The sequence below is a fragment of the Pseudopipra pipra genome, chromosome 22 (assembly GCF_036250125.1).
Source record: "Pseudopipra pipra isolate bDixPip1 chromosome 22, bDixPip1.hap1, whole genome shotgun sequence".
NCBI lineage: Eukaryota > Metazoa > Chordata > Aves > Passeriformes > Pipridae > Pseudopipra > Pseudopipra pipra.
The window spans coordinates 2,799,431-2,936,309 of record NC_087570.1 but is presented as its reverse complement, the minus strand read 5'-3'; the positions used below and the strand labels follow the sequence as shown (position 1 = coordinate 2,936,309).

General features: G+C 56.5%; 1 protein-coding gene and 1 long non-coding RNA gene across 12 annotated transcripts; one reads left to right on the top strand and one right to left on the bottom strand.

Annotated features, from left to right (window-relative positions):
• Nucleotides 1-21,005: 21,005 nt before the first annotated feature.
• Nucleotides 21,006-135,908, top strand: AGRN (agrin). Of its 11 annotated transcripts, none has more exons than XM_064678453.1 (40): nt 21,006-21,600; nt 29,951-30,212; nt 67,394-67,414; nt 78,965-79,012; nt 92,213-92,428; nt 93,637-93,861; nt 95,667-95,891; nt 96,042-96,248; nt 101,192-101,413; nt 103,872-104,066; nt 105,271-105,471; nt 106,989-107,134; nt 107,278-107,383; nt 107,704-107,817; nt 109,389-109,553; nt 110,233-110,376; nt 110,483-110,607; nt 111,015-111,120; nt 111,350-111,733; nt 111,870-112,004; nt 113,359-113,486; nt 115,258-115,372; nt 115,676-115,795; nt 116,359-116,688; nt 118,504-118,696; nt 119,374-119,589; nt 120,273-120,502; nt 121,250-121,384; nt 121,547-121,637; nt 121,896-122,060; nt 122,162-122,273; nt 123,256-123,267; nt 124,105-124,221; nt 124,696-124,885; nt 125,471-125,558; nt 126,306-126,329; nt 128,933-128,965; nt 130,715-130,939; nt 131,518-131,621; nt 133,012-135,908. In XM_064678453.1, the coding sequence occupies exons 1-40, from the start codon at nt 21,412-21,414 to the stop codon at nt 133,167-133,169; spliced, it is 6,222 nt and encodes a 2,073-aa protein (XP_064534523.1). In that variant the 5' UTR covers nt 21,006-21,411; the 3' UTR covers nt 133,170-135,908. The 11 variants fall into 11 exon arrangements, with proteins under 11 accessions (XP_064534523.1, XP_064534522.1, XP_064534526.1 ...); XM_064678452.1 differs by having other exon boundaries at nt 21,008-21,600; nt 121,541-121,637; XM_064678456.1 differs by lacking the exon at nt 67,394-67,414 and having other exon boundaries at nt 21,008-21,600; nt 121,541-121,637.
• Nucleotides 84,217-85,396, bottom strand: LOC135425814 (uncharacterized). Its single transcript, XR_010435769.1, has 2 exons — nt 85,142-85,396; nt 84,217-84,583 (listed from the first exon to the last, which is right to left on the bottom strand). It is a non-coding gene; the product is annotated as an uncharacterized LOC135425814 (long non-coding RNA).
• Nucleotides 135,909-136,879: the final 971 nt, after the last annotated feature.

Genomic DNA, 136,879 nt, shown 5'->3' with positions numbered 1-136,879 from the left:
GTTTCCCACCCCCAAAAATGGAGAGAGAAGACTGAAAAGCAAAGCAAAACACTCCTGCCAAATGAGCACCCCTCTGCCATCCTCCCCACCTCCTGAGCTGCTGGGGGTCAAAGGAGAAAGTGAGAGAGCTGCTGTGGGGTCGTTGTGGAAGGCTCAGCAGAGGCTTGGGGTCCCTGAGTGATTGGGGTTTTTTTTCCCACCCCTTCCCCTACACCTTCTCTGTCCAGATGTACGTGACCAATGTCAGTGCCGACCTCTGAGGCTGGAGAATGACCTCCCTTAATCCCAGACATGCTGCTCTCCCCCGGCAGATGAACCTTGGAGGTGCCTGGGGGGAAGCTGGCAGAGAGCATCCAGCTCCTCCGAAAACAGGTTCCTCCGAAAAGGGAATGGGATTCCTCCCAGGGAAGGGCATTCTGGGGCATTCAGCCTTTTTCCCAAGCAGCACAGCCACCCCTGCAGGGCAGCACTCCCCTTGTCCATCCCCATCCCTTGCCTAGTCCCCTTTTTGTCCTTCCTCCCCCCCTCCCCTCCTCTTTTTTTTTTTGTTTTGTTATTTGAGAAATGAATTTTAAAAACTGGAATCAGTTTTCCCCTTCGAGGGGGATTAAAGCCCTCAGCATTCAAGCTCTCAGAAGCAGGAAACAGAGGCTTTTTTTTTTTTTTCCCCTGGTGCAACTTGGAAAGACATGGCACTCTGTTCTCCCTGAAAAGCCCCTCGCACTGAATGACCCCCGGGCCCTGAATGAAGTGCCTCTCAATTAAAAGTTTCCCATTGATGCCGCCTGAATGAGACCTTGCTGGGGAATTCACCCTGCCTGAATGGCCCGGGCCTTCATCAAATATTGAGGGGCCAATAGATTTCCCACAATATTTGTACACCTTCCTTTGTGGGGATTTTTCCCTCCATTGAACCAGAAACCGTTAACACATCCGCTCCCGACGTGCCCCCTTCTGCTGCTCATTAGGGGCCGTGCTGGGGACAGTCACTGCTGAGTGCCACCCCCGGGGGCACAGGAGCAACCACCTGCTTGTATTCATCCTCTGGAGGGGCCAAGCCGAGCTTGAAATCCCATGGAAAAAACAAGGGGAGGAGAGGGATGGGAGCAGGCAGCGCTCCCCATCATCCCTGACTTATGCCTGCCCAGAGCCCTGGGCAAAATTCCATCCCCCAAACCGGGGGTCACCTGGCTGCAGAGGGGTCTGGTGGCACTCTCCTGGCTCTCCCCTGGTGGTCCCAGGGAAAAGGGCAGGGAAAGGGGAGCCTCCTCTCCTCCTCCCTGCTCCTGCTCGCCCTGCCCGGCACAAAGGGAAAGAGGGGCTGAAGTTGGGGGGGGCTCTTTTCCTAGAGGGGACAAAAGCTCCGGGGCACTTCAACGGCACCGAGGGCCCGGCTGACAGCTCTGATTGTCACAGAGCAAGGCTGCCCCCAGCCCTATTAATGATGCTAATTAGAGCCCATGCAGGGCAGCCTCGCGGGGGTGGGGGGTGAGGAGAGAGGGGTGGGCTCTGCATAATTTATTCTCGCTTAATCTCATTAAAGGGGGATTAAAAAAAAGAGAGAGAGAGAGAAATGAGTGTGGGAATGCAGTGCATGGGAGGAGAACCACCAGTTTGGGGCTTTTCCACCAGCTCTTCCTGCCAGGGGACTCAGTGAGGTGAAGCATCACCATCCCCGTGTGCCAGGGGGGGAAAGGACCCACGGAGCAGGGGAGCTGAGGTTGGTCAGCAGGTCAGTGAGAGCTGGGAACTGAGCCCGGGGTGTCCACAGCCCCTCACACCTTCTCCCAGTGCCCTTTTCTCTTCCTGCATTACTCTGGAAAGAGGGGTTGGAGAGGTAAAGGTGCCATAACCCCGGGGAGCAAGGCAGGCTGTCCCCCTGAGCCAGCAGCTGTGCTGTTTGAGCTCAGCTCCTTCCAAAAATGCTTCAAGAAACCCATTTCTGTGCTGATAGCACCGGGATTACGTGAGACAGAACCAGGCAATGTCTGTCCTGGGATCCTGCCCTGGTGCAGAGAGGCTCCAGGCACTTGTGCTGGTGCCAGGAGGGGGCTGTCCTTGTGCTGCCTTCACAGTTTGCAGCCTCAGACTGATGCAGGTGGGAATAACCCCTTGATTTCCCCCCCTCCAGCCCAAGCACTGTGGTCAGACAAGCCCCTGCCCTGCCGTGCCTGAGGGCTGAGTGAGGGATGCAGAGTGTGGGGCTGTGTGTTATCCTTGGAGTGAATTTAGGAAAAGGCTTGGTGGTGCTCAGGGGTCACCTCCCAGCTCACTCAGACTGGACCAGCCCTTGTTAGCTCTCCTCTGACCTCCCTGTTTTATTGCTGCTGAGCAGAATCACAAAGCTATTTCACAGCCAACAGGATAACAACCCTCACATGTGGCTGCCCAGAGGGACAGGACCCTCAGGAATCCCAGGAAACACAGCCATTCTGGCATAGGTCGGGGTAAGAGTAAAGCTAAATGAGGAGAGGGAGGCATGTTTATTTTTGTTTTCATTTTTTCCCTTCTCTAAGAAGTTTCCCTCAGCTCTTCCTGCCCACAGGAGCATCACTCCACAATGCCCAGGCTCAGCTGCTGTTTGGCAGCTCGAGCATGAAGGGCCTGTGGAAGTGAAAGAGCTTTTTCCAAGGGCTCTGTGGGAATGTGACCTGAAGGAATCCCTGCCAGGGGACGTGGTCTGTGTCCTGGTGAGCTGCAGCACAGCCAGGTATGTGGCTCTGTGGGAATGTGACCTGAAGGAATCCCTGCCAGGGGACGTGGTCTGTGTCCTGGTGAGCTGCAGCATCAGCCAGGGGCTGATGTGAACACCAGCTGCTTGGCTGGGTGCCACCAAGGTGTCAGCTCTGTGAGGAAGGGGCAGTGGATCTTGGGTGGATGGGGTGTTCAGGAGCATCTGACCGTGGCAGGGGTTTTGGAAAAAGATGATCTTTAAAGTCCCTTCCAGCCCAAACTTTTCTATGCTTTTATGATTCTATTTCTTTGCACTGCCCCTGCTTTTCCCCTGCCCTGCCCTGGCCAGGGTGGTTGGTGTGTGGGCAATGTGGGACCTTTCCCACTGTGCAGGGCTTGTACTCACACTCAGACCCGTGCAAGGGTCTGGCCCTCCTTGGGCTGAGAGTGAAGGAAGGCAAGGATAACACTCCTGCTCCTTGAATCTGCCTCCTGGGCTGTGGTGGGGGCTGTGAAAACCATCTCCCGTTATCCTCTGGAGCAGAAAAAATTGCCATTCCTTCCCTCCACTGACCTGGAAATTGTTAAACATGTTCCTGTGGCCCGTGGGTCAGCAGCAGCACTGCCTGGGTCGCTGGGCTGCATTGGGAGGGGGGGAATTAGCCACCTGTCCCCCGGCCCTAATCCCAGGGAGGGGGGCACTGGCAGTTCTGCTTGGCTGGCTGCTCACACCACCAGCTCCACGGGCACAAAAAAGGCCACTTAACCTGGGAACCACCTGGTTTGGACATCAAGGGGGAAAGGGTTCATTTTGGAGGGGGATCTGGGCCGTGGGAGAGGAGGAGAGGTGAGTGATGCCTCGGGCAGGAGTTGCCAGGCCACCTGAACAGCTCTGTTCCCACTCAGGACTGGGGTGGGACAACTGGGGTTGTTCATCCTGGAGAGAGGAGGCTCTGGGGAGATCTTAGAGCCCCTTACAGTGCCTAAAAGGGGCTTATAAAACAGAGGGAGATTGACTTTTATATGGGCAGATAATGAGCAAGGGGGCACGTTTTCAGACTAAAAGAGGAGTGGTTTAGATGAGCTGTGAGGAAGATGTTCCTGGCCGTGAGGGTGGGGAGGCCCTGGCACAGGTTGCCCAGAGAAGCTGTGGCTGCCCCATCCCTGGAAGTCTCCAAGGCCAGGTTGGAGCAACCTGGGCTAGTGGAAGGTGTCCCTGCCCGTAGCAGGGGGTGGAATGAGATGATCTTTAAGGTCCCTTTGAGCCCAAACCATCCTGTGGCTCCAAGTCTCACACACCTTTGCCTGCACACAGCTCTGTGCTGGGTGCTGAGCCTGCTCCTCAACTTGCTTCCCACCCACATTTCACGCTGTTCAGGGCTGCAAATGAGCCTCCTTTGTCCCCATCAGCAGAGACCAAGCACTGCCTGAAGCCAGCCTTTTCTAGGTGTGGTTTTTCCAGCAGACAGGGCTTGGCACCAGGCAGTCTGTGCAGCTTCCCAGCTCCATCAGCGTGGAGCAGCCTGTCCTTCCAGAGGGAAGTCCAGTCCTCATCCCGTCCTTCCAGAGGGAAGAAGCAAAACAGGAGCTTGAAGGTGGGACCCAACCACAAGCCCAGGCTGTGTGTCCATCACCATGAGCTTCCCAGAGGCTGTAGCCCTGCTCAGTGAGTGGAACAGTAGCACTGGCAGTGCTCTCCCAGTTTTTCTGGACTTCCCTCTTCTCCCTGGGGAGCCTTCCATATGGGGAGCATGTGTGCTTTCCCATCCATGTGCTCTGCATGTGTCTGAAGCACGTGGAGGGAAATGGTTCCAAAGTCCCAGGACCCGAAAAAGAAAAAATTAATAGAGGGAAAAATTAATGCCCGTGTTGCAAAAGCTTTAATCAGCCTCACACTGCCATGCTTTGATGCTTTACTCAGCCTGACCTTGGGCTGCTTGGTGCAGATGGGCTGAAGCGTGGAGGGATCAGGCTTAGAGTTTCTCAGAAAGGCCCAAGGCTTTATGGAATGGATATCCAGAGTCCTGCTGGGGGTGGAAGTTGCGAGGAAAGACAGTCCCGTATTCCCGTCCCGGGGCTCTGTGGCTCCCTCAGCTGGAGATCGGCAGGTGAGACAGAGACTTGTGTGAGCAGTCAGGGGGTTCTGGAGGTTCTTGGAAGCACCTGCTCGTTCCTCCTGTGCCACCACATGGGTCGGGAAGGATGGGCAGAGTGAGAGAGAGAGGCCACCGGGTTACAGGGACAGCCAGGACAGAATCCTGGAATCACCGAATATGCTGGGGGGGAAGGGACCCACAAAGATCATCCAGTCCAAACCTCAGCCCTGCACGAGACCGTCCCTAAGAGGCACACCATGTCTCTGAGAGCGTTGTCCAAACCCTCCTTGAGCTTTGTCAGCCTTCATGCTGTGCCCACTGCCCTGGGGAGCCTGTTCAGTGCCCAACCACCCTCTGGGGGAAGGATCTTTCTTTCCCTGATATCCAACTCAACCCTGCCCTGGCACAGCTCCAGCCGTTCCCTCGGGTCCTGCCCCTGCTCGCAGAGAGCAGAGCTCAGTGCCTGCCCCTCCTCTGCCCCTCCTTAGGGAGCTCCAGGAGGACACACCACAACATCTGTGCGGAGGGGCCGCCGCAGCTGCCGCAGCGCCCGGGAAAAAGCGCCCCGTGGCTCCATCTGGTTTGGGGACAATCCCGGCTCTTATGGGAACACATGGCCGACATCTGGGGAGACAGGAAATCGGCGGCGAGCGTCGCCCCAGCAACGGCGTGTCCCTCCGTCTGGTCCCCCGCTGGGGGAGCGCTGGGATCGCCCCGCTCGGGGAATTCAAAGCCCGAGCCCGAGGCGCCGGGTGGATGGATGGGCCGGGTTCGGTGGGGAGGGATATGATTAATAAGTGCTGTGGCCCCATTGTCCCCGCGCCGCGGCTGTCAGGGCCGCTTAGCCCTGATGGGCGCTTTGATGGCTCTGTGCCCGCCAGTGAGCCACGGGCTCGGGGAGTCTCCTTCAGCGGCGGAATATTGGCTGTGAAACCCTTCCCCTCCCCCGGACAAGGCGGGGTCGGCCTGCGTTGTGCAGGCTGGGGGAGTTTGGGGTGAGGACTTGAGGCTTGGGTTCATTTCCTGCACGGCAGCACCCATCCCATCCCACCCCATCCCACCCCATCCCATCCTCCCCATCTCCCAGGATCCCTCACCCCAGCTGGCTGTGCCAGGGAAGGAGGGAAGGGTAAGGAATGGTGGCTCTTTCTTAGAAATGCAAACGTGGAGGCTTTCAGGCTGGAATGTCACCGCGGGCTGGAACCCACAGCAAAGTGCTGCTTGGTGCCAAATGTTGGTGTTCTGCAACCTGGTGTGTTTTCTTTGGGCACTGTGCACCCTGGTGAGGGGCAAGGAGGTGCTGTCACAGGATCACAGGATGGTTTGGGTTGGAAGAAATCTTAAAGCTTATCTTGTTCCACCCCCTGCCATGGGCAGGGACACCTTCCACTAGCCCAGGTTGCTCCAAGCCCCATCCAACCTGGCCTTGGACACTTCCAGGGATCCAGGGACAGCCACAGCTTCTCTGGGCAACCTGTGCCAGGGCCTCCCCACCCTCACAGGGAACAATTTCTTCCTAATATCCAATCTAAACCTGCTCTCTGTCAGTTGGAAATGAGCGTCCTGGGAGCTGTGCTTTGGTGAGCTCTGCTGATGGATCACTCTGGGTGTGCAGGACACTGAGGTACCTGCCCTGCACCCTCTCACACTTGGGCTCCTCAGGGGTCCTGGGGGCTCTTTGGGAAGGACGGTGCTGGGGGCGTATTCTGTCTCCCCACTGGTGTCTGCTCCAACTCCAACCTGGATCGTCCTTGCCGAAGATGCTCTGCAACAAGAGGTACCCACAACAGCAGGAACTTCTCCCCGGGGCGCTGTCCTGCTGTTTGGGGCAAAACGATCCCCGAAAGCAGAGCTCAGCCGTGTTCTCCTTCTGCTCCAACCTGGACACAGCCACTCCCTCCTCTCCCGCAGCAGCCAGCGGGTCTGGGAGCGCGGAGGGCGGGGATGCTCTGCCCAGCACGGCTCGTTGACTCCACCGGCCCCTCTCCTGCTGGTTTTCTGTCCTGTCTGATGTTTTAATAAGGCCGTTGCTGGTCGGGTGAAGCTAAAGCTGGAGATTCGCGTGCGCAAAAAAGGCGACAAAAGTTTGTTTTATCCAGGTTGAGGGAAAAGGAGCAATCCCAGGGCAGCGCTGGATCCAGCGCGGGCTGTAGCATCCCGGTGTCCGGGCTCCGGGCTGGACCCTCCGCCCAGCAGTGATGCTCCGGGACGGTGGGTGATCCTCCTGCCGCGGGTCCGCTCCATCCCGCAGGACTCCCCCGGGATTCTCCGGGATCCTCGGGGCTGCCGCGGGCTGCTCGTGCCCCCTGCCGGTCCCTTCCCGGTGTTTCCCGGCGTTTCCCGGCGGAGCGGGGGCACAGAGATCGCCCCCATCGTCCCGCGTTCATCCGTGGCTCCCTGATTCATTAACCACCCCCCCCATGATTTATGACAAACAGCCCCCGGCTTAGCCCTGCCCGTGCTCTGGGGTCGGGGGGCTCTGCAGGAGCCCCGGGGGGAGTCGGGGAGGTGAGGGATGGTCCTGAGTGGGGTCTGTGCTGGAGAGCAGAGCTGACAGCACACACGTGTCTGAGGACATGGGAAAGCCGAGTCTTAGGGTTATAGAATCACAGGATCATGGAATGGTTTGGGTTGGAAGGGATCTAAAAGCTCAGCTCATTCAAACCCCCCTGCCGTGGGCAGGGACACCTTCCACTAGACCAAGTTGCTCCAAACCCTGTCCAACCTGGCCTTGGACACTTCCAGGGCTGGGGCATTTCTGGGTTATCTGTTCCAGTGCTTCACAGGGAAGATTTTCTTCCTGTAATTTAATCCAAACCTCCCAATTTATGATTCTATGACTGTTCTATGAACCTGCCTAAGCTGGGCTGCCTGAAACTGGCCTTTCCCAGGTCTGCTCCTGCTCCTGCAGCTTCCCCTCTTGCCAGGCAGCCAGAGTGGGCATCGATGGGCACTGAGGGTGATGCACGGCTCAGGTTGGGCACCATGGCGTGCCCAGTTTTCCCTGCTCACGCCCCTCTTTGGCCCCTGATGGCACGACCTGCGTTCCATCCCTTCACCCCAGAGCACGGTGCCAGCCCTGGGGGCACCTCTGCTGCTCCCGAGGGTGCGGGCCGTGCTCTGTGCTCGGTAGGCTCACGGTGCACCGCAGCTTTCATCCACGAGAGGCCACTTTCCTCCTGAGTTTGCTGCTGCAGGGCCGGGGAAAGGCTCTCACTCGGGCAGTGAGGCGGTGACAGCCCGTCCCTGGCGTGGGGCTGGCCCGTCTCCTCCAGGATGGGGCTGGCTGTGCTTTTCTGCCCGAGCCCAGCTCCTTCCCGGCTTTTTTTCACTGCTTCATGCAAGGAAGAGAGCAATTGGGAAGAAACTTCACCGGCGTTTTTCTCGAGATTGTACCTCCTGCCCGGCTTGCTTAAATAACTCCTTTGGCATTGCAGGGCAGCAGAGGGGGCCAGGTGGGACCAGAGAAGCACAGAGTGGGGGGTTGCATCCCACCTCTGATGCCAGTGATGCCGTGGGAAAACCTCATCACAGAGTCACAGATTGGTTTGGGTCGGAAGGGACCTTAAAGCTCATCCCTTTCCAACCCCCTGCTATGGCCAAGGACACCTCCCACTCCATGCCTGGAGAGCCACCGGGATGCAATCCCCTGCAATGTCCTCTAGGATGACCCTGCACACCAGATCCACTGTGGTCCCTTCCATTCTGTGATTCCCACTGGGATAAACCCCCGGGAAGGAGGGCAGCTCCCCCTGGCAAGCCCAGAAACAACGTGGCTTTGTGCTGAGGGGGTGACAAGGTGCAGCTTGGAGTGGCAAGACTTCAAAAGCCTCGGGGCCACCCATGGCACATGGGCTGCCTGGCAGGCTGCAGGGTCAGCTCCTGGCAAGGAGACAGGCTGGTTAATTGGAAAGGCAAAGGGCCCTGAGAGCCCCAGCTCGCTGACAAAGGGATGCTCTGCTCTGTGTCTCCCCGCCAGCCACGCAGCTGGATGGCAGCCCAGACAGGCTCGGCCCAGCACCGGGCTCCAGAGCTGGAAAAGCCACCTCCTGTCTGCAGGGGGGGAGCAGGACTGGGTGCTACATGAGGGGCTGTGCCCTCTCTGCCAGCAGCCGAGGGACAAGTGCAGCACCAGCCCTGCTGTGGTGCCCAGGTCCTGGCAGCCCAAAGCAAGGCCAGGACGAGGGGTCCTCATCTGCCCCCGAGGACCCTGTCCTGCAGTGCTGGAGGGAGATCTGAGCCTCGTGCTTGCCACAGGCTCTGCTCTCAGGATGGCCTGAGATGCTCTTAGGTGCCTTTTGCCATCGTGTGTGATGACAATGGGGGTTTGTCTGGTTGTGGAGAAGGATCTGGGCAGTCCTGGGGGACAACCAGCTCTCCCTGAGCCAGCAGTGCACCCTGGGGGCCAGGGAGCCTGGAGTGCTGTGTCCAGGACAAGAGAGACATGAAGTCCAGGAGCAGGTCCAGCAGAGGGTGACAGAGATGCCAAAGGGATGGAGCATCTCTGTGACAAGGAAAAGCTGAGGGAGCTGAGGCTGTTCAGCCTCCAGAGGAGCCACTGAGAGGGGCCCTCAGTCCTGTCTGTCAGGGTCTGCAGGGAGGGGGCAGAGGATGGCCCAGGCTCTGCTGGGGCGGGCCCAGCAATGGCACAGGAGGAATGGGCAGGAACTGATGCCCAGGAAGTTCCTCCTGGACATGAGGAAGAACTTCTTTGCTGTGCAGTGACCCAGCACTGAACAGAGACCAGGGAGGGTGTGGAGTCTCCCTCACTGGGGACATTCCAGACCCCTCTGGATACAATCCTGGGCCACGTGCTCTGGGATGACCCTGGGACGAGATGACCCACTGTGGTCCCCTCCAGCCTGACCCACTCTGTGAAATCCTGCTCTGGGGCAGAAGGAGGTTGGGCTGGTGCTCGAGCAACACTCCCATCCTCCTGAGTCCTGCCTTCTCCTCTCCTGAGTTTCCCCTGTGCCAGCACACTCATTACTTAGGATCTGATTCCTTTTTTTCCATCACCATGCTGCAATGGCCAGTCAATAGCTCAATCAGTGTGAGTGATATCAGAGCACCTCTTGGCTCTCTTATTGTTCCCCACTTGGTAAGGTTTTATGGCATTTCATTCCAGAGCAGCTTTCCTGCTGCCAGAGGCTCCAGCCAGCCCTTTACTTTAGCTGTATTAATTCTCCTGGGTCAGCCCTGCTTACGTCGTGCTTTTAATTGAACATTCTTTTCCTGCCTCACTTCTGCATATTCAGCCTTGATTTGCTTCCAGTTCTGCAAGGAAGGAAAAGAATGAAGATGGCACTGGCTGAGCCAGGGACAGCACTCGTGAGAGGGACCCACCTTTGGTGGAACCAGCTGAAGGAGGGAATGAAGTGGAATGAGGGTCCCAATGGAAACTGAAACAGGTGCCGGTTCCTGATGGCCCTGCACAGGTTGCCCAGAGAAGCTGTGGCTGCCCCATCCCTGGGAGTGTCCAAGGCCAGGCTGGACAGGGCTTGGAGCAACCTGGGCTAGTGGAAGGTGTCCCTGCCCATGGCAGGGGTGGGACTGGCTGAGCTTTTAAGGTCCCTTCCAACCCAAACCATCCCATGATTCTATGAAAACAAGTGGGATAGAAGAGAGGAGATTTCACTTGGAGACAGTTCTGTCTCCTCTGGTCCAGGGAGATCCCAGGATGCTGGAGTTACTTGTTACAGCAACCTGGCACAGCAGGCAAGCAACGTGTGTTCCTTCTGATTCCCAATCCAAGGCCAGCACCAGGATTGGGTTAATTTTGATGCCTCTCCTTGGCTTTGGCAGCGTTTTGGTGGGAGGTGAGGGGAGAGAGGTGCTGCTTCCAGACCCCACAGCCCTTGTTCTTTCCTGCCAGCACGACTGGAGTGGTTGACACTGCCCAGACCACCCAGGCTGGGAGAAAACCAGTTCAGGAAGGATCAGTTTGGCTTTAAACTGGTTTTTGACTGGAGTGGTGCTGGTTTTGACCGGAGGGGAAGCAGGACATCAGAGGGACGTGAGACTTGTGAGCTGGTTTCTGTGCAGGGCCCAGCCCCAGCAAGCCTGGCGTGGCTACATTTGCTATAATAAGCATAAATCCAATTAATCCTCGGGCCTGGCCAGGGAGCAGTGGTGGGCTCTGCCAGCCTCTCTCAGGCTGAGGTCAGCCCTGCTGCAGCTTCCCTCGGAGCCATCAGCATCCATGAGGCATCTCCTCCCTGCCACAGAGATATCCGGGGCACTGATGGGTTCCAAAAGTGGATTTGACTGACTGAGAATTATAAAGCCAGAATAGAATAAGTTGTTTGCTACAAATCCTGCTTGACTAGACTGGGAGCAAGCCCTGGGCAAACCTCTGGTCCCAGGGCTGAGCTTTGATTGGAACCACCACACCAGGAGCAGCAGGACAGATTTGCTTCCCTAACCTCCCTGCCACCAAAGCCTCTGGATTAAAGCTTCTGCCTCTGGTCCATTTTGGTCCATTTTACTTTGGTTTTGCCTTATTGATCATCCATTTAATAAGATGGGGTCACTCCCAGATCTGACAGCACTGCAACACAGAATCTTATTTCTAATCAGGGAATCACAGAATGGTTTGGGTTGGAAGGGACCTTAAAGATCCTCTCATTCCAACCCCTTGCCATGGGCAGGGACACCTTCCACTGTCCTAGGTTGCTCCAACCTGGCCTTGGACACTTCCAGGGATGGGGCAGCCACAGCTTCACTAGGAAACCTGTTCCAGTGCCTCAGCACCCTCACCTAGTGCTCCTTACAGCCCTGGAAGGGGGAGAGAAGAGATGGGATCCCTCCTCTGAGCGGGAGCAGGGCTCCAGGGGTGCAGTCAGCTCATCCAGCCCCAGCTCAGCTCTGTCTCCAGGGTCTCCTTCCTGCCCAAATCTCCACTCTTGCCACTCTGCCATTGCTGGCAGAGGCTGCTGCCTTCCCTGCAGTGCTGGTGCCAGGTCAGGGGTGCCCCAGCCCCCAGCTGCCTGCCAGGGCCCCCCCGGGCTGCCTGGGTGTGAATGCACATCCTCTCCAGGCTGCCTTGGCACGGGCACAGTGACACAGGCAGGCCATGAGGAGCTGCTCAGCTTTGAGATCCCAGCACAGAGCTGTTCTCCCTGGTGAATGGCCTGGCTCCCCAGCCAGGATTATGTGTCTGAACAAGCCCTCAGCTCGGGAGCAGCTGTTTTCCAGCTACTGCCTAACAAAGAAAACTTTTATGGCTACAGAAAAAGAACAGGACTCGGGTTTTCTGCAGCAGCCATCTGATCTGAGAGCAGCAGGGCTTTAGGAACCCGCTGAGGGGCTGAGCTGCTCCTCATGTGTGTGGTCACTCACACCCTGCCACCATCCTGGGCTGGGACCTGCCGGCTCAGCACCACCCACACCACAGGATTGCACCCACGGGCAAGAACAGGCAGTGCCTTCCCCTTGGCACCGGGTGCATCTCTCTCCCTGTCTGCCTTAAAACCCTTCCAGGCTTTCCCACCGACCTGGACATTGCACCACGAGCTGCCTCTGCTGTCCAAGAACCAGGAGCTCAACCCGCCCGGGGCTCTGAGCTTTGCTTTCTCACGGTGGGCTCACGTCCTTCCCCTTGCAGACTCCATCCTCTCCTCTTCCCTCTGCCTCTCCCCCATTTCCCAGATGAAGAACCACAGAGAACAGACAGTCTGCAAGAGCCTGAGTCAGAGGAGCCTAATGGATGAGGCGGCAATTCACCGAGAGAGCACTTTGTTTAATTGAAAGGCTCTGCCTGTTGCTGCCAAAGGGGAGCCAGAATGTGGTTACCCTGACAGGTCCTAAGTAGCTGACAGGATAGATGGAGGCTCAGGCCCCCAGCCCTGCTGTGTTCAGCTCCTTGGCTCTCCTCCTGCTCCCTGCAGCAAGCTGAGTGGCCCTGGCAGGACGGTGGCACCTTGGCAGGACGGTGGTACCTTGCCAAGGAGGTGGTACCTTGCCAGGGTGTCTCTCAGCACAGCAGTGCAATCAGGAGGCAGATTTGTGCCCTGCCAAGGAGGATTTGACTGCTCCCCCTTGGCTGCAGCAGCTTATGGGGCGTGAAGGAGGCTGTATCCTGGTTTTGCCCACTTTCTGCACCTCGGGCTGGATTAGCAGAGGAGGTCGGAGGGGAAAACGATCTTCACGGAATCCTGGGATGGTTTGGGTCGGGAGGGACCTCTAGAGGTCATCCTTAAGGGCTCCTCCTGGACTGAATTAAGGGAGAGGCTTAGAAGGATGATAGACGTGTGTAATATTGTATATATATAGTTGCTTTTAGCTTGTACAGTATTTAATTTGTGTAGAATAAATGTATATATCTTCCCTTCCCTTTCCCCCTACAGAGGTGTGTCCGCCTGAAAGTTTCTCTTCGGTGTTGAGGTAAAATTGTGGGAAGGGGTGGGGGAAGCCTGGAAGTTGGATTTTGGATTTTTGTGGTGGTTCAAACCACCACATGGTGCCACCCCCCTGCAATAAGATTTTTCCCTCTGATTTTTCTCTCTCTCTCTCTGTCACTTTTTGTCGACACCAGGCCTTTTATTCGGGCTCAGCACTTTGCAGGGCATCCAGGTGACAGATCCAGGGAAAGGAGGATTCTGTGGAGTCCATTTGGGCAGGCTGCCCCCCTCCATCCAGCCTCTTTAACCACACTGCTGGGCACAGCTGGACCTTCAGCTGGCAATTCCTTGGCAGTGCACTCCAGGTGCTTTGCCTGAGGGCTCAAAGCCTGGGCTGCCCCATCCCTGGGGAGGGAGGATCCTTACCAACACTCCACTCATTCCCTGGCCAGGAGGCTGAAAGCAGCCTCAGCTCCTGCTCTCCTGGCCCCTCTCCCTGCATGACCTGAGGAGGTGTCAAGCTGGGAGTGTGTCCCCACATCTTCAGTGCCCTCCCTCCTGCCCTGATGGACCCCCAGGACTCACACAAAGCTCCAGCCTCCGTGGGGCAGCATTCCCTGCAGTTTGCAGTGGGAAAAGGTGGGATTTAGAAGGGCAGTGACTTCCCCCAGGGGCTGGGTGCCCTGCCCTGCCTCAGCAGCATCCCTTTGCTGTGCTGTGCTGGGGAAGAGCAGGCAGGAAGAGGTTAACTCAGCCCGGTCCCTGCTCTGTGTGTGTGCAGAATAATGAATGCAGAGGAGAGCTTTGGGGAGATTCAGTGAGAAGCAGCTTCTCCCCAGTGCTGGCTTCTCTCAGCTTGGCACCAGGAGGATGAAATATTTCCTGGTCACTCTGTGTGTGTGTGACTCAGAAATTGACTTTCAGATGGAAGAAATCTTTTAAGAGCCCAGAGTTTCAATGTCTTTCCTTTTTTTTCTCCTTCTCTCTCTCTCTTTTTTTTTTTTTTTTTTGTGCCCACACTAATGGCAAGAGCAGCAGCTGCATTAAGTGTTTTGGATAAAATTCAACACAAAAGCCTCTATCTCCTGCGGAGTTTGGTCCAATAAATCCTGCTTTAAGTATGAAATGGGTTTAGGGGAGTGTGAAACCACAATTGGGGAGGGCTGGGTGTCTCTGTGCCCGCTGCCTCAGCGGGCACCACGCAGCCCTTTTGGCACAGGAGCTCAGGGAAGAGGAGCTGGGCAGAGGCTTCAGCAGCTTTGCAGGGGTTGCCAAGGGCCCTCGGAGGGACTGTTAAAACCTTGGCTCCTTGCTTCTCCAAAAAAAAAAATAAAAAAATAAAAAAAAAAGAAGGAGAAAGGAAAAAGCTGGATCCCTGCATGCCCTGAATCTTAATCTCTTCCCTTTCAGCTCGAGTCCTGCTTCCCAGCACCATCCATGTTTTCCATTAAGGAGAAAGCTGTGGCATTTGCCAGTGCCAGGGATGGTGGCTCAAACCCTGCTGCCCATCTCTCCTGCAGCCCTTGGCCCCCTGGGACCCCCCAAATTCCGAGGGCAGCGTGTTCCACAGGGCAGGGGGTGCCACTGGTGGGAAGTGGCACAGCCCTGGCTGTGGGAGCTCGCAAATTCCTGTTGTTTTAAAGAGCTTGTGGCAGAAGGAAACAGGATATAGGTTGCCCAGAGAAGCTGTGGATGCCCCTGGATCCCTGGAAGTGTCCAAGGCCAGGTTGGACGGGGCTTGGAACAACCTGGAATGGTGGAAGGTGTCCCTGCCCAGGGCAGGGGGTAGAACAAGATGAACTTTTAGGTCCCTTCCAAACCATTCCATGATTCTATATTTCTCTCTGACAAAAAGAACAGGGATGGGTCATCAGCACCACATGTTTCCTGTAATAGAGTTTGAACCAAATTTGACGTGGAGAGACCCCTGATCTCAGAGACAGCAACATCCTCCAAGTTGCCTTGACACAGGGAGGGGGCATCTGGGGAAAAAACGGGCCTTTCAAGGTAGGAAATCTTAACCAAAATAGCTGAGGACAAACTGGGGCAGCCCAGGGAGCCCCATGATGGGAAGTGATGAGATGAGAGCAGAGCCTGGGTACATCCAGCTCGAGCTGGGCAAACCCCCAGCATCCCTTAGGTAAGAACACGGGTCTCTGGGGTCAAAAATCACCTGGTATCTAAAGCAGAAAAGGCTCTCTGTGTCCTGCTCAGAATATTCTGCAGCCCCACACTGCTCCAGCTGTGCCTTTCATGTCAAACCCCACCACCAGTGTCCAGGAGCCCCGGCCCTCTCTCTTGTCACCCTCCCAGCACTTGGAGAGCTGAAATTTTTTGCTGTATGGGGATGAAAAAATCGCTTTGGTTGCACTTTCTCTCCAGCTAATCCAATTTGTCTCCTTACTGCTTTCAAATGCCTTTTAAGGATTCCCAGCAATGTATTAGAGAAATCCATTTGCTGAGATGCAGAGGGTGGGGGGTGGGCATTTTTATTTTACAGTTATTAGTGGGCGACAAGGTAAAGTAACTCGGGGAAGATTGATCACCCAGCTAAGCATTTTTACTTTCTCAATTAATCCTGGCATGATTGTAATAAATCCAGGAGTGGGAGTAATTAGATGTGAACGGACCTCACTTCCTTTTGCTGCTGCGTGTCAGAGGTAATGGATAGAGACATCTTTCTCCTGGAAGTGGCCTAGGGAGACGTCCAGTTAGATGGGATTTCTGGAAAGAAAGATAGATGTCAGGGGCCAGTGTTCACTTTTTCCTCAATGGAGAACAGATTTATGCTACCAATCCACATTAAGAAGCCTTCATGGCTACACAGAAATCCAGCAAGAGTAATTCAATTAGCCCCGTGTGCTTTTTCAGATGGGATTTGATAATGGGGGATCATTTGCCCCGAAGTTCACGCTGAATTTTCTTTCTGCTTCTTTCCTTTTTATTTCTTTTTTTTTCCCTTTTTTTTTTTTTTTTTTGGTTAAAAGAGTCATTGTGGTTCACTGGGTGCTTTTGTCCCCAAGCTGAGGGGTTGCTAGGTTAAGTCCTAAACCATGCTGGAGGTTCATGGCCACTAAAAGGCAGCGAGGTGGCACCTGTACGAGTGTGTGTCGCTCTGATCTGCTGGATGTGGACACAAAAACCCCTCCTCCCTGCCTGACTGCAGCCCTTCATCTCATGCCATCATAGACCAGGCTGAATTCCTCCTACCCTGTTATTACAGCACATAACACTCAGTGGTTTGGGGTTTTTATGCTCAGACTCCTGGAGTCACGTGAACATGTGCAAATTCAGCATAATTCCCTGCTTTTAAAGCTGAGGGTTTAGGAGCACGCTGTGGAGAAGAGCTTGGATGCCAGCAGCTCCTAAATCTTGGGGCAAAACTGACATTTCAGAAGATTAGCTTTACATTTTTAAGGCCGATTCGGGGAGGAAGAATTGAATTTGTGTCCGGAGGATGTGACAGATCCCCACGTGCTCCTTGTTTTCCCCCTTAACTAAGGGGAAAGGGCTTTGCAGGTCACCAGCCACTGATGCAAGTGGTCCTGTCCCTCACCCCTGCAGGGGGACAGCAGCTCTCTGTCACTCCACTTGGATGCTGCATCGTGGCCAAAGTGGGATGAGGCCTCTGCGTGTGGGTCCTCTGACAGGGAGCTGCTCCCACTGAGATCTCATTAATAGATTTACTTATTTGAAAGTCATTATACAGGCAGACAGCCTCATAGATGGAGGATCCCAGGGGCAACTTGTTAGCAGCTGCTCTGTAGCTACATCAAGAGGTTTTCTAACAGTACACAAAAGACATTTGACAATGTCAGAAACCACCGAGAGGGATTAACTTAAAAGAGAAAGGGAGGGAGGGGGGAAGAAAAGCACATTAAAACATGTCTTGGAGCTTATCAGAGATGGAGCAGAAAAACCAGCCAGTGGGGTGTAGAGACAACCAGTGAGGGAACCAGGGGCCAGCCCAAGCAGGAATGGGGACAAGGTTTCTCACCCCTGGGGAAGCATTTCCGACCGGCGGCGGGGCCGGGTTTTGCCTTGCCAGGGTATTCACACAGGGCTTTTATTTGCTTTAAAGGCTTGGCTTAAAATCCTGTGGGTTTCCTGCTCTGACGTGTGTGTGCCACAGCAGTGTGAGGGATGGGCTCTGCTCTGGGCCTGGAATCACAGAATAAGGAACGGTTTGGGATTGGAAGGGACCTTAAAGATCATCCAGTCCCACACCTTGCAGGTAGGGGCAGGTTCCACTAGACCAGGTTGCTCCAAGCCCTGTCCAGCCTGGCCTTGGACACTTCCAGTGCACCCACAGCTTCTCTGGGCAACCTGCATCCCATTTTCATCAAGTTCCAACCCCTCAAAGGCAGAGGGATTTACTCCGCAGTCACTGACACCGCGACTCTTGGACACCCCACCTGCTACACCCTAAAGGATCTGCTCTCAGCAAGTGCCCACAGACACCAAGAGGAGCTGGAGGATGAAGGTATGACCCTTGTGACAGCCCTGGCTGAGAGCTGTGACAACAAACACCATGAAAGGGAAGTGCTTCGGGGTCAAAGAGTGGAGAGATGCTGCAGTAAAATGCTGAGTGCAGCAGGAGTGTCTGTGCAGCCCTTCTGGAGAGGCAAGAACTCGCAGCAAATGAGAGACCTTGGCAGGGTTGCTCAGCCCCAGCCTGAAAGAAGTTCATGAGCTGTTAAAATTAGAAAAAAAAAAAAATCTTCAAAGGACTCCAAAAAGAAAAAATAAAATTACAATCCTGCCGAAAATGTGACAGCTGCCACCGCTGGAGGGGAAAGCCCTGATGAGGAGAGAAGCCCGGCCCAGAAAGTTGACTTCAGATGTGGAAGAAATAACCCTGGACATCCCCCCGGAGCTGGGAGGAAAACAGGTGTCTGCAGGTCAGGGTGGCTCAGCTGAGCAGTGCCAGGCAGGGTCCCACAGCCCCAGGGGGTTTTGTGCTGGAACCACCCGAGGGGGACGATCACAGAGCACCCCCTCCCTCTCCTCTCCCCAAATTTTAGCCCTTCTCCCCCTTAAAAAAACACTGGAATTTCCATCCAAACTCCTCACAGCAAACACTGTGTCGTCCCTTGTGGGTTTTGCAAGATATTTGGATTTTTTCAGAGCTGCCTCTGAACAAGTTCAGGGGAGTTTTTGTGAGGTTTGCCGTGAAGGGCTGGGACAAAGCCCGGGGTTCTGGGGTGGTTTTGCCAGTTATAAGGTTTATTTATTTTGTGCAATGATTTGCCAAAGAGTTTTCCCCAGTTTTCCCACAGAACCATCAGTTTCTTGGCCTGTTTCTCCTCTTATCAGTGTGAGGTGTGGGGATGTGCAGGTTGTCCCTAAAAAGGTGCTCACTACTTCATTTTTCAAATAACATGTAATTATTGTAATCAGTTGGATTTGGTTTTGCTAACCTGTAATAAAAAAAATATGGGACCATTACCCTTTTAACAAGCTTAGAATGTCATTTTTTTTTCATTTTTCTCTTTTCCCAAAAATGTATACCTGACATGTTGTAGACACAAATTTTAGGTGCATTATTATGATTCTGTTGACTGTAATGACATAGAATTGAAAATAACATTTTGTTTTTTCATTGTTTAATTTATACAGAGGGCTTTTTCAGAGTTTGACAGAAGGAAATAATAGCTGCTCTCCCTCTCCTGCTTTCCTTTGGAAAACCCTTCTCTTTTTTGAACTCTATTAAACCTGCACGAGGAGATTGAGATCCCGGGCTGCTCGTGTCTCACCTCCCCCAAAAAAGCCTGCAAGGCTGAGTAAGTCCACTCAAAGAACCCACCAGATTGGGGGCAAATACATCAAAAAAAAAAAAAAAAAGCCTGTGAAATCCATTTTTCCCTTCACAGCTTTGAAAGCAGATGGTGGGGTGGGGCTAAAAGGAGAGAACTAACAAACAGAAAATAGTACAAACACAGTGTAAATAATTCTTCCCCTCTCCTCAAAGTGCTGGAGCAGAGTGTCACAGCTGGTTTCTTCCAGCCCCGAGCTGAGGTTGTTCCTGTGATTTACAGTCGAGGAATACAATAAAAATTAATAATTAAAACAGGGGGAAAAAAAATAATCTGCCAGGCAGCGTGAAATATTTTTAGCTGATTGCTGGAGTTTGTAGGAGCAGTGATGTAGTAATGGAGCCCTTTGTGAGGAACCTCCACGGGGATGATTGCAGGGCCTGGGCTTGGCTTGGGAGGGATGGAGTCTTCCCACTGCAGCTCAGCCAGAAATCACGCTTTTTTGGGGAAGTTTTTTTGGTAAGAAAACGTGATGTTGTGTGTCCTGCTCCAGGTCACTTTGCCCTGTGGCACCTTCTTGTCACAGGATGGTCCCTGGGGTTTTACAGGCAGCTTTGGGGGAGTTCCACCCTGCCAGGTGAAGGCAGGTTTCCTGCAGGCCTGAGTGCACTGTGGGCCACTTTCTTCTGAAAACCATCTCTCTGGAGCCCTCACCGAGGTGATAAAATAATTCATGCCTTGGAACAGGCAGCCTGCCTTCAGTGCTGAGCTGGGAACCCAGATTTATGGGGCAGAAATGGGAGCTTTGAGTGGAATGAGAGCTGGGAGAGGGCGTGGGGTTTCCAAGAACAGCCCCAGCACTGAGACAAAGTCACCACGGGAATGCCAAGTGCCTGGGTTAAGACAGAAAATGCACAGTTTGCCTTCTCTGTGAACCACCCAGCAGCTGGGATACCTCCAGGTTTATGTGATCTCTGGTGTTTCATCCTCTTCAGGGCAGAAGGTAGGCTTGGACAGCGTTTTGAGCACTCAGATTCATTTATTCCTATCTCGTAGCTAAATCCTGTTTCTGTTCCAGGGGAGACAAAAAGGATTGGCACATCCACAGTTGTAGGGGCAAACAGCACAAACAGGCTGCTCAGAATTTAGGGCACGAGCAGGATGGGGATGCAGAGCTGCTGAGGGCAGGATGCTGCTGTGTGTTGAAACATGTTCATCAGGGAAGGACACAGGGGGCACATCTCCTGGCAGGGTGGCACTGGCGTGGTTAAACTTCACCCTGGGATTGGGAATTCACCCCGGGTCACAAACGGGACTTGTTTAGGGCCATCGAGTAAAACAGCCTTGTAAATCGCCTCTGGGGGCCGGCTAATTTATGGAGGGGAGAAACAATATCCCTCCCCTGGTGCCACTTAACTTTTCATTTTATATCTGCAGTAATTGCACATGACATCTGGAAAAATTGCCGTCCAGTTCCCCGAGGAAAAGCCGGGGCGGGAGGTCACGGTGCTCCAGGGGCTGACACCCCCCATTCCCTGGAAGTGTTCAAGGCCAGGCTGGACCGGGCTTGGAGCAACCCGGGATAGTGGAAGGTGTCCCTGCCCGCGGCAGGGGGTGGGACTGGGTGATCTTTAAGGTCCCTTCCAACCCAAACCATTCCGTGATCCCGCGATTCCATCATTCCACGGGAGGGTGGGTGGCTCTGTGGTCGGGGTACCCCCCGAGCCCCTCTCCCTGAGCCCCATCTCCCCCTGGGAACCCCGGGGAGCGGGTGATGGCCCAGGCGTGGGTGGCTCGGTTTGCCCCGGCATGGAGCACTCGTCGCATCTCTCCGGAGCAGGACCAACCCTGCCTCAGTTTCCCCACGGGAAAACCGGGATCATCCCTGGTGGCAGCCCCCAGGGGCGAAACAGGGGGATGGAAACGCCGGGGTCCGACCCCCGCGGGGGAGGGGACCCCGGGACGGGGCTGGGCTCCAGCTGTCGCTCATTCTGGGGGGGGGCAGCGGGGCCGGCTGCGGTCCCTACACCTTTAAAAGTCTCCTCACGTTGCGGCGCTGATTATCCATTAACCCGAGGCGAGCTCCCTTTTCCTGGGGGTGGCGTTCGCGGCAGCTCCGCAATAAGAGCTGGCAGCAGGGCGGGCGGACGCGCTGCCTTCCTCCCTTTCTCTCTCTCTCTCTCCCCCTCCCTCTCTCCTCTCCCCCCCTGCCCCCGCTCCCTTCCTTATCAGCAATTCAGATTGCATGCAAATCTGCGGGCTTTCTTACAGGGGCAAGGCAGAGAGGACCGAGCGCTGCTCGCCGGCCGCGGCTTCACGGAGAGATATCTCCTCCTCCTCCTCCTCCTCCTGGGATTTTCCTCCTTCTCCCCTCCCCTGCTCTCCCCTCCCCTCGCTGCCTCCCTCCCTCCTCTCTTTCTTTCCTCCTTTTCACCTCCTCGAACAAAAGTAGCCCTTCTCCCTGCGCCTGCGAGCGGGGCCGCTTTGTCTGCCCGCGCCGTCGGGGGACCGGGCCCGGGCCGGCAGCGGGACCGGACCGGGGCCATGGGGGCACAGCGGGCGGACGGTGCCCGGGCGCTGCTGGCGCTGCTGGGACTGGGATTAGGACTGGGACTGGCGACCTGCCCCGAGCGGGAGCTGGAGCGGAGGGAGGAGGAGGCCAACGTGGTGCTGACGGGCACGGTGGAGGAGATCATGAACGTGGACCCGGTCCACCACACCTACTCCTGCAAGGTAAGGGGGTGCCGGGGGGAACTTTCACCCCCTCCCCCCTCTCCCGACGGGCGCCGGCCGGGTTTAGGGCGCATGTGGTTCTGATTGTGTGCGCCGGGGCTTTGGGGTGTAATTAGGTATTTTTAGACTGCGGAGTCGCTCCCGCAGCTGTGTCGAGGGGGAATCTCTCAAGGTTGCTTTTTATGGGCATTTCCCTCCGTGCTGTGATGCGGGAGCCGGTTCCCAACTTTCTCTCTGGCAGGGTTTGGGCTGCCGGGAAGGTGCTCGGAGCCGCTCGCTGCCTCTACCCCAGGGCTCCCTGTTTACTTTAGCAGCATCTTGAGTTCCTCCAGCTCGAGCTATTGTTTAACTACGAATCTGGCCTCTGGCTATGGTTTTTTTTTTTCCTCCCCCCTAAGCTGAGAGACGGTGAAGTACTGAGCAACCTGAAATACCATCCGCCTGCTTGACAGAAAACGTGCTGGATGGCTTAACCCTTCCCGGGGCAGGAATCTCACTTGCAAGGACATGCTGCTACGCTGCCTTTTCCTCTTCTCCCCCCCCATCCCCTTTTCTGCCCATCCTTAAAAAAAAAAATAATCCTGCGGTTCCTGCCTGCGGTTTGGTGCTAAGCAGGGCCTGGGGTGATGCTCAGCGGTGCGTTGGTGGGAGAGCTCTGCCGGGGCAGGGGAGGGCGAACTTCACGCCGCGGTGTTGCCCCGTGTTCCGGAGCATCTCTCTCAGCCCAGGGAAGCAGCCGAGCAGCCTCTGCCTGCCCAGCTGGTGCCCGGTGCCTCCCTCCTGCTCTGCCCCGCGCGGAACAATCTGTACCTCGCAAATTAGATCACAGACCCTCCAGGCTCGAGCAGGGACCGTATGTTTGCGGAGTGTCTGGCACATCCTGGGTGCTACGTGGAAAATTAATGAGCTGCTGCTCGCAGCCGGTGTCCTGCGGCAGCGCCGGGCACAGATGGTGGGTGGATGTGGCCACCTGAAGGCTGGGGCAGGGGTGCCACGAGGGGAGGTGGTCCGGGGAGGCTGGTGATGAGGCAGAAATGCCCGTCTGAAAAACGAGGCTCTTTGCTCGCAGCGCAGACACGCAGCGAGGTGTCTGGCTGGTGTAAAACCATCTCGCCGCATCGGAGCGAGACCCTGGGCCAGGAAACACCGCGATGGGAAAACCTGCTGGCTCAGCAGCTCTCTCTCTGCCTTTGGAAGGTGCAATCCATCCAGCCCGAGCTGGAGCAGCCAGGGAGGGAACCTGGGCTGCCCGCGGTGGCTTTATGTGAAACGCAGTTGGCATTCCTTATCTCGGCGAGGGAATCTCTTGCCTTTCCCTGAGCCAGCCCAGCAATTCTTGTGCTACTCACTCCAGAGTTAACGGTGGGATTTTGCTCCTGCCCATTCCTAGTGTTGTAACAGCACCTGAAGGCCAGAACGTGCTCCCAAGATCCCCTTTCAGTCCTGGAGTCCTGTAAGAGAAAGTGAAAGGAGGAAAACCTCTCCTGCCTTAGATGGAAGTGCCCATCCCATCCCTGGTCACGCTGTGACATTTAGCACCCTTCATAGGACAGTGCTTCTCAGGCCCTTTACCTGCACATCAGCCTGCTCTGTGGCATTTTTAATGGCATTTCATAGTGTGTTTGCAGGGAAAAAAAAAGCTTTGAAATGGGACTTGGGGTGTCTTAAGGACCTGAAAGCAGATAAATCTCCCCTAACTATAATGACTTGTAAATGAGTAGCTCTGCAGCAGCTGTTGGCTTGTTTCACTCCAAGATCTCCCAGAGTGTTGGAATTGCTCTGGATTCTGCTGATGCTGGGTTAGGCATGCCTGGAGTTTGATTTGGGTTGGTTGTTTTGTTTTGTTTTGTTTTTTTTATTTTATTTTTTTTTTTTGGACACCAAGCACTTTAATTCCAACAGAGTAGTTTGGGCATTAAACCTGAGCTCTGCCCTCACACGGACCCTGCTGCCCTGTGGGACTGGGATAAGCCCAGGAACAGAGGCTGGTGAGGAAATTCAGGTGTAATTCCTCACTGTCATTCCCTGGGGTTACCTCCAGATCCCGCAGTTATCTCCTGTCAGGTTCTTCTTTATCTGCAGAGGAGAGGCAAGGGCCAAGTGTGTGGTGGGAGTTCCCTGGGGCCCACACCCAAAATCGTGAGTGTTACTGGTGCTGGGTGGTCTGGGAGGGAGCAGGCATGTGGATATCTGCGAGTGCTGCACTGGGGTATTGTTCTTCCCAGTTAAACTCCAAACCCTCCCAGCTGAAGCCTTTGATAGATGAAGATAAGCACATTACAACTCGGGAGAAATGTGAAGTTAATGTTAGATAAACACCCATAAATAGCTATCAGCCATTCATGTGCTGGGAGAGGAGATGAAAAAGGGAAGAACAGGCTGACAGAACTCCCTGGAACTGGCTGATGTGCTGCTGCTCCGAGGAGTTTGACAAGGGAACAGGCACTCTGCTTCCCGAGCTCTTGGTGCTGCTGCTCATCCTCTGTGTTGGCCTTGTCCTTCCTGCTCTGAGCCCTCTGATGTGTCTTATTCTGGGCTGACCTGATATTTATGGAGGCAGCTCCTATTTATAGGACAAGCCCAGGTTCTCTATGTGCCATAGGAAGTGTCAAAAAGGATGTGGATCCTGTTCCAGACAATGGAGCCCCTATTTTGGGGGGTAACTGTGGCTGTTCTCCAGGCTGGGGGGGATGTGGAAGTTGCTGGGGGAGGTGGGTTTGGGAGCTCCTGGGGAAAGGGCAGCTGAGAGTGACAAAAAGGGGGAGAGGGGTGGGATGTGGTCAGGGAGGGAAGGGTTGGGCAGAGTGAAGCTGATGCTGGCCTTCATCTCCCAGGACTGCCAAAAATCTAGTGATGACCCTTCTTCCTGCTGTCCATCCAGACATCTGCAAGAGGAGACTGCTCTAACTTCTCATCTTGCTTTACAAAACCATTTCTCGAGGCATATTCCTGGCAGGAATTTGGTAGCACTGCACAGGTGGTCCCCTTTTCCCTGTGGCACGGCCCCCCCCATGGCATTCTGGAAAAATCCTTTTACTTTCTGGGGGCTTTTTTGCCCCACTTAAAATACACCCTTGCAGGGCTCTGCTTGGATAAAGTTATCACTGCTCTTCCTCTGCCTCCCTGTAGCTGCCAGGAGTCTTGTAAAACAGTCTTAATCCAGTGTTTTATGTGCTCCCTGGCAAAGGAGTGGGTGAGTGAGTCTGCTGTAGGAAAGGGACTTCTTGGGAATAGGTTACAGCCCAGTTTTCTCTCTCTCTTTCTCTTCCTTTCCTTCCCCAGTCCTTGGTGTAGCCGGTGAGTCACCGGTGACAAAGTCTTAATTGTGTGTGATGATGAATGGGATGCCCTACAGGTAATTGCTTGGTCTTTGGTGCCTTCCCATTCATTCATTATAGAGGAGAAGGGTGGGGAGAAAGCTGCTGGACTCTGATGTTGCTTGTGAGTGCTGTGGCCTGGCTCTGAAGTGTCTGACTGGAACAGCCGTGCCAATTAACTCAAATTACCATCTGCTGCAGAGCAGTGGGGTGGGCTTGAGCCTTTCTCCCCCCCTCAGCCCTAGCTGTGAAAATGCCCCACATCCACCTTTTGCAGCACCAGCCTCGGGCTGTGCTTTCTGCCTGCCTGGTGTATTTTGTATTTTTTTTTATTATTATTATTTTTTTTTTTTTTCCCTTTCCTCCCTTTTGTCTCCTTTGTATTCCTGGTTTTTCACCCTGGTTGCTCGTGCACCTCTCAGAGCGCCTGCCCTGCGGGCAGCAGGAGGAGGAGGAGGAGGTGGGGCTGCAGGAAGGTGTCTTGACTTGACTGCGGGGAGAGAAGCACAACCACGGGGAGCCGAGCTGCTGGGAAACGCTGGAGAAACAGCTGGGCCCTGCTGGGGAGGCAGGAGGCTGGTGCTGGCACAGGCTGGTGCTCCTCAGCACCCTGCTCAGCCGGGGTGCCACGGCTGCGGGTGGCCCCAAAAAGGCTCTTTGAAGGGGCTGCCCCGTGCAGTGGAGCAGATGTCAGTGTGGATGGTGGGATCCCTGTCGGATCAGAGGGGAGGGAAGCTGCCTGTCCCAGCTCCCCTTGCCATCTGAGTGCTGGTGGGGTGCCATCTCTCTCAAGAGCAGAGCTGGTGCTGGCAGGGCTGTGCAGGTTTCTTCAGAGAACTGTGGTTTGGGTTGGAAGGGATCTTAGAGTCATAGAATCACAAAATATCCTGAGTTGGACCCACAAGGATCATCCAGTCCAACCCCTGGCCCTGCACAGACACCCCAACAATCCTACCCTGTCCTTCAGAGCGTTGTCCAAACCCTCCTGGAGCTCTGGCAGCCTTGGGGCTGTGACCAAACCCTGGCGAGCCTGGGCAGTGCCAACCACCCTCTGGGGGAAGAACCTTTCCCTGATACCCAACCTAACCCTGCCCTGCCACAGCTCCAGCCATTCCCTTGGATCCTGTCACTGGTCAGAGCAGAGATCAGACCTGCCCCTCCTGAGGAAGCTGTAGACCTTAAAGACCATCTCATTCCAACCCCCCGTGGCTTTGAAGGCGCTGTTCTCCCTGTCCCTCTCCTTCCCCCTGCCCAGCAGCTTGGATTTGGGCTGGGCAGGGCTCACATATCCTGGAGTGTGAGTTATTCCCTGAGCTCTGGTGCTGTGGAATGGCTCAGCACCCACGGGGTGCTGACTCCCCTCGGGCTGGCAGACGGATGAGTGTGAGAACACGTGGGTAACCTGTCTGCAGCAAACCTCTCCACGCCTGGGAGCAGCTAAGGCATGTGCAGCTTCCAGAGAGGAGCTGTCACAGCCCTGTTTAATACCCGGGGTGGTTTTTGAGCTCAGGCATGCAGGAGAACAGGGCTCACCCCGGTAAATGGAGCTGTAGTTTGGATAATATATTGCTGTCTGCATCGCAGGACTTGCTGGGCTGGATGGGAGCTGAGACCCATAAATCCAGGCTCCTTCTCCAAGGAGGACAAATGTTACACCTCGAGGAGGAGGTGTGAGAAATAGGAGGATTTGAGAATGAAATACGTTCTTAAACTTTGTTCTTAACCTTCATTTGTACTTGCAGAGTACAGGCAACACTAAATCTGTTCCCTTTTCCTGCTTGACAGGTGAGTCTGGCGCTGAGCAGGAGGGTCTGACCCCAGCCTGCCTGCTCCTGTGGCAGTGGGAATGGCCCTGTTCCTCCAGGGAATGTCTCCCTGTAGCTGCCTGCTCCTAACTGTGGCAGGGACAGCGAGCAGGACTTTGGCTCAGGATCACTGTGGACCTTGAAGCCTCTGGATCAGGACTGAGTGCCGAGCTCACTCCCCTGAAATTCTGGAGTTAGGGCTTCAAAAATGGACAGGATTGATGACAGGTCAGGAGACATGCATTCCCCCTACCCCCCAGTAGGCTTTCACCCTCCTGGTTGAACTCTGCAGTGTCACATCTTCGTGTGTGTCTTCTGCAGTCACCGAGTGATGGGATGGAGGTGTTTGGCAAAGAGGAAGAGTCTCTCTGTCTGAAGGGTCTCACAGAAGCCTGCAGGGGAGCACAGTGCACTTGAAGGGCCATGCAGGGCAGAGGCCACTGAGCTGCAGTGGCAGAGAATTATAGAAATGGTTCATTCTCAAGTGGGATAAAGTCTGCTCTGTGCTTTCCTCCTCGGTTGTAACAATTCTGCCCCCATTCCCAACCCCAATATCAAGCACAGAAGCTGTGGTGTGAACAATCTGCCTCCCTGCCACCCCCAGTGTCCCCAGAGGGTGGGAGAGACCTGTCTGCCCAGCTGCCTGTGAGCATCCACCCTCTGCCCCTCTGGAATTAGGCTCTTAAAGCAGAGAGCCCCCTTATCTCTGAGCCACCACCTCCCTGGCTGCTCTGGGCTTGGCACGGGGTGCTGAAGTGCCCTTGGGGTGGGGGGATGATGGCAGGGTGTGATGGAGCAGCTCTGAGCCTGCCAGCCCAGGGATGCCTGTGGTCACAGCAATGCCCCTGCTCCCAGCAGCCGCCCTTGCTCTGAGCACAGACCTCAGATGAGCTGTTCCTGCTGGCTCTGCTCTGGGCCGTGTTTCCCCACCATGGAATCGCAGCAGGGGGATTTCTGACCCAGCAGGAGCGGATGGGGACGTGCCTCTGGTGTCCTGTGTGCACCAAGGTTCATTTGAGAGCTGCTGTTTCCCTCCTGGGTGGGTGTTTTTTTGGGCACTTTGCTGCAGAGAGAGGGATGAGCTGGCACTGGAGTGCAGGGGCACTGCCCTGGAACCACTGGCAGTTAGTGGCTGCTAACTCTTGTGGCCAGGACTTATTTTTATGCCTGAAGTTTGGATGAGTACAGGGAGATGGGCTCCTCCTGCCAAACCCTCTGTGCCTTTTACCAAATCCAGCTTGCCATGGTTTTATTTAGTAATTTAGAGGAACGTGAGTTAACTTTGACATTTCTGCGTGCAACATTATCCGCTCTGCCTTTGTGTTCCCAAGGTACCAGCGGCCTGTCAGAGCCACCAAACTCCCTTCTTTCCCTCCACCCAACCCACCTGCCTCCTCCTGCCCTAGTCTGAGGCTCCTGTGCTGCACTTCAGAGCCTCCCCCGTGGATGGACAGCGCTCTCTTTAGCTCTGCAGCCCTTCCCCAGCTGGCACTTCCAGCCACTTAACGTTCTTTTTTTTTTTTCCCTTTTTTTCCCTTTTTTCCCCTTTTTTCCCCTTTTTTTCCCCTTTTTTTCCCCTTTTTTTCTTTCCTTTTTTTCTTTCCTTTTTTTCTTTCCTTTTTTTCTTTCCTTTTTTTCTTTCCCTTTTTTTCTTTCCCTTTTTTTCTTTCCCTTTTTTTCTTTCCCTTTTTTTCTTCTTTCCCTTTTTTTCTTCTTTCCCTTTTTTTCTTCTTTCCCTTTTTTTCTTCTTTCCCTTTTTTTCTTCTTTCCCTTTTTTTCTTCTTTCCCTTTTTTTCTTCTTTCCCTTTTTTTCTTCTTTCCCTTTTTTTCTTCTTTCCCTTTTTTTCTTCTTTCCCTTTTTTTCTTCTTTCCCTTTTTTTCTTCTTTCCCTTTTTTTCTTCTTTCCCTTTTTTTCTTCTTTCCCTTTTTTTCTTCTTTCCCTTTTTTTCTTCTTTCCCTTTTTTTCTTCTTTCCCTTTTTTTCTTCTTTCCCTTTTTTTCTTCTTTCCCTTTTTTTCTTCTTTCCCTTTTTTTCTTCTTTCCCTTTTTTTCTTCTTTCCCTTTTTTTCTTCTTTCCCTTTTTTTCTTCTTTCCCTTTTTTTCTTCTTTCCCTTTTTTTCTTCTTTCCCTTTTTTTCTTCTTTCCCTTTTTTTCTTCTTTCCCTTTTTTTCTTCTTTCCCTTTTTTTCTTCTTTCCCTTTTTTTCTTCTTTCCCTTTTTTTCTTCTTTCCCTTTTTTTCTTCTTTCCCTTTTTTTCTTCTTTCCCTTTTTTTCTTCTTTCCCTTTTTTTCTTCTTTCCCTTTTTTTCTTCTTTCCCTTTTTTTCTTCTTTCCCTTTTTTTCTTCTTTCCCTTTTTTTCTTCTTTCCCTTTTTTTCTTCTTTCCCTTTTTTTCTTCTTTCCCTTTTTTTCTTCTTTCCCTTTTTTTCTTCTTTCCCTTTTTTTCTTCTTTCCCTTTTTTTCTTCTTTCCCTTTTTTTCTTCTTTCCCTTTTTTTCTTCTTTCCCTTTTTTTCTTCTTTCCCTTTTTTTCTTCTTTCCCTTTTTTTCTTCTTTCCCTTTTTTTCTTCTTTCCCTTTTTTTCTTCTTTCCCTTTTTTTCTTCTTTCCCTTTTTTTCTTCTTTCCCTTTTTTTCTTCTTTCCCTTTTTTTCTTCTTTCCCTTTTTTTCTTCTTTCCCTTTTTTTCTTCTTTCCCTTTTTTTCTTCTTTCCCTTTTTTTCTTCTTTCCCTTTTTTTCTTCTTTCCCTTTTTTTCTTCTTTCCCTTTTTTTCTTCTTTCCCTTTTTTTCTTCTTTCCCTTTTTTTCTTCTTTCCCTTTTTTTCTTCTTTCCCTTTTTTTCTTCTTTCCCTTTTTTTCTTCTTTCCCTTTTTTTCTTCTTTCCCTTTTTTTCTTCTTTCCCTTTTTTTCTTCTTTCCCTTTTTTTCTTCTTTCCCTTTTTTTCTTCTTTCCCTTTTTTTCTTCTTTCCCTTTTTTTCTTCTTTCCCTTTTTTTCTTCTTTCCCTTTTTTTCTTCTTTCCCTTTTTTTCTTTCCCTTTTTTTTTCCAATCAGAAGTGCTTTCTTCTCCCTCCATACTGAGATTTCCTCGGGAGCCAGGGAGACCTGCAGCTGGGGGCTTTTGCTCCCCGTTGCCCACACATTCCGTGCTTTCAGAGCCGATGAAATGATCCCTGCTGGAAGCACCATGAAAAATCGAGACACCCTCACGAGCTTCTCCTTTCTCCTTCTCCCCCAAGGTGAGAGTCTGGCGGTACCTGAAGGGCAAGGACATCGTCACCCACGAGATCCTGCTGGACGGGGGGAACAAGGTGGTCATCGGCGGCTTCGGGGACCCGCTGATCTGCGACAACCAGGTGTCCACGGGGGACACGCGCATCTTCTTCGTCAACCCCGCCCCGCAGTACCTGTGGCCCGCGCACCGCAACGAGCTCATGCTCAACTCCAGCCTCATGAGGATCACCCTGCGCAACCTGGAGGAGGTGGAGCACTGCGTGGAAGGTGAGGCTGAGGGGCCTGGGCTGCCCCGGGGGTGATCCAGGAGCTGTTGGGCTGGGAGGGATTCGTGGATGCGGCGGAGGGTGCTCGGTGTGCTCAGCCCGGAGGAGAGGAGGCTGAGGGGACACCTCGTTGCAGGCTAAAACTTGCTCATGAGGGGAAGAGGAGGGGCAGGCACTGAGCTCTGCTCTGTGGCAGAACCCGAAGTTGTGCCAGGGAAAGGTTTAAGTTGGATCTCAGGAAAAAGTTTGTTCCCCAGAGGGTGGTCGGGCACTGAACAGGCTCCCCAGGGCAGTGGGCATGGCCCCAAGGCTGCCAGAGCTCAAGATCTGTCATCTGTTTGGATGATGCCTCTCAGGCACTCCTGGAATTGGGCCTGTGCAGGGTTAAAGGTTGGTCTTGATGATCCTTGGGGGTTCTGGGATTCTGTGACCTCGTTGGTGCTGGTTGATGAGGATCAACCCTGCTGTTCTACCTGTGTCCAGGGCAGAGTCACAGAAAGTTCCAGGTTCCAGTAAGTCTGATTCATTCCTCCCATCTGCATGTTGGACAGGTAGAGGTGGAATGTGATGAAGCTGTGAAATGAAGGACACAATCCCAGAGTATTCTGAGTGGGAAGGGACCACAAGGACCATCGAGTCCAGCTCTTGAGTGGATGGCCCTTACAGGGATCAAACCCACAGCTTTGGTGTTATCAGCACCATGCTGGGACCAGCTGAGCTAATCCCAGTTCCTGGTGCTCTGGTCTGTGGACTCTTGTCATGGGGACAGTGCCTGGCAGTGACTTTGCTGTCACACAACCAGTGTCTCCCAAGCAAAGTCATTTTATGCTCATTTTACTCCAGATCTGATGCGTTTCCAGTCCTCTCTGCGTTGTGGTTGGAGCATCCCCACGGCAGGTCCTGTCCTGACAGGATGGCAGGCACTCCCCAGGGAATTTAGGCTGCTCCCACCTGAGTTAGATTCTCCCCGTGGGTTTAGAGCTAATAAGTTAACGGGTTAATGCTGTGGTGAAGGCCTGTTCTTCATCACAGCCACCCCTGGCTTCCTGTGTCTTGGAGCTTCCTTGCTTGCTTGGAGCCTTGTGGATGAACTCCTGGAGGGATCTGAGAAGCCAGACAAATTCTGCTTGGAGGTAAATCGTGCTTCTCTCCAAGGTAAAAATAAGTTAGAACCAGTCTTAGACATCCAGGTGTGGAGTTGTGCCTCTGTGAAGAGCAGATCTGGGGAGAACTGATCTTTTTTTCTCCCTTTTTCCTCAGCCACCTTGAAAATATTCTGTAATAACCCACTCCCTGCCTTCCCTCTTCCCCTCTTTATGCTTGTCCTGGTTCCAGCAAGAGCTCCAAGCCCAGGGGGGGGAGAATGTGGTGCCCCCAAAGCCCTTTGCTGGGCTCTGAGTATGTCCTGAGAGCAGATGAGCAAACATGGGAAGGAATGCAGGAATTCTGCACAGACAACAAATAAACAGGCGGCTTTGGCTCCCTCCTCCCCTTGGATGTGCAGCAGAGAGGCCATAACCCCTTTTTCCAGCTGTGAACGCTGCCAGGGGTAAATGACCCAACTCTGGGGCTTGGGAGGGAGCTGGAGCAGCAGAGGGGCTCCCAGAGTGGGGTTTGTGAGCAGAAAGAGCACTGGAGGCTTTCTAAAATATATATATATATATATAATATTTTATAATGAACTTGGAAGGTGTCAGCCCTGCTCCTTCCATGCACTTAGTGGGGAGGGAGGCAGGAGAAAGATGAGTGTCTGTGGTTGTTTCAGTTAAACCTGAGCAAATATTTGGGAGGTTTCTCTCTCCTGCTGGGGTTTTTAGGAGGCTCTTTTTGCACGTGCTGATGTGAGCTGGGGAGGTTCCTGTTTGTGGTGAAGGATGAAGGAGAAGAGGTTGTGTGGAGACCTCAGAGCAGCCTCCCAGGAGCTGAAGGGGGGGCCTACAAGAAGCTGGAGAGGGGCTCTGCATCAGGAATTGCAGTGACAGGACAAGGAGGAAAGGGTTCAAACTGAAGGAGGAGAAATTGAGGTTCAATACATGGAAGAAACTCTTCCCTGGGAGGGTGGGCAGGCCCTGGCACAGGTTGCCCAGAGAAGCTGTGGCTGCCCCATCCCTGGGAGTGTCCAAGGCCAGGTTGGAGCAACCTGGGACAGTGGAAGGTGTCCCTGCCCATGGGAAGGGGTGGGACTGGATGGGCCTTGAGGTCCCTTCCAACCCAAACCATGCTGTGATTCTATTCTCTGATGTCCCTTAAGGCCACTGGGAGATGAGGAGGCATCAAGTTTTCCTCATGGTGCCCTAAGTTTGGTGTAGAGCTGGGGCAGGTGGACGTGTCTCTGATCATTCCCTCAAGTGCAGCACCACCAGAAGGATTTTTGGTGCTGCTCCCAAGCTGTTGTGCAAGGGGGCTGGAGGTGCCAAAAGCTGGGCATGTCCCAACTCTTTCCTCTGTGCTTAAACTGCAGGTCCATAAAAATATAGGTGACTTATCTTTATCCCCTGCTCTGTGAACCCTTCCTGGTGCCAGGCAGCAGATTGATTCTTCCTGGGACTCCCCTCTTTGAGATCCTTTGCTGCAGAGCTTATTCCTTTAATGAAGCAACCCTCCTCTTCCCCATGGCTCACCAGGGTGCTGTTGGCATGGCAGGTGGGCTCAGCCTGGCTGCTGGGTGTGGGTTTGGGGGCTGCAGAGGGCTGGAAAACAAAGGACAGCCTCTCCCTGCGTGGTGGATCTGATTTCTCCAGACTGGTGGAGACCTGTCCAGGGGGTGTTGTTGAGGAAAACGAGGTGACCTTGAGTTACTGATATCTCAGGTGGGTCAAAAGTGTTGCTCAGGGTGGATGTGATTCTGATTCTGGCATCTGGCAGCTGCTTCGCTTGCCTTGATAAACCCACTTTTTTTTTGTCTTGCTGCTCTTCCCACATCTTGGTTCTTGTATATCCTGTCTGCTGAGCACTGGCAGGATTTTTATAGAGAGCACAGACCAAATTTACCTCCAAAACTTTGTTTTCCCTTGAGCCCTGTCGAAGCTCAGGCCTCTCCTGAGGTCTGGGGAAGTCCCTTTCAGCTCACCCACTACACCTGCCCACCTGGCTTCTGGGAAGCCCTGCAAAAAAAAAACCCAGGCCTGAGAACCTGCTCCTGCCACCCTGGGAACCATTTCTGAGCTCCCAGTCTGAGAATTTAGCTCCAGGACTTGTTTCCCATCAGCTCCTCACAGGAGGGTTCAAAGCAAAGCTGCCCAGGATGCTGCTCTTTGCTGCACTTTGAGTTTAAAAAACAAACCTTTGAGTGCTTCTGCAGAAAGAATTGGAGGAATGGCAGCAGCTGAGTGGAAAAACACGAATGTTTTGAGTATCTTCATCTCCTGTTGCTCCAGCTTGGAAAAATCCTAGACATCCAAGTCTTGCCTGTCTAAGAGGGGAGTTCAAACCAGGGCATCTCTGTGGAACAGCTCAGGTCAGAGCGAAAACACCGTGATTTGATTATACTTAATTGTGGTAAAAACGCTCTGACCAGCTGGAGTTGAAATTCAAGACTCCAGCTGAGCTCTGCAAACTGGCTCCAGCACTTGAGGGGGGGGTCTGGAGGGGGAGTCTTCAGTGTTGAAGGGCAGAGGAGCAGCTCTGGGGCTTGCTCAGGAGTCTGGGATGCAGGTTGGGACCGGGCGGAGCAGGATGTTTGCTCTGGTCCCCACCTCTGTGGGGGGGAAAGTATGGAAAGGGGACAGTGGGAGTGGATTTCCTCTTGTTCTTTGGGACATCTGCATGAGGCTTCCCAGGGAAACAATTAGCCCAGAAAGCCACAGTCTTGCAGTGTTTGTTCCTGCAGTGCTGGTGCTGCACGAGGAGGGCTGGAATGGCTGGGCAGGTACTGGAGCATCCCGACTGTCCCCTCCTTGCTCTTCCCTGCCACCATCAACCACGCTGCTCTGCAGCTCAACAGCTGACTGACCCCGAGATATCTTTCCCCTCTGTGTGTGTGTGTCTCACATTTCACTTTGATCCCAACAGCACTTGAGGGAAATCAGGAATTTTGTGCACAGTGGCTCCTCCCGGGGCTGTCTGGGTGGGAAGGGAGCTCGGATTAAAAACCCTTGTTAGCTCTTGGGTTAAGGAGAACCCAGAGCTCCTCCCAGACACTGTCTGGCCGTGGCACAGTTTGCATTAGCACTGGTGTGATTGCCCTGGGTGAGCTCTGGGATGTGTGTGGGCTTGGAACCTCCTGGGAAAAGCCCGTGGGAGTTGGGTTGTTGTGGGGCCGGGTGGTGCTGGGCACAGTCAGCCCACGCTGCTGGGACTGAGGGTCCTGCTGGTGGTTTGGGACCCTCCTCCCTGCAGCATCTCAAGAAGCTCTTGACTCTAAACCAGTGTTATTTAGTAGTGGTTTAGTGGGTAGCAGTGACTCCAGCCCTCCTGGTGCAGGACCAGCGTTCCAGGAATAAACACGGCAAGGCTCTGGCTTTTGGGGATAATTATTCCCTGAAGATGTCCTGAAGAACCTCAGCTTCGAGGTGACTTGGAAAACAGAGCCAAGTCAGTGGGGTGGTTAAGCCTTTTGGCCAGGATGCATCTGCCTGTTTTGGGGGCAGTGTGTGGGTGATGCTGTGCCTCCCTGATGGGAATTATTCCAGAGCGAGAGCAAGGCTGAGCACTGACCCTCTGTGTGTCCCAAATCCTGTCTGGCCTTACCTGCTGGCTTCCCAGGATGCTGACAGTGTCCATGGCTAGGGCTTCCATGAGGTTTGGTGGCTCCTCTGCTGCCTCCTCCAGCCCAGGGCTGCTCCCTCTGGGCGGGTGTCGTGCCAGGACAGTCACCTTTGGGGGGTGTATGTCACCCAGCCTGGGAATGGAGGAGGCCAAAGTGGGGTCTTGGAGCACTGCTGTGACCACAGTGGATGGGCCTTTGGAACCCTGCTCCATGTGGATGCCCCTCACAGAGCTGCTCTGGCTCGTGTTCAGCCCGCAGTGCACTGCAGATGCTCCATATGTATAAAAAAGTCACATAGTTCCTATTGAAATTCTGATTTTAGCCAGTCCAGAACTCTCCTCTGACTTTTTTTTTTTTTTTTTCATCTCTGCAGCAACCCTATGAATTACTCCTGTGGAAGAATTTCATCTTCCACATTCCCTCTCCTCTCAAGCTTTCTCTCATGTTTGCTGCCTTGAGAGCATCTCCCTTTAAGTTACACTGTTCATTCTGTTTTGTCTTCTGCTCTCTCACTTCTGTTCTGTCTCCTCTCTTTCTCTTTAGCTCTCCACGGAACTGAGGCGTTTTGTTCTTGTAAACCAGCCCATGCAAAATTTCCTTTTCAGGCTCCTTGCAGAGGCTCTAAGGAATGCACAGTGGGCTCCCTCTCAGCAAGGAAATCGCTGGCATGGCTCTGCCTTAGGTGATTCAGGCTGTGGTCACTTCCCATGCTCTGCTCTCTCTGCAGCCCTTCTCCACCCCTGCAAGGATTCCTTTTGAATCCATCCCTGCCATGTCATTGTGCTCCAGAGCAGGGAGAGGGAGGGGGCTTGGAAGAGGGTTGATGTGTGGGTTTCTTCTTAAAGGAGGTTTGTGGTTTTGTTTTGTTTTTCCCTTTTCCTTCCCTCCTCTTCTTGGCTCTGTTTTGAATCAGAGATAATGAGAACAGCATCAACACCTCCGTCCCGGGAGGGTGAGAGAGTCAGGCAGCAGCTGTGAAACGTTGGGAGAGGAGAGGAGAGGAGTGGAGAGGGGAGAATCCACCTCTGGACAGCCCTGGGGGCCCCTTCCTGCCTCCCCATCCATGGGCTGGGGCAGCTCAGTGGGATGCTGGGGCTGGAGCAGGTTCCCTCTTGGAGCTGCTGTGCCAGGCAGTGGCACTGGGGAGAGCAGGGGATTCTTGGGGGGGGTTTTCTGGTGGATTTTCCAGCAGATCAGTGATGGATGGAGCCTGCAGAAGCCCCTGGCTGGGACAGGGTTTGCAGGAGATGCTCGTGTGGGGGGCCCTGTGCCTGGGCCAAGCCTGGGGGGCTGTTTTGCTCCCTCCCTGGCGTGGCAGTAATGCAAAACATCCCCTGGCTTGACGGCAGTAGCTGAGAGAGTCGATTTGTTTAGCAAATTCCTATGGAATTTTAATCTGGTGTGGGAGGCTACTGGTCTGGGAAGGCTCCTTTGGCCCCGCTTCCCGCTCTGGCACATCCTGCTGCATTTCTCTGCAGGATCAGGGGTCCTTGGTCAGCAGCACAGATGCTGCTGTGACAAGTACTGGGCCCTGGCCATGTGCTCTGGGTTCTGCTTCTCCTTTTGTTTGCTCCACGGATATCTTGGAGGGGATATGGGGGGTTCTTTGCTGTGCTGCAGGCTCTGTGCCTCCTCCTGCCCCGTGTTTTCCTGGTGAACTGCTGGATAAATGGATCAGGGCTGGTCTGGGGCTGGTGGGAATGCTCAGGGGAGCAGCATTCTCCCTGTTCCATCCTTTTTGTAAAGACGTGGGGTGGAAGGGAAGGGTGAGGGAGGGATGTGGGAGTGGGAAAAAGTATTATGAGCTCCCATCTCTGCACCTCCTTCTGCCTCGTGTTTTCCCAGTGAACTGCTGGTTTGGAGCTGGTGCATCATCCCTGGACTGGTGGGAATGCTCAGGGAAGCAGCATTCCCCCTGTTCCAATCTTATTTGTAAGGATATGGGGCAGAAGAGAAGGAAAAAGGCACGGAGTGGGAAAGGTGTTGTGAGTTCCCATGGGCTGAAACATTTCCATGTCCCCGTTCTCAGCCCCTGTAGCATCCTTTTGGAGCTTCCCAAAGTGTGGGACGCTCAGGGGACTTGACCAGAGCTGTGGTGCAGCTCTCCCAGACAGATATTCCTGCAGGGAGCTGCTCCATGGGCATGTGCAGCCTTTGCTGGAGGTGCTGGGGATGTGTGGGAGAGAAAATCCCACTGCTGGGGTGGCTGTTCCCTCCAGGGCACCAGGGAGTGGGGGACACTGTGGGGACATTTCCTCTGGTGACAAAGCTGGCTTGGAATCTGTCCCTCTGAGCATCTCCTGAGTGGAATTCCTGCAGGTTTGGGATCCTGGCATCTCCTCCACCCTGGCTTTGCAGAACTGTTTTTGGGACTCAGTGCTGACCTGTCTCAGGGCAGGACTCAGATGCAGGTTTTTTGTCTCTCCCTGGCACCTTGTGCCCACCCCCAGTAAACTGAGGGAGCTGCATCCCTCCCTACTCCAGCTGGATGAGAATTTGGGAGCTGGTCCTACACCTTGGCCCTTTTCCACACGGGATGGAGCCCTCAGCCCTGCCACACTCTATGTGCTGGAGGTGTAAATTCAATGTACAGCCGTGGCTGCTCACAGGACACAGCCAGACAGCCCTGGGCAGGAATTTGGGCTGGTTTAGTGGTGCCACCAATTTGCAGCCAGCAGGGAACTGGGTGGCTCTGAGAACTGAGCTCAGCTTTCCCTTTGGTCCACCTGGAGTTTGTGCTGCTTGTCTTGGGCTCTCTCTGGCCAAAAGCTGGAGTACCTGGGCACACAGGTCAGGCTGGGCATCCACATGGGCACACAGGTCAGGCTGGGCATCCACTTGGGCACACAGGTCAGGCTAGGCATCCACTTGGGCACACAGGTCAGGCTGGGCATCCACAGGACCTGTCCCAGCAGAAAGGGAGGCCAGGAAAATGTCTCAGTACTCATCTGGTTTTCAAATCAAAGTCCAGGAGCTGGGATCTGCTGGTGGGGAGGACAGAGCTGACCTGCCCCAGCCTTGGGGAGCCAAGGTGATGGGCCAGTCTCTGCCCAGGAGCCCCAGGGGCATCTCCCTGCCAGGCGCCTGCCCAGACTGCCGGCGCCCGCCCGCCCGGGCTTGTCCCGCACTAATCCGTGCCCAGGAGTGGGACTTTGGTCTGTTTATCTTAATAAACACTCTGCAGAGATCCTGCATTCCTTCAGGATGACTTCCTGGAGCAGGAGAGCTTTGATGTGCAGTGTGGCCAGGGTGGGGACAGAGTGACTGTGCCCACCACCTGGATGGGTGGGTGGGTGGATGGATCCATCCTGGTGTGTGTTGGAGGAGGTGAACAGTGCCCTTATAAAAGCCATTCTAGCAGTGCCTTTTTCTTTTTTTTTCTCTCTTTTTTTTTTTTTTCCTTGAAAAACTGCTCCTCTTCCTGCGTTTTCAGCTTCCTGGAATCATTTTCTTTGATTAGGAGAGGAAATGGGGCTCGGGTGCTTTCAATAATTTATACTCAATTTGCCTAATTCCAGCCTGGCTGCAGCACAGACTACAAAGTGAGTGAGAATGTGTGAGGTGAGCTTTCAAACCACTTTCTTGTTTGCCTCTGGTTTTTCCTCCCCTGGCCCTCCCTGTGTCCAGTACCCACATCATCCCCTGTCCCACTAAAAGGTGTGGAGGTGACCAGTGTGGTTGGGGGTGCACAGGGACACAGGCTGGGCTCTGTCCCCACTCCTGCCTCCAGCTCCCACCAACTGCTGCTCTTCCTAAGAGTCATGGAACAGAATAATTTAGGTTGGAAAACCCCTCTAAGATCCCTGAGTCCAACCACTAACCCAGCAGAGTGTTGGCCACCAAACCACGTCCCCAGGTGCCACATCCACGTGCTTTTGAGCACTTCCAGGGCTGCTGACTCCTGACCACCCTTTTCAGCGAGGAATTTTTTCCCAGTATTCCATCTAAAGAGCTTCCACTCTCCCACCCCACTGCCTCACCCACTTTCTCTGCTGCCCTTGAGCTGATCAATACCTCTGTCTGAGCTCTCGTGCCTTGGCCTCGTTCCAACCCCATTAATTCCATTTTCCTCCTTAAATCCACATTTCAGCTTTACCGAAAAGCCACTTTCTCTGGTGGGTAAATGTGCTGCCCTGTTTGCTTTGCCTTGCACTGACTTGCAGCTGCTTTGCCCCATCCCAGGGGCACTTCCAGGCAGCAGGAATGTTGTGGGTCACGCTCAAAAGATGTTTTGCAACACGAACTGCTGTAACAGTGTCTGTCACCTCTGCCTTGTAGGAGCTGTGGCTGGAATTTGCCTGGCACGCCGCAGAGGGGACTCTGTGTGTGTCATTCTTAGAGTAACCAGCCAGTGGTTTTTCTCCTGGAGCTGAGGCCACGTGGATTTAGGTGGATTTACTTGGATTTAGTGGTTTTCTGCCCTGGAAGAGCCCTGGCTCTGCTGCTCACTGTTTATAGGCTAGAGATGCTCCTTCACAGCAGGGCTTTGCTGTAGCCTCACTCTGCAGCATCTTTATTCCCTTATCTCCTCTCAGGCTGCCTTTTTGGGAGAAGGAAAACGGGTTAAAATGGCTCTGCTGCCCCCCCCCCCCAGCTTTGGGAGACAACCTTAACCTCTCCCATAACCAGCTGCCTCTTCCTACCCTGCTTTTTCCCCCCCTGCATTGTAGTGGATGTTGGAAGAGAACTGCACACTCCCAGAGGATGTTGTGTCATCCTGATGGGCTGGAAGTGCATCTTCTGTCTAATATCAGGCCACTGTTGCTCTCTCTGTCTTGCAGGGATGCTAATTAGCTGAAGTGAGCTGGAGGACTGGCTGTGCCTCAGCATCTTTGAGTTGTGGGGGATAATTAAAACGAGGGGAACAGAAAAAGGCTGAGGGAGCTTTTGCTGATCTCTGCACTTCCAAGTGTGTTGTCTCTCCGTGGGTATTTAATCCTTGGGCCTGTGTTTCGGGTGAGAGCAGCTCCCAGTTCCCTTCAGACACTCAGGAATGCTTTGGGTTGGAATTGGTCTCATCCAAACTGCTCTTTCTGGGGACAGGGGGAAGTGTGGAGGTTCAGAATTTCATAGAATCATGGAATGCTTTGGGTTGGAAGGGACCTAAGATCATCCAGTTCCACGTGGCAGGGACACCTTCCACTAGCCCAGGTTGCTCCAAGCCTCATCCAGCCTGGCCTTGGACACTTCCAGGCATGGAGATGTTGGAGAACAGTGTGATAACAGCAGTTATCTCTCCTGTAAGAGCTTTAAAGCAGTGTGCCTGTGTAAAGAAGGTGTTTGAGTCCCCCAGGTCCTGCCTGCATTCCTGCAGGGTGAGGCAGGTCTGGGGAGGGAGCAGCAATCCCAGTGTGCAGAGCAGGTCTGGGACCAAGCAGGGAATGGGACCCAGGAATCTGAACTCTGTGGGCTGCTCACAGCTGCTGGAAGTGGGAAGGGAAAGCTCAGGATAACTCTGGATACCCACCTGTATCTTGGCTTGGAATGAACAGAGCAGATGATGATAGTGCAGAGAATGCCAGGGAATTATGGACACACAGCCATGGAACCTGCAGTGGGAGGAGAGCTGGGATGGGGAGATGTCCCTCCAGGGGCTCTTGGGATCCTCATTGCCACAGCATTGAGTTTCTGGGGGTATTTCCCTGTTATCTGTGCATTCCCTGGACAATCCCTGCTCTGAGTATTTCCCTGTTCTTTGTGCATTCCCTGGACAATCCCTGCTCTGAGTATTTCCCTGTTCTGTGCATTCCCTGGACAATCCCTGCTGTGGGTATTTCCCTGTTCTTTGTGCATTCCCTGGACAATCCCTGCTGTGGGTATTTCCCTATTCTTTGTGCATTCCCTGGACTGTCCCTGCTGGGGGTATTTCCCTGTTCTTTGTGCATTCCCTGGACTGCCCCTGCTGTGGCACTCCCCTGGTGGTGTTGAGTTTCCTCCCGCTGGCTTTTCCTTCAGACTTCCAGGTTATCCACGAGGTTTTATCATCCTTTACCTGACTCCATCTACAGCAACAGGGCACTTCACAGGGATCAGGGATGGTGCTCAGGTGTCCTGCTAAATGTGCTCCTGGGCATTCCCAGCGTGGTTCTTTTCTCTGCCTGTGCACATCCCTGCTGCTCCGCAGGGGGAAGCAAATAGAAGAGGGGTTGAAATTTGGACTTTCTCAGGTTTTTAGCTAAGGACAGCATGGCTAGAGCTAGATCCTGACTTCCTTCTGGCATAATTCCTGTCTGTCTTCCTTCTGCTGCAGGCTGGGACAGCTCATGCTGCAGGACCCAAAGGCCAGGGGGGATGCTCAGGGTTTATTTGTAACCACTCCTGTGGGTGTGTGTTGCTGAACTAAAGCCCCCGTCTACACTCAGCTTCTAAAACCTAGTCTTTATAAAACCTAGTCTTTATAAACCCTTTCCCAACCCCTCCTGTGCTGTGCCAGTGTGTGTTGCAGGTGGAGGGTGGTTGCCAAAACCTTTAACCTGGCTGGGATTATGGCAGCTCCTCTGGGAACAGGAGCTGCTCCGTGCTCAGCTTTGGGAACCAAAGGGTGGAGTGGGTTGTGCCTTCCAACACTTGCAGCACTTCTGCACCCCCAAACTGCAGAGGAGAAGTCACTGGAGGGCGGGAGGGGGAAGAAAACCCAACCAATGCATCTCTTGCCAACTAATTCAGCTGCCAAATCGTGATTGCCTTGGCTATAAAGCTCTTCTCCTTGGCCAAGAAGCACCACAGCTCGCTCTGTTTCTGGGAAAAAACAATGCTCTGGGGCCTTAGGTCAGTTCAGGCCTTCAGGTGCTTCTGGAAAACCAAGGGATAACTGCACTGCAAAGGAAGCATCAGCATTGGAGAAGGGGTGGTGGGGGTGAAGTGCTCTGACTGAATCCTCTGGCTGCATAAGGCCAGCTGGATCCTGGCTTCCCACCCCGGACAGGGCAGCCCCAAGCAGACTTCCCTGAGTTTTGCATGGCTCAGGAAGCAGCTGCAGTGATGGGCATGGACACAGAAAATCAAATTGCCCAGCTGGAGCTGTGAAGGTGTGTTTTCAGCTCTGTGTTTTCTGTTAACGTGGTGAGAGATTCCTGGTTCCTGGGGGAGGCACAAATCAGAGCTTGGGAAGAAAGGAGAGGAGCAAACCCAAGGGAATGGCATGGAACTGTGTCAGGGGAGGGTTAGAATGGATTATTAGAGAAGGTTCTTCCCCCAGAGGGCACTGAACAGGCTCCCCAGGGTTTGGTCACAGCCCCAAGGCTGCCAGAGCTCCAGGAGTGTTTGGACAAGGCTCTGAGGGACAGGGTGGGATTGTTGGGGTGTCTGTGCAGGGCCAGGAGCTGGACACTGATCCTTGTGAGTCCCTTTCAGCTGGGGATACTCCACAAAAAAGAGGTTAGAGCATGTTTGGGGGCTGTCCCTCAGTCCCTGGGCTCCCTTTAGCAGCACCACGGGCTGTGGCTCCTCCGATGCCTTTCCAGCAGTGCAGAGACCCCCTCCCGGTGCCTGAATTGTTCCTTGCAGGGGTCAGGGCAGGCTGGGGCTCTCCCCACCCTCATCCCTTGGGCAATATTTCCCAGCAGGAAACCTCTGTGGAGGGATTAAGCAGCTGCACGTGGTGCGAGGTGAGCGTCTGGCACCTCTGAGAGCGGAGGCAGACGGGTGGGCAGGGGGGATTTTGGACCCCTTCCCAAGGTTTCTCTGCCCTGGAGGCTGTATCCCAGTCCTGCCACGCATCCAGCTCGGGAGAGAGGTGCTTCCCCGGGCTGGGCTGGGCTCTGCCTCGCACCTTTCTGCCGATAAACCTTAATCCTGTCCCGTGCTAACGGGGCAGCAGCGCCCGGGCGGGCGGCCAGGGGCGGCATTCCAGGCATAGCTCAGCCAGGTAGGCTGGCAGGAGAAGCCCTGCTAGGCTGGGATCTGCGGGACAAGGCGTGGGAGGAGCAGCCTGCCCGCAGGAAAAGGGGAGCAGGGCGTTCCCGGGGCCGTGGCACAGCACCAGAAGTGGCACTGGCCACCCAGGGGTGCAGGCAGAGCGGGGTCCCTCCCTGGCACGGGGTGGTCTCATCCCTTCTCCTGCCGTGCTGAGCAGTTTCTTGGAGGCTTGTCCTGCTGGGAAAAGGGCATGTGCTGATTTTGAGGTGTTTGTATGGGGTTGCTGGGGAAAATCCAGCCCCTGGCATGGCTCAGCAGAGCAGAAAGGGCCTTGCTTTGGGTTCAGGATTGATCCTGCAACTCCTGGATGTCCGTGTGCGAAGCAGGGTTGGAGCTGGAGGAGGCTGGCTGTGCATCCCAGGGATGCTGCAGTCTGGACATGGGCCAGGATAAGTGTCTGGGGGTTCCTGCTCCTCCCTGTCTGCCTTCCCAGAGGGAATGGCTCCTTCACTCTCTTGTTTTATATGTTTGGGATCCTCATCCGTGTTTTCAGAGGCATTTTTAGCGCCGTGCCCAGGAGGGTTTTTCCTCTGCAGGAAGTGCAGGATTGCACTGTGGCTCCATCTCTTCTGCCAGGGGATTCCTTTGGGCTGATTCTCTTCACTTCTCATTCCAGTGGTACCTCAAAATTCCCTAAAAAGCAGATCCATCAAGGCTACAGGGTCAGAATTAAGTTCTTATCCACTTGTTACCCCAGTGAATCCTTTAGACTGTGGGAGCCATTCCTATGGCTTGGCATTGGCAAGACCTGGGCCTGGGATGAGCTGTACCTTTTTTTGGGATAGTTGTGCTCCTGGGGAACTGGCCTTTGAGGAAGCAGGTTTTTGTTTCACTTGTCCATCCCCTGCTTCCAGCCAGTTTCTCTTTCAGCTTTCCCTGTTCCACCAGGCTGGCTGTTTATGCAGTGATAAAATCCCCGAGCAAATTGTTTTAACTGATGCTGTTTATCTAAGAGATAAACCGGGATCAGTGGAAGCTCCTGGCAGTCGGATGGGGAAACTCTGTCATGAGGAGCCAGCTGAGCTCCGTGGAGGTGAGTGCTCTGACTGAGCACAGAGGCCAAAACCTGTGGAAATTCCCTATTTCTCGCTGCCTTTGGCTGGTGGTTGGAATGGCAGAGGGTGCTGGAGCTGCCGTGGTCCAGCAGCTCCCCCGCTGAAGGGATAAGTGGCCCGGTCACTTGTGGCTGTGTTCAATGGATGTGGGGAGGAGGGAGTGAGCTCCTCCGTGCAGGGAGCAATTCCCACCCTCTCCCAGCCCCCACGGCTGCTGCATTCCTGGGCAGTGAGGTTGCTGCAAACAATGGCACTGAGATGTGTGTCCCTGTGCTGGGATGGTGACACGGTGACGTAACCCCGGGCAGGGAGAGACCCCCTGCTCCCAGGGTCCTCCTTTGTCTCTGGGCTGGGATTCACTCACCTTTGGTTAAGTTTCCACCTGGACTGCTACATTCCTGGATCTCCACGAGCTTGGGAAGGGAGATGAAAAGCTCTGGTCACTTAGTATGACTTCTTGGGTGTTGGGGTACCCCCTCCTTTCAGACCTCAGGTTTGGTGGCTCTGGGCACAGGGGTGTGTGGCAGGGAGGGGAAGATCCTAACAGAGGTTTTCCACTGCTGGGGCTTCCAGCCTTGCCTTTGAAGAGGAAGGTAACCCTCTCCTAAAGAGCTCATCTGCCCAGCCTGTGTGCACTGCAGGACAGGGCTGAACCATGCACATCCATGTTTAGGAGGTGAGTTTTCTCCTGTTCAAGACTGGAGGAACTGGGAAGCAGGCTCAAAGGGAGGCCACTCTTACAACAGAGACAAGTAAAACCATGGAATTTGTTGCCATTGGATGGTGCAAGAGCCAGAAATTTTAAGGGGCTGAAAAAGGGTTAGGCAAAAGCCTGTGAGGGTGGGGAGGCCCTGGCACGGGTTGCCCAGAGAAGCTGTGCCTACCCCATCCCTGGGAGTGTCCAAGGCCAGGTTGGATGGGGCTTGGAGCAACATGGGCTAGTGGAAGGTGTCCCTGCCCGTGGCAAAGGGTGGGATTGGATGAGCTTTAAGGTCCCTTCCAACCCAAACTCAGTGATTCAATGATTCTAAAATCACGACGGGTCAATCAGTTATTTGGCAGTTGTGGAGGCTGAGCCAGCTCTGGTTGCTGAAGTCTCCAGAGAGCTGGTTATCAGATTATGGGGTGGTGCAGGGTACAGACAAGCTTGGTCAGCCCTGGCTTGGCTCCAGGACTCCTCTGTTGAACACCTGCTCCCAGCCCCTCCAGCGGGATGGGGAGCAGAAGGAAGGAAGGACAGAAGTCGTGGTTGCTGCTCCTGCCACAGTGGTCACCACAAACCCTGCAACAAGAGGGTGAGGTGGGAGTGGTGGCTGTCCCCTGCTGCCTGCCTGCTGTCCCCAGCCACGGGGAGGGGATTCCAGAGCCGGGTTTGGGGTGGGGAGGCTGCACCCTGCCTGTGTGTGCACGTTTGGGTGCTCTGGGTGCAGGGCGGGCACGTGGCTCCCTCGGCGCGGGGCCGGGCGAGTCCGGGCGCTGCAAAAACCTGCCTGAGCAGCCACCTCCTTCTCCAGTCCCCTCCTGGCCTGTTTTCCCGTCAGCTGTGCCTGTTCTCCCTGCAGGCTGCAGGTTTTGGGGTGGGTGATGGGTTGCCCACGTGGCCATGGGCAGCGTTTCATCCTGGGTGTGCTTTTCCCTGCTCTGCTCCACGCTGTGGGTCAGGAGGAAGGAGGGGGGTGCAGTAGCATCTCAGGGAGTCCTGTTGGAGTGTATGCCCTGGCTTGTGGGCACAGTGCCCAGGGGAAGGTGGCAGAGCTGGCATCAAAGCTCTGCTCCTGCCCCTGGGGGAACTGGGGCAAGACGAGGAGATGTTGTTCCCCCAGAGGGTGGTCGGGCACTAAACAGGCCCCCCAGGGCAGTGGGCACGGCCCCAAGGCTGCCAGAGCTCCAGGAGCATTTGGACCATGCCCTCAGGGACAGGGTGGAGTTGTTGGGGTGTCCTGGAATCAGTGATCCCTGTGGGTCCCTTCCAACTTGGGATATTTTGTGATGGGGTTGAATTTCCTCCCTCTCTGTGCTGCACAGAAGGGCAGATCTCTGTCAGACGGACCCCTGGAAGGGTCAGAGTGCTCTGCACCACAGCTGGAAGGGTTTGGCTTGAGGACCTTTAAATGTGCAGGGAATTTACAGCTCCTTCTCCAGCCTTTTCCCCCTTTCCCTGCCCAGTTCCTCTCCCAACTCCTCTGCCTGTGTGCTGTGTTTGTGTAACCTGTTCTGGCATGTGCCCTGGTCAGGTGGATTATGCTCAGCAGAGCTCTGCCAGCCTGGAATGCCAGCTATGCATCCCCTGGATGCAGAGGCAGGCGCCCCTTTCAAGGGTGCCAGTAGCTTCCAGGAGCTTTCCCGAGGCACTGGTGCCTCTTCGAGGGAATTTGGGCAGTGCCAGAGCTTGTCAAAGGATGGCAGGGGAATGCTGGGGAGGCAGGGATTGGGGAAGGTGCCCAGTGGAGGAGCAGAGCTGGTGTGAAGGTTGGGGCTGTGAAGCTGGTTGGGGTTGTGAGGGTGCTGGAAAGCAGCTGGAACCCCCACCTTGCTGGGGGCTCCTTGCTGGTGAGGCTGCTGGGATCTATTCCTCCCCATCCACGGGAGGCTGTGGGTGAGAAACTGCGATTTCAGAGCTCCAGCAAGGAAAGAGCACTGCCCTGGGATGTCTGGGAGTCTCTGCCTGTGGGAGACCTGGGCTGGGCTCTGCCTTGCCACGGGTTTAGCAGCTCATGCCCGAAGAGTGGAAGCGTGGTGCCCTGCGTGCACCCACTTCCCACAGAGCTCCCCTTCCCTCCCTCATGGCTTGTTATTCACATAAAACAGGGTTTTAATCTCTTTATGGGGAGAACTGCTGGTTATTTTCCACTGACACCCAGGCGGGACCGCGCCAGGCACAGCGCTGCTCTGTTCTCCACAGGAAGCAGAGGGTGAAACTCCTAATCCTGCAGGGGGGAAAAAAAAAAGGAGTTTTCCATTTGAGGCAATGCTGGACTAGGCTGTAAATCCATGTGCTTTCACCCCTGCCCGTGGCCAGCGGGTTCCTGGCTCCAGTGTGGTACCAGGGGTGTCGTGGGCAGGAGGGAGCTCATTCCTGTGATGTTCTCACAGGCAGTGCAGTTATTCTTAGAGGGCTGGGCAGATCCTACAATATTATCAGGGTTCCTGCAGTCCTGTTGCCAGGGTTTGGCAGTAACCCCCAGGGACTGGGGCGTATATTTAGCTCTTGGAACGAGCCCTGTTTCACTGTTTGGAATGGTGTGGCTGGAGGTAGTTCCTGGGGTGATGCTGCCCTCGGAGGTGCTTCTCATGGAAAGCTGGAATTCTGCTCTGCTTGGTTAGTTCCTCTGTGGGACTAACACCAGGCTCGTGGCCCTGGTGTGTTGGCTGGGGCTGTGTCCACTGCTTGGAGCAAATCTTTGGGGTTAGGTGGTTCAAGTGCTCACCTTTGCCTCCAGATTGTGCTGTCCCTTGAGGCAGAGGAATGTCAAGGTCCAAATCAGCTGTCTCAGGCTGAACTCAGCTGGCCACTTGTTCCCAGACTTCCCCAGAGGCCCCTTTGCCCTAAAGCTGAGCTTAGGAGGTTATCACAGGCAGCTCAGCAGGGCTGTGAATGGGGAGCTGGGATCAGTGGCAGAGCTCCTGCTGCCTGGGGTAGCACAGGCTTTTTTTTTTCCTCTCCATACCACTCGTGAGAACCATTCCCTGACCCTGAGCAGGCGCTGCAAGGCTGAGCCCCCTGGCACGTGGTGTGTGGCCAGGGGCAATCCCAGGGGATGTGGAGCTCCAGGGAGCAGAGCTGTGTGACACTGGTGTCTGGGCTGTGCTCAGCCCCCTCTGGCAGGGGAGCTGGAGCTGTGAACAGCAGCCCCGTGGGCTCTGAGGCTGCCCAGTGCCAGCTGGTCCCTCTCTTGTGGCTCAGGTGAGCAGAACCCTGCGCTCACCACGGCAGGGCTCTGCACAAAGCTGCTCCATCCAGCCCTGCCACTCGTCAGCCCTTCTTCCAGCTTTGCAAAAACTCCCTTTTCCTGCCAGTTTGACGTGTTTCCATTGTTGCATGGCTGTGGGGGCACAGGGCTCTCTGGTTGCAGCTTGAGATAGAGCAGAGGTGGCACTGCCAGACTGCAAATGAGACTTGTCACCTTATTCCTTGTCACGTTATTCCTTTCTTCCCTCAGTGCTGCTGCCTTAAGCTGGGCTTTTCAGGAGCAAAGGCCCATGTGCTGGGCTCATCTGTGTCACTGCTGAGCGCTGGGGCTCTTTTTGGGGGGAGAAGGATGGTGAGAGGAAGCAGGGAGAGGGGGTGGTCCTGGGGCTGCAGGAGCTGGAAGAAAAGCAGCTTTGTGAGGCTGCCCTGCCCTGTCAGCCCCAAAAAAATGCCTGGCTGGAGGGTGGTGTTGCTGCAAGCAGCACCTTCCTCTCCTTGCTGTGCTGCCTGGGAGGGTGGCAAGGGCTGGGCTGTGGAAGCTTCATGGAATCACAGAATGTCTGAAGGGACCCACAGATTTCATCGAGTCCAACTCCTGGATCTGTCCAGGACAGCCCCCAAAATCCCACCCTGTCCCTCAGAGTGTTGTCCAAACACTCCAGGAGCTCTGGCAGCCTTGGGGCTGTGCCCACTGCCCTGGGGAGCCTGTTCAGTGCCCAGATACCCTCTGGGGGAAGAACCTTTTCCTGATGTTCCTCAATGCTTTGGCTTCAAAGATCATTTACAATGGGGAAGTGGCTACAGAGACACGATGGAAACCTGCTCTCTGGGATCTGTCTGGGTCCATGGCAGCAGCCTGCTCAGAGCATCCTGTGCCCACCCTGGTACCTGCTGGCTCCCTTTTCTGCTTGTGTGCTTGAAACCAGTTGGTTGCCTCTTCCCTGGGATGCCTTTCCTCCGGATTGAGCAGCCCCAGCTCTCAGTCTGTGCCACCCTGCCACTGATTCTGCTTTCCAGGACCAAAATCCACGTTAGCAGTGGGTTGCTGCTGTTTTTCCAGATCGCGTTTTTCCGCCTGCTTTACTCGTGCCTGGTGCCTGTTGTGCTGATGCTGGGAGTGATGAGCTGGAGAGCATCCAGCTGCAGGTACCTGGGAAAGGCCCCTGCTCTTTGAGATAAGGCTGTGGGGAAGCTGCCTTGCCCACAGCTGCTACCAGCTGATGGGGGAGCAGGTTGTTGGGATGGCTTTTCCCGGATCCCTGGATTTTGTGCCCCTGGTGCTCTGCTGCTGTGCTGCCTGTGAAAGCAGCGTGTGCTGGGAGTGGAAAACAGCTGCTGTTGGGTTATTCCATGGACCTCATGCAGTCTGCCTTCCATGGAAATGGAATTCTTTCCCACTTTATCTGCCGGATATATCCCGTTGCGAAGTTTGTTTGGTGTTTTTATCTCCCGTAGTCCATCTTTGTTTTGGAGCCGCTCAGTGGAACATCAAAGGCTGGATTTTCCCACCCACTTACTCGGGGAAGTACAGAGCTGGCTGAGCCTGGAGGGCAGGGCTGCTTTTTGGAGGAGCCTCCATCGGAGCCAGTGCCCATTTCACTTCTACTGAGGGATCTTGGGCAATAACCCAGGCCAGGCTTAAAGGTCCTGACACAGTCCTGGACCAGCCTTCCAACTGGGAATGGGAGGGAGAAGCTGCTGCTCCCAGAAGTGGCTCAAGTAAATAGGAAAGAATACGTCTGAGTTTAGACTCTGTGTGTTATTGAACGGATCTGATGCTTCCACTGCTTTGAGAAGGCCAAGCCCTCGGGCTTTTCCTGGTAAATCCTTGGATCAAACTGCGTGTCCTGGTGTTGGAGAGCACACAGACCCTGGGGAGACAGTCATGCAGTGCTGGGCTGTAGAGCCCATGTGTGCCAGGGTCGTGCTCCCACAGCTCCTGAGGTGCTGCCTGGATTCCAGGGGAGGGATGGCAAAACCCGAGAGGGCATTACAGGCCCAGGCTGCTCCATCCAGCACCCTCATCCCAGCTTTCCCATGGCTGCAGAGCAGGTGGGGCTGTGGGCTGAGCTGCCTGGAGCCGGCAGGCTCCGGGATGGTGAGTGTGGCTGGCAGTGCAGATGTGCCGGTGGATTGGATCCCTGCCTCTCCTCTCCACGCCTCACCTGCGGGCACACATTCCTCTGGCATCTGCTCAGCCAGCCCTGGGCTGGCTGGGGCTCACCTGCCACCTTTGTGCTCTGTTTTCCCGGGCAGAGGTGAGATGTGCTCCCTCTGGCAGCCCACGGGGAGCGAAGCAGGAGGTTTTCCAGCTGGGTGGTGCTGCCACCGCTGCTGTTGGGAGCCTGGGACTGCAGGCAGAACCCAAACACCCTGCTGCTAACAGCTTCCCCGGGAAGCCTGGAAGGATGCTCTGTAGGAGCTGGCTCTGATGTGGTGCAGGGTAAACATGCACTTCCCAGCTGTGTGGTTTTTCTCTGCAGAGGATTTTTCTCTCCCCGAGTACACTGAATTCTCATCCCCTGGGAAAGGAGCCGTCCTGCTTCCTCAGCCTTCCCTGCAGGGTCCTGCCCCAGGTTCTGTTCTCACCAGGGCTCTGACAGCTCCCTGCTTTGCAGAGTGTTCCTCTCCTTGCCAGGGCAGCTCCCAGCCCAGCTCAAGTTCCAGGATTTATTTGCTAACAAACCGCGGGAGGGATTTCTGAGCTGGCAGCTCAGCGGGATGAAGGGTCCAGGGACACTTCCTGAACCAGCCTCTTGTTTTCAAGCTGCAATTCCCTTTCCCTGGGGAGTCTGCAGGCAGACCCAGGTCCCTGCTCTGCCTTCCCCAGGGTAACACCTGGTTTGCTCAGCGAAGGGGAGAGAAGGAACAGCTTTCCTGGTGTGTGGTTGTGCTGTTGGAGTGGTGGGGGTGTGGATCTCTTGTGCTCTTTGGGATAAAGCACCAGGAGTTCTGTTGGGGTTTCACGGCAGCTTGGACAGATTGGTTTGGACACAACATGATCCTTCCATTTGCACGTGAAAGTGGAGCTGATGGTGGGTAGAAACCGCTTGGAGATTTGTTAGTGGATGGAACTTTGGTTGCCTGGGAGCATCTTTGCTTTGGATTCAGAGCTAGGGGAGCGTATCTGCCAAATTCCTCCTAAACCCTGCCTTCTCCATCCCAAGCTTCCTACTGACACCAGCTGATCCACTTCATGCTCTTCTGGCTCATGAGAACCCTTGCCTGCTGTGCTCAGTGCTGCTGGCTCGGGCCCAGTTCCCAGGCACTGAAGGAGGGGGGAATCTAAAGAAATCCAGGCTGGAATTGTTTTTCTAGACTGGTGATCTCTCCCAGACAGCTCTGGGTCACTCCTGGCCAGCTGGACTTGCACTTTCTTTGCCCAAGGGAGTCTTTCCTAGGCTCTGTGGAGGCCTCATGGAAGTGCCTGGCTCCCTTGAGGCTGCCAGTGGTGCTTCTGCAACATCCCACCCCGTGGCTCTGCTCGTGGCATCGGGATTTCGGTGCCATGGAGCCAGAAGGGAGCGGGGCAGGGCTGGTGGGAGGAGCTGGCTGGGACATGAGGGAGTGGGGATGGTGGTGCACAGCCTTAAAAAAGCTGGAAGCATGGTCTGCTCGGGGGTCCAGTTCTGGGAGCAGCCTTGTTGGTGGTAGAACAGGCTCTGCATTAAGTGTGTCTTAGCTTTGAGCTCGTCTTAACTTGACATCATGCCCACCCATGTTGTGCAGAGTCCAGTGCAGGACCTGCAGATCCCTCTGGATTTAGCCCAAAAGATAATAATAATAATTCCTGTGGACCATTCCCTTTGTGCTTCAGGCTGGGCTTTTCCAACCCTACCTAAAGAAGAGCGGAGGGAACATAAAGGGAAGGGATTTTAAGAGGGTGGCTGGGCCACTCCTGCTGGTGTAGGCTGTGTTTATCCCCCCCTCCCACTCTCTGGGAGCATCCCAGTGGGCACTGGGAGCACTGGGAGCTCTGCAGAGAGAGCAGTGTGTGATGAGTGCTTTTCTTGTCCCCAGGGGGAGGATGTTGGACGTCCCAACCCCTCCGCCCGGAGCGTGGGAACCCTTTGGTGGAGTGCAGCCCCGGAAATCAGCCCTGGAGCAGGCTGGTGTCCTTCTGAGGGTGGAGGGAGGATGAAGGGAAGCAGCAGTGTGGGCTGGAGCTGCTGCCCTGTGAACCCAGCCAGCCCCTGGGGCCCCTCTGGCCATTGCACGTCCTGACAACAGAAAGTCTTGCCCTGGGGCTTCTGTTTCTCTCACAGAGCCCGGACTTTTGCACATGGTCTGGGCCTTCTGCACATGGTCTGGGTGTTTTGCACATGTCCTGTGCCTTTCCAGTGGGGATTTTCCCTCTCCCACCACAGAGGTCTCTGCACTTTGAGCCTGTGCACTCAGAGCAGGCTGGATGATTCCCATCTGTCTGTCTGTCCAGAGGGCTCCCAAGGGTGTGGGTCCGGTCACCTCTGGCCTGATGATGCTCCTGGTGCAGGGAAGGATGGGGAAGGCTCCAAGGAGGGTGGAGAGACCCTGCTGCCTCTTGTTGCTCCAAAGGCAGGAGTCCTGTTGGAGTGTGTGCCCTGGCTTGTGGGCACAGTGCCCAGGGGAAGGTGGCAGAGCTGGCACCACAGCCCTGCTCTGCTCCTGTCGCTGGGGGAATTGTTACCCCAGAGAGACGTTGGAGATGTTGTTCCCCCAGAGGATGGTTGGCACTGAACAGGCTCCCCAGGGCAGTGGGCACAGCCCCAAGGCTGCCAGAGCTCCAGGAGGGTTTGGACAACGCTCTGAGGGACAGAGTGGCATTGTTGGGGTGTCCTGGGCAGGGCCAGGAGTCTGGGAGAGGAGAGATCTGGGAGCTTCCTGCTGGGAGTGAGCACTGAGGGATGAGGAAGGATGCTGCAGTGGCTGTGGAAGGGCACTGGGGATGGGACCCACACTGTTCCTGCTTGAGCAGGAGGCACCCTGCAGAGGGGCCTGGGACCAGCCTGGCGTGCCCAGGGAATGGCAGCTTGCTGGGGGAAGCTTTTTCCCCCTGACTGCCCTGTGTTATGTCTTCTGCACCCCATTCCATGGAGCGTGGTGGGACTCTGGGGAGCTCTGCTCCCTGCTGGGCCAGACAGGTGGTCTCTGTGTGTGAGCACATGGCTCACAGAGCGTCCCTGGCTCTCCCAAACATGTGGCCCAGAGTCCTTGGCAGCAGCAGGGTCCGTGTGTGGCTCGTGCCTCCCGTGTCACGGTGCCTGTGGCACGGGACGTGAGGGAACGTTCCATCCGAGCCCGTGGACGTGTTCCCTGGTGCCTCCAGCCCCTGTGAGCCGCAGCTGGGATTCCCAGGGCTGGGAATCTGCCCTGCCACCTCCCATCAGCACTGCCCTCGCTGCCACACTCCCTCCAGAGTGACAGCCGGTCCTGCCCCGGTCCTGTGTGTGTGTGTGTGGGGATAGAGTTGAAAGGAGCTGGCACTTGTTTGAAGCCTGCTCCAGATTAAAGGCTTTCCCTTCACAGTAAATCTTGCATGTCTTACATCTTAATGTGTTACATTCTTTGCCCTGGAGCGGGGCTGGAAAGCGGCCACTGCGGCGCTGACCCGTGCCGGGAGTCGCGGCTGAGGGAGATCGGAGTGTCCGGCTGGGATGGGAATCCATCGGCCTCACTGCGTGGGTGTGGTGGTCAGGGGGTTGGGGAAAGCCACAGCTCGGGCTGTGGAGGGCTCTGAGTGCCATGGAATGCCCGCAGGGGATGGATAATGGATGGATAATGGATGGAGAACTGGCTCGCTTCGGCCACATCATAACAAAGAATAACGGGGTCAAACTGAAAGAGGGGATATCTAGGTTAGATATAGGGAAGGAATTCTTCCCTGGGAGGGTGGGGAGGCCCTGGCACAAGTTGTGTGTGGCTGCCCCATCCCTGGGAGTGTCCAAGGCCAGGTTGGACAGGGCTTGGAGCAACCTGGTCTAGTGGAAGATGTCCCTGCCCATGGCAGGGGGTTGGAATGAGATGATCTTTAAAGTCCCTTCCAACCCAAACCAGTCTGTGCTTTTATAACTCATATGTGCACTTCAGGGGTTGGTTTGGTGGCTGTTCCAAAGCAATCCCGGAGCCAGCTCTGCATCTGCAGCTCATGGCACTTTAACTCCCATTAAACAGCCGTGCAGCTCAGACAGATGGTCTGACCACGCTACGGGGGTGTCAAAATACAGGAATAATTGTTTACAGGCAGAAAACTGCCTACGTGGGAATCAACACCCAAAATTGATTGGAATTCGTTCAGAAGGAGCCCCGTGGCCTCAGTCAACAGGGGATGTGTGCAGCAGGCTCCCTCCCTCGGAGAAGGGGCTGTCAGGGTGGCTTGAGGAGGGGAGAACAGTGGGGCTGGAGAAGGGAGACCCATCACCCGGTGCCATGGGATGAGCAGTGTGGCCTGGCCAGGCTGGTGGGCACCACCTCCAGCTTCCAGGCACTTTTCTCCTGGGAAACAGGCGTGGTGCCTTCTGTGCCTGGCAGCACAGGGGGTGTGGGTCCCACCCTGTGCACCTGGGGGTGGTCCTGGGGGCAGGTGGGGGGCAGCGAGGTGGCTGCTGGAGCGTGGTCTGTCCCGCCTTGGCGCGGCGGGAGCGGGGGCACATTCCTCTGCCCTGACTTCAAAGCTTGTTGCTGGATATACAGAGCCCAGCAGCCTTGGCAACCCTCGCTGGCAGCAGCTGTTTGCTGCTGTTCCCGGGCTCTGCTGGGCTCTCTCTGCCCTTTTGGCCTCCCCACTTTGGGAGAGGTGCCTGCCCCTCACTCCAAGCCGTGGGGACGTGACTCTGCCATTCCCTGCCCTCCTCATCCCAAACCCCTTCCAGGCAGTTGGTGTTGGTGTCGTTCCTACCCGCTCTCCGGGTCTGTGCTGCCCACCTGTGCTGATCTTAAGGGAATTTTGGAGCACCTCTAACCTGTGTTTTGGTCTCAGCACCTTTTGGTGTTCACCAAGGAGGGAAGCTGCAGGAAGGCCACCCCTCAGCTTGGGACCTGGTGTTAAAGTGGAGTGAGGTTGTCCCAGTCCCAAGGACATCCCACTGGTAGGGTTGGATGTGGCTCCTGAGATCTACCCAGTCATCCCACTGGTAGGATGGGACGTGGCTCCTGATCCAAGGAATCTTTATGCCACACCATAGCCCAGAGGGACTGGTTGAGTGAGTGAGGGGCTGGTCCTTAATGCCAGGGCACAGCTCCAGCAGCTCCCTGGCACCATGGCATTCCCAGCTCCTCACCTGGCCAGTTGGAGCTCTAAGGAGAGAACAGCCAGGCCCCCCTGTGCCTTGGACCTTCAGTTAAACACAGGGTGAGCATCTACTGGTGTCTTGCTTCCTTCGAGGTCCCAGGCCTTGCCTTTTTCCAGTTAATCCAGGTCTGCCCTGCTGCAGGCATCTTCTCAGCCAAGCAAAGCAGGGACATGCTGCATCTTTCTGGGAAGAATGGGAAAATGAGTGGTCACCTGAAAGAGGGAGCAAGTGCAGGTCCAAGTCCTTCTCTGCTGTCATTTTGTGCATTAACAAAAGAACTGTGTGTGTTCCCTGGGTTTATGTGGGGAAGGAGGGGTTGGAGACCTACAGCAACCTGCTCTCTCCAACCAGGATCAAACCTTCCTGTGCCTACCCTGTGCTTCCTTAGGTAGTCTCAGGTGAGTCCCTGTTGTCCCAAGGTTTTGGGATTTGGGCAGAGCAACACCCCTCAGTCTCTAGAGGAGGATGGCTGAGAGGGCTGGGTTGTCTCGAACACTGGTGAAGGTGCTGGGGCTTTTCCAACCCTGGCTCCTTGCCCAGCTTTTCCTGAGCCATCCAGGTGACTCCAGCTGCTCAGCCCTGTGCTGGGAGTGTTGCTGCAGCCCAATTAGGAGATTAAATCCTGCTATTAGGGAATGAGGCTGCTGCAGTGTGGGCTGGCAGCAGTTTCCTGCTTTCAGCTCCTTCAGCTGGTTTTGGTGCATTGGCTCCCTCGAGTCTCCTGAGCTTTGTGCACCCGATCCCAGCCCTCAGAGGAGACTCTGGAATAAGACTCCCGTGCATCCCCTGTGGAGAATTTTGGATATTTCCCCTGTGGCAGAGAAGAAAATGTGTTCCCCAGCTGTGCTCCCCACCTTGCCACCAAGTACTGTCTTTGTGTGGGTTTTGGTGGGTGTCCCTGTCCTTGCCTGGTTGGCTCTCTTGACATTGTTTGGACATCTCCCTTTCCTGGGAGAGGCAAGTGCTCTTCTGGCACTTAATCTGGTGGCTTTCCCTCTTCTTTGGTTAATTTTGGATGAGGCAGGGACTCGGGATGTTGCAGGGACTCTGTGGGGATCAGACCCGCTCCCTGAGATGCTTCTCAGCAACATGACAGGAACTTGGCTGTCCCTTGTGCCCCTGATAAGGCTTATCTGCCTTCTGCTGGAGTCCCTGCAGATCTGCAGGCGTCAGGGATCCTGCCTTGCTTTTATCCAGGCTGTTCTTCCCGGGGCTTTGATCCGCTCCCTTTCCCTGGCTCGGAGTCAGGGTGGGTGAGGGATGAGGCTGTGCAGGTCCACAGGCTGCTCAGGGGGGGCTGCAGGTTTCTGGGGGTGAACCTCTCATGCAGGGGGTGAGGAGTCAGACCCAGGGCTGTTGAGCTCCTCTCCATGAGGAGCAGAACCAGCCTGGGATGCCCAGGGAGGAGCAGAGCTCTGCGGGCAGAATTTACTCTGGTCTCACCAACTGTTTTTCCTCTTGTTTCTCTTTATTTTTTTTGCATGTGCTGTCCTCTCCCACGTGGATTCTGGATTATTCATTACTAGGTAAGAGCAGCATTTATCTCCTTTCTTGGACAGAAAGTGGGGCAGGGGAGGCTGGGACGCATTTGGTCTTGACACACAAGGATGCTTTGTGTGATGGGAGCTCACGGCTCCGAGGGAGCCGAGTACGTGTGTGTGGGAGGCTGAGTCCTTGGATCAGCCTGTTCCTGGGCAGTCTCCAGCTCAGCCAGCAGCCTCAGAGCTCTCCTGTGCAGGTGGCAGGACTGAGCAGAGCACAGAGGGGACAGGAAGAGCGTGTCCCCTTTGCCCACTGCCACGGCAGAAACCCCCTCTGCCCCTCTGTCCCTGTTGTTGGAGGAGTGTGGATAAAACTTCCCTGTGCACCAGTGGGATGTGCCTGAGTATGAGCTGCTTGCTTGGGTGTCAGGGGCTGGGGAGGGATCCTGAAGATAAGGAAGATACCTGGAATGTTTTGAGCTGGGGGTGTCTCTGCTCCAGCATCCAGAGTTGGTAGTGATGCTTTTCCATCCTAAGGAATTTCTCCACAGAAGGGGTGGTCAGGCACTGGAAGGGGCTGCCCAGGGAGATGGTGGAGTCCCCACCCCTGGAGGTGTTCAAGGAATAACTGGACATGGCACTCAGTGCCCTGGTCTGGTTGTGAAGATGTTGATCAGTGAAAGGTTGGACTTGATTATCCTGGAGGTCTTTTCCAGCCTCAATGATTCTGTGATTCATCACCTCCTTTTGGGAGAGGGAATGTGCCACATGGTGTGATTTTTGGGGTTGTTCTGTGCAGGACCATGAGTTGGACTAAATGATCCTTGTAGGTCCCTTCCAGCTCAGGGTATCCTATCCTATCCTATCCTATCCTATCCTACCCTATCCTGTCCTCTTGGAATAGCTTTTTGGAGCACACACATGTTCTGAAGTGCCAGCCTGTTCCTTTACCAGGAGGAGAAAAGAGTCACCTCATGCTTAAAAGGTTAAATGGCCAGTGCAAGTACAGCATTCCTGCTCCCTGATAACTCCCTTCTGGAAACAAAACCCACGTGGGTTTGGGCTTGGGTAGAGATCAATAGGATTTATGGAGGCTGTTCCAAATCCTCAGGGTCAGTTGGTCAAGTGGGGTAAATTGGGAGAGCTTTGCCCAAGGTTATAACACTTAATTGGTAACAGTCTGTGCTGGGGTTTCGTGGGAAACCTGACCCTCTCCAGGCAGCCTCTGGAGAGCAGCAGCTGGGAAGCAGCTGGAAAGCAGAGGGTGCTGTTAACAGCTCTCAGAAAAGCCCCAGCAGGGTTTGGTAGCCTTGGTGTCATTTTAAGGGCACTGACACCAGCTCCAGCCTGTCATTTTTTACTGCTCTCTGTTATGTGGTGGTTTCCTTAGTTTGTGTGATGGCCCAGCTAAGGGCCACCCCTCCTGCCTTGCTCGTTTTGGCCTTTAAAGGACAACTTGGAGCCTTGCAATTACAAAAAAAATTACAAAAAAAAAATAAATTGCCATTTTTCTCAGCTTTCCTGGGCTGGGGTCACTCTTTTCATGGCAAATTTAATTGGATGTGACAGTTCAGTGTTAGGAAGGAGCCAGGGCAGCTGCCTGGGAGCAGGAGAAGGCCAGGCCCTTCATGGAATCATGGAATTCTTAAGGCTGGAAAAGAGCTCTTCAGATCACAGAACCTATTTAGGTCTAGAAAAAAACCTTTCAGGTCGTAGAATCCCAGAACCATTAAAGGTGGAGAAGCCCTCCAAGATCACGGAGTCCAAATTTAACCCTGTGTTCAGCACCAAACCGTGTCCCCAAGTGCCACATCCACGTGCTTTTGAAACACTTCCAGGGATGGTGATGCCACCACTTCCCTGGGCAGCTCTGGGAACGAAGCTGGGTAATTCTGGAGCTGAAATGGGTTTGAAGGAGGTAGAAATGCAGGATTGCTGCTGGATGCAGGAGGGAATGGGATTAGAAGGCTGCTGATGGAGAGCGATGAAGGATGTTATTTCAGGGTCTCCATTAAACAATTAAGAGGGAATTTTCTTCAGCCAGAGAGAGGGGAGTTAAATGCTGTGAGGGGAGGCAGCTGCCTGTGCTGTCTGCCCTACATGGGACTCTGGCAATGACAATTCTCCGAAGGGAGAGAGAATGAATTTTAATGAAATCTTGAAAGACTTTAAATTTTCATGTTAACGTCAATTATTCAGGACGGTCGAAAAGCAACTTTAAAGCCTCGTAAAGAGGGGAAAAAAAAGGAAAAGAAGAGGCCAGTTTGATTTTTTTTTTTCTTTTTTATCGATTTGCATTTTTGCTCCGCCGCGGACATTTTAAAGACACTGGTGCTGGTTTATTGCATCTGACAGCAGTGCTGGGGAGGGAGGATGTTGGGAAGTGAGTGATGTACTGCCTGGGGCACGGCAGAGGTGCTGAGAGAGCCCAGTGGGACGAGAGGCTGTGTGGTCAAGGACGTGCTGGGCAGCTGAAGGGGCCGTGGGCTGAGTGCTGCCCTTGCTGCTCAACCCCCAAAACTCCCCTGGTGAGCTGGTGCTGTTTGGTTTTAGCATCCCTGGTTCTGTGCTGTGAGCAGGAGGGCTGGGTGGGCAGGGTGCTGGGCTGAGGGAGGCAGGGGTGCAGTCCTGGCCTGAGACACCCATTCCCACCTTCTCTTCTGGGAAAGGGAGGTGTGAGCCCAGCCCTTGCCTGCCCTTGGCTCTGTCCCTGCCCTCCCTGCGTCCCCCCCAAGGGGCAGCAGCCACCTGAGGTGTCTCCTGGGGTGGGATTTCCGCTCCCAGCCATGGAGGCTGAGCCTGTGGAAGTGGCTGTGATGGGGAAGAGGACAAGTGTGTGGGTTCATCACCACCCAGCCAGCTGGGGGGGGTGAGAGTGTTTGAGCTGTGGCTCCGATCTTTGGGTACTGCTAGGACACCCATGGGCTCTGCAGGGTGGGACCAGTTGCCTCTCCAGGACTTCAGGGGGGAGCCAAGGGCACCTCCCGCTCTCCAGCCTGTGCCCAGGCACCGGGAATGCCACGCTGCAGGAAGGAGATCCCCTGGGACCATGTGCTCAGGCTTGGCAGCAGTGAGCACCAACTGAGGACTGGCAGAGCGGGGGGGGCTGGCTGCCTGCCTGCCTCCAGAGCCTGCGCCGTGCCCCGGGGTGAAGGGATCCCTGTTCATGCCCACATGAGCCCCGCTGACACGCAGCCTGCCCCCGGTGGGTACCGCGACCCCGCCTCCTGCTCGGAGCGCGGAGCATCCTGGTTTCCCACCGCACCGGCGCCGTATCCTTGGCTCCCGCTGCCCGGGGAGGGGGATGCTCAGCATTCTGCGTCTGTGCCCAAGGGCCTGGCTGGCTGCACGGCCCTGCCTCGAACAAGGCTCGCCTCTCTCTCGTGCTCCTGTGCTCTTTCTCCCTCCCCTCTCCCTCAGCCCAAGGCATCTGTCTGCGTTGCTGTTTGGGCTCCCCAGCAGGCTGAGGATGCCTTGCCTCCCTTTGAGGGTGCCCCACTGGTGCAGAGGGGCTCCGGAGCACAAACAGGGCTTTTATTCCCTGCTGCTGGGAGCTGCCAGGCCTGGCTCCCTTCCCAGAAAGCGGCGCTGGGGCCGAACATAAGCAGCTATTGTGTGAGCCCTGGAGACTGAGATCTGAGAGGGGATCCCGCCTGCTGGAGGGACTGCAGAAAGGAGCCCAAGGAACACGGGAGATTTGCAGGCTCTCAATTATGCTCCTCTCACCAAAAATAATGCGGGTGCGACTCCTCCTTTGACATTCGAATCGCTCCTCCTTTGACATTCGAATCGCTCTTCCCCCGGGGGGGGGGCTCTTACAGTCAGTTCGTGTCTAGCAAAGACTGAGTCCTTTGTCTTCAGGGCTGGAGGAGGAAATGGGGGGAGAATGGTCTTACAGTAAGGCCCTTCTCCTGGGAGGGTACCCCAGCTGAGACTGGGGTGCCTCGTGTCATCCCAGTGTCGGGACTGGGACGGGGATGTGCTCAGAGGTGACAGAGGGAGGCGATGCTGGTGGTGTGTCACCCTCTCCTGCTCAGCCTTGTATCCTCCTGGCTCGTTCCTCTCCCTGAAAGATGCACGGAGGGTGGTTCTGGTGGGGGTTTAGAACTCAGGCTGCTGCTTCCCGGGATTTTCTGTCCCAGTGGGAGCACCCTCAGCACAGACTGTGGGTCTGGGGGCAGCTCAGCCCCCTGGCAAGAGATGAGATGGCCCAGCATGGCCCAGCTGGATCTGCTTCCCTCTCCTTCCCGAGGGGGGATCAAAGCCCAGTGCTGGTGGGGTGCAGCAAGGCAGAGTAGGGAAGATGGTCTGGTACAAGTTAGAAATGCTGCCTGTGGTTTTATCTGGAGAAGCTGGAGCTCAGCACGAGGACAAAGAGATGGTTTGGTAAAGTGGATTAGGTGGGAAGTTGTCACCCGATGCAGGAAAAAAACTTGTGCAGGACGAGAAAAATAATGGCTCTTGGTGCCACAGGGGCTCGGAGGGGTCTTGGCTCTGAGGTGGCTCGTGGCTTTGTTTTTTTGTGCCTTGTTTTGGGTCTCCCTGTTCTGGGCCACAGCCACAGCTCCACGAGGACCTGACGCCCTGATTTCTGCCTTTGGTTGGTCTGGATGCAGCCCTGTAATAATCCAGGGAAGATCACCCCGCAGGTAGAACAGGGAATGGCCGGGTCTGGAGTCCCTGCCAGATCCTCTAATCAGCCTGGAGTTGTGGGGAAGGAGGCGAGTTCCTGCAGCGCCTCAGTGCCTGTTTTCCCCCCTCCCGAAAGCAGGGCTGGGGGTGTGCAAGGGAGCTAATTGTGAGGCCGTTTCACGAGTCATTTGGCCGCGCTGAGCCGCGCTCAGCGAAGTGGCTTTTAGGCTGAGCTTTTCCAGCTTAATCTGCCGGAGTGGTGCTCGGCAGCGCGGTGCCTGCAGCCGGCCTCGTCTGAGTAAACTTTCCCTGCCTTCTATAAAAACGTTTGTGTAGCAGAGACTCTGCCCTGGGGGGGTTTTTTCTTTTTTTTTCCTCCCCCCCTCCGCCAGCGCAGCCCCGGTACCCAACCCACGGCAGCTCCTTAAAAGCGTGTTTGGTGGTGGCAAGAGAGGGGAAACCTCAAATCCTTGCAAAGCAATTACTGCTAATGAGACACTTCCTACACATCTGGTTTCAATTCTGGCTGCGTTTTGGGGACTGTTCTTCGGAGCTTGGGAACGGAGGAAGGTGGGGAAATCCCTGCCTCCTGCTCTTCCTTCCAGCAGCACCCTCTTCCCGGGCTGGCAGTGGGGATGCTCCTGAGCTCCCATCTCGTTTTCCAAACCTAAACAACGGACACCCGGAATTGCAGCCCTCCAGGGAGGCTGGATGGCAGCGGCAGCAGCAGTTGTTGGATGCTGATGGGCTGCCAATTGATTGATATGTTTTTGAGAGCGGCTGTAATGTGGTTAATTAGTGTATAATTTACAAGAGCGGGGACGGCTGGATGCCCCAGACTTCAGAAAAATTCCTGAATTAATTGCCAGCTGCGAAGGAAAGGGAGAAATTCTTGGGTTTCTCGTTTGTGGAGGGATTTAGGATTGAATAGATGGAAGCTGTCTCTGGCTATCCTGACTTTTCCCAGCCCCTTGTCTCCTTTGCTGGATACAGAGGCTGCAGCAGAGCATCCCATTCCTGCTCCCTCCTGGCACTGCCTGCCTGCTGGGGCTGGGAAGCAGGTGCTGGAGTGGCCCTGGCTTTCAGTGGGACCTTGGCACCCACGTCCTGAGCTCTTCCCAAAATCCCACACTGGCCTTAGGTGGATTAGCTGAACCCCCACAGGGCTCCATCCCCACTTTCTGTCTGTTCGGATCGGGTCTCTCTTTGGAATGCAGATCCACATGGATCCTGGGCCCCTCTGGCTGCTGGTTTTGGCAGCAAGTGCCTTGTTATCTCGGCCCAGAGCGTGGCCTTGGAGCAGGATGCAGAGGAACAGTAGGGAGGGTCATGGAGAGAGGGATTTCAGGAAGTCTGTGTTGCTTTTGTGCGCCGAGCAGCGGGAAGGTGGCGTGGGAACCCTTGGCTTGTTTCCTTGGGAATGAGACAGCCCAACCTGGGCTCCCTGGCGGGCTTATCAGGGGTGTTGGTGTGAGGGCCGAGGGAACACTGTGCTGCTGGGTTCCTGGGATCCAGCAGGGATCCCTTCCCTGGCTCTGCAGGCAGTGCAGCTTCCCTTGGGAGCTCTGTCACCTGAGGAGGGGGGTGCAGGTGAGTGATATCCATCCCCTGCTGCCTTCCCTGGAATGCAGCAGGTGCTCCTCTGAGGGAAGCCTTGCAGAGGAACCCCCTGCCCTGGGCTTCACCCCGTGTTTCATTATCAGCTGCAAAGCCTCTTTCCAGAGCCTCTTCTCCAGTTTGGGATGCCCAGGCAGGGGTTTTCTGGAGCACAACTGACCTTGGGGAGGTCTGACCTGTGTGGTGGCAGGGAAGTGGCCTGGGATGCAGCTGGGGAGTGACTCAGGATCAGAGCTGTTAGTCAGGAGATGGCTCTGCCCTTGCAGCAGCTCTGTGGGGTGACTCCAAGTCACATGTGGTTTCCCAGAAAGTGCCACTTTTCCTGACACAGCCTCTGGCAGGAAGGAGTAAGTCCAAAGGCATGTCCTGGGTGCCTCAGAAGGGAGGGGAAGGGCTGCTTTGTTCCTGGCTGGCATCCCCAGGCAGGCCACCAGCTCCTGCTCTGCATCACTTCTCTGCACAGCTCAGGCTCATTCCCCTGCTCCAAGTGTGTTTCTGTCCAGGAAAACTTTCCACAGTCAAGTGCTTGACCTTGGAACAGAGCCCCCCCGCTCTCCTTTCGGGTTTTGTTTTATTTAATATATAGTAAAATAAACTTCTTTTCCCCTTCTTGGTGTTCACAGCTGCTCCGCTGAGCTGCAGCTCCAGGAGGGGAAAATCAAAGCCCAGGGAAATTTGCTGGAGTTGAAAGGCAGGTCAGGCCCAGGGGCTGCTCAGCTCAATTGCCCTTTTGTTCTAAAAAACGAGAGGGAGAACATGTGCACCCTGCTGGAATGGTGGGATCTCCTGGGCCTTAGGAAGAAGGAGCTGTGGGGTGGAAGGGGCTGCTGTGGGAAGGGGCTGGGGTGTCCATCCAGCTGGAGCAGTGCTGTGTGGGTGGATGCTGCTGAGCACAAGAGTGGTCTGGAGTCTCTGTGACTCACACTTGGCTCGTGGCTCCTCGGGGTCAAGCATCCAGGGTGGCTGTGGGTGCGTCCCAAGGCCCTTCACCCTTCTGGGATCCTGTTCCCCACCCCCAAACCAGAGCCAGCAGTGCTCCCAGGGGACACTGACCCTTTTCCCCGCCTGCCCCTCACCCCGTGTGCTCCTCCCTGTCCTCTGCCCTGGGCAGCCAGCTGGGATTTGGCCCTGGAGCAGCAATCCTGTTCCATCCCGGGGCTACAGAGCTGGAATTCCTGCTCCCAGGAGCTGCCAGCTCTGTGGGGTCCTGGCCAGGCAACTCCATCTTCTCCTTGTTGCTGTCTGGCTGCTCCTGGTTTTCCCCTGATTCTGAGAAGCAGCTGCTGTTACTGGAACATCAGGGCTTGGATCCTGGATGATCCCAAGGATCTCCACACCCCAGTGGGACCTACTGCAGGGATACCCTAAAGTGTGGGTGCAGTTGGGGAATAATGCTGTGCTTTGGCACGTGGGAAAGGAGCTCTCCTGCTTCCAGCTGTTCCCTCTGTGTGTGTGTGCTGTGTCCCTCTGCCACAGCTTATTACTGGCTGGTCCTGGGCATGTCACTTGTCCTGGGCATGTCACTTGTCCTGGGCATGTCACTTGTGTGTGTTTGTGTTTGGTGATGTGGTCTGGGAATGCCTCACAGGAGCGTGGAGGACTGACATGGTGCCATGCCAGGGTGGCTCCCTGGGATGCCAGGGTGACTCCCTGGGATGCCAGGGTGGCTCCCTGGGATGCCAGGGTGGCTTCCTGGGATGCCAGGGTGGTTCCCTGGGATGCCAGGGTGGCTCCCTGGGGTGCCAGGGCTCGTGCCAGCAGCTGGGGGACCCGCCTGCTGCGAGGGAAGCTCTGTATGTGAGGAGATGATGTGTTGACCCAGTGTGGGGTGGCAGCTCCTGGCCCTCTGCCACAGGTGCCTGAGGTGACCAGGCTGAGCTGGGAGAGCTGCCCACACCCACACAGGGGACCTGAGACCCCCCAAAATACACAACACCCACCCTTGCTCTGTTCCCTCCATCCCACACTGGCATTCCCATCTTTTCCCTTGGCAAGGGCTCTCCTGCTGCTCCCCAGGAGTAGCAGAGTAAGAGGACAGGGGGGGTGGTCCAGAAGCACCACCTCTTCTGCCAGGTGACAGAAGGATGTGCTGGAGGCAGCACAACACACATAATTTTAATTTAGAGGCATCAGAGCAGAGGGAGAGAGGGAGGGAGTGCAGTCAGACACAAACATCTCATCTACACCAGGGCTGGTCATGGGGGCTTGGCTTTCATTGCTGTTTTTCTTCCTCTTTTTATAAATGAAAAAAAAAAATCCCAAAATAACTGTGCTGCTCTGGGATATTTTTAAGCTGTTTTTTTTTCTCCCCCCTTCCCTCCCTCTCTTCCTTTCTTCCCTCCATCTCCCAACAGGTTCCAGCAGACAGGGCTCCCGGGGTTGCCAGCGGAGGAGGGCAGCACGTCACTTCCTTGGCACGGGGCCGCTCCCCAGCCCTCAATGCTCACTTTGTTTTTCCCCTCACGGTCCCCAGTGAGCTGTCAGGGCTCTTCACAGTGTCACATTACCCACAGCCCGTTGTGGAGCTGCTGCTAACGTGGCATGCAGAGCACCGAGGGGGAAGGGGGGCTCTGCACCCCTCTGTGGGGTGCTGGGTGTTCCAGCTGCATCCTTGCCTTCCTCCTCCTGTGTTTCCTCTGCTGGGTGTCCCATCCTTGCCTTCCTCCTCCTGTGTTTCCTCTGCTGGGTGTCCCATCCTTGCCTTCCTCCTCCTCTCTTTCCTCTGCTGGGTGTCCCTTTCCCTGGGAAGTCCCACCTCTGTCCCTTGTGTCCTCACCCTGCCTGGCCCCGCTGCCCCGGGGCTGTGTCTGTCCTCTCTGAGCAGCCTGGGAAGCACCACATACTCCAAATTCCACCTGCTTGTAACTGTGGAGTAGCTGTGGTGTGGTGCTGGGAGCAGGCAGAGCAGTCTGGGCAGAGGGAGGGACTCTCCATCAGGAGCTGTATGGATAGGACAAGGGAGGAGGGGGTTCTAACTGGATGGGGGGAAATTTAGGTTTGCTGTCCTTCCCTGGGAGGGTGGGGAGGCCCTGGCACAGGTTGCCCAGAGAAGCTGGGGCTGCTGGAAGTATCCAAAGCCAGGTTGGATGAATCTTGGAGCAACCTGGGCTAGTGGAAGGTGTCCCTGCCCATGGCAGGGGGTTGGAACGAGGTGAACTTTAAGGTCCCTTCCAACCCAAACCATTCTGTGATTCTATGAATAGAAGAGAGGGGTTAAGAGTTGGATTTCACACTGGGAGATCCCCGTGTCCTGGTGGGATGAGGACCTGGCTGTGTGACAGCTCCTATTTCCACAGGCATCTAGAATGAATTCCACAATGGTTACAGGGCTTCCCTCCTGCCCTACGTTACTTGCAGATAAATAATCTGTGCTCAAGAGTGACTATTAAAATGCTCAGCTGCTTAACCCTTCACCTCCTCTTTCATCACGTCTGTTGGGAGCCTTGTTTCATCTGCTGGGGACTTTGTTTCATCTGCTGCTCTGCTTTCCTCAGCTTCCAGAGTAATTCCAGCCCAGGTGATGCATTTGGACAGGAGGGATCAAGCTGTGGTGGGAAAGGGTTGAGTGGGAACCATCCATCCTTGGGAAGCTGTGGAGAGCTCCAGGCTGAGCTCCTCGACTCTTCCCAATTAGTTTGGTTTCAGGAAAACACCCATTGGCATGATAATCCATGAAATGTAACAGTGAATGGGAGTTCTGAGCCTTTGGCTGTGCTGTGGGGTCTCCTGGAGCCATCCTTGTGAGGGAAGAGTGTTGGCTCCTCGTGGATCAAATCCTCTGAGGATCAAATCCAGCACGCTTGCCTCGTGTGGCTGACAGCCAGCACTCAGTGCTGAGGTGTTCCTGGTGGGGTTTGTGTCGTGCTTTGCACATATTTGGGGTTCTGGTTCCGTTTGTCCCTCGTTCTGCTGTTGCAGTGTGGGATGTCACCGGTGACATCAGGATCTGGAGGGTTTTTTTCTGGCTCTCTGGAGATTTGGGAGCTCATTGTGCTGTTAAAAGAGGTTTGGATCGATGTGCTTAGAAGGTGGGGATGGGAATAAACTCAGAGGGGGCAAGTGATGCCCCTAAATGAGGGTTAATAGGGGAGGGATTGGGGTTTACTGGGTAAATCCAGCGTGTTCCTGTGTTGCAAGCGAGGGTGGCAGTGCCAGTCCTGCTGTCCCTCTGCCCCCTGCCCTTCACAGCCAGACCTGCACTGGGGTGGGTCTCCAGGGGCACAGTTTGGTCCTGGGCCACCTCTTGGGTCCTGCCACAGGCAGAAAAAATAACTGTCTTCCACATGGGAGCTGTTGGTTTTCTCCTGCATCTTCCATGTGAGATGTTGGATTGCTGGGCTAAAGGGATAAGGAATTCCTGCCCAGGATGCAGGTGCCAGGAGCCCAGCCATGATCTCCTGGGGTGATTTGGGAGCTGGTGCCTGATGCTGCCTGGAAAGGGCTGGAAGAGAAGGATGGAAGTGCTCCAGGTGGTGTTGGTAGCGGAGCACTGGCGGCGGGGGCTCGGGGAGGAGGAAGGCTTGGGGTCAGCTGCCTGTTTTCTTGCTTCTAACTGTTTTGTTCTCTCCTTTTTCTCCTCCCCTGCTTTCTAAAGAACATAGGAAGCTTCTTGCTGGTAAGTGGTGGCGTGTCATGCAAAAAAAAAAAAAATTTTAAAAAATTCCCATTTATTTTTCCATCCACCATCAGAGTCGCTGGTTAGTCTGTGCCATCCTCCCATCCCCCCGGGATGTGCTGGAGCAATAGGGACCTCCTGGAGCTGGGCACAGCACACCCACCCCCGTGGGTGTGTGCTCCCCCCTCCGAGGGAGCTATTGCTTTTAGATCACAGTTTGAGGAGCTCCCTTCCCCTCTGCCTCCAGCTGGCCCAGCCTGAAGCTGGGCCGGGCTCATTTTTGGTTCCTCAAGTGGCAGCTGCTGTGGCATCAAAGCCTCTGGAGCGCTGTGGGTGTGAAACTGTGATCTAAGGACACCTCACCTAGTGCTTGTCTCATCTCTGACTCCATCCTCAGCCTCTCACCTTCACCAGCATCCTGGGGAGGGTGGGGAGAGAGCACCTGGAGCTCCTCCCGGGGGTGGAACGGGCAGGCTGGGCTGCTGACCCGGCCTGGGGGGGTTGTGAGGGGCTGTGTGTCCTCAGTCCTCACCCTGGCTGAGCTGGGAAGCTGCAGGTGTGGGGCAAACACCCCGCAGACAATTCCTCTGGGAATCTCCTGGCAAAAGCGAGTGAAGTCGGGGCAGCACAAGGGCCGATGGTTTTAAACTGATGGAGGGTGGATTTAGACTGGATATAAGGAAGTTTTTGACAATGAGGGTGGTAAAATGCTGGCACGGGTTGCCCAGAGAAGCTGTGGCTGCCCCATCCCTATAAGTGTCCAAAGCCAGGTTGGATGGATCTTGGAGCAACCTGGGCTAGTGGAAGGTGTCCCTGCCCATGGCAGGGGGTTGGAGAGATGATCTTTAAAAAGTCTTTTCCAACCCAAACTAGTCTATGATTCTGAGTGTGGGCACAGATCAAAGCCCCTGGGGTGACCCTGTCCCTCCTGTCCCTGCTCCTCTGGTCCCTGCCCCGTGTCAGTGGTGGCTCATCTCATCCCCAGCACTGACAGTTGTCCTAACCAGTGAATCCCATCATTAGAACCCCCCCTGTGTGTGCCCTGGCTGGTGGGAGCAGCCCCTCAGGGCCAGGGGAGGGGGTGTGGTGTGTGTGGCTGCAGCCTGGCCGGGTGCCCACTCCCCTTGGAATCCCGGCATCCCAGGAGCCTGGGAGCCAGCTCCTTTGTTTGGTGGCTGTGGATACAGAGGGTGTGGAAGGAAGGCTCTTGGTATGTGTTTGGGGCTGGCAGTTCATCCCACCCCCTTCCCCTGCACACACGAACCTTTGTGGAGGATGGGACAAGGGCAGTGCCTCCCGGTGTTCCTGCCCCTCTCCAGCATCCCTGGGCAGCCACCCTGCTGTGGCAAGAGGTCCCAGGTTTGTGTTTGCCATGGACAGGCTGCCACCCTCTGCTTAGAGACAGGAATGGGCACAGAGGTGGCAAAACCTGCGCTGGTTTTCACTTCGGGGCTGCTCCTCTGCCTGCTCTCGAGCCCCTCTGCTCACCTCAGGACCTTTGTGTTTGCTGCTGACCCACATTTATAGCTGGATAAGCAGCTTTTGGGGGTGATGTGGGGTGGTTTGGAGCTGTGAGAGCTCAGCTGCCCTCGCTCTGGGCATTGTGCTGGCTGTGCCAAACCTTTTGAGCTGAGGAGAAGGGAGTCACCCCAGGGGTGGCTGGGGAGCTGATTTAAAGCTGGATTTCTGCTGCTGGATTTCCTCCCTGCTCCATGCCCCTCGTTCTGTATAATCCATAGACCAGAGGGGTTCTCTTGGAAGCGTGCCCTCCTGCAGCAACGCCGGAGAGGGGACGGAGGGACATAAAACTTCCATTGAGAGCCACGCGCTCCCGGGCTGGCCCGCGGAGCAGGAGCAGAAGGAAGCAATCCAAGCCAACAGCATCCCCTGCCGGCTAATGCTTCCCGGGCCTGAGAGGGAGAAAGGAATTCCTGTTTCCTGGTGGGAGAGTGTTCTGCTGCCCTCCTGGGTGCCAGCTGCTGCCAGCAGCCCCAGCGACGGGGTGCTGGCAGTACAATAACTGTGCCACCTGCTTTTGGCTCTCACGGAGCTGGTGGGCAGGAGGAAAAGGCTCTGGGCTCCTGGGAATGCCCACTCCCCTTGCTGTGTCTCCATCCAGCTTTGTTGGTCAGAGCAGAGGGTGTCCCTTCCCTTCTGCTCCTTCCCGATCCAGCTGGAGCAGCTGCCCTGCTCCTGAGGACTTCTGGCAGCACAGGTTTTTGCTGGGTGTGTTTTCCTCTCTAGTGATGTGCTGGAGTTTTTCCTCTTCTTACTTCCCCTGAGAGGCTCAGGGGGCTTTGCTCCCCTGCCCTGGGGGTCTGAGCTGTGTGAGTCTGAGCTGGGCCATGGGCTGTGTGTCCTCCCCTGCCACTGCAGAGGGGACACGGCTTGGAGCAGGGTCTGGAGGGGATATGCTCTTGCCTGTGGTGGGTGTTGGACACAGCCCCTGTCTCGGAGCCACCCCCTGGCAGTGCTGTGCCCTCCCAGCATCCCCAGTAGCCAGGCAAGGCTCTTTCTCTGGTGGAGGGAGTTGATGCTGTCTCGGGGAAACAGTGGTCACAGGATGATAAAAGTTTAGGGTGGGTTGGGGTGTTTGAAGGGTCTGTTTGTCCCCTAGTAAGGGAGAGGCTTCCCTTCCTCATCATCCCCCTCCGTGTGGGTCGGTGGGGATGCTCTGGGCAGCCCATCCCTGGGTCGGTGGGGATGCTCTGGGCAGCCCATCCCCGGGTCAGTGGAGGTGCTGTGGACACCCCACCGCTCTGCTCTCCTCGGAAGGAGTTTCTTGCCGCTCGGATGGAGTTCCTTGCAGCGGGAATGGGTTGGGAAGGGCGGCAGGTGGCAGTGTGAGCCTGCGGGAGGAGCCGGGGCTGCAGCCCAAGGCACCCCGGGCTGTGCAGCCGCGGGGCTGGGGCTGCAGGGGCAGCTCGGGGAGAGCTCAGGGGACACACTCGGGGGGCTTTGTGCCCAGCATTGTCCCCTCTCCAGCCGGGGGGCTGTTCCCAGCGCCCTGGCAGCACAGGGAGTGCCCTGGTTCTCCTGGGAGCTGGGGAGGAGGGAGACTGCTGAAGGCGTGGAATCCCTGATTTGGTGCCTTGGTCTGGAAAATCCTCTTGGGCTGTGGGTTCCAGCCTGGCTGCCGTGTTTGGAGAGGGGAGTGGGGGTTCCAGGGGAGCCCAGCAGTCCGTGTGAGCAGTGCCCAGGGGCAGCAGTTTGGCTTTGTGAAGGCAGAGGTGCCAGGGATGGAGGAGCCAGAGTCCTTGGGCTCCTCGGTGGAAGAGCAGGAGCTGTGTGACAGCACAGAGAAGCTTCACCTCCCTTGGGTTGCTTTTGCTTCGCTGTGTGTCCCCTTTTGGGCAGCCCTGTCCTTCCAGACACCAAGTTCTGTGTGCAAACCTTCCTTTAATTTTGATTTTTTAAGGGGACAGGCATCACTGCATGCGAGGAGCTGAGTGGGAGAGAGGATCACAGAACACTCTGAAGGGACCCCACAAGGGTCATTAATGGCCCATCCAGGGATTGAACCCACAACCCTGGCATTATTAGCACCAGGTTCTAAACAACTGAGCTAGTCCCAGGTCAAGGATGTGCTTTTTGGGGTGCTCGTGGGGGGGACACCTGCTAACAGGGGGGCTGCCTGGCAGTGGCAGTGGCAGTACCACAGGCAGTGGTGTGCAGCCCCCCAGCTTGGAGAAGGGCCTGCTGTGCTGGGAGGGGGTGACCTGTAGCCCCTGGGCACACCCATGTGGCCCATTCCATACCCAGGCATCCCTAAGGATGTCTGGGAGATGCTGCCTGGTCCAGGAAGGGTTTGTTTGAGGACAAAGTTATTAAGTGATGAAACCCCCCTCTTCAGAAGAGACAGCCCTTATCCAGCACTCCCTGGCACGGCTGTTTATTGGGAATGGTGTGAATTAACATCCCTTTCCCTCCCAGCACACACGCCAGGCCACCCCAGCCCCGAATCCCGCACCCGCTTCCCTCATCTCCCATTGAGAGGCTTTAAAAGCTCTTTATTTCCAAGTGCTGCTCAGCAGGAGTCAAGCTGGGTCCTGCCGAGTGTTAAATGAAATAATTAAAATCCCCACTTTCCCCCCCTCCCGCTCCTTTCTCCCTAATGCTGGTAATTAGCCTGTAAAACTGCAGGAGGGGATGGGGAAGGGAGAACGTGCAAACGCTTTCTGCAGCCTCCCTCCTCCTCCTCCTCCTCCTCCTCCTCTTCTCCCTTCCCCGAGGAAGCACAAAATGGCTCTCTAGGCGTTGGGTGCTGTCAGATAAATCCCAATTAGCTCCCTGCCAAACAGGATTAGCGAGAAGGGAGCCAGGTGGGGAATGAGCCTGGCAACAGCGGGAGCTGGGGGCTCCCACCCGGCATTGACTGGCAGCTGCCAGTCAGCTCCCAAAGCAGCTCTGCTTTTGGGTGCTTCAGGCTGCTATGTGGCATCTGGGAGGCAGAAACAAGGGAGGTGAAGCAAAATCAAGCCGTGTCTCCTGCTGGTGTTCTCCCTTCCCAAGGAATTGGTGGCTGTGAGGTGCCCGGGATGAGGTTGGAGCAGGGATGGCAGGGCAGCGTGTGAGAGTCCTGCTGCTGCGTCCTGCCAGCTCTGTGCTTCAGAAACAAGAGGATAAACCCCCACCATCCTGCCCCACTGCTCTCAGCCAGCTGCACCCAGCCCCTCCTGCCCGGCTGCCGCGGTTTTTTGGCACCGGCAGCGACATCCTGGCTGTGAAAGCCCAGAAATAAACCCATTAACAGCACCAGCTTTGAGCTGCCTGGTGACCACACGGAGCCCTTAATGCACTGAACACTTCCATTTGGAAAACTGGGCAGGGGGCAATGTGGATTAGCTCAAATAGGATGTTTTCCTGCCTGTAGCAGGGGAGCAGCAGCTGTGGGTGAGTGGTAAATTGGGCTGTCCCTTGTCCCTCCCTCCTCTCTCCTGGCAGATGTGGTGACTCTCTGCCTCTTGCACTCTGCTGGGGATGAGCATCCTCTGGACACCCACAGCCTCAGCCAGGCTGCTCCCAGTCCTGAGGAAGGAGGAGGAGGAGGAGGAAGGGGAGAAAGGCTGTTGGTGCAGAGGTGCAGTGTTATCAGAGTGGGGATGATGGGAGCTGGACTGCTCTGGAGCCTTGGTGTGGCTGAGGGATAAGGGATGAATCCCCTCTGCCTGGGCTGTTCCATCCCAGTATGGACAGGGACAGATGTAGTGGTACTGGGAGGGGGCCAAGCTATCTTGGGTCAGTTGGGAAGCAAAGGGGGGTTTTATGTGTTCTTTTGCCTTGCCAGGTCTTGCTGGATTGTCCTGCCCGGTCCTTCCTGCCTGAAGGACATGACTGGAGTGTAAAGGGAAGTGGGCACAGTGGGCAGAGGGAGCAGGTGGGAGTTGGGATGTCCCTGGCACCAAAGCACGTGGTGAGGGTGTGGCAGCTGTGCAGGGTGTGTGCAGCCAGCTCTGGGGAAAGGGACAGTCACAGGCAAAAATGACATCCCACGTGGATGGACTAGGCAAGGGTGATGCCTCCCCAGTGCAAATGGCTCTTCTGGTCCTGGAGTCTCACCCAAAAACCTCGCAAGGGGCAAAGGCACAAGTGTTTGTCCTTCCCCAGAGGGTGAAGAGCCAGTCTGTCCCTGCTGGAGTTTGAACCTGCCTCCCCCAGGACACAAAGGCTGTTCAGATCCCAGGCAGGGCTGCCCCTAGAAGTGGCCCCCAAATGGCTGGAGGGGACAGAGCCCTGGCAGACCCGGGAAGAAAGGGAGGACTGTGCGGCGGCTCATTTGCATGTGAAAACACGCGCGGGGAGGATGCAAATGCCCTCGCTTCCCTTTGGGGGATTTTTCAAAGCCAAGCCTGTGGCCTTAGCCTGCATGTGCTGGGATTGCGTGGCTGTGAAGCCCCACCCGGGAGGGGAAGGATGTGGAGCAGGCCAGGAGGGAAAAGGGATGCTGCTGGGGCAGCGCCCTGGTGAAGGCATCAGGCAGGACTTTGGCACCTGTGTCCCAGGACACAGTGGAAGGATGCAGGACCAGGCCAAGTGGCCACACGGTGGCCAAGTGGAGGAGAAGACCAGGGGACTGCTCATTTTTTGGGTTATTTTGGGAAGCTCTTGGCTTCTTGTGTGATTCTCTAGAAATTCCCACAGGGCTGCGGCGGCCCCGGAGGGAACCAGAAATGGGGCAGCAGTGACAGGGACTTGAGTTTATGCTTCAGGGGAAAAATACTGTGTTGGAGGCTCCATCCTCTCCCTGGCAGAGGGCTTTGCTCGTGAGGGGGCTCCTGGGATGGTTTCCAGCAGGGGTCTGCTTGGCAGAGGCAGCCTGGCAGAGTGTTTCCTGCTGAGCCCTGTCTTAGCACTTGGGCTCTCAGGGGCTCTTCTCAGCCTGTGTGTCCCTGAGGAGAACGTGTCCCAGGGTGTCCAACGATCTGCCTTCCCCCTTGGACACAGGGCCATCAGCCCCCTGCTCCTGGGCTGTCCTAGCTGGGTGGTTGAGATGTTTGGGATGCAGCCTGTGCCTCTCAGCAAGCTGGGATCATGTTCTGGAGCCCCCAGGGAGAGGAGGGAGCAACGCAGGTTTAAAGAGGAGCAATCTCTGGGACGTGACTTGGATTTTTTTTCAGCTTCTCTCCTTCCCTGTTCTGCTCTTGGCAAGGTGCACTTGCAGTGCTGGGACACCCAGGATGCCCCCAGCCCACGGAGAGAGAGGAGCAGCGTGGCTCTGTGGGGTGGCTGTGGGGCAGCCTCTGCCAACTCCACACAGAGACCCCAGGACCTGCTGGCTTGTGGTGCCTGAGGTGCCCCATGGAAGGACCACCCAGTCTCCTCCACATCTCCCCGTGGGAGGGGAGGGTGGGTGGATTCTTTAGTGTTTGTGTCCCTCGGGCTCCAGGCAGATTGCCAAGGTGAGGGAAGGAGGGGCTGGGCTGGGAGGGGGACCTGCAGCTGGCAGGGGGTGTTCTCCCATCTCAGGTGGTTGCTTTTTGGAGGAGTGGGCAGCAGGAATGCTGCTAGGCAGCCCCTGCAGGCCTGTAGCTGCCTGGAGGGAGCCACAGCACCCAGACATCCCAGTGGGAGAGGAGAAGGCCCTGGGTCTGTGTGGTGGCTGCTGCCGTGGCCAGGAGGAAGCTGTGCTTCCCTTGCTGGCTGTGGCACATGCTGAGCGTGTGGAGACAGGAGGAACCTGAAGCAGCTTCTCTGCAATGAACTTCCCAGTTTGACCACAGCGGGGTTACCCAGTGCCACGTCCCCACAGTGTTCATCTTGCCCTGTGAGTACAGGACGGGGGGTTGATGATCTTGCCTTGGCTTGTACATGACACAGGATACAGAGAACCCCTCCACAGCACCTGAGGGACAGGGGAGACCACAAGAGCCCTCCTGTCCCCTGGCTTGGATGATAAACCAGCCTCTGGAATGGCAGGGCTGTGTAGAGTCAGCTCAGGCTGTGTTCAGGTGGCTCTGTGACTGGAGGACCTTCCTCTTGCTGGGTTTTTTTTTGGACTCTCCAGAGTTGCCGTCTTCCTCCATGGTGAGGAAGAGCTCAGCCCTGTTTACTAAGGACTGTGGTGGCTTAGAAATGAGGTGGCAGGTCATGATGCCCTAAATGTGGGGTACCAAGGGCAGGGAAGTGGCTTGCTGGGAGCTGTGTGTTTTGCCAGGAATGCTGTTTCCACCTGAGTGGGGAGCAGGGATGGAGTGGAGGGCCTGGGAGCCTGGACTTGTCGTGTGGGCACCAGGGACTGCTCAGGCTGCAGCAGGGCTCTCGTTTCGTGGTTGGACCTTCACTCCAGCAGGCTCTTGGCCCTGACCTCCCTCTGGCTCTCAGCCCAGCTGTCCTCGTGCCACCTTTCCCATCCTTGCTGGCAGCATCCTGCCCGAGGGAAGCAGGAGGAGGGCACAGGAGCACACAGGTAGGGAGCAGCACGGAGTGTATCTGTGTTCTGGCACCTCTTCTCTCCCCTCCCGTGCTCTCTGGCAGTGCCAGCAGGGACCCAGAGAGGTCCCTACAGCTGGGTCGTGCTCCTGCTCCCGGTCCGTGCGGGTCTGTCCCCCTCCCTCCACAACCGATGTCCTAAAAACCAGCGACCAGGGGTTCTCCTGCTCTTTGCGTAGCTCTGCTGTCCCTGGGGGTCTCTCCGGGGTGGGCGATGCTGGGGTGGGGGTTGGGGAGGCAGTTTCTCCGCCTCTCAGCATCTCGAGTGGGCGGGCGGGCTGGGGCGGGGAGATGGGCTCACCCCCTCCCACCCTCCCACCCTTCCACCCCCTGCCCTCCGGGATTCACCCCGGGGGGGGGGAGGGCAACCAGGGGGGGAGGGACCCGTCGCGGCGGAGTGCCGCGCCCCTGCCCTGCCCACGCGTGTGTCCCGGGGGAGCGGGGGCAGCGCGACCCCCGCCGCCTCCCGCTCTTTGTCTGCGCCGCGCCCCTGCGCCCCCGCTCCCCTTTGTTGGCCGCCGAGCGCTCGGAGGGGCTCGGTGTGTCCCCCCCCTCCTCTTGCCGGGGTCGAGCCGAGGGGCGGAGGGAGGGGAGGAGGAGGAGGGAGCGGAGACACGGGCGGGGAAGCTCCGGGGCGCGGGGCGGGCGCTCCGGGTCCGCTCCGTTGTCTTGATGCTGCGCGGCCCCTTCCCCGCGCGTGGGGCGGGCGGAGACCGCCGGGATTAGGGGATCCATCCCCTCATCCACGCGTTCACCCACCCACCCGCTCAGGCAGCTCCCATCGCTCCCCGCAGCGCCGCTCCATGCCGGGCTCCACGCGGAGCCGGGATCTCTCCGGGAAGGGCTGGCATGTCCCAGCGGCGTGAGGCGGGGAGCCGGCTCCCTCCGGGGAGGGTGCCCGTGCCGAGGGGGCCGAGGAGGGCTGTGGTGGCCCCTCGCTGCTCGCCGGAGGGTTGGGAAGGTGCCGGGGAGCTGGCGGAGGAGGGACGGCGAGGGAGCGCCGAGCGCCGGCTGGCCGGGAGGAGCGCGGAGCGGAGCGGGGATGGATGTGCCGCGGCCGTGAGAGGAGCCCTGCCGTGGGAAGGGGAGTGTCTGCCTTCGGCCGGAGCGTGGGACAACTGAGCCGGCACCTTCTGGGCTTCTGCTCCCGGGATCTTGGGCTGCTGCCCCCGGAATTTTTGGCTCCGAGGACCTGCGGAGGGTCGGAGGCTGCTGGACGCGGGATCACCTGTCCCAGAGGAGAGCGCGGACAGCGGGGGGAGCTCCGTGTTTCTGGAGCGAGGATCTGAGAGCTGAGAGGCGGCTGCCGGGGTGGTCAGACCCCCTGCCATCCCTGCCGAGAGGATATGGATTTTCCAGATGCCGCGAGCTTGAGGAGAGGGGTCCCGTGCTGACCCCCCGTCCCTGTCCCAGCCCCGCTCCCGGGAGCCAGCGCCTCTTGGTGCCGTTCCCACACCAGCAGCGGCTCGTCCCCGTCCCGGTGGGCTTGGCCGTGGAACTTGAGCTCTCTCAGCGCTGGGGTTGTTGTTTGCTTTCTGCAGGCAGGTGTGGATTGACACCTTCCGGGCTGGCAGAGGGATTGCTGAGCACGGGAGCGCTGCACGTCCCTCTGGAGCGGGCTCGGACCTCACCCCAGGCTGTGCCTCTGGGATATGGCAGCCGTGGGGACAAACTCGTGCCCCTGAAGGTGCCCCCCAGCCCGCCCTGCCCTCCTGCGAGCCGAGATGGGAACCTCTGGGAAAACTTAGGTTTTCCTGAAGACGCCCGGGGAGGGGAGGGAAGAGGGATCCATGTGAGCCTCGTGGCTGCCGTGCCGTGGATGGATGGACGGTGGGCTGAGCGTGGTGGCCCAGCATGACAGCCTGCCAGTACCCCATGGCGCCGGGGGCCCTGGAGCGGGACCGGCTGTACCAGCACAAGGTCTCCCTGGTGGTGCGGTACTTCATGATCCCCTGCAACATCTGCCTCATCCTCCTGGCCACCTCCACGCTGGGATTTGCCGTGCTGCTCTTCCTCAATAACTGTAGGTGTCCCCCGGGCGTGCGGGAGGCCGGGGAGGGACAGGCAGGGACAGGCAGGGCTGGGGTCAGCCCGGGCTCCCAGCGCTGCCAGCTGGGCTTCACCCGGGAGCTCAGCACTTGCCTGGGGAGGATCCAGGGAGGTGACAGCTCCACAGCTCTGCCCCACTTTTCCCTGCCGTGATGTTGGCCCCGAAGGGTGGAGCGGAGCTGGGAGGGCGGGTGTGTGTGGGCCGGCCCAGCTCCCTCCCTGCACGGTGCTCTCAGCTGTGCCAGCACCCTGGGTGTGCCCTGTCCCGTCCCCAAAATACCGTGTCCTGCTGTGCTGCTTGAGGTCCGAGTGTGGGGGATGCTCTGGGGGGATGCAGCCAGCCCGTTTGGGAGCTGGGGATCTCGGCAGGGCTCCTGGGAGTCCTGCCCTGGCCGAGGACTGCTGCTCCCTTGTTCCAAGCTGGACCTTGGAGCCCTGTCGCTATATATAGGTGGGAATGTGTCTCCCAGGCTCCCTGCTCTCTTGCTCTGAGGAATAAACAGAGGGTTTGGGGCAAGATGGGGGAGTTTTCCCTGAGGTTGGATTGTTAAACTGATCCCTGCTGTGGCTGAGTAGATCCCACATTTGGGCGTGGATCCATCCACGAATTGCTGCTGTGCTCTGTTACCTCATCCTTGCACAGGTGCTCGTCTTTCCCTAGGCACAGCCTGTGGAGGAGTATTCCATCATGCAGCCGTGTCTTTGACCTCCTTGATGCTGGAAAGTGCCAAACACCTGCTGTGAGAAAAGCCTTTAGAGGGCAGGCAAATCCTCCAGCCTGGCTTTGGGATGTGCCGCCTCCCCCGGAGGGGAGCGTTGTTTGGGAACAAGCTCCGTGTAAAACTGTCAAACACACGGATGCATTTACAGAGGCTGGCAGGAGCAAGGCCCAGGTGACAGAGCGGTGCCACCTCTGTCACAGCCTGGCTTTGCTGCCCTGGGCACATCTCTGATAGAGAGCAGAGCCCAGCTGGACACTGGGTTTAGGGTGTTCCTCACCCAGGATGGGAGGGTCTGTGGAGATCTGAGTGGAATCTTTCTCACCCCCCTGCTTAGTCAGACGTAGAGGGCTGGCAGGTGGCAAGGCTGTGCCACCTTCCTCTGGGACCTACAGTCGTGCCCATGGGAGTGTTCACCTTCTGCTGCCCCAGGCTACCCCCTTCCCCCACTTTTTGGAGGCCCTGCTCAACCCACATGACCCGGTGAGTCCATGCCCAGGTGTGTGTGAGGGGAGACACGGCAGGATTGGCATCACAGCCCCCGTGGGATGGCACAGGACGGGCTGAGACAAGCCCCAGCCCTGCCAGGCACAGAGGGCTGCTCCCAGATCCCACGCCAGAGATGCTCCATCGATACCAGTGGGAGAGCTGGGGCTCCTGGATCCTGTTCCTGCTGCTCCCTTCTCGCTGTGAGACCTCCTGGCTGTCCCTGGGAGTCGAACCCGTTTGTGAAGGGCATGTGGAAGGGATGAAATGCTGGTCCAAAAGCTGTGGACAGAGGTCTGGGAGGAGGAGGAGGAGGGAGCATCCAAAGGGACCTGCTGACAGCCCCCTGTTTTTTGTTTCTTTGCAGACAAGCCCAACAGTTACTTCACTCAGACGCCGCCGACGCCGCGGGATGGTGAGTACAGCTCCCTGCTGGAGCCCGGCCCTGGCTTTGGGATGCACTGGAGAGCAGGTTGAGCCTCTCCTGCCTCCTGCAGCTGCTGGGGGAGCAGTGTCTCCTGACCCACTGATCTGTTTTTGCAGCTGCCTGGCTGCTCTCTGTGCCCAGAGCAGTCCTGTATCGCGGCCTTGCCCCTGCCGAGGGATGCGGGATCATCCCTCCGGGATGAGGAGAGGACAGAGTGATGTCCCTCGTTGCTCCATGGAAGCACAGCAACCCTTTTCCTGCAGAGGGTTTCCTGGGTGGCTGTGGTAGAAGTGGAGAAGGGCTGGAAAGGGTCCTTCCCAGGGAGGGCAGAGAAGGGATCCAGGATCATCCCTCCAGGATGAGGAGAGGTGTCCCTCATTGCTCCATGGAAGCACAGCAACCTTTTTCCTGCAGAGGGTTTCCTGGGTGGCTGTGGTGGAAGAGGGGAAGGGCTGGAAAGGGTCCTTCCCAGGCAGAGGAGGAGGGACAGCACCTGGAACTTGAGTTTTCCCTGGATCTGTGATCCTTGCCTGTGGATTGCCTCTCCCCTATGGATTCCTGGTGTCTCATGAGCTGTGTTCTCACCAGCACCTCACATCATTGCTCAGGGCTTGCTAAAACCTTCTGATTTCACAGACCTGGAGGAACTTTGTGGGTTTTTTTGAGGCCAGGCTGTTATCAGCCAGAGGCTTTAAAGGCTGTTGGATGCAGGCAGGCAAGCCCAGGCTAAGATAATGTCATCACAGGAGCTTTGTTTCCTCAGAAAAATCAGGCTTAAAATGCCCTGCCTTTCCTGGCAGGCTCTTGAGCCACCTTCCCCAGCCTCCCCAGCTTCACGTGCAGAGATAAGAGCCCAGCAGAAAACAGCAGCCAATTAATAACCTGTTTGTTGCTTTTTTCTTGCCTTCTCTGGTTGGGGGTGGGGAAGGAGGCGGGGGGGGGGGGGGGGGAGAAACGGATGCGAGATAAAATGTGATTAATCTATAATTGGACCAGAGGAGACATCTAAAGCCAAAATAAAAACTCACGTAGGTGGAACTCCTAGCTCAGGGCTCCAAAATATTAACAGCCCAGCCCATCCAGATGCCATACTCCAGAAGATCCCTGGTCCCCCACAGGAGATGGAAAACTACCACCCTTGGGAGGCTGCCAGACGAGGCACCTCCGTTGCAAGTCTCTGTGTGGGGTAAAATGCCTTGTGTGGCCTTTGGGAGGTGTTTTTGGGGGCACAGGGGGCATGGGAAGAGGGTCCCTCTTGGGGTGAAGGGGCTGGTTCTTGCTGGTTCTGCTGTGCTGGAGGGACTGGCTGGTCTGTGCCAGCTGAGGATCCACAGCCTGGGATTTCTGCCTGCCAACCCTGCTGCTGGGGAGGTTTGCTGTGGTCCTTTCCCCTTCCTAACGGTGCTGCAAAGCTGGACAGAACCACTGTCTGTCCTGGCAAGGTCAGAGCTCAGTTTTTGGGTGAAGGAAGTGGCTTTCTACACCTTGGGCATTTCTTCTGTCGAGTCTCTGTCGCTGCCCCGGTGCTCCAGTGGTGCTGGAGGTGACAAACTTTGCCAGCCAGCAGGGAGGTGTCTCTAATTAGCAATAGCTGTGCCAGGGGAAGTTTAGCTTGGATATTAGGATTAGGTTCTTCACCCCAGGCACTGGAACAGGCTCCTCAGAGCAGTGATCATGGCCCCAAGGCTGCCAGAGCTCAAGGAGTGTTTGGACAACACCCTCAGACATGTGGTGGGATTGTTGGGGTGTCCCATTGGACTCCATGATCCTCGTGGGTCCCTTCCAACTGGGGTTATTCCATGTGTGCTTCTCTGATTTGTGTGCTGTTTACCTCTTCCTTCTCCTGCAATTCCAATTTCTACAGCAGAAAACCCGTCAGCCACACATTGATTTATAGAGTGGTCTCTGCTTCGTTTGGAAACAAGGCCATTAACGCTGTTAACTCGCTGCTTTCTCCCAAATCTCCAGTGCCTCTGGCATTCCCGTGCCTGGGCAGGGGATTATTAGGCTGGATAGAGTCTTGAGGCCTGGCTGACTTAGCTGCAGTGCTCCATGAAAGCTGCTGCCTTGTCCCCAGCTCAGGGACTGGCCTGGGGCGCCCAAGCTGGATAATTCCTCTCCTCCCTCCCTGCTGGAGCATCTGCGCAGGGAGCGGGAGAGGGGGCGGATGTTGGCTCAGCTGCCACCCCCCAGGGCAGCAGGAGGGGGCTGGCAGGTGTGGGCAGGGGGCAGGCAGGGTGGGCTCTGCCTTGCCCGAGTCCCCTGAGGGGGGAAAGGAAACGGTGGGGGAGGATTTGGAGGGTTCCTCCTCGCCTCTCCCTGTTCTTGGCTTTCTGTTTGTGTGCAGCGTCCCTCGGTGGTTGGGAGGCAGGATTGCTGGGCAGGTTTGCTCTGGGGAGGGCAGGGAGAACAGGAAACCCTCTCTGAGACCTGCTGAGCGCTGGGCTGGCTGCTCAGGGGTGGGGGCATCCATAGGATGAAGTGCCAGGCTCTCGGAGTCAGGTCCTTGTCATCCTTCTCTTCTTGCCACCCTTTTCCTGCTGCTGGGGGAAGAATTGCCTTGGGCTTACAAGTCATGTAAGGTGCTTCCCTCCCCTTCCCTGCCATCCCTCCTCACCCCTGGAATTGTCCAAGGCCAGGCTGGAGCAGCCTGGTCTGGTGGAAGGTGTCCCTGCCCGTGGCAGGGGGTGGAATGAGATGGGTATTAAGATCCCTCCCCACCCAGACCATTCCGTGATTCCATGTGTGCTGAGGGCTGGGGCTGGGTCCCACCTCAGGGCACATTTGTGCTGTCCATAACCACCTCCTGCTGCTGAAAATACAGGGAGAAAATACAGGGAGACAGCCTTGGGGGCCTTTGGTGTCTCACTTTTGCCCAGGTGGCTCTGGGCAGCTCTGTGCCTGCTCAGTGGGGATGGGGAGGGGGGGGCTTGGCTGCCCTGGGAGAAGAGGCATGAAAATAGAACCTAAAATAAAGCCCAGGCTCTTCAATCTCGTTCCCTTTGTGTGCCGTGGTGCTGGAATATCCTGCTGCCTTTGGCTGCTGCTCCCAGCCTGTTTCTCTGGTGCCACAAGCCAACAGAAAACTTGGATGCCACGGAATGAATTCCCAGCGCCGGCTTTGTGGTGGGGCCGATCCCGGGCAGTGCAATGGGAAGGTGCAGCAGATCCAGCTCAGTTTTGGCTGCCCACAGGTGCATTTTGCACCCCCTCGTGTTTGCTGACCCCCCCAGTGCTCTCTTCCTTTTGTATCCATGCTTTTCCCACCCCCTGCTCTCCCCCCCACGGGCGGGAGCGTCGCGGGGAGCAGGGAAGGGTTTGCACGCCCTGCCCAGCACCTCGGGATGCCCATCCCGAGGGAGACAGGCAGGTCCCGACCATTCCTGGCTCCAGCCCCGAGTGCTGGTGGCGTTCCTGCCCCTCTGGCTGTGCCAGCTGGTGGGTGGCTGGGGCGGGGCTGAGCGAGGAGGGATTGGGAGCGTCGGAGCGTGGCGGGGAGTCTGTCACACATCACAGAACGGGGGGGAAAAAAAAATCACTCCCTCTCTCAGCACAAGGTGAAATTTTTTCGTACCTGGCTGCTCATTTTGTGAGCAGTCCTCCTCTAAGGCCCCACTGAACGACGACCTCCTGTCGGGGGGGTGATGCAGGGTGCTCCCCTTCCAGCATCCCGGGCAATCCATGCCTCCAGAGTGAAGCCACCCACCCCCTGGGAGGGCCCAGCAGTGAAGTCACCTTGGTTCCATCACATTTTTGGCTTCCCCTTCCTTGTTTCCTGCTCGTGCTCACACCCTATGGCAGTGAGGGGACATCTCAGGAGCCAGGAATGGGGGCTGCTCGTGGAGCCTCATCCCTGTGCACTTATCCCTTATCCCAGCCCGGCTTTCCCTGCCTGGATTTGCCCCCCCCTGAGCCCCACAGCACAGTGGGGAACGAATCCAGGCAGGTTGCTCTGGGGAGAGGAGAGGTGCTAAACATAGCTCTCCAAAAGCAGGGGGGGAGAGGGGGTACAGCAGTTGTTAGACACCACTTTTGATCTCCTGAGAGCATTTTCTTCTCCATTCACAGCGAGGTTTGAGCTTCCTCCTGGGGATCAATTTGTGCACTTTCGTGTTACGTGGTTTAAGTGGGAGAGGAGGAGTAGATGGGAGGACTGCTAAGGTGGACCTGTTTTTCCCTGGATTGGGCCCTTGCTAAGGTTAGATCCTGAGGCTTCCCTCGCTCTCTGCCTCACATCTCCCAGGACTGTCCTTCTGGGATGCAGCTGCTCTGTTTAATGCTTTGTGTGAAGCACAGAGGGAGAGAGAGGACATCAGGAGGCACAAAGCTGGCTGAGGCACCCAGGGGACAAGAAATGTCCCTGCACAGAGCCCCAGAGGACCATGCAGGGCACTGGCAGGGCCTGGAAAAGGTTGGCCAAGGACGGTGTGGTGGCTTTGCCGAGTGCTGGTGTTGGACCTGCTGCAGCTGGGGAGGAGCTGTGGTTCCCCCCAGGCATGCAGGGGCTGCTGCAGCCCCCCTTCCCTCTCCAGGCTCTCTAATCTCCCCAGATTGTAAACACTGCTTTGCACAGCAGGCAGGTGGGAGCAGGTTAAAACCTCCCAGGTATTTTTTTCCCTCGCCTCTCTCCCTCCCTCCCTGCGTGGGCAGGTCCCCGCTCTTGGCTCGTGCTCCCTGGTGGGTTTTGGGGGTCTGTGTGTGCTGGGGTGTGCAGGGAGGGCAGCAGGACCCTGCTGACAGGGCTGGCTGCTGGCTCACATCCCGTGTGGAGCGTGTATCCAAACTGTCCCTGTGCCCAGTGGGGGCTGATGAATCCTGCAGTGACTGGGAGCCGTGACAGTCTGCCCAGAGCTGCTCTCACAGGGGCTCCTGACAGATTAATGAGAGCCTTTTTAGATGATGTTTGGTTTGCAAGAGTGAATTTGATGGTTTTAGACCCCGGAACACGAGGATGCTTCCAACTCCTCCCTTCTCCTTCCCTGTGCTCTCTCCCATCTCCCTGCCTGCTGCACATGAATTGCCTTTCAGATCTTTCCACTGATCAGCCTTTTTCCTTGCTGCCCACCCCTCCTGGTTCCCAATTACAGACTGTGTGGTCACTTTGCCTCCTGCTCCTCCTTTGTCTGCCTTGGACTGCGTGGGGATGAGATGCAGTTCTCCTGTTCACAGGGGTGTGTTCCAGGTCCAGGGGCTTTTGGCAACAAAGATTTTATTTTGGTTTTTTTTGAGCAGGTTGTAGCTGCTGCCCACCACGTTTCTGGGCTTCCCCTTGCTGTCTCCCCCATGTGACACAGGAGCACAGGGTGTGTTTTGGTGCTAGTCCTTGGTTTCCTTGGGGTCTCTGTCACGTGTAGAGCTGTGCAAGCAGGATCCTTGGGAGAGCTGAGAGTGTCCCAGAGGCTCCCAAACTGGGCAGTGGATGCCTCTCATCCTCTCAGTTCCTTGAGGACCTTCCATCCTTAGAACCTGGAAAACTCTAGGTGGTTTTGGGGACTTATTCCAGAGAGGTTTTTGAAGCTTTGGGGACCCACTACAGTGTTGCTCAGTGCCGTGGCTAAACTGGAAATAAGGAAGGGCATGGAGCTGTTGGAACGAGTCCAGAGGGGGCCACCAAGTTGATTAGAGGGATGGAGCAGCTCTGCTTTGAGGGAAGGCTGGGAGAATTGGGATTGTTCAGCCTGGAGAAGAGAAGGCTTTGGGGAGACCTGATTGTGGCCTTCCAGGACCTGAAGGAGCTACAAGAAAGATGGGGAGAGACTGTTTAAAGGGCCTGAAATGCCAGGACAAGGGGGAATGGCTTCAGACTGACAGAGAGGAGGTTTAGATCGGATATTAAGATGAAATTCTTCCCTGTGAGGGTGGGGAGGGCCTGGCACAGAGAAGCTGTGGCTGCCCCATCCCTGGAAGTGTCCAAGGCCAGGTTGGACGGGGCTTGGAGCAACCTGAGCTAGTGGCAGGTGTTTCTGCCCATGGCAGGGGGCTGGAACGGGATAATTTGGGTTGGAAGGGACCTTAAACACCATTCTGTGACTTTGTGATGTGCCCAGTCCTGCTGAGGGAGGGAGCAGTGCTGCCTCCCCATCCCTTGGGTGCCCTCTGGCCTGATTTGCCCCTCACCTGTTATAGAGGTGAACTCTGCAGGTCCACATGAAGTCCCTGTCCCGTGTCATAGCAGGGACAGGGCACCAAGTGGGTGAAGATGGGCAAAACCAGGGCTTGAGGACTCGGGGCCAGCACATCCCTGACGCTGCTCTGGCCGTGCCAGGGGCAGGGCTGTGAGCAGAAGTGCCTGGGTGTGGTGCCAGTGTGGTGTTGCTGCCACACGGTCTGAGGGCTCTGCCTTTCTGCCCTGCGAGGGCTGGGGGTGATTTTGGACGGGCTCTGCCACCCTTCCTGCCCTCCCAGCCCTCGGGGCAGGGCAGGCAGCTCCTTCTCCCTCACCGAGCAAGGCCTGGCTGATGCAATTAATATTGATGGCAGGGAGGGTGGGCTCGGGCGGAGGAGCCGCCGTGCACGGGGGCTGCAGCGGCAGCCGAACCCTCTCCATGGCAACGGGCACCTCGCGCTCATGCAGAATTAATGCCGGCCCTCGCCATCCTGACACTCCATCCCGGGGGTCTGGCGTTCCCCGCTGCCCTTTTGGCACGGGGAAGCCCTTCAGTGCCCTCCCCATCCCTGGGGGGCAGTGGGGAGGGGTGGGAGGTGAGGGCAGAGGGGCAGCGCCCGGCACTGATGGGAAGCTGAGTCTGAGCATCCCCTCTGCCGTCAGGGGCTGCTCCCTGCTTTGTATTCCCGGCCCAGAACGCTTTAAATGGCTTCAGCAGGGGAGCACCCACCGTTTTCCAAACGGGGAGAGTTTTTAATCCGTATAATGGCATGAGATTAAAAGGCACATTTGTCACAGGCAGCGAATTCTCCAATTCCGGCTCCTCCTGCGAATCCCCAGTGCCAGCAGTTCAGCCCTCAGCAGGTCCCAGAGGTGCAGGTTGCCCTGACCTTCCCGGTGTGCTCCAGGGACGTGTGTCTCTCTCCATGTCCTTCCTGCACCCCTGGCTGCAGGGATTTGTGGCTGTGTCTGGAGCACGGCAGTGTGGCTGTCATGCCTTGGGAGCCTTCCCCTTCTCCTGCCTCTTTCCTCTCACTGGTGACACTTTAAGCCATGCAAGCAGGCACATCCCACCCTCCCCGTCTCCTACCCACGAGCTGTAATTAAGTTTCCAACTGTGCTTTTCTGATTGTTTTTCTCGGCCCGTTCGGAGAAGGGACGGGCTCCCCCGGGATCTGGAGCGGGTCCAGGCTGGCAAATGTTCTGCCTTCAGCAGGCAGGAATTGCCTGCCTGTTTTCCCAACATCCCCCTCCTCCGTGGCTGTTCAGGGCCCTCCTCATCTCCCTCATCCCTCAGTGAGATCCCTGCTCAGGAAAAAGCTTTGGTCCAAGGGGGAGGAACAATGTGCCCACCAATTGTGTGCCCACCAACTGTGTGCCCACCAACCATGTGCCCACCAGAGCCCCTCTCCAGGGCTGCTCTGGGTGTCTGGGCACTGCCAGGGATGTGGCACAGGGGCTGCAGAGGAGCTGGCAGGGTGCTGTAAGCAATCAGCAAGCTGTCCAGGAGCTTCTTTTCTCTACACTGGAAAAGAGCACTTCTAACATTACATTTATGATTATTGTTATTAAGCTGGAGAAACATTTTAATGTGAATGCTTGGGGCTTATTAGCTACAGCTCCTCACCTCAAGATCTCAGAGCACTCGAAGCCAGCTTGTTATTAATCCCTACTTAAACTGAGCTACTTACCTGCTGACTTTGGGGGGCTGGGGATTATTGTCTGCAGGTTTTGGAAGCAGGGGAATCAAGGGATGGGGAGCTGAGGCTGGAAGCTCTGAAGCTGCAAGCAGAGGCTGCTCTCCATCCTCCCTGCCCCGATCCAAGGAGGCTTGGAAGAAGGCTGGGATGGGGATGGATTGAGAAGCTGGTCCAAGAGCTCTTTAGGAGCATCTGGTGTAAATGGCAGCGTGGCCAGAGCTGGCAGGAGGGTGCTGGGTGCGGGCTGGGGAGGGCAATGTGCACCTTGAATCCTTGGCTGCTGTGGTTTTGGAGGCAGGGACTGAAGGGGAGAGCACAGTGCAATCATCCTCCTCCCTGCCTGCATCCCCACAGCAACCCAGCTCCTGCATCCCATACCAACTCCCACATCCCCACAGCAACCCAGCTCCTGCATCCCCACACCAAGCCAGCTCCTGCATCCCTAAACTGCTTCATCTCCTGCATCCCCACACTGTTCCACTCCCGCATCCCCACACCAACTCCCACCTCGTGGCCACTCTCAGGGTGGCTCTGCCCTTCCTCTTGGCCACAGTGGATCCATCCTGTTCCCAGCTGTCCTTCCAGCCGTTTTGGGCATCTGCAGGCACTGTTGGAGATGAGGAGGTGGAGCTGGTGCCATCTGCCCTGGCAGCCACTCGTGGAGCACCAGCCACCTGCTCAGGGAGATGCTGAGCTGCACCTTGGCAGGGCCCTCCCTGGTAATGAAGCATCCCAGTCCCTCCCTGCTGCTAATTAGGGGCTGCCTGAGGAGGTGTCGTGGCTGGGGTGGCACTTTGGGACTGGTGTCATTACACCTGGTGCTGTGGGCAGTTGTTCTTCTTTGTGCAGGAGCAGCTTGGTTCTGATGTTGCCAACAGCTCTTGGCCCGGGTGGGCTCCCAGAGGCTCCTTGTCACCTCCCTCCTTTCCCCTTTTCTTTGCTTGTGGCACAAAGCAAAGAAAGGTTAGGTTGGATATTAGGAAATATCCAGAGGATGGTTGGGCACTGATCAGGCTCCCCAGGGCAGTGGGCACGGCCCCAGGGCTGCCAGAGCTCCAGGAGCATTTGGACAATGTGGAATTGTTGGGGTGTCTGTGCAGGGCCAGGAGCTGGACTGGATGGCCTGTTCTCCAGGCTGTGGCAGTGTCCTTCCTCTTGTCTGGACTGTTCAGAGGAGAGGCTGGTGTGCCCCTCACCTTCCCAAATTAACCAGAGGACAGGGAGCCCTCCCTTCATGCTGGTTCCCTGAACCAGGAGGTCACTGCAGGTTGGAAGGCAGATCCTCACAGAGCCTCAGGGCACAGCACACCTGACCTGGAGCCGAGGCTCTGAACCCAGGCAGGTCTTTCCCTGAGCCTTGATCTCTTCCCAAAGCCTTTTCACTCGTGCAGGCCCAGCCTGGGGCTGAGGAGCTGCCTGTGGAATCCCGCTGGCTCAGCCGGGGTGGGAAGCGCGGGGACGTGAATAATTTGTGACGACACCTTTTTGCTTTCCCCTTCCTCTCTAGAAAACTCATTTCTATTCTTCTTGTTGTTGTTGTTGTTATTTATTATCCCCTTTCTGCTCCAGTGCTGCTAAGAGCCAGGGAGAGGCTTGGCTGGAATTCAGCGTGGTGACAATGAGCCCGAGCCCTTCCCTTTTGTTCCCTGCAGCTCGCTGGAGTGCTGGATGGATACCTCACTGAGCTGCCTCTCTCCCTCATCTCTGGCAGCTCAGGAGGTTTGGGAAAGGTCAGCTCCGAGCTTTTTTTGGCTCCAGACAAGTGCTGCTGTCATTGTTTGCCAAATGCCTCGCTGTGGCCTGTCTCTGCAGCGCTGGGATGATTTAACCAGAGCTGTGCTCTCACCTCCCTGCACGGCCCCGCTGCCCTTTCCAGTTTTGAAGCTCAGCCTTGAACGAGTGATAGGACAAAAGGGTTTAAAGTGAAAGAGGAGAGATTTAGATTGGATATCAGGAAGGAATTCTTCTCTGTGCAGGTGGTGAGTCACTGGCACAGGTTGCCCAGGGAGGTTGTGGACTCCCCATCCTTGGAAGTGTCCAAGGCCAGGCTGGATGGGGTTTGGAGCAACCTGGGCTAGTGGAAGGTGTCCCTGCCCGTGGCAGGAGGTGGAATGAGATGGTCTTTAGGGGTCCCTTATAACTCAAAGCATTCCATGACTCTGTGATTCCTGCTCTCCCAGGGCTGGAGCTGGTTGGCAGGGAGTGGGAAGGTGTCTGTCAAACACTGGGGCTGTAACAGCTCACTGGTACAACATTCAGCTGATGTGGAACAGGAGGTAAATAAATACCTTTTATATCGTCTCTTTTGCTCACTTATTGGCATATTATGTTCCTGAAGTGTTTATGAAATAAAAGTGTTTGTGAAATACAGTTCTGAGGGTAAGGATAGACTGAGACTTATAAAATAGCAGTTTTCTTTGTGTGGCTTGACCCAATTAACTTGATAATACATGGTGGCCTTTCTGTCGTTTACCATTGCTTTTATCACTTCAGATGAAGAGATTCTTTAAAATATGCAGGTGAAATAATTAGAGGGAGGATCACTTAAAAGGTGACAGGACCCAGTTTGGCTCCAAATCTAAAAGAACAATTTTAAAAGTGTCTTTGAGGAAGACATGGCAAAGCCATGAGCAGTGTTTTCATTTCTTCTGAAGTCCTGTCCAGGGCTGGAAGCTTTTTTTTTTCCTGCCCAGTTCACAGGCTGGAAACTGTGGAGCACAGGGACCAAAGGCAGAAGTGCTGTTGGTGCAGAGAATTATAGAAACATGGAAACAATGAGGTTGGAGAAGCTCTCCAAGGTCTTTGAGTCCAGCACAGTGTTCAGCACTCAGCCATGTCCCCAAGTGCCACATCCACACATTTTCTGGACACTTCCAGGGATGGTGATTGCTCCACTTCCCTGGGCAGAGTGAGCCAGGTGGGAAGGAAATGCAGCCAAAAACAGCAGCAAGGGTCTTGGGATTGGGGTTTTTGGCGTGGTTTGTGCTGCCCTGAACTGGCTCCTACCAAAAACTTCTCCAGCTTGGGTGGGACCAGACCTGGCAGCCCCTGCCTTGGATGTGTGAGGCTCCTTTCCCCCACTCTGAGGCAAGAACAGAAGAGCTCAAGGAAGGAGTGAGTTGTCTTTGCCACCTGCTTTAAAACCCTGGATGTTCTTCCCACCTTGGTTTCCCATCTGGTGGCTTCAGATGGGCACCTCTCCCCATCACCTTCGAGCAGGCACCTGGTTGAACTCCAGGCTGGCTCTGCATCCTGCTTATGTCTCTGCATCCCACACCTGGCTCTGCATCCCACACCTGGCTCTGATCCCACATCTGCACTCCCCAGCTCCCTTCCATCCCTCTGAGCTCCAGGGCAGCTCCACCTCAGCCTCCCCTGCGACTGATGGTGCATCACAGGTACATCCCTGCTCCACAGAGCTGTGCCTGGGGGTGGAGGGAACGGGATAAATCCTGCTTTTCCCACTCGGACGCCTCCCCTGCACCCTCTAATCTCGCAGCTCATCTGCATTAAAAAAAAAAATAAAAATCAAAAGGGAGAAAAAGAGCAGCAGTGGGAAGTGCAGGAGAGACTATCCAGAGAGCTTCATAAAAATGATGAATTGCCTTTAGATATTGGGCAGGAGAGGAAGAGAGTTCCTTTTTTATTTCATGATATTAGCCTGTAGTGGCGCATTGTTGCCGCGCGTGTGAGCTCGGGAATCTCGAGGCAGCCGGAGCCAAACGCCCGGGAATTGAAGTGTAAATGAGCCGCCGCTGAGCATTTTATTTTGCCTTTTATGATTTCTCTTTCTCTCATTATGTAGGTCAATCTCCATTTCTAACGTGTGGCTGCGCGAGGGGGAGGGCACGGGGAGGTGAGGGGTGCCCGGGGGTGGTGGGTGCTGTGCTGGTGATGCCAGTGCAGGGTTAGGTCGGGTATCAGGGAAAGGTTCTTCCCCCAGAGGGTGGTTGGGCACTGAACAGGCTCCCTAGGGTTTGGTCAGGGCACCAAGGCTGCCAGAGCTCCAGGAGTGTTTGGACAACACTCTGAGGGACAGGGTGGGATTGTTGGGGTGTCTGTGCCAGACCCCTGTGTCTGGCCAGGGGTTGGACTCTGATCCTTGTGGCTCCCTCCCAGCTCAGGATATTCCATGATTCTATGGCCTTTACCTGCCCAGCAGGGCATGTTGTGAGTGTCAGGCTGTGCCCGTGGCACACCCAAGGGGCACAAAGCTCTGGCATCTCCTGCTCTCTCTGTCTCTCACCTGTGCCCCCTGGGTCTGGAGACATCTGCCCCCTCTCTCCCTCCCTCCCACTGAAGGATGACATCTCCTGCCACATTAGCAATTCAGATGCTGAACTGGCCTGTGCTGGCTGCTCTGATTAGTGGATGTGATAAAGAGATTCCTGCATCTCCCTGGGAGTTGTGGTGTGGCTGCTTTGCATACACGGCAGTAAATCAAGCAGAGTGTGTGTGTGTGTGGGATGATCTGTCCCACACTGAGACAGGTGAGGACGTTTCCTTCTGCCTTCCCTGCCTTCCCTTTCCCTTGCTGGTGAGCAGAAAATGCTTTCAGCTGTGCTGGGGAAGACTCAGCTTGATCAGAGGGATCCTGGGTGGAGCTTCCTGGTGTGCTGGGGATGCTCCTCTGTGCAGTGGGATCAGAGGTGCCTCCCTGCTGCCCTCGACCTCCCTGCTGGGCTGCAGGGCTGGGGACAGACCTTTCTTTCTCCAGGTCATGCTGACAATAAGCAGAAGGGGCACAGAGGGGACAAGAGCACGGGTGTGTTAGTTCCCTTTGGGCTGTGCTGCACCCCAGCCTTTTCTCTCCCTAGCCTCGTGTGGGATGAAGGTGCCTGGCACACCCTCTGCCTCACAAAGGGCAGCAGGGCTCAGTCACCAGTCCCTGCTGCCCTTCCCCGTGGCCTCTGTGCTGTGTGGATCAGGTGCTGAGCTTGCCTGTGTCTTTGCTGGGCACAGGCAGGAGTGGGGAGCCCAGGGTACAGCAGCCCTGGTGGGGCACACCCTTGTTCTCGTGGCTTTGGGGTGGGTGGCTCTGGAACTGTGGCTGGGTGCCCCCACACCCCAAATGTGTCACCCATGGTCTCCCTGGAGAAGAACCCAGCTTAACCCCCTGGCCCCTGGCAGGCAGCAAGAGGCAACGTGCCAAGGTGGTGAAATCCTTGCCCTAAGCCAGGAAAGGACCTTGCTGTGCCTGGAGCATCCTCCTGGAAGTCTGGGTACCCTTGAGGGCTGTAGCACTCCCTGTCCTGAGCTGGGTGGTGTGGGCTGCTCTGCCAGGGAAGGGAGGGGGCTGGCACGGGTGGGTGCATCCCTCTGGACCCCTCCTGTGGGCAGAGGGGCCGTGGCTCACCCTCCTCTCCGTGTCTGTGCCCGCAGTGTGCCGGGGGATGCTGTGTGGGTTCGGGGCCGTGTGTGAGAGGAGCTCCAGCGACCCCTCCCAGGCCTCCTGTGTCTGCAAGAAAACAGCCTGTCCTGTCGTGGTGGCCCCTGTCTGTGGCTCTGATTACTCCACCTACAGCAACGAGTGTGAGCTGGAGAAGGCTCAGTGCAACCAGCAGAGGAGGATCAAGGTCATCAGCAAGGGACCGTGTGGTGAGTGAGGACAGGATCTCCTCGTGGAGGGTCCAGGGAGACTTGTCCTGAGCTCACTGACATCATCACTGGTGGGGTCCTGGGTGATGGGGACGTGTCTGATGGGAAGGGACACGGAGGGAATCACCAGCTGATCAGCAGAGTGTAATAAGAAGGCAAAGTGATGGCCAAAGGCTGTTCAGGGGGTGCATGGCAGCCCCAGAGGAACAGCCCACTCCTGGGCATCCCCAATGTCCTGGAGGATGGGAGGGGACACCGAGGGAATCACCAGCACTGCCCTGGTGATCAGCAGAGTGGAGTAAGAAGGTGAAATGATGGCCAGAGGCTGTTTAGGAAAGGGGAGGGGACATCTCTACCTGCTGCCCCACCCCACCTCCCCAGGGTGGGTCACATCTGCCACAGCTGGAAGTGGGAGCTGGCTCATGCAGGGGCTGGGTGGGCTGATAAAAGCCCTTCTCCAGCCTGGCCTTCACCAGCTGTGAGCAAGGAGCTGTGTAAATGAGACCCCCCGGTCTCCTCATCTCTTGAGTAAATTAACTTGACCTTTCCCTCACTCGGCGTGCTGGCTCTGCAATAAATCCACACCCGGCCCTCCTGCTGGGGCTCTTGGCACAGGGGAGAGAGAGCACTGAGAGATTTATTTAAAATCATAATCATAAAGTGACAAATAAAGGGGAAAAAAAAGGCAAAAAAAATAAAATCAAAAAAAAAAAGCTGGCAAATTTTGGCCCTTCCTCATCTGTGAGGAAATTGCTCCTCGAGCTCTTTCTCTAATTAAGGTTTGCAGGAGGTGCCTTGAGGACCCTCAAGGCTGGAGCAAGAGGCTCTCAGAGAGCCTGTGCAGGGAAGGGAGCCTGCAGTAGTGAGGCTCAGAGGTTTGGAGAGGAGAGGAGAAGGGCCAGGTGAGGAGGGAGCTCCCTTTTGTGGGGCTGGGGCTGATCCTGCAGCCTCACCATCCCGCCTGTCTCCGTGGGCAAGCGTCACCACTCATCGGGGGGGGACGAGCTCTGCTCAGGAGCAGCTGGACTGAAGCTGATGGGAGGCCATCTATTGGTGCTGTGCATGTTTTTGGGCACTTGGAGGGGTAGGGCTGCCTGGCTGATACCGGGACACTTGGGGGTTCTTTGTCCCGTGGGAGGAAGGAGCGCGGAGCGGGAGCGCCCTCGCCGTGCTCACGCCTGTGCCGTGCCCCCTGCTCTCTCCCACAGGCTCCAAGGACCCCTGTGCAGAGGTGACCTGCAGTTTTGGCAGCACCTGTGTCCGCTCCACCGATGGCCAGTCGGCCAAGTGTGTGTGTCCGTCCTCCTGCAGCGGCGTTCCCGAGAATCCCGTGTGCGGCAGTGACGGCCGCGACTACCGCAGCGAGTGCGACCTCAACAAGCACGCCTGTGACAAGCAGGAGAACGTCTTCAAGAAGTTTGATGGCCTCTGTGGTGAGTCCTCTGCCCCTCCCTGGGGCCTTTGAATAGCTGGGGGGTGCAGGGTTTTAAAAATGTTTCCACCTGGGTTAGGGATATTGAGGGAAAACCAGTGGGAAAGGGGACGGGTCGGGGAGGAAAACGTGGCTGTGCTCCTGGTGCTGTCAGCTCAGAAAGGTCAGTCTGGGCAGAAGAAGGTCAGTTTGGACAGCAAAAAATGTTGGTTTGGGCAGAAACGGGGCGGTTTAGGGAGAAAAAGATCAGTCTGTGTGTGACAGCTTCTGAAACTCAGAGCAAGCCAGTGCTTCCCCCGCAGCAATTGTTCGTGCTCAGGACCCACTGACCTAGAGAGCAATTCCAACATCTGTGCCACCTCCTTTCCCTCCTGCTGTTCCCCTGACCGCAGTCCCCCGGCTGTGCTTTTGGCAGGGAGCCTGCTGCTCACCAGCATCCCAGGCAGCTCCTGCTAATTAAAGCATCCTGCCAGGCACAGATCCCGGAGCACAAACAGTCCCGAGCTCCGAGGGTGGATTCCTCTCTGGCTCGTGGGCACTGGGTAATTAAAAGCAGCTGTATTCATTAGGAAAACCAAGAGATCAGCCAAGGCACGTGCCAGACCAGTGTTTGACCCCAGGGAGAGGAGCGTGGGAGTGTGTTGGGGCAGGCTGGAAACCTGGAAGAGCTGGAATTGTGCTTTCACCGCTCCAAGTGGGGCAAGAGGGGTGCAAGCAGGAGGTGTGAAGGAGGTGATGTCACGCTGGGTGCTCCAGGTTTCTAGGGCAGAGAATGAGCTTTGGGCCTCTTCTGAGCACCTCATGATCTCAGCTGGGCACCAGCAGAAGCTCAGGCAGCCTGGGTTGAGCAGCTGGGCAGTAGAACCTGAAAATCTGGGGAAAAAAGGGGTTATTTGGACTCTGTTGGGTGTTGCTGTAAGGCTGGAGGATGTGCTGGAGGTAGGGCAGGGCAGAGCAGGGACAGGCAACCACTTAATTTCCACACTAAAATGGGCAAAGCAAAAGAATTCAGCTGTGACCCTGTCCTGGGCCAGCCATGGGGATGTGGGGATGGCCAGAAGGGACATCCCTCTTTGTTTTACTGTTGCCTCCCCTTGTCAGCCTGGATTTCAGACGAGTGGGATTAAAGGCTGGGAACATCCCGTGGTGCTTCTGCAGCTGCAGACAATGAATCAGCACTCTCCAGGTGCCTGCTTGGCAAGGAGGGGATAAATCCCAGGGCTCCAGCAGGGATTAGTGGGCAGGAGGCACCTGTTTTGCCCGTGTCTTTGGTGTGGCTGAAGTGAGCTCAGCTCATCAGACAGGGGGATCCAGATAAGCTTAGATTAGAGCCTAAATTTAGATTAGAGCCTAAACTTAGATTAGAGCTGTGGGGCTTGGCAGCCTGTGGCCCTGGCTGCTTTCAGGGCTCTTCCAGCACTTTGGGGAGACAGGGAGGGAGGGAGTGTGGAAGGAGTGGGATGGGAGTACCAAACACCCCGCAATGCCCACCTTTGGACTCTGGAGATTCTCCTGGCTCAGGAGAGAAACAGAGGGGAGTGAAAGCAGCTCAGGCTGGGCAAAAAGGCAGGGCTCATGCCATCAGTGCTCCCTTTGGAAAGGGCACGTGCCCGTGGTGTGTGGGCAGCCCAGTAAAACCCGAGTCCTGCGTGTGCAGAGCCCAGAGTGAGGGACCAGCCGAGCACACACCGAGTGCCAGGGGGGAAGGCACAGGAGTGACTGGGGCTGCCCAGGGAAGGAGCCCAGCCTGGGAAACACCTCCCCGGGCAGGGAATGGCGGGGCCTGACTCCCTGCTCCGCACACAGACCCCTGCAAAGGCGTCCTCAACGACATGAACCGCGTGTGCCGGGTGAACCCCCGCACCCGGCGGGCGGAGCTGCTGCCGCGCCCCGAGGGCTGCCCGCCCCGGAGGGAGCCCGTGTGCGGGGACGACGGCATCACCTACGACAACGAGTGCGTGATGGGGCGCTCGGGGGCCATCCGGGGCCTGGAGATCCAGAAGGTGCGTTCAGGGCAGTGCCAGCAGCAGGGTAAGTACCTCTCCGTGCCCCTCCCTGTGCTCCCGACCTTCCTCCGGCGCGACCGCCGCGTCCCGCTTCCCCCGCCATCCCCTGTCCCCTCTATATCCCTGGGGGTGCAGATGTGAGCCGTGCTGTGCCGTGCTCTCCCCCAACCCCCAGACAAGTGCAGGGACGAGTGCAAGTTCAACGGGGTGTGCCTGAACCGCCGCGGCTCCGCGCGCTGCTCCTGCGACCGCATCGCCTGCGACGGCGCCTTCCGGCCCGTCTGCGCCCGCGACAGCCGCACCTACGGCAACGACTGCGAGCGCCAGAAGGCAGAGTGCCACCAGAAGGCTGCCATCCCCGTCAAGCACAGCGGACCCTGTGGTAAGCACGGCACTGGCTGCCCTCGGGAATACTGGTACCCCCACCCGCCGGGGCGCCGGTGCCCTCCCGGCGTCATCCCCTCCTTGCCGGCGGCTTTGTGCCCGTCCTTCCGTGCAGGGAGGAGCTGCAGGTAAGTGTGGGTGGTGCCCACCGAGCAAGCCACGGGGTCTCCTTGGTCTCGTGTCCCAACAAGCCCTCAGTATCCCTGTTCTTTCTCCTTCCAGCAGTCCTTGTGTTGTTGTGTGCATGTGTTCCCCCGTGGTCTCGTCTCTGTCTGACGTGCTCAGTAACATGGGGGAGGATCTTTTTGTTGTCCGTGACGTCCAGCTGGTTTCTCTCATCCACCACCACGCAGCTCCCTGCAGCCCATGCCATTCATTCCTCCTCCCAGGGTAGTGCCAGTCTCCAAGCTCCTTCCATGCTCTCCCCCCTCCATGCCTGCCTGCTTCTCTCAGCTCCAGGTGCTCTCCATGAGGAACTCTTCCCAGCGTGCCTGCTCTCTGGAGATCTCACCATGTCTTTGTCTTGTCTCTAGGAGAAGCTTTTGACCTTTCCAATGGATCTTTTTCAGGAGGATGTGATAGGATGGGGCTTTGGGTCCCCAGGATGTTGGGAATGTCCAGTTTTAAATTTATCACACGGAAAATGAAAGGTGTTGAAATGCAATCACTGGATTGATTTGTATGAGTTTGGAAGGACTGTTCTTTTCAGCTCCATTTGGTTTTTACTAGCTCTGGAACCGTGTCCTGATATTTTAAGCTGATGTTTTTATAAGGTATCAGCTGCATTAAACCTCCTGAAGTACTTGGGAATTAGGCCCCATGTTGCGGATCTGTTTTGTTGGCTTTGTGCTCCTGCTGTAGGTTTTTAATGCTGCCAGACCCAGCTGCTTGAAAACCGTTTGTCAGGCTCCCAAAATCACACTCAATACAATCACAGCTGTTGTTTTGGATTGTCTGTTTGCCTGTGTTTCTGGTGGGTGAATATTTAGGAGTCAGTTCCCCAAGTTTTCCCTACAGGGAAGGCTGGGATCCCGCAGCAGCAGGGCCAGGGGGTGGTTATTTGCAGCCCTGCTGCCCTGGGCCCTCCACAAACCCTTCCCTGTGCCTTCTTTAGAGGCTGAGGCTTCCCAAATTTCTAGGATGAGCAGGGAACTGGTGCTGCTTGTGACTCTGCTGTCAGCCATGCATCATTCCCACCGTGTTCCATGGAGGGAGGCCAGCAGACAGCAGGACGTGGTCCTGATGCACCTGCCATTCCTCTCCCCATCTCACTTTATTTTAGCTTCCCACCAACTTCTCTTCCTCCAGGTGAGGACAGCAGATGTGCCCATCTGCTTTCAGGAACCACGTCCTTGTGGGATGGCAGCAAAAAAAAGGTCATAATCTGGGGGAATCAATCAAAGCTGGGGCTCTGTCTGCCAAAGCCTGGGATTCCAAAGCCCGTGTGACAGCTCCAGGCAGTCCTGTAACCAGCCCCCATGAGGTGTGGGCAGCTTTTTCACTCCCCATCAGCTTAGGAAAGCATCCTCTGTGAGCTCAGTGCTGCTGAGTTCATCCATGCCTTGGTGCTGGGAGAATGCAGGAGCAGGTGGGAAAGGGAGGGAATGAAGGAGCCTGTTAGAATGGGCAGTGTTTTGATCTCCCACACATACCTGTCTAATAGACTCTGGGCTCTCTGCTGTCTTTTCCAGCAGCCAAGCAAAGGAGGCAAAGCCAAACAAAACAGTCCAAAAAAGCCTTGTTTTTAATCCTTCTCTATTCTGGCACCGTGATGGTGCAGGTGAGGAAGGAGGGATGGGATGAGGCCGACGTGGACAGGAGGTGGAGGGAAGGAAGGTGTCTGTAGTTGCATCTTTTTTTTCCCCTCCCTCCCTCTCTTTGCTCTCCCCCTCCCCTCTTTCTCCCTCCTTCTTTCTCTCTCTTTCCTTTCTCGTCTGTGTCTTGTGTTTTACAGTGTTGCCTGTGTGGAGGAAGGAGTTGTGTCCTCGCATCACCCTCTGCTCCCTACCCGGACATCTCTGCTGGGAGGTCGGCTCTCCCCCCTTCTTCGTGGCCAGTGACAGTCCTGGCCTCTTCTCACTGCTCCCCACCTCTCTAGTTTTGCTTGAGAGCCCCCGGGATGGAGAGGTTGCCCTGCTTTTGCTCCCATCCCTGGCCCCAAACTCTCGCTGCTGGAATGGGAATGCCTGGCAGTGCTCTGGGGTCTTGTCCGGTGCTTGACCCTTCGAGGCAAATGAGAGTGGGAGCAGAGGTGGGTGCTGTGAGCTCCCCTCTCCTTAGCAAGCCCCTCTTGGGCTGCTGCATCACTCTGGACTGCTCCTGGTTGATCTTACCTCTCCTTTTGCCCCCAACTAACCCCCCTTTCTTCCCCACCTCCTCCTTCCCAGAGTTTCTGCCTGCCTGGGACTGCGGTGCTTGTCCCTTTGCTCTCCATAGTGTGTGTCCTGCTTGTCTGTGCCAACCCCCTGGGCAGGGGCTCTGCAGGGATCACAGCTTCCCTCTCTGGTGTCCAGCAAAGTACCACGTGCCTTTTGGAAGCACTGAGGAGCTCTCTGTGCTCAGAAGTGGTTCTTCCCTAGGAATATTTCCCTGTGGAGCTGGTGCCGGAGCCCGCTGGGTGTCACAGGCAGGGGTTGATGGGGTGTGATGGGTTCCAAGGCAGCTTCAGAGCCTCTTCTCCATGGGCATCCTCAGCTGGGGCTGGCAGGATTGCTCAGTGTGCCCAGGGGCTTGGTTAGGTGTCTGCACAGAAGCATGGAACGGTTTGGGTGGGAAGGGATCTTAAATATCCTCCAGTCCCACTCCCTGCCAGGGGCAGGGACACCTTCCACTAGACCAGGTTGCTCCAAGCCCCATCCAGCCTGGTCTTCAACACTTCCAAGCTGGGCAGGAGGTGCCCTGGAGTCTCCCAGGGTGCAGAAAGAGCGTTTTGCTTTCTCTGTGCCTGGGTTTCTCTACCTGTGAGATAGAGAAGGGCCAGGAATCAAAGCAGGTCTTGATTCTAGCACAGCTCAGTAGGTCCTGGTTGCATCCACCCACAGTGGTGCCAAAACTCCCAGTGATGTCTGGAGGTGCCCAGGGCTGCGTGTGAGATTTCACAGCCTGGGATTTGGGCTGTGAAGGAACTTCATGTGCTGCATCTCTGCCCGTTTCCCTGCTTAAGAAGGGCAGGGAGTGTCAGGGCCCCGTTCTCCATCAGGGCTGGCACCTCCCCGTGCTCCCACTCGCTGCTCCTTTGCTCCCCAAGGCAGGAGCGTGACTCTGGATTTCAGGTGAGGGAGTGTATTTGCTTCATGCCTCTCTCCTGATTGTGTCCATCAGAGGCACTTTCTCCATGCAGACTTTTGTCTCTGTGCTTGGGGGACACGATTATGGGACGGATGTTTCCAAAAGGGAAGCAGAGGCTGATGTGAGCAGCACCACAGGGCTGAGCTCTGCTGCTCCCCATCCCTGGGCACTGCTCACACACTCCTCAGCTGCAGGGAAGTTGGGCACACAGCTGAAAAGGCTGGCTTGGAGCAGTTGCTTTGTGCCTGAACTGTCCCACTCTCCCCTGTTCCTTTGCAGACCCTCAGCTCTAAGTTTTGACTTGGTAGGTGCTTCCCAAAGAGCAGGATCCCTGATCTGGGCGTGCCTGTGCCCGTGCTGGGCCATTCCTCCCTGGCTGCCAGCATGCAGCCAGGCTCCTGAGGGCTCAAACCTTGCTCTTGCTCTGTGGTCCTGGCAGGGGAGGTGCCCAGTGCCACTCCAGAGGCTCCGGAGGGCCCTTTCCCACCACGCTCCCCTCTGTGCCTGCCTTGCTGCTGGGTGTTGGTGGGGCTGTGCTGTGTCTGCCTGTTGCCTCCATCTCCTCTTGGCTGCTTTGTGTGTTCCCCACCTGTGTTTTGTCCTGTGTCCTTGTCAGTGTTGAGCACGGATCAAATCCGTGTCCTTTCCTTGCCCCAGGTCCTCGGGGCTTTTGTCTGGAGGCACGAGAAGCATCACTGGGCAGCACTGGGTCTGTCCCCCCTGCCTTTTAGCTGCCTGGCTTGGCTCCTGGATGGTGGGGGCAATTCTTGGAGGGGTATTCCTGCCTGGGAGGGACCCCAGGGCTTTCCCTGCTAGCATTTCCAGAGCTGTACCAGGGATCTGGACGCGGCCTTTGCTCTTTGCTCTCAGTGCTGGCTGCTCACCTTGTCACCCCTGAGCATCCCCACGGGGAAGGTGCCACCTGCTTGGCCGTGGCTGAGCAGAGGGGAATGCTGCTTCCCAGCCTGCAGCCCGTGCCAGGGGGCTTTGCCCATCCCCAGGGAGTCCCAGGGCTCTGCTGGAGCCACCTGCCCAAGGACTGGGCTGAAAGGAGGACATTCCTCATCCTGCCCCACGGCAGCTCCCTGGGCTGAGGAAGGACAAGGAGGGGATGGGAGAGGAGAGACATGGGTGGTGTGGTGGAGCCAAATGCAGGTGTCCTCTCCAGCCAGGTCTTCCTGGGCTTAGGATGAGCTGTTCAGGGGACAGGCACTCCGAGGACATGGATATTGTGGAGGGAGCTATCTCTGTGTGAGCTTTTGGGCTACTGAAGGTTCTGTGAGTGCTGCTGATCTCACTTCCTAGGGGCAGAACGTCCCTGGGACGGGGATGGGGTGGAGGAGATGAAGCAGGGAGAAGATCTGTGCAGGGAGAAGTGGCGTGCAGGGAGAAGATCTTGTGCCTGCTTCCCATCCCTAACCTCTGCCAAGCATGGGGATGACGCTGAGCCGGGCATGTCGGGGTGGCATGGAGGGGGCAGGGGCTGGGCTGGGGCCAAGGCCAGGAGCTCTGTGGCTTTTGGGGGAGAGGCAGGTGGGGGGGTGCTGTGGCTGGGGCTGCTGGCATGCCTGGCTGTGCTCAGTGCCCGGGGGGGAGCTGGGGGGGGGAGCTCAGCTGGCTGAGCCCGCCGCCCTTTCTGTGTCCCCTCTGCAGACCTGGGCACACCCAGCCCCTGCCTGAGCGTGGAGTGCACCTTTGGGGCCACGTGCGTGGTGAAGAACCAGGAGGCCGTGTGTGAGTGCCAGCAGGTGTGCCAGGGCCGCTACGACCCCGTGTGTGGCACCGACAACCGCACCTATGGCAACCCCTGCGAGCTGGACTCCATGGCCTGCGTCCTCAAGAGGGACATCAGGGTGAAGCACAAGGGGCCCTGTGGTAAGAAATGAGCTCAAGGGGCTTCCTTCTCCTCCCTTCTCCTCCCTTCTCCTCCCTTCTCCTCCCTTCTCCTCCCTTCTCCTCCCTTCTCCTCCCTTCTCCTCCCTTCTCCTCCCTTCTCCTCCCTTCTCCTCCCTTCTCCTCCCTTCTCCTCCCTTCTCCTCCCTTCTCCTCCCTTCTCCTCCCTTCTCCTCCCTTCTCCTCCCTTCTCCTCCCTTCTCCTCCCTTCTCCTCCCTTCTCCTCCCTTCTCCTCCCTTCTCCTCCCTTCTCCTCCCTTCTCCTCCCTTCTCCTCCCTTCTCCTCCCTTCTCCTCCCTTCTCCTCCCTTCTCCTCCCTTCTCCTCCCTTCTCCTCCCTTCTCCTCCCTTCTCCTCCCTTCTCCTCCCTTCTCCTCCCTTCTCCTCCCTTCTCCTCCCTTCTCCTCCCTTCTCCTCCCTTCTCCTCCTTCCTTCTCCTCCTCTCCCTCTTCCCCCTTCTTCCTCTCTTTCCTTACAGGGAGTAGGCAGTGAGTTAAGCACAGATGTGCCCACGGGGAGAGAGGGGTTTGGGGCTGTGTGTCTCCAGGTTCAGTAGGAAGGTGGTGGGAGAGAATCTGGTGTCCATCCTGAACGCTGCCTTCCTCACCAAGGAAAGCTTGGGGGGAGGCAGGTGTGGGTTGTCCCCTCACCCAGCAGGCCTTAGCCAGGGTGCCCTGGGGAGAAGGTGCCTGGGTTGGAGGCACAGGATGAAGTAAGGATGGTTCATCCTCTTCCCTAATAAGAACCCACCCTGTATATACAACTCAGACCCTTACACAGCACAGAATCATGGAATATCCCCATTGGGAAGGGAGCCACAAGGATCAGAGTCCAACTCCTGGCCCTGCACAGATACCCCAGCAATCCCACCCTGTCCCTCAGAGCATTGTCCAAACACTCCTGGAGCTCTGGCAGCCTTGGGGCTGTGCCCACTGCCCTGGGGAGCCTGTTCCAGGCACTTCCATCTGCAGGCTCACTCTCTGTGCCAGCTTTGCCAGTCAGAGAGTGTTTGCAGACAGGCACAGCCCGGGCTGACTCTGTTCTCCTGGGATAGAATCTGTTCAGGTAGAGCTGGGCTAGTTACAGTTTTATCAAAATGCAGTTTTCTGTCCCAAACCTTCAGGCTGGCTCTCAGGAGCTGGCTGCCCTGAGCATCCTCTCCCCTGACCTGCAGAGCCCGTGTGTGGCTGCAGGATTTGTGCCATGGATAGAAACCTCCTGGCCAACAGCACGAACCGAGCAGGGGGTTGGTGCATCTTCCCTCCCCCATGCCAAGGCAGCAGCTGCCGTGTGAAAGAAAGAGAAGGGAAAACCACCTTGGAGCCAAATTCCTCCTGAAATGACCGGTAGGGAGGGGAAAAAAGAGGGGTGTTTGTCTGAAGGAGAAAATGAAGCCCTGAATTAGTAAATACCCGGGAGTCAGGAGAGGTGCTGGCTGGAGTCTGGGCTCTCCTGCAAGGAGTGAAAGCTGCTTGGAGAGGGAGTTGTCAGGATGATAAACATCTTCTCTGCCCCCAGCCTGCCCTCGTGTGCCCTGTGTGTCTGCGGCAGGCTGGGGGTCCCTCCAGGGAGGTGGCACTGTGACATTTGATGTTACACCTGCATCCAGCGCTGCTGGTGCCCTGATGAACGAGGGGACTGTGGTATCCCTCTTCCCAGGCAACCTCCTCTTCCCATCCTGCTGCTGTGCCGTGTGGGAATGCTGCTGGCTCTCTCCCCCGGGCTGCTGGGGAGGCTCCACTGCTCCTCCCGGGGCTGGGGCTGATTTATTGCTCCCCATAATTACTCTCAGCCCCACACTCTCCCACCTCCTCTCTGGCTCTACCAGCACACAGCCACGGGGACATTTCAGCACGTTACTCCTGGCCCTGATGGCTTTTACAAGTAGTTATTGCCTTTCTGCCTCCCAGCCTTTCCCTCCTCCCACATCCCTGCCCTCACTCCCTCCCTTCCACTCTGCCCTGGGGCTGCTGCTCCCGGAGAGCTGTGGTGTCTGCAGGGGCTCGAGGTGGGAGCAGGGAGGTTTCATTTCTGCATTGGGTGGGTTTAGATCTGCGTTAGTAGGTTTAGATGGGAGATTGGGAAGGAATTCATCCCTGTGAGGGTGGGGAGGGCCTGGCACGGGTTGCCCAGAGAAGCTGTGGCTGCCCCATCCCTGGGAGTGTCCAAGGCTGGGTTGCACAGGACCTTACAGCCCATCTCATGGGGGAAGGGAACACCTTCCACTAGACCAGGGTGCTCCAAGATCCATCCCTGGAAGTGTCCAACGCCAGCTTGGAGCAACCTGGTCTGGTGGAAGGTGTCCCCACCCACATCAGGGAGTGGAACGAGACGGGCTTTCAGGTCCCTTCCAGCCCGTGCAGTCTCTGCTCTGTGCTCAGCCAACGCCCCCCACCTCGGCGCTGCTTTAACCTCCTGGCTTTGTCCTTTGCTCCGCACAGAGCGCTGCGGGAAGTGCCAGTTCGGGGCCATCTGCGAGGCGGAGACGGGGCGCTGCGTGTGCCCCACCGAGTGCGTGCCCTCTGCCCAGCCCGTGTGCGGCTCCGACGGCCGCACCTACGGCAGCGAGTGCGAGCTGCACGTCCGAGCCTGCACCCAGCAGACCAACATCCTGGTGGCCGCCCAGGGAGACTGCAGTGAGTCTGCCAAGGTCCCCTCCATCCCTCCGCTCGCCCCCCCTGGCCCTGCCCACCCGGGGCTCGGCGGGTCACCCACTCGGCTTGGACTTTTCGCCTCGTCCCGCGTGGTCTTGCCATGTGGCTTAGGAGGAATTTTATCCCCAGCTGGTTTAGTTGTTTCCCCATTGTAGGTGGTATCTCCCCCCCCACACACACGTTACTTGGTAGAGAAATTGGATTAGCATCCACCGGGCTGAGCAAAGAAATTGGGCTAAAAACGTGTTAATGGCCACCATCAGAACTGAAAGCACTGAGGGTCTGTTTGATCACACACGGCTTTCCCTCCGCCCCCATCCCCTGGGGTTAATTCCTCTTTGTTCCCGCGTTTCCTCCCCACTCCCCAGCCCAGGGAAATGTCTGTGCTAATTTCTTAATGAATTAAAAGCCCTGGCCGGGTTCTTCATTAAGGCAAAAGCTGTTTGGGTAAAAGCAATGATTCGAGCCACATAAAACCTGTCCAGCTGGGTCTGATGTTCCAGGGATTGAGCTGGTTCGTGGAGATCCTCCCTGAATTCGGGAGAGAATACCTGAGTGTGACAGATGACCCTCAGTGCTCCATGGGCTCAAGTCAGAACACGCCACGAGAGTAAATGGGATTTCTTAGTGGTGTGAGGAAGAATTGTTGGACACCACACCCGTGGGTGCTGATGGGGGGGTCAGGAATGCTCAGGGGGGGCACACAGTGCCCGTGGGTGCTGATGGGGGGTCAGGAATGCTCGGGGGGGCACACAGTGCCCATGGGTGCTGATGGGGGGGTCAGGAATGCTCAGGGTGGGCACACAGCACTTGTGGGTGCTGATGGGGGGGTCAGGAATGCTCAGGGTGGGCACACAGCACTTGTGGGTGCTGATGGGGGGTCAGGAATGCTCGGGGGGGCACACAGTGCCCGTGGGTGCTGATGGGGGGGTCAGGAATGCTCAGGGTGGGCACACAGTGCCCGTGGGTGCTGATGGGGGGTCAGGAATGCTCAGGGTGGGCACACAGTGCCCGTGGGTGCTGATGGGGGTGGTCAGGAATGCTCAGGGTGGGCACCTGACCGTCGCAGAGCCTTTGCACCGATCAAATCAAACAACAACATCAGTGGTCCCCAGCTGTGTGACGCTGCTCAGCCGGCCACGAGAGCCCCCGTGACGCCTGCCTGTGTTCCCCCCTGTGTCCCCAGAGTCGTGTGGCAGCACGGTGTGCTCCTTTGGCAGCCGCTGTGTGGGTGGGCAGTGCGTGTGCCCGCGCTGCGAGCGCCAGCCCCCGGCCCCGGTGTGCGGCACCGACGGGCTCACCTACGACAACCAGTGCGAGCTGCACGTGGCCTCCTGCCAGCAGAAGAAGAGCATCGAGGTGGCCAGGACAGGGCCCTGTGAGGATGGTAGGTGTGAGGGTGTGGGGGGTGCATGAACCAGGGAGAGAGGGAGGGGGGACGGAGGGTTCCGCTGCCACGGGAGCCCTGCTGTGTGGAGCTCGGGCACGGTGCCCTGTGAGCCCCCCAGAATGCCCAGCACAGTGTGCCAGCAATGCCTCCTGCCCACTCAGCACCCCGCCTGCCACCCCCCTTTCCCCTGTACCCAGCAATGTGGAGGTGATGCCGCCCGGTTGGGTGGACAAGGAGTTATTGCTGCTTTAATGTCACGCTTTGGAGGGTCTCATCCAGGGAAACAGAGCCATTCCTGGGGCTGGGAGCGCAGCTGCTGCTTTGCTTCCCTCTGTTCTGGGGCTGCTTGAGGGCCTGGCCTGTGACCTGGTCCAGTGGGTGACATCCCATGGCATCCTGGCCCTCAGGAGGGGCCTTGGAACAAGATGATCCTTAAGGTCCATTCCAACCCAACCCATTCCATGGTGCTGTTGACTGAGTGCCAGGGAAGGTTGTGGGGTTGGCTGTACCAGGCTAAAAGCTAAGAACCTGCTGAGTTTTCCCAGTTTGGGGAAGGCTGTGGGTTATTGCTGGCTGAATTCATGTAAGGGAGGCACCTAAACCTCCCCGCTCCGGTGAGCTGAGATTCCCTGGCTCGTTGCACATGTAGTCAAGCTGGAAAGGACTTCAGTGCATGGCAGAGCTTAAGGAGAGAGGAAGACATAACATGGTGTTTGATCACAGCCCTCCTTGGGGAATTTCAGGTTGATGTCCCTCTGGGAGAAGAGCTTAAATAATTCTCTGTGTAATGCCAAATCCCAACCTTTGATCACTCAATAAAAAGGGCCAGGTTTCCCTTCCCCCCCTACCCTTCCCCTTTAAGAAGCCTTTGAAATCAGCAACATCTCTCTTGCTGCTGGAGCTCTGAGCATCTTACAGAGAGGCAGCCAGGCTGGGGACAGGCTTTAGGTACTTAAAATATCTCCCTAACCGAACTTCTAAACCCAAACCCCATCCCTTCCTCTGCTCTGCTCTCCATATCGGCAGCAGCAATCTCCCTGTGCACGGCACGTTTGGGAGAGCAGGAAAAGGAGTGGGATCAAAGCATGGAGTTAAATTGTCACCAAGGCTGGTGGCAGCCCTCCCTCCCGTGCATGGCTGTCAGCTGGCTGAGCTGCAGGGAGCTGCAGGAGCCTTGGTTTGGCTCCTGCAGTGATGCTGGAGGAGGAAAACCTCAGGCTAAAGCAGGTTTGCAGTTCTCATTGTGTTGGCTCAGCACAGTCAATGGTGGGAGAACCTGCTTTGTCCAAGAGAGAGAGGGATCTTCCCTGACGGCTGGGCATAAGCATCCAAATATATTTGGCCCGGGATTTTGGGGTTGCTTGTGCTGAGGAGGTTGAATCTGCTCGGATTCAGGCGGGTGTGTGCAGCTGTGGGCACATCCTGGTGCCAGGACAGGGCTTTGGCTCCATCCCCTCCGCTCCCCCCCGTGCTGGGGCTGAGCCCTGTGTCCCCAGGGTGGTCCTCCCTTGCAGAGTGTGGCTCGGGGGGCTCTGGCTCCGGGGATGGCAGCGAGTGTGAGCAGGACCGGTGCCGGCAGTTCGGGGGCTGGTGGGACGAGGACGCCGAGGACGATCGCTGCGTGTGCGACTTCACCTGCCTGGCCGTGCCCCGCAGCCCGGTGAGCCCCCCTGCGCCCTCCCTCCCCTCCCCTCTTCTCCTCCCTTGGTTCCCTGGGCCAGGAGAGGGCACCCCATGGGATAGGGAACCCGCCTTCCCGTGCCAGGGGCTGCCCTGAGCGGCTGCCCCTCCCTGTCCTGGCAGGTGTGTGGCTCCGATGGTGTCACCTACGCCAACGAGTGTGAGCTGAAGAAGACACGGTGTGAGAAGCGCCAGGATCTCTATGTCACTGGCCAAGGAGCCTGTCGTGGTGAGTCCCCTGATGGCAGCCCTCCCCACCAAAGCTGGCACAAGCTCTGGGGGTGCCCAGCCTGGTGCCCTTTCCCTGTGGATAAGCAAGGAAGTGCCCACTGTGTCCCTGTTCATTTGCTGATCCCGCTGCATCCTTCCTGTTCCATGCCCTGTGCTCTCCCTGGCTAAGGGCAGGACCTCTCCTCGTGGCCTGTTCCCAGAATCTCCAGGTGGTTTTGCAGGAATTGCTGCCTGCTGCTCCATCCATACCTTGGCCACGCATCCCAGCAGTGTCCTGCCTGCCAAAAATAACCTGTACCCCTCTGCCTTCCTCTGCAGCCCTTGCCACAACCCCACCACCCCTCCTGGTTGTGCACTGCAGCCAGACCATCTACGGCTGCTGCCCAGACAACATGACCCTGGCGCTCGGAGTGGGAGCAGCAGGATGCCCAAGTGAGTGGATTTTGTGTTGGGAAAGCCTTCTAAAACCTTGGAGTCCAACCCTTGACCCAGCACTGCCAGGTCCACCACTAACCCTTGTCCCCAGGTGCCACACCCACGTGTTTTTTAAACACCTTCAGGGGTGGTGATTCCCTGGTCAGCCTCTTCCAATGCCTGACCAGCCTTTCAGTGAAGAAATTTTCCCTGATATCCCATCTAAACCTCCCCTGGCACAACTTGAGGCCGTTTCCTCTGGTCCTGTCACTTGTTACATGGGAGGAGGAACAAGCTCCCCCACCTTGCTACAACCTCCCAGCACGTGTGCTTCCCCTTCTGGATCTACTGGTGATGCTCTTGTCCTTCCAAAAGCTCTGAGACAACCTCCAGGCCCAAATCCCTTTGAAATGCAGGAAGGCAGGATGGGAGCTCAGAACTTGTCTGGATGCCCCCAGAAGTGCCCCTGGGGCCAAGACTGTGCCACTGGTGCCTTCAGCCCATTGCTGGACTCACCAGCCTGAGTGACAGGAATATTCCACGTGTCCCTGAGCTGCAGGATGAGGTGGAACAGAGCTTGGAGGTTCACCTGGGGACCTCCCACAGGCCACCCCAGGACCGGTGACTGGTGGGTGACTGCACTGTGCAGGAAGCTGAGCTGCCCAGCGTTTCATTAATATTTATTAAATAATTATCAGGGCCAGAAGGAGCATTTTGAAAGGCATTAGCAAGGCCTTTAACAGCTGAGGCTGTGGCTGCCTGGCAGGGAACACATCACCCCGTGGAGACACAGCTCGTGCTGTGCCTGTGCTGGGCTAATGCCTGTTTGATGAGGGGGGAGTCCTGTGTAATGTGCTGGATAATTTCAAAAGCAGCAGCATTGAATGTCCAGAGGTGTCCTGCCAGGAGTAGGGGGGGTGTTGCAGGCTGAGGTGGGTGCTGGGCAGAGGAGACAGTCAGGGTGATGCTACAGAGGACACAAGCATTTTGGTTTTAGCACCACACTGGTAGTGGTGATCCTCTGTGTCTCTGGTGGAAATCCTGCCCTCCAGTCCATGGGCACAGCTTCCCACTTCACTGGGGTTCAGTATCCCACTGGTTTCTGTCCCACCTGTGTCCCTGTGCTGGCAGCAATCATTCATCAGGGGCTAATTACCACTTAACCAGCAGCTTGAAGCCCCTGGGGCGGGTTTGTCCGTGGATGTGCCACTTCCCTGCCTCTGGCAGTGTGGGGATGTGCTCATGGCACCCTCCTGGCTGCTCCCCAGGTCTCCCTTTCTCCCCGTGTCTCTTTTCCCCTGCTCCCTGTGGGTGAGGAGAAGCGTCTCTCTGTCTATCTTTGGATCGCTCCCCTCCATCAAGTTCCTAATTAATGAATTAATAATAAACTTCTAATAGCTTCCTTCCCCTTTGATGGTAATGAGAGAGGAGTCCTTGATGACAGCAGGCTGATCCCTTGGAGGTTTAGTTCCCCCTCGGAGCAGGAGCAGCTGGTGGAACCTCCCCCTGCCCAGCGCGAGCTCACCCTGGCCGGAGCTCGGGGGCTCCTCCCTGGCTCAGCCCCTCTCTGAAGCTCTCTCTGCCCACAGGCACGTGCCAGTGCAACCCCTACGGCTCCTACGGGGGTTCCTGTGACCCTGGCACGGGGCAGTGCTCCTGCAAGCCCGGCGTGGGGGGGCTCAAGTGCGACCGCTGCGAGCCGGGCTTCTGGAACTTCCGCGGCATCGTCACCGACAGCAAGAGCGGCTGCACCCGTGAGTGGGGCGGGGCTGGGGCAGCACCCGGGGCAGGGCTGGGGCGTCAGCACCCCTCATCCTGCTGCTCCCATGGGCACGGCCCCATGGCCTGCTCGGGGCCGGTGTCAGGGTGTTAATGTTAAAACTGTGAGCCCCAACGTTGGTCCCGTTGTCAGGCACCTCCAGTGGCTGTTGGTCCCATTGCAAGTCATCTCCAGCAGCTGTTTGTCCCATTATAAATCATCTCCAGTGATTGTCCCATTGCAAGTCCTCCAGTGGCTGTTTGTCCTGTTGTAAGTCACCTCCAGTGACTGTTGATCCCATTCTGAGTCATCCAGCAGCTGTTTGTCCCATTGCAAGTCCTCCACTGGCTGTTGGTCCTTTTGTATGTCAGCTCCAGTGGCTGTTGGTCCCATTCTAAGTCATCCAGTCACTGTTTGTCCTATTGTAAATCATCCAGTCAGTCACTGTCCCATTGTAGTCACCTTCAGCAGCTGCCTGTCCCACTGTAAGTCCTCCAGCAACTGTTTGTCCTATCACAAGCCATGCAGTGACTGTTTGTCCCCCTGTAAGTCACCTCCAGCAGCTGTCCTGCAGAGCTGGGTGACGTGCCCCGTGCCAGAGGGACCCGGGTGAGGCTGCAGTCGGCTCCATGAACCCCCCAGCACAACAGTGTGGTTTTGCCCTTCTCTCCCAGCCTGTAACTGCGACCCCGTGGGGTCAGTGCGGGATGACTGCGAGCAGATGACGGGGCTGTGCTCCTGCAAGACTGGCATCACTGGCATGAAGTGCAACCAGTGCCCCAACGGCAGCAAACTGGGCATGACTGGCTGCGAGAAAGGTGAGGGGCACCAAGGAACGGGTCCTTGGGAGAGCTAAGATGCACCAGGAGGGGAGGGATTTTGCTTTCTGTGTGCTCTGATCACCTCTTCTTCCTACCCCACCAGACCCCTCGGCCCCAAAATCCTGCGAGGAGATGAGCTGCGAGTTCGGGGCCTCGTGCGTGGAGGTCAACGGCTTTGCCCACTGCGAGTGCCCGTCCCCGCTGTGCTCAGAGGCCAACATGACCAAGGTTTGGGGGACAGGCAGCCTGGGGGGGCTCAGGGGGGCGAGCAGGGACCTGTGGGGGTTCATCTGTGTCCCTGCCTTGGTGCGTGGGGAAGGGGGATGTGCAAGGGTAGATGTCTCCCAGCAGAGCTGGATGCTCTGTCCCCTACCTGATAACTCTGAGCTTGCTCTGCTTCTGGCCTCCCACAGCCCACCTCGGGTCCCTCTGTGCAGACCATCCCCTCTGTGCCTCGGAGGGACTCCTTCCAAATCCTTCCAGCCTTTAGAGCCCAGTTTATTTTGCCTGGAGAAGGACAGGGGGTGCAGCTCACGTGTCCCCTCTGCCTCAGAATTCTCCCAGCATTTAGAGACGAGTTTCTTTTGCTCGGAGGAGGACAGAGGCACAGCTCACGTGTCCTCTCTGCCCCCCAGGTGTGCGGCTCTGACGGTGTCACCTACGGGGACCAGTGCCAGCTGAGGACCATCGCCTGCAGGCAGGGCCAGGTCATCACGGTGAAGCACGTGGGGCAGTGCCATGGTGAGTGCCCGCTGCTCTGGGGGGCTGGGGCAGTGCCAGCCTCGTGACCTGAGGTCTGGCTGCTTTCCTCTGCAGTGCCAGGGCATTTCCTGACATTTCCTGCCCAGGGCAGGTGCCCTGAGGGTTCCCAACCAGTGTCACGGGTTTGCAACCTGCTTCCCAGTGCCACTGCCAGCCTTTCCCAGAAGGTGCCCCCCTCCTTACTCGCCCTGTTTGCTGCTCCTTCCAGAGTCCATCACCCACACGAGCCACCCGTCGCCTCCCACGCCGCTGCCCACGCTGCCCTTGGACCGGCTCATCCTCCCCCCGCCCCTGCCCCTCACCACCCAGGCTCCAGAGCCCACCGAGGTGGCCACCAGCTCCCCGCCGCTGGAAGCCGAGCCCACGGAACGGGGTCACCCCACGACGAGGCGCGTCACGACGGCCAGGCCGGCCACGACGCCCTGGGCCACCCACGGCGGGCACAAGGCCACGGTGCGGCCTCTCTCCACCGCCCCGGTGGTCCTGGCCACCCCCCAGCCTGCCTACGGGGAGTCGGGCAGCGCTGAGGGCAGTGGGGACCAGGAGATGGGTGCCAGCGGGGACCAGGAGTCCAGCGGGGCGGGCTCTGCCGGTGAGTGGGCGCTCCAGGGCCGCTCGTGGGTCCGGCCAAACCCTGTGGGTGTGTGAGCTGTGGCTCAGCCCCGTTCTCTGACGCAGAGGGGAGGTCTTACTGCTGCTGGTGAACGCTCCTCTTGGTGCCCCTGCAGGGGAAGAGGAGGTGGAGGAAGGCCAGGTGATGTCCACCCCGGCCGTGGAGAGGGCCACGTGTTACAACGCCCCGCTGGGATGCTGCTCCGACGGCAAGACCGCGGCTGCCGACGCTGAGGGCAGCAACTGCCCAGGTGAATTTGTCCCGGGGCTTGGCTCTGGGGGTCCCTGTGGGGGTCAGGAGTCAGGCTGAGATGTGGGGTGCCACGGGGAGATGCCCAGCAGGGAGGGCAGCGTGGCGCTGTGCTTGCCCGGCTGGCAGCGAGGACGGTCCCGTGCCCCCTCTGGGGGCTGGCGTGTCCCTTGAAGGGGGTGTTCACGGGGATGTGCTGAGCCACAGCAGCTGGCAGACACGGTGCCAACCTGCCACAGCCCCCAGCAACCAGCCCTGCTGCTCAGGTGGGCACTGCTGTTCACGTGGGCAGCCGGAGCACTGCTGTTCTCTTCCCTCAGGTGACCACCTTCCTCCTTGACTGCTACAGCCTTAAAAATTTGACCAGTGCTTTGCCCAGGCTTCTGCCAATCTCTCCACTGGCACTAGGGTAGAGGAGGGAATTGTTTGGATTCCCTGTGTTAGTGACTGTAAAGGGAGCTGGGGCCAGGACCAGTTTGGTGCTGGGGGGAGAGCAGCTGTACCCCCAGGGTCCCTGCTGGGCATCCTGGGGTCTCTGAGCTGCTTGACTGTCACAGTGGTTCCCAGGGGTGTGCTCTGCTCCTCTGATCCAGCTGGAATCTCTTTTCCTGCTCACAGTCCCTTTCCACATGTTGAGGAAGCACAGCCCCACCTCTGCTCTGTCAGATGTCCATCCTTCTTACCCTGAAAATCGGTGCTCTGGGGCTGTGTCCCAGATATTTCCTCACTGAGGTCCTTCCCAAGTGCCCTTGTGGTTTCCAGCAGGACACCCCCTTTTCCTCTGGACACCACATTCCCCTTTCAACCCCCAACAGCTGCAGGGACCCTCCCACGTGGTTACCCACAGTGGGATCTCTCCATCCTCTGCATCCCACTGCCCCCCCTGGAAGGGACCTGTCGCAGTTTCGCTCGGGTTTGGCAGGGCTGGCCTGGAAGGCTCTGTCCTTCCTTCTCCCAGCACAGGTCTTCTCCTTGTCCAGAGCCCAGGTTTCTCCCTCCTGTGCCCTGTGCATGCCCATGTCTGGTCCTGGAATGCTGACTGTCCTGCTAACGTGTCTCTCTTGTCACTCAGCTGGTGCAGGGGGGCTGCTCTCCGGGCCGGAGCTCAGAGGAACCCGTATGGTAAAAGCTGCCATCTCCAGCCTGGTCTTTGCCATCTGCTCCAGCACCCTGTGACACTAATCCTCCATGGCTCTCCCAGACCCATCCAGACTAACCCCAGCACTGGCACTACCCACACACTGCCATCCCCCTTCCCCAGGGACTCGGATGCTCTTGGCGGCTCTCGGCCTCACGCCTCCCCCCCTGCCCACCCAAACTAAAGGTGTTTGTCCTGTGTTCCCTCCCTGCCACAGCTACCAAAGTCTTCCAAGGAGTCCTCATCCTGGAGGAGGTGGAAGGCCAGGAGCTGTTCTACACCCCGGAGATGGCTGACCCCAAGTCGGAGCTCTTTGGGGAGACGGCCCGGAGCATCGAGAGCGCGGTGAGTTCAGGGCAGGGATCTTCTGTCCTCGGCAAAAGAGGGGGCCCTGCCACACAGTGGAGTCACTGAGTCACAGAATCAGGGCTGGAAAAGCCCTCCAAGGCCATCAAGTCCATCATTAACCCAGCACTGCGTTCACCACCAAACCATGTCCCAAAGTGCCACGTCCTCGTGTTTTTTGAACACTTCCAGGGATGGTGATTCCACCCCTGCTCTGGGTAGCCTGTTCCAGTGCTTGACAACCCTTTTGGTGAAGAAATTTTTTCCTAATATCCCATCTAAACCTCCTCTGGTGCAACTTGAGGCCATTTCCTTTCATCCTATTACCTTGGGGAAGAGACTGACCCCCACCTGGCCACAACCTCCCTTTGTGCTGGGTCAAAAAATCCTTCTGAGTCCAAAATCCTTCTTCAGCTTGACCACGGTGGTGGGACAGTTCAGGCAAGAGGTTCTGCCTTAACCCCTTGGATTTCCCAAAGTGTCCTTATCTCCAGGAAAAACCCTGAGTTAAAAACACATCCAGAACCCCTTCACCCTGTGGTTCAGCTCCAGAGCTTGGGAAGCTACTTGTGTGAATCCAGCCTCCCATCCCTGAGGAGAACCCCCTGCATTGCCAGCTGCAGGAGTAGGTGGATTTTGGGTGGCAGAGTGTACATTTGGGGGTGCTGAGGCGGTGCTGGGCGAGGTAACAACGTTCTGCTGGAGCCTGCAGGGTGGCACAGCAAACACAAACCATCTTTGCAAGGACGTCAACATATTTAGAGCGGGTTCCAAGCTGCACACAGAAAGCTGGCAAGCCCTCAGTGCAGTCACACCAGCAGATGTGTGCCTGGCACATGGACCAGCTGGCTCCTGCAGTTCTGCAGCACAATACCAGTGTTTCCCAGTACAGCCCAGGATGGAAACGTGCACACAAAAGCTTCATTCACGGGTTCATCCATTAAGGGCCTTTGCTGGTTTCTGTTTTCCCAGGCTGGCAACATGAAACTATGGCACAAAAGGCATCTGTGGCTGGGCTGAGAGCTCCTGCCACAGCCCTGTGCTGCAGAGACCTGTTCCCTGTGCAGCCTGCCTGGGGATGTGATGTGCTCCTTCACCCCTCTGCTCACTATTCCAGATTTAAAGGGGGAGACTGTGCCATGGGACCATTAATCAGTTAATTACTGTCTTCTGTCTTTGCCTGGAAGCCAGGGGAAGGAACTGGTGGACAGACCAGCCTGGACAGACAGCTGGCAGGGGTGTTACAGCCCTGACTTGCTGTGAGCCTTGCACTGCCACTGTCTCCTTCATGTGACTTCAGACAAATCCTGCAGTATCCAAGAGCCAAGTTTTAAAAGGCAGGCAGGTACTTAAAGATGCAGAATAGGGCTTTATGGGATTTTCCAAAGTGCCTAAGCAGGTTTACACAGCTTTGGAAGAGATCAGGAAGACTTAGATGCCACACAATAGAAAATCCCTGGATGAGCTGCACAAGGTGTCTCTGCTTTGGCTCTGTTTTGCTCCTCCTCACAGGTACCACGGGGTGTCCCACATTATTTATGGATCCTGTCCTTACCTTAAAGAATAGGGACCACCTGGAATCGTCACCCAGCACAGCAGAGCCCTGTCCTCTGTGTGTCTGTGTCTTGCAAAGGGTTGGATGCAAACCCCTGTGGGTTGAAACCAAGGAGACCGGCCGAGACTCCAGATCTTTCCCCGGAAAGATCCATTCCTCAGGATCATCCCCATTAACCAGGTTGTTCCCTTTTCTCCTCCCTCTCCCCCCGAGCAGCTGGACGAGCTTTTCCGCAGTTCTGACGTCAAGAAGGATTTCAAGAGCATCCGTGTGCGGGACCTGGGGCAGAGCAGCGCCGTCCGTGTCTTCGTGGAGTCCCACTTCGACCCAGGTAGGAGCATTCCCTGGGGCACCCCCACCTGCCTGGGGAGGGAGCAGGCATTCCCAGTGGGAATGCCAGCTGGAGAAACACACCTTCTCCTCTCCCACAGCACATCCAAATTTGCTCCTTTCCCAAGGAAAACGCTTCCAGGCCTCCAGGCACCAGCTTAGGGCTCACCCACTCCCAGCTCTGTTGGTTTTGCTGGGCAGAAAACACAACCCTGGCAAATTTTAGGAAGGTGGGAGAGGAGCTGCTGGGTGGGCTTGTATCTTCACTCTTCCTCTTGTCCTTCCTCCTCCTGGCTGTGAGCAGCCACGTCCTACACGGCAGCTGATATCCAAGCGGCCCTGCTGAAGCAGATCAAAGCTTCCAAGAAGAAGACCATCCTGGTGAAGAAGCCCCAGCAGGAGCACGTCAAATTCATGGATTTTGGTGAGTCCCCTCTGTCTGTGGCCGGCCCCCCCTCGCTTGGATTAGGCTTTCAGATGGGCAGGGTGGCTCTTCTGCTCTTGCCAGGGCTTTTTGTCTGTAGCAGTAACCCATCAAAAGCTCCCCCAGGCAGTGCCAGGGTGCAGAGGGTGGTGCAGAATCAGGGAATCATGGAATGTTTTGGAAGGGATCTTGAAGCTCATCTCATTCCACCCCCCCTGCCACGGTGGACCCAACCCCAAGGCTTGTCCAACCTGGCCCACAGCTTCTCTGGGCAACCTGTGCCAGGGGCCTCTGAGTAAAATCCGTGTGCCCAGACTTGGTTTTCACTCAGGAAAACCATCCGAGGGTAGAATTGCCCCATTTTTTCATTGGCACATGGCAACTGCTGCACCGTGGCAGTGGAAAGGGAGCCTGTCCTGGTGCTCCTGAAGAGGTGGCCAGGCCTTGTCCATCCTGATAAACCCGGAACAGTGATTTTCCAGGGAAGACACGTGGCACGTGGGAGCGCGGCCGCCCCTGCCCCCGGAGAGGGCTGCAGAGCACTAACTTCTCTCCTCTTCCAGACTGGATCCCCAGGCTCTTCACCACCACCATCACCACCACCACGGCCACCACCATGGCCCCGGCCACCACCCGCAGGGCCACCACGGCCGCCGCCGTCACCACGGCCCGCGGGCAGCGCCCCGACGGCAGCACCCGGAGGCCCAGCCCTCCCACCCTCCTGCCGGCCGCCAGCACCCGCAGGAAGCCCACCCGGCAGCCCCCCGTCACCAGGAGACCCCCCCGGCCCTGCGACTCCCACCCCTGCCTGCACGGGGGCACCTGCGAGGACGACGGCGAGGAGTTCACCTGCAGCTGCCCCGCGGGCAAGGGAGGGGCTGTCTGTGAGAAAAGTGAGTGCCCCCCACCCACCATGGCGTTGATGCCAAAACGAGACTGCTCAGGGACAGTTTTGAGTCTTTAACAGCAAAGGTATTTGTTTTGAGCAACGCTGGGGAGTCTAGCCAGGGGCAGTTCTACCCCCTGATGGTTTTCCTGAGTGAAAACCAAGTCTGGGCAAACAGATTTTGCTCAGAGCTGGACAGATTAGCTCCGAAGTTCTCAGTGAAAAGCCAGGTAATTTATACAGTTTTTGTGAATGATTACAACATCTATACATGAATATTCATTTAATTTCATGATCTAATTATCATATTCCTAATAGATGGAGTCTAGGCGGAGCTTGAGACAGGGCTGTCCTTTTAGGGAGTCCTCTGATGGTCTTTCTGGTCCTTCAGCCTCAAGAGGGTCCTCTTTGTCATGAACTTTTCCTGACTGGGAGCTTGTGAAACCCTCCTCTGCTTCAGCTTGCTCATCTCCCTGGATGTCCATTCTATCTAATTCATGACTACTAAGTTGTCCTTTCTGTTATCTTTTCATTAGTACAGAACATCTGTAGGCAGAGCTCTGGAACAGGGCACCCCTTGTCCCTTTAACAGTAATGTTGTATTCCTCAGAGCCAGGGTCTGTAACATCCCCTCATAGAAGAATTCCAGCATCTCAGAACTCTTGCTGGGTTTCAGCATCCCAGAGGGGGGTGGGGAGGGACCTCTGAGCTCACCCCCCACCATCCCAGGTTGCTCCAAGCCCCGTCCAGCCTGGCCTGGAGCGGGAACATCCCACATTGGGCGACTCCAGTTGGCTGGTGATGGAGGGATGGGGAGAACGTTCAAACCTGGCCCTGGAATTGGCACTGGCACTGCAGGGGCTGCTTTAATGGACTGTAATCTCAGCTCTGCCACAGCAGGTTGTACATGTGCTATTCATTGTAAAAGGCTGCGAGGTGCCAGGAGTGATTTCCCCCTGGCTCTGCTCCTGATCCAGCAGTGCCCTGAAGCACCGGGGGATTGGGAGCTGCTGCTGTGTTAGCTCAGCTCGGGGCACTGCCCCTCACAGCTCCTGCCTGCCAGTGACACAGCCAGGCACTGACCATCCTCTCCAGCCCGGGGAGATGTGTTCTGATAATCCAGCCTCTATTTCCCAGTGTTTGGAGCAGCTTAACAAGCAGCTGGAGACTGGCAGCACGCTTACCCAGAGCTGCTGTTATTTACTGTGAGCCCCCACTGGCAGTTTGGGGTCATGCTGGGGACTCTGGGCGGCTGGGAGTGCTTATTCCTGAAAAGCTTTGTCCCTAAAGCCATAATCTGGAGCGCTCCAAGCTGTGGGTGTCCAGCCCTGTTCATTTTAATAGGGCTTGGCCTCTCAGATCTCTTGGAAAACCTCAGCCACGACGAACAAAAGCCTGGAGTGATGAATGTAAATCTGTCATGTGGGATTCTGGGAGGAGAGATAAAAATTATCTAAGGAGCAGGGAAGCTGAGTTACGAGGAGCTGTGTGTGCAGCAGAGCTCGGATGATGGCACAGGGGCCCGGAAAGGACCAGCAGCACTGGTTTTTAACTGGGAGGAGCTGGTTGGGGGAGCAACACCACGGATCTTTAAAGCCTGGGAGCAATCTTTGGGGGGAATGGCATCACAAGAGGGGTTTTGGGTACCAGTGTGAGTGTCTGGGAGGTGGTGATGGGGTGAGCGTGGGCTCAGAGGAGACAACCAGCTTCTCTCCGCCCCTTCCCAAGAGCTCCGTGTCCGGACAGGTCGAAAACATTCCCGGGCTCACATCAGGCTCTGTGTCCTTCTGTCCCCTCTTCATTCCTCTCCTGGCTCTTGCAGCTATCAGGTACTTCATCCCCAGCTTCGGGGGCAAGTCCTACCTGGCGTTCAAGATGATGAAGGCGTATCACACGGTGCGCATCGCCATGGAGTTCCGCACCCTGGAGCTCGGGGGGCTGCTGCTCTACAACGGCCAGAACCGGGGCAAGGACTTCATCTCCCTGGCCCTGGTGGGCGGCTTCGTGGAGCTCAGGTGGGTGCCCTGCCAGCCCCAGCTGGTGGGGAGGAAGGTGGGCTGCTCCAGCCAGAATGGTCCTCGCAGAACATCAGGAGGACGCAGGGCTTGGACTCGCGTTCTGAGAGACCCGAAATCAAAGAGATGAGGAGAGGAGAAGGGTTTTTTTTTTGGATGTGATAGGGAGCTCGTTCCCTCCCTCTGGCACTTTTCAGCAAAGTTAATTCAGTGATTTCAGTTTGAATTTTGAAAAGCTGGAAGGTGTGGGAGGTTGATTTTTTTGGGGCGAGCGAGAGGTCTTTTTTTTCTTTTTTTTTTTTGGTGGTGGTTTTCTCTTTTTTTTTTTCTACCAAGAAAAGAAACACAGGTGGAAAAAAAGGAAAGGGAGAAAGGCCCCAGAAATCTGAGCTGGAATGACTCTTTTTTTTTTTTTCCCCCTCCCTCCCATTCCAAAAGCCAAAGGGACAGATTTGGAATGAGGTGAGGTGGAGGAGATGAGTCCTCAGGCAGTCCTGACACTCAGGGGGGTGGGCAGAGCGTGCTCTGAGGGCAGCCTGGCACAGAGCTGGGCAGGGAGGGGGGGTCTCCCAAGCACTCCCAGCTTCTCCCTGGGAGATGTCACCTGACACAGGTGTCACCTTTCTGCGGGATGGCACAAACACAGCCCTCTCCCCTGCCCCTCTTTTCTCCTGCAGGTTCAACACGGGCTCTGGCACGGGCATCATCACCAGCAAGGTCCGTGTGGAGCCTGGCAAGTGGCACCAGCTGGTGGTGAACAGGAACCGGCGCAGTGGGATGCTCTCCGTGGATGGGGAGCCCCACGTGAGCGGGGAGAGCCCCCCGGGCACCGACGGGCTCAACCTGGACACCGACCTGTTCATCGGGGGAGCGCCCGACGACCAGATGGCCGTGTGAGTGTGGGGCTGGGGGCTGTCCCTGGGTCACAGTGCCCACCACTGCTTCGTGGGGGGTGGGGGGGCTTCTTATGTGATCATCCGTCTGTGTTGGTGAGGCACCTCCAGGGCTGTGTCTGGTTTTGGGGCCCTCACTGGAAGAGAGACGTTATGGGGCTGGAGTGAGTCCAGGGAAGGGAAATGGAGCTGGGGAAGGGGCTGGAGTGTCCTATGAGGAGCTGGGGGGGCTCAGCCTGGAGAAGAAGAGGCTCAGGGGGGATCTTTTAGCTCTCTGTGACTCCCTGACAAGAGGGGGGAGCCGGGGGGGGGTCAGGCTCTGCTCCCAGGGAACAAGGGACAGGAGGAGAGGGAACGGCCTCGAGCTGCACCAGAGGAGATTCAGGTTGGACATCAGGAGGAATTTCTTCGCAGAAGGGGTGGTCAGGCATTGGAAGGGGCTGCCCAGGGAGGTGATGGAGTCCCCACCCCTGGAGGTGTCCAAGGAAGGACTGGTTGTGGCCCTCAGTGCTCTGGGCTGGGGGACAGGGTGGGGATGATCAGGCACAGATTGGACTCGATGATCTCAGAGCTCTTTTCCAACCTAAACCGTTCTGTGATCTGTGCCCTGTGGGGGAGCACAGCCTGACCCACATCCTTGGAGTTACCAAAAGCCCCGGTGACCCCGTGCTCTGTCCCCTCAGGGTGGCAGATCACACCACGGCCACCACGGGGCTCAAGGGCTGCATCCGCCTCCTGGACGTGAACAACCAGATGTACGACCTGCGGGAGAAGGGCAGCGACGTCCTCTACGGCAGCGGGGTGGGCGAGTGTGGCAACGACCCCTGCCACCCCAACCCCTGCCACCACGGGGGCATCTGCCACGTCAAGGAGGCAGAGATGTTCCACTGCGAGTGCCGCCACACCTACACCGGTACGGGGAGGGGGCTGCAGGCTCCTCGTCCTGCTGGGTGCTCCTGTGGGGTCCCAGAGCCTATGGGATCATCAGAGTGGGGAGGGGGCTGTAGGCAGGGCAGGGCTGGGCTCCTCATCCCTCTGGGTGGTCTTTTGGGATCCCAGAGTCTCTGGGATCATCACAGTGGGGAGGGAGCTTCAGGCAGGGCAGGACTGGGCTCCTCATCCTGCTGGATGGTCCTGAGCAATCCCAGAGCCTCTGAGATCATCAGAGTGGGGAGGGGGCTGCAGGCAGGGCATGACTAGACTTCTCATCCTGCTGGGTGGTCCTGAGCAATCCCAGAGCCTCTGCGGTCATTACAGTGGGGAGGGGGCTGCAGGCAGAGCAGGGCTGGGCTCCTCATCCTGCTGGATGGTCCTGAGCAATCCCAGAGCCTCTGGGATCAGCCCAGTGGGGAGGGGAGTGTCAGCAGTGGGATAGAGGGAGAAGTGGAGGATGAAGCCTCCTGCAGTGAGGTCAGTAGGTCTGGGGTGTAGCCCTGTTCACAAGGACAGAAGGGCCAGGACCTGTTGGTTCTCGTGCACAAAATAACATCCCCTCGCATTTTAGGGGCGTAGCCAGCCAAGGGCATCACCTGCCAGCTGTGGGGGCTCCCTGGGCCATGGGGACCCAGCCTGAGCCAGAGGCTGGGGGGGATCAGGGGGCAGCAGGGACGTTGGGCTGTGGGTCTGTGGCGCGGGGGTGACGCTGCCCGTCCCGCCGCAGGGCCCACGTGCGCCGACGAGAGGAACCCCTGCGAGCCCTCACCCTGCCACGTCTCTGCCACCTGCCTGGTGCTGCCCGAGGGGGGTGCCCTGTGTGCCTGCCCCATGGGCCGGGAAGGAGACTTCTGCGAGCGAGGTGGGACGGGAGCCGGCGGAGGAGCGGGGCTGGGGCAGGGGGTGGACGGAGCTCAGCGTGCCCAGCCCGGGCCGTGGCCTCGCCCGCTGTGGCTCTGGGGCACTGGCTGAAGCTGCTCTGCCTCCCCTCCCTCACCATCCCCTCGTTTGTGCCCAGTGACAGAGCAGGACCACACCATGCCCTTCCTCCCGGAGTTCAATGGCTTCTCCTACCTGGAGCTGAACGGGCTGCAGACCTTCGTTCCTGACCTGCAGTAAGTGCCAGGGGCATGAGGGTGGCCCGTGAGGGCATCACCTGCCTGGTGGGTAAAGAGACACCACAGAGCAGCACCCTGAGCACAGCAGGTGTGCCTCTCACCCACCCAGGGTGCCTTGCAGGGGTGGCATCTCTCTGCCAATCCCGTAGTCCCGGGCAGGCAGAGTTATTCCAAGGGCTCGGTGCATGGGGGTGGAGGAAGAGAGCACGAGGGGCTGCTGGGTTGGAGGGTTATCCATAACCCTTCTTTCCTCAGGGAGAAAATGTCCATGGAAGTTGTGTTCCTGGCCAAGAATCCCAGTGGAATGATCTTCTACAACGGCCAGAAGACAGATGGCAAGGGGGACTTCGTGTCCCTGGCCCTGCACGACGGGTACCTGGAGTACAGATACGACCTGGGCAAGGGGGCAGCCGTGCTCAGGTGAGGGGGCCCAGCCTGGGCTGCTCAGGGGAGGTTTCCCAGCGCTCTGCTGATGGCAGAGCTCTCACCTGTGTGTCTTCTCCCCCCTTCTCACCACCCAGGAGCAAAGAGCCGGTTCCCCTCAACACCTGGACGAGTGTCCTGCTGGAGAGGAACGGGCGCAAGGGGGTCATGAGGATCAACAACGGCGAGAGGGTGATGGGGGAGTCACCGGTGAGTTGGTGGCTCAGGAGGGGGCTCTCTGGGCTTCCAGCCCTGCTCCTGTCACGTGTGGAATGAGCTGGAGAATTCCCCAGGCTCCTGGGCTTTTAATCCCTGTGGCACACATGGGATTAAAGAGGTGGCTTCAGAGGTGGAGGAGGAGCGGGCAGGCCCTGGGGAGGAGAGGGTGCTGCAGGCAGAGCGTGCCTGTCTCCCTGCACACCTCTCCCAGCCCTTGCTGCCTCCCTGTGCCCTGCACATGGGGCTGCAGAGCCCCTGCCAGGTTTCAGGAATGCCTTTGAGCCCCCTCACACACATCCACCTCCCCACTCTTTATCTCAGATCCTCGACTGTCCCTGGATCGGGGCAGGCACGTGAGGCACCTGTGCTACCTGTGGCTTTGAGCCTGTGCCCTCCATGGTGGGGGCTCAAGAGCCCCCCCAGCACAGAGAGCTCAGCCAGGAGGAGGTCACGGAGCAGGGAAAGCCCCTTGGCACTGCTGCTGCTGAATCCATCAGTGCCTCCTCTCTGTTTCCCAGCTGGCAGCTTCCCCCTCCAACTTCTCCCCGTCCCCTGTCCCTCTGCACTTCTGTCTGCAGACCCCTGGGGTTCCTTTAACCCCCCCTTTCCATCTGGGAAGCTGATAATGCAGGAAAAGCCCTGATTGCTGCTGAACTCATCTATAAGATCCACCTAGAAGTGCAGCATCAGGATTGCACAGCATTCCTGGAAGAGATTTCTTCCTCCCCTCGCTCTGCTCTTCTCAAGCTTCTCTCCCAGCACAGCTCACCCCTGGGTGGCAGGGACCCTCCTGTCACCTTCTGCAGCCCCCCTTCCCTTCCCTGGCTACCCCAGCACTGGTGGCAGCGGGGGTCTTGTGGCCCTGCATGTTGCAATGTCACCCACTGATCTCCCTTTTTCTCTCTCTCTCTTTTTCTCTCTCCCTTTGATTTCCATTTGTAATTTTCCCTCCCCTGCTGTCTCTGGATCCCAGAAATCCCGTAAGGTAAAGATAAGTATGAACCACCACACCTCCATCTCATCTGCCATTGGCACCTCGTTCTTTTTTTTTTTGTTCTCCATCCAGATCCCAGTGTTTCACCCACTCCCCTTCCCATCTGACCCAGCAGCTTTAGGATCTCTTTAGATTAGAGACACTCGTTTCCTCTTCCATCATTCATCCCCAGCCAGTTGTTGCATTTTGTTCTGGAAACATTTCAATTAATCTGATCATTTTTTTAACTCCACGAAGCACTAGCTAGTGATCCATATAACCCCATCTCTGCTGTGCCCCTGGCTCCATCCCAGGGGCCCAGGAAGGGACGTCATTCCTGCTTGGAGAACCCTGCGGTTGGAGACACTCCTGGGATTTTCCAGGCTGGGCAGATGGGACTGCAGGGTGACAGCAAGGAGGGAGATTTCTCCTCCAAACACACACCATGTGGGATGCAGGAGAACCTCCTCTAGCCACGGCAACCTGTAGCAGCCAGGAGAACCCAAGCTGAATCCTTCTGGAATGCGTTTGGGTTTGAACATCCCCCCCCGAGAGAGTTACTTGGTTTGGGGGGTCACGCAAAACCAGAGCCCCCCCTTCATGCCTGAGAGCATTAGAACAGCATCTCCCCAAAATTAAACCCCCAGGGAACCTTTTCCAGGTGCCTGCTGGTGGGTGGGACCTCGCAGCTTGGCGTGAGGAGGTTTCCTGGAGGCCCCTTTCATAGAATCAGAGAACATCCTACATTGGAAGGGACCCACAGGGCTCACCAAGGGCAACTCCTGGGCCTGCACGGGACACCCAGGGATATCCTGACATCTTCTCCATCATCTCCCCTCTCCTCCCCAGGTGCCTCACACCTACCTGAACCTGAAGGAGCCGTTTTACGTTGGAGGAGCCCCTGATTTCAGCAAGCTGGCTCGAGCAGCTGCCATCTCCACCAGCTTCGAGGGGGCTGTGCAGAGGGTAAGGTCCTGCTGGGCAGCCCAGTGTCCAGCTGGGAGATGTGCCATCTGCCCTGGTACTGCTGGAGGGGAGTGAGGAGGAGCCTGGCAATGGGCCTGTGGGTCCCACAGGTGGAAAAGTGGCAGGAGGGGAGGCAAAGGTGCGTCAGAGGAACACGTGGGGCTTGGGGCTGGTTCCCATCTCCCCTTATCCCCAAGGACACTGCCCTCTGTCCCCCCATGGCAGAGAGATGGGGTGGTGGAGGATCACCATGGAATCATGGAATGGTTTGGGTTGGAAAGGACCTTAAAGCCCATCCCATTCCACCCCTTGCCACGGGCAGGGACACCTCCCACTAGCCCAGCTTGCTCCAACCTGGCCTTGGACACTCCCAGGGGATGGGGCAGCCGCAGCTTCTCTGGGCAACCTGTGCCAGGGCCTCCCCACCTCCTGGATGACATAACTCCTGTGTTTCCTCCTGCCTGCACGTGCCAGATCTCCATCAAGGGGGATGCCCTGCTGACGGAGCAGAACATCCGCAGCGCCATCGAGATCTCGCCCTTCCGGGGCCACCCCTGCACCCAGAAACCCAACCCCTGCCAGAACGGGGGCACCTGCAGCCCCAGGCTGGAGAGCTACGAGTGTGCCTGCCAGAGGGGCTTCCACGGGGCCCACTGTGAGAAAGGTGAGGGGCCAGGGTGGGCTGGGTGTGGACCCTCACCCACACTACCAGACACGTCTGGTGGCAGCAGGACAGTGCAGGAGATCTCATCCTTTGTAGAGTCCTGGAATGTTTTGTGTTGGAAGGGACCTTAAAAATCATCTCATTTTCCATGGGCAAGAGAACCTTCCCCTAGCCAAAGTTGCTCCAACCTGGCCTTGGACACTCCCAGGGATGGGGCAGCCACAGCTTCTCTGGGCAACCTGTGCCAGGGCCTCACCACCCTCACAGCCAAGAATTTCTTTCTAATATCCCATCTAAACCTTCCCTCTATTGTAAAGTTTAAAGCCATCAAACTGAAATTTCAGTTTAAATTGATGACTGTTGATGACTGTTGGCTGCAAAATGGGGAGATGGTCCCAAAATTCCATACTCTAAAGCCACAGCAAACCTCTCCAGGGGCTTGCTTGGAGTGCCCTGGGGCTGACACGCCCCAGGGGGTGGCAGGTTGGTGCTTGCCTTCATCCTCTTAGGGATGCTCAGTGTAAAGGGGGATTTTCCTGGTCTCCAGGGGTGGATCCTGACAGCTCTTGTCTTTCCCACCCCCAGTGATCATTGAGAAGGCTGCTGGGGATGCAGAGGCCATTGCCTTTGATGGCAGGACATACATGGAGTACCACAATGCTGTCACCAAGAGGTAACTGGGCTGCTGGGCTGAACCGAGCTCTGAACGAGGACATAGGGCTGACAGCAGGGGGAGGAGCTGGGATCAAGGAATTCCAAAGGGAAGCAAACCAAACTGGGGCTCTGAGCAGCCAGTTCCAGCCCTGACCTCTAAAACTGCCTTGCTGGCAGAGGGTTTGCCCCAAAACAGCAGTGCCTGGCCAGCTTCAGGTCTGGCTGTGTGTGGGGCACCTGGGTCAGCACAGCCTGCTCTGGGGGTGGGATGGAGCTGCATCCTTTGTGTCCCTGCCTGTTTGTGCCACAAGGGTTGTTCTGCCAGCACAGCTGGGCCATCCCTGCTGTGGGACCCATCTGACCTTCTCCAGGCTCTGCCCAGCCCCGTGCTGGGGGTGCTGGGGTGCACCCCGTGGTGTCTGTGGCCGTGCTGCTCCCTGGGGCTGCTCTCTCAGGGTGGGCAGAGCTGCTGCCTGAGGTCCTGCACGGCCTCTGGGCTGGATGTTTCTCCTTCAGGACCCTCTGGTTCTGCTGTGGCCTGGCTCAGTGCCCTTCCTTCCTCACCACTGTGTCCCTCTGGTTAATTCCCAGCTCCAGGGCAACTGGAAAAGGGTGTTGGATGAGACTTCACCCATCTGCCCGTCACACCCTCAGCTTCCCTCTGTGTCCTAACACCCTGCTGGGAGGGTGTCCGTGCTGAGCTGTTGTCTGTCAGTCTCTCTGTCTGTCTGTCCCTTCTCAATGTCCCTGTTTCTTTGTTTTCAAGCCACCTGGGCAATGAGATCCCTGCGTAAGTACAGCCCTCCCTGCTCCCCTCTGCCCTCACCATCGACACCCCAACCTCAGCCTACCCATGGGGGAGCACAGGGCAGGGATGGGGGGAGGAATTTGGGCCCTCTCCTGGGGTCTGCCACGGGCAGGTGTTCCTGTTTTGGGGGGAGGAGGACTCAGGGACTGACCTCAGCTCTTGGTGCCCAGACATGGCACAGCAGGAGCTGCATGACCCGGCTCTGCCACAACCAGATGTTGTCCTGGCTCTGCCACAACCAGATGTTGTCCTGGCTCTGCCACAGCCAGATGTTGTCCCAGCTCTTCATAGTTTCATTTTTAAGCATGATTTTTTTTTAAGTTCAGCAGAGTTCTTTAAGCACAGTTTAAGGCTGGGCACAGAGGAGGAAGGTTCCTGTGACTCACTGTTCCATCAGCAGCCGATGGAAATCCAGGGTGCTGATCCTGCTCTGGTTTCTTCCACCATGGATGGGGCATTGCTGCTGTAGAGGGGAGGCCAGGCAGGGCACTGGGAGGATGTTCCCCAGCCAGAGTGTGTGGCCTGGGAGCCCTTCCAAAGATGCAGTGGGGACAGGGGGTCAGAAGGGTCTGGGCAAGTGAATGGGCAGAAACTTCTTCCCTAGAGCAGCCCTGACAGCTGTGATTTGCTGTCTGTCTGTCCTGCTGAGCACCAGGGGTGGAATGGAAGCCATGCTCCATGCAGATCTATTCCCAGGTGTCTGAGGGAGAGCTGGAGAGATTCCTGCCTGTCCCATCCCCATCTCACCTCATTTTCTCCCAGCCGGGCTCAGGCAGGGGCGTGGGGGGTTGAGCTGGTGTGTGCATGTGTGTCAGTGCCTGGGGAGCCACAGAGCCATCACCTGCATGTTCACAGCACTTGGGGAGGTGCCCTGGGTTTGGAAAGGGCTTTTCAGGAGCATTCTAAGTATCCTCCTGAGCTGGGCAGAGCCCTCCAGCAGCGAGAGCCTGTAGTGACCCACACCAGTGCCCCGCTGTCCCTCTGCACCCCCAGAGCCATGGGCAGAAGGTGTCCTGCCTCTCCCAGTGCTCTGCAAAGGGAAGGCCACCATTCCCAGCCTCCTCCCTGCCTGGCCCAGCCTATTTGGGCTGTGCATGCCCCATCCTGTGAGGGAGCTTTAGTGTTTTTCCCCATATTCCTCCGCTGGGATGTGGCCGCCGCCCTCGCCAGCCCTGCCAGGCTGAGGGACCCATAAAAGTCGGGGTTTTTTGTGCCTCCAGGCAGACACTGGGGTGTGCCCTGGGCAGGACTAACACTGCCAGTGCTTCTCTGGGCTCTGCTGGCTGTGACATGCCCGTACCTTTTTTACTGGCACATCCATTTTTATCCATACATGTCGCTGGAGCTGAATGTAACACGGGACCTGCAGTGCCAGAGGGACAGCTGGACTCCTGGATTTCCCCTTCTCCACACACACCCTGTTCTCCAAGTGCCCCAAGGCTGACTCAGAGGCTGTGTGTGACAGTTCCACACCATGGGAGCCCGTTCTGCAACACCCCAAAGACAGGACGAGAGGACACGGCCTCAAGTTGCCTCAAGGGGAGGTTTAGGTTGGATATCAGGGAAGATTTTTCCACTGGAAGGGTGGTCAGGCATTGGGACAGGCTGGCCAGGGCAGTGGTGGAGGCACCACCCCTGGAAGTGTTCCAAAAATGTGTGGATGTGGCACTGGGGGATGTTGTTCAGTGGTGAGCTCTGTGCTGGATGATCCTGGAGGGCCTTCCCAACCTGAGTGATTCTGTGATTCCAAGAGAATTCCTGCAGGGAAGGGTTCTTGTGCAGGGCCAAGGACCCAAAGCTCCCTTCCCCCAGCAGTGTGTCCCTGGGATCCACACCCCAGCAGCGTGGGTGAGCACCAGGAACACTGGATCATGGAATCATGGGATCACTGAGGTTGGAAAAGCCTTCTAAAATCATGACATCCAGCTGTTAACCCAGCAGCACTAAACCACGTCCCCAGATGCCACATCCACACATTTTTTGAGCACTTCCAGGGGGTGATGATTCCACCACTGCCTTGGGCAGCCTGTTTCAAAGCTTGACCACGTTTTCAGTGAAGAAATTTTCCCTAAAATCCAAACTAAACCTCTGCTGGTGCAACTTGAGCCGTTTCCTCTCGTCCTGTCGCTTGTTCCCTGGGGAGAAGGGACTGACCCTGACCCCCACCTGGCTCCCCTCTCCTGTCAGGGAGTTGTAGAGAGTGAGAAGGTCCTTCCTGAGCCTCCTTTCCTCCAGGCTGAACCCCCCCAGCTCCCTCCACCACCCCTCAGAGAGCTGTGCTCCAGACCCCAGGAGCGCATTGGAGCATCCCCACCCCACCAGCACAGGGCTGGATTCCCTCCTTGGCATTATCCTGCTCCCCCCTGGCTAAGCCACCACTTCCAAACGTGTTGGAGGCAACTCATCCACCTCCAGGACGGTTCCTGGTGCTCCCCACTCGCGCTGGGCAGGTTCTGTGTAGGATGAAGAGCTGCTGGTGCTGAGCAGGGGCTGTTCCCTGTGTGCCAGGGGGGTGGGAGGGAAGGGAAGGGTCTCCTCTGCTGCCCCCTGCTTATGGCACGCTCCCCTTTCTTCCCCCACCTGAGTCCCGAGGCGCTGGACTATCCCGTGGAGCCCAGGTGAGTGAGCCAGGCTTTGTGCTCTCGTGTCTCGTGCTCTGCTGTCGCTGCCTCAGCATGTCTGTGTGTCCCTGTGTGTGTGTCCTGTGTGCCCAGATCCTTGGCTTTTTATTTGTGAGGGATACAGCTCTGCAGAGGGGGAGCAAACAGGGAGGGAGCCACGACCCTCCAGCCCAGGATCACAGAATCACAGAATCAGCTGGGTTGGAAGGGACCTCCAAGATCATCAAGTCCAACCCTTGATCCAACCCCGCTGTGGTTCCCAGCCCATGGCACTGATGCCACATCCAGTCTCAGCTTAAAAACCTCCAGGGATGGAGAATCCCCCACTTCCCTGGGCAGCCCATTCCAATGGCTGAGCACCCTCTCTGGAAAGAAATTCTTCCCAATCTCCAACCTAAACCTCCCCTGGCACAGCTGCAGACCCAACCCTCTTGTCTTGCTGATGGGAAAAGAGACCAACCCCCCCTGGCTCCCCCCTCCTGTCAGGGAGTTGCAGAGAGTGAGGAGGTCTCCCCTGAGCCTCCTCTTCTCCAGGCTGAACAGCCCCAGCTCCCTCAGCCTCTCCTCACAGCACTTGTGCTCCAGTCCCTTCCCCAGCCTTGTTGCTCTTCTCTGGACCTGCTCCAGCCCCTCCATGTCCTTCCTGAGCTGAGGGCCCAGAACTGGACACAGCACTCCAGGGGTGGCAGCAGGGGACAGGCTGAGGTACCCTGGCAGTACCTCAGGGCTCATCCAGCCCTTTAGGTGCAGTGTCCCTTGGGAATAAGAAGCTGTCTGTGTTGTCCATGTTGTCCAGTCTCCATGTCTCAGCATCCCTGTGGCCACCCCACAGGGCAACCTCAGCTGTTGCCAAGAGCCTTGTGCCCGTTCCAAAAGGGGCTGAGCAGAGATGGGGATGCCAATGTGGAGGAAATCCCGTCCTTCCTCCATTCCTCCCTTGGGAAAAGACACCTCATGTAGGAGAAAGAAGGCTTTGCTGCCTGTGTGGGCAGCCTCCCTCCCCTTCAAACTGCTCAGCCTGTCACAGTCCCCAGCCCTGGGGAGCAAGGCTGGTGTGTCACAGCCTGCAGGGATTGATGTGCCTGCTCTCTGTGCTCCTGGGGGCAAAAGGAAGGTGCAAGAGCCCCGTGGCTTTGGAGGTTCAAGCTGGATAGTGGGGAAAAAACACCAGGAGAACTGTGCAGGCCCTGCTCAGATCAGCAGGAGGATGGAGGAGCTCCAGGCTTGGTGTTCCCAAGCTCAGCTGGGCAGAGCCCCTGCTCTGAGTCCTGCTTTGAGTGGGAGCTGGGTTAGAGACCTCAAGGGCCATTCCTTTGATCCTCTGGCCTGGTTTAGAGCTTCCCATCTGCTCCCACCCCAGGCACCAGGCTTTCTGATATCCCAAAGTCTGCCAACCCCTCAGGCAGGGACAGACCCCAGGCAATCTGATATCCCAAAGTGTGTGACCCCTCAGGTAGGGACAGACCCCAGGCATTCTGATATCCCAAAATCTGTGACCCTTCAGGTAAGGACGGACCCCAGGCAATCTGATATCCCAAAATCTGTGACCCCTCAGGCAGGGACAGACCCCAGGCATTCTCATGCCCCAGAGTCTGCCAACCCCTCAGGCAGGGACAGACCCCACGTGCAGCCTGATGCCAGGAGCTGGCTGGAGGTTCTCCCAGCAGGTGAGCCAGCTGGCTGGGAAGAGAAGGCTGCTCCAAGGAGCTGCCTTGTTTTTCACTCTGCCCTCATCTCCCCACGCAGTGAGAAGGCCCTGCAGTCCAACCACTTCGAGCTGAGCATCAAAACAGAGGCCACGCAGGGGCTGATCCTGTGGAGCGGGAAGGGGCTGGAGCGCTCGGACTACATCGCCCTGGCCATCGTGGATGGGTTCGTGCAGATGACCTACGACCTGGGCTCCAAGCCAGTCGTCCTCAGATCCACGGTCCCAGTCAACACCAACCAGTGGATCCACATCAAAGCCTCCAGGTGGGGAGGCTGGAGGGAGGGAAAAGCGGGAGCGGGGCGGGCGAGCTGAGTCACGGCGCCCCGTGATCCCCGAGGATCGCTCCTGCTCCCGGATAATAATAGAGGAGAGGCATGTGGGCAGTGCCCTGCGGAGGGCAGCGTGTTGGGGCACGCCTGGAAATGTCAGAGGGGCAGGAACGAGGAGGCCTGGGAGGTCTGTGCCCTTTATTTGAGGGTTTGACATTCTGGCCGCGTTGAGCCCGAGCTGCCCCTTGTTATTTTTGGTGGTGGTGGGAGTGGTGAGGATCATGTGCCCAGCGTGCCAGGGATTGCTGCTGGTGGCTCTGGAGGGAGCTGTGGCCGCTGGCAGGGCTGGTGGTGGGGCTCTGGGAGGCCGTGGGGATGCTGGAGGGGAGCACTGGAGCAAGGACTGCTCTGTGCCACAGCCAGAGGGAGAGGAGGGCTCAGCTCCCCTCGCCTTTGCAGCTGGAGAAGGGCTGATGGTGCCCAGTGCCAGGATTTGGTGCAAAGCAGAGGGAACACCTCTGGGTTTGTCCTCTAATCATCTTCTGTTCCTTCTTCCCTCCCTCTGGGAGCAGGGTACAGAGGGAAGGCTCCCTCCAGGTTGGGAACGAAGCTCCCATCGCTGGTTCTTCTCCACTTGGTGCCACCCAGCTGGACACAGACGGGGCCCTGTGGCTGGGTGAGTTGGTGTGGGCAGGGTGAGCGTCCCCTGTGCCCCTTGCTGAGGGATTCAGAGGTGGAATGGGGTGGGGATGCTCCCTGCCTTGCTTCAACACGACACCTTTGTCTCCCAGGTGACCTAAACATTCCCCTGCTTGTTCTCTGCCTACCAGGGCAGGGTGGTGGTGACACTGAGGGATGAGGGGTTGGCTTTACCCACCAATGCCAGTCCTTCCCATGGCACAGTGTGCCCATTGGCTGGCCTGGAAAAAACAGTGAATCAGAATCACAGAATCACAGAATGGTTTGGGTTGGAAGGGACCTTAAAGCTCATATTGTTCCACCCCCTGCCATGGGCAAGGACACCTTCCAGTGTCCCAGGTTGCTCCAAGCCCTGTCCAACCTGGCCTTGGACACCTCCAGGGATGGGGCAGCCAAAGCTTCTCTGGGCAACCTGTGCCAGGGCCTGCCCACCCTGACAGGGAAAAATGGACTTAGATTCCATTTACACTTTTTGGAAGCATCTGTTGTTATCTCCCCAGTCTAAGCCTGTAGTTCAGGTCTAACCTGACTCCCAAGGAGTTCATATTCAAAAATGTTGCCTTGCCTGTGAAAAAGAGAGGATCCTGGGGGCCGTTTCTCCTTCTGAAATCAGCCTGGAAGTTTATGTGCAAAGCAGAATTAGTCCATGAGAGATTTTTGTTCAGCTTCCCCACTGGCCCCTCCAAAAGTTGTGTTTGCAATCAGCCCCTCATAATTCCAATGTATTTCCTGTGTAATGAGCCCAGAGTTGATGTTGCAGTAACTGAACTAAAATTCAGTTTGGATTTGGGACCAATCCCCGAGGGAAAGGAAACTTTTGAGTTGAAATGTGTATTTTAGAATAAAAATAGCTGGAGAATAGGAATACCCATAGAAACGAGTCGCTGGTTGAAGTGTCTTCAGGAAACCTGCAGGCAATGGTTGGAACTGGCACGACTGAGCTAAGTGAAGATAACTGCTGTTTATTTTCATAAAACTAATTAATTTAACTGACTGATGAATTCATATTTACTGTTAGCCAGGAAGGAGGTTTCTCCCTGCTCTTGGGAAGGCATTCACAGAATGGCTGAGGTTGGAACAGACCTCTGAGGTCGAATCCAACCTGTGCCCCATCCCCACCTGGGATCCAGCCCAGAGCACTGATGCCACATCCAGTTGTCCCTTGAACACCTCCAGGGATGGGCATTCCACCACCACCCTGGGCAGCCCCTTGCAGTGTTTAACAACCCTTTTCCAGGAAGAAATCCCCCCCAGCTCCCTCCTGAGATGTTCCCAGCGGTGCCGGTGTGTGCGTGGGGGTGTGACACTGCTGAGGACGGTCTGGCTGTCCCCTGCCCCGTGCCCTGAGCTCTGTGTGTCTCCTGCAGGGGGGCTGGAGAAGCTGAGTGTGGCTCACAAGCTGCCCAAGGCCTACAGCACTGGCTTCGTTGGCTGCATACGGGATGTCCTTGTGGACCGCCAAGAACTGCACCTGGTGGAGGACGCTTTAAACAACCCCAGGATATTACACTGCTCGGCCAAATAGACCCCCAGAGACCCTCCCTCCTCCTTCCCTCCCTCCTGCCTATTGCTGTAATTATTTTCTATTTTTGTAAACTTATTGCTTTTTATATTTTTGGGGGGGGAGGAGGGAGGGAGGGGGGAAAAAGGGAGGGGAGGAGGAGACACCTTTTTCTTTCGGGTTATCCGTTCGGTTGCAGCCTACCCAGGTCAGGCAGAACTCGAATCAAACAGCAGCAACAAAGAACAAACCTTGAACCAAGTCTCCAAGAAGTGACAGAAGAACTTGCCCATCACGCTGTAAATCTTCTTCATACTTGAAGCTTCTTTTTTTGGGGGGTTGTTTTTCCCCCCTCCTCACTTGTGTTCTTGGGTTGTCGTCCCTGCCCACGGGGGGGGAAAAGATGCTGGTGCTGGCGAGACCTGTGGCCTTCATGGATTCACTGCCCGGCCCCAACGTCCCCTCTGCAGTGCTGGCTGAGCAGGGAGGTGGGAATTGCCACCCCTGCTTGGGGGTCTGGCTCTGCCAAGCCTTCCCCTGGCCCTGTGCTCACCCGACCTCCCTCCTCCCCCCTCCTTCCTCTCGCTCTAATTTATGTGTGTAAGAATCTCAAGTGCTTTTCTCCTTCATGCTCTGTTAAAATCAGGGATGCCATGCACTGGAAGAGAGACCAAGGCCTGCTCTGAGCAGGCAGGAAAGCATTGCTCTTTGGTTGTCTTATGACTGTTTGCTGGACTGAGAGGTGCTGGGGGGGAAACGTTGATTTTTCTCTGTTGGTTCTCCTCCTCGTCCTCCTCCTCCTCCTCCTCCTCTTGGACATGTGCAGAAGCAGCTGTGAAACCTCATTTCCACGCTTTGTGTTCATCCAGACGTGTCCCAACCACCTGTTTGCCCTTGGCTGCTCTTCCCAAGAGCTTCTGCCCACCAAGCCTCGCCCTCCCGCGCGCCGGGGATAACTTGGAGCTCCTCTCCAAGGGCTGGAAGTGCTCCCCCTTCTTCCAGCACCACCAAACAGGGACTGGGTCCCTCTTGGCTTTTAAAAGACCTGTTGGATGTGTCCTTCCATGACCCACGTCCATTTTCCAGCCTCTGGGGCATGGCTTTGCCCTCGGGCGCTCTGCCAGCCTGGGAATGCAGAGCTGGCACTGGAGCCTCTCCCACAAAGAGAATTCGGAGTTTCCTTGGATTCGAGTTTTTTTGCAATGCCCAGGGTCTTCCACGCCGTGATCAAAGCTCCTCTGGCCGCTGCCAGCCCAGCAGGAACAGCTCCAACAGGAATGGGAACGGGGCACGAGTCGGGACTGGAGTGTTTTTGGGGGGTGGGGGGGGGATTTTTAGGTGTTTTGTTCCTTGAAAGCAAATGTTTTAGTGCCAGTGACAAAGCCAGTGAGTGGATGGTGTGTGTTTGTGAGTGTCTGTCACCCAGCACACGTTTTGCCTGCAGACCTTGGATCTCCTGGGAGCAGGAGAAGAGCCAATGGATCACAGCTCCGAAGGAAACCACCCTCTCCATTCGAGTTCCTTCTCCATGGGAAGGATTTAATGATGCTGTGGAGCATCCACATCCCTTCCCCACCCTGAGGTGGCAGCTCTGTGTAAAAAACAAGCTTTGTGGAGTGGACAGGACGCACCTGAAGGATCATTAATATTAATTAATGAGTGTTAATTAATACCCAAGGTGCCATAATTTTGCAGTTTCACCTTCCAGCTTCCAGCACACCTTTTAAAAATGGTGTTTCTTGGCACTCAAGTTTTGAGCCACACAAGGTCAGAGGCCTTTTCCTCGGGGTGAGCTCTGAACAAAGGGGAAGAACGTGTGTAAAAACCACTTGGGGGTTTTTATTTCTTTTTATTTGATTGAAAGAAAACTATCCCCCCCCCTCCCCACCCTCCCCATCCCCAATCTGTGACATTCCTCTGCAAATCCAGGGGTTAAATATTCCACAGAGGGGGGCTGTGCCCTCTGTGGGATGGAGACTGCTCTGTGTGTGTGAGTGTGTGTGCCAAAAACCACATTTTAAGTGGCTGCTGTATATAAATCGTGGGTCCTGGTGGGGATTGCAGGTGTGAGACCCCCCCAAATCCGTGAATTTTGAGAAGGGGGGAATTTCCAGCTTGGGCATTGCTGAGACAGGGCTGGATCCTCCAGCTCCAGAGGGGGACAGGGGGCACGTGCAGAGGAAGCTGCTAATTTTCTCAAATGCCACTCCAAACGAAGCCAGGGGTCACTGCAAAAGAAATTACAACAACCCAACAGCTAAACAAAAAAGAAAAAACAAACAAAAAAACTCTGTCTGCTTTTGCTGGGGCTTGGAAATGCCTTAAAACAGGACGTGGTGTCCTCGTTGTGGAGCATCTCGAACCAAGGTCAGGCTCAGCAAGTGCTCCCTTGGGGCCGTGCACTTAACTGGGGCTTTATTTTTAATAGCATTTATAACATGTATGTACAAACAAACAAACAGACAAAGAAAAAGAGACATTGAGGTTTGTTTTTTTTTCTGGGTTTGGTTTTTTTTGGTTTTTTTGTTTTGTTTTGGTTTATTTTGTTTTGGTTTTTTGTTTTGGTTTTTTTTTGTTGTTTTTGCTCTTTTTTTTTTTTTTTAAATGTCCACGTGGCTTCATTTATAGGGTAAATTAATGACCATTGTGAACTGCTGTATGAATTCTGAAGGGCAATGCACAGTAGAGGAGCAGCATGATATAACCATTACTAACTTGTGTCTTTCGTCAATCACCATGAAATAAAGTTTGAAAACTATTAAATATGTTTTTAAGGGGCCTGTTGCTTTTTTTTTTTTTGTGCTTTATCTCACACTTATTCACTGTCTCCTGGACAGATTTCCCTCAGAACCTGAGTGGCTCATGCAGGTACCTGCTGTATCTTCTAAATTCAGCTTATTTATGAATTCCAACCTCAATCCCACCCACCTAGGGTTTGCAGGACCTGTGTGTCTTTCCTTCCCCTCCTCTGTGGCCATCACAGTGGTGGCAGCAATTCAAGGGGTTTTTCCCCCCCTGTCCCAGCTGTTCTTTTATCCCCTCATCTCAGGCAGCATTTTCCAAAGAGGTTTTGCATCCCACAGACATCATTTTCCAAAGAGGTTTTGCATCCCACAGACATAATTTTCCAAAGAGGTTTTGCATCCCATGGGCACCACACCACCTCAGCAAGACTGAAGTGATGCTCTTGTGGCTTGTTCCTCGTGGATGGCAGCATTTCCCATGGAAAGCCAGTCTCCAGCAGGATATTGGTTGGAGGCAACACTCTGAGGCCCAGGATGTGATTTTTGGGGTGTCCTGTGCGGGGCCAGGAGTTGGACTCTGATGCTTGTGGGATCTTTGGGATATTCTGTGAGCTGGACCAGCATCTCCATTCCTGCCCTGACCAGCTTTTCCTGATGGTGCCTTCCCACCTGGCTCTCCCACCTGCACCTGCAGCATCATCTTCCTGCCAGAAAAGGGCGAGAGGTGGAAAATTTCATTCATTAAAGAGCTTCCAGGTTCATCCAAGCGGGGTGAAGTGAGACCAGGACACGGGTTTCCTGCCATCTGGGAGCAGCTAATTTAGCAAATGGAGTCATTTTGATCCCAGCAGTGATGGGAGTTGATCGGTGTCTGAACTGGCTCTTGGGTGGACAATGAGCCAGCACAGACTAAGGGTGGGAAACAACAGGGCCAGTGTGTGAGCAGCCACGGGGGGATGCAGAGCTCACCACTGGGGCCATGTTTTGCTC

Coding starts and splice junctions, on each gene's coding strand:
- AGRN (XM_064678452.1), top strand. CDS start 21,412: ATGGGGGCACAGCGGGCGGACGGTGCCCGGGCGCTGCTGGCGCTGCTG. Junction 107,818..109,388: donor GGGAGCAGCAGGATGCCCAA/GTGAGTGGATTT, acceptor CTCTGCCCACAG/GCACGTGCCAGTGCAACCCC. Junction 115,796..116,358: donor CGTCAAATTCATGGATTTTG/GTGAGTCCCCTC, acceptor CTCCTCTTCCAG/ACTGGATCCCCAGGCTCTTC.